This window comes from Mesocricetus auratus, unplaced genomic scaffold (assembly GCF_017639785.1).
Source record: "Mesocricetus auratus isolate SY011 unplaced genomic scaffold, BCM_Maur_2.0 Super-Scaffold_100022, whole genome shotgun sequence".
NCBI lineage: Eukaryota > Metazoa > Chordata > Mammalia > Rodentia > Cricetidae > Mesocricetus > Mesocricetus auratus.
Genome location: NW_024429203.1, coordinates 36,394,603 through 36,535,868, shown reverse-complemented (window position 1 = coordinate 36,535,868; position 141,266 = coordinate 36,394,603). Strand labels below are relative to the sequence as shown.

General features: G+C 50.2%; 3 protein-coding genes and 1 long non-coding RNA gene across 15 annotated transcripts in view; 1 reads left to right on the top strand and 3 right to left on the bottom strand.

The window, feature by feature from the left end:
- Positions 1–15,633, bottom strand: part of Stra6 (signaling receptor and transporter of retinol STRA6) — a 24,709-nt gene extending 9,076 nt beyond the window's left edge. The window contains exons 1-8 of one of the 5 annotated variants that reach the window (XM_040729817.1): positions 15,612–15,633; positions 9,482–9,613; positions 6,044–6,110; positions 5,692–5,777; positions 4,552–4,691; positions 4,197–4,220; positions 3,863–4,029; positions 2,125–2,247 (exon numbers count right to left, since the gene is read on the bottom strand). In XM_040729817.1, coding sequence (XP_040585751.1) covers positions 2,125–2,247; positions 3,863–4,029; positions 4,197–4,220; positions 4,552–4,691; positions 5,692–5,777; positions 6,044–6,110; positions 9,482–9,597 — 723 coding nt within the window. In that variant the 5' untranslated portion in view covers positions 9,598–9,613; positions 15,612–15,633. Of the gene's footprint in view, positions 1–2,124; positions 2,248–3,862; positions 4,030–4,196; positions 4,221–4,551; positions 4,692–5,691; positions 5,778–6,043; positions 6,111–9,481; positions 9,721–9,947; positions 10,011–10,248; positions 10,484–14,978; positions 15,029–15,611 lie in introns of those variants that run through there. The other 4 variants (XM_040729816.1, XM_013112805.3, XM_021226867.2 and 1 more) reach the window with 4 other exon arrangements.
- Positions 15,634–25,354: 9,721 nt separating this feature from the next.
- On the top strand, positions 25,355–123,370 carry Ccdc33 (coiled-coil domain containing 33). 7 transcript variants are annotated; one of them, XR_005870341.1, is made up of 20 exons: positions 25,355–25,740; positions 26,534–26,883; positions 46,324–46,475; positions 60,977–61,110; positions 66,184–66,293; positions 67,374–67,481; positions 70,487–70,578; positions 71,569–71,689; positions 78,420–78,549; positions 79,125–79,258; positions 80,789–80,860; positions 93,097–93,255; positions 118,567–118,726; positions 119,007–119,095; positions 119,259–119,390; positions 119,480–119,592; positions 120,468–120,634; positions 120,995–121,096; positions 121,842–121,928; positions 122,305–122,418. XR_005870341.1 is itself a non-coding variant. In XM_040730127.1 (20 exons), exons 1-20 carry the CDS (start codon positions 25,431–25,433, stop codon positions 123,281–123,283), a joined length of 2,838 nt encoding a protein of 945 aa, XP_040586061.1. In that variant the 5' UTR covers positions 25,356–25,430; the 3' UTR covers positions 123,284–123,370. The 7 variants fall into 7 exon arrangements, 1 of the variants encoding a protein (XP_040586061.1); XR_005870340.1 differs by having other exon boundaries at positions 25,356–25,740; positions 119,004–119,095; XM_040730127.1 differs by lacking the exon at positions 120,995–121,096 and adding an exon at positions 123,164–123,370 and having other exon boundaries at positions 25,356–25,740; positions 119,004–119,095; positions 119,480–119,565; positions 120,460–120,634.
- Positions 112,063–118,632, bottom strand: LOC121133491. Its single transcript, XR_005870346.1, has 3 exons — positions 118,081–118,632; positions 112,693–113,553; positions 112,063–112,554 (listed from the first exon to the last, which is right to left on the bottom strand). It is a non-coding gene; the product is annotated as an uncharacterized LOC121133491 (long non-coding RNA).
- Positions 123,371–124,793: 1,423 nt separating the features above from the next.
- LOC101827747 (cholesterol side-chain cleavage enzyme, mitochondrial-like) lies at positions 124,794–140,190 on the bottom strand. Of its 2 annotated transcripts, NM_001281640.1 has the most exons (9): positions 139,889–140,190; positions 137,010–137,165; positions 132,763–132,962; positions 131,796–131,999; positions 130,187–130,344; positions 126,626–126,792; positions 126,263–126,341; positions 125,567–125,764; positions 124,794–125,144 (listed from the first exon to the last, which is right to left on the bottom strand). In NM_001281640.1, the coding sequence occupies exons 1-9, from the start codon at positions 140,146–140,148 to the stop codon at positions 125,004–125,006; spliced, it is 1,563 nt and encodes a 520-aa protein (NP_001268569.1). In that variant the 5' UTR covers positions 140,149–140,190; the 3' UTR covers positions 124,794–125,003. The 2 variants fall into 2 exon arrangements, with proteins under 2 accessions (NP_001268569.1, XP_040585612.1); XM_040729678.1 differs by lacking the exon at positions 137,010–137,165 and having other exon boundaries at positions 139,889–140,176.
- Positions 140,191–141,266: the final 1,076 nt, after the last annotated feature.

Below are 141,266 nucleotides of genomic sequence, written 5' to 3'. Positions count from 1 at the left end.
TACTGCTTACTCTAGGGAGATCACAGGGGAATGGGATTTACCTAAGCCACATTCCAGGCCTTAAGCTGCCTACACAGTGGCAGAGACCCATGGGAATGTGGGGTGAACCTCTGCTTGGATCAGTGGGAGAATACAGGCAATGACTACCTGTTTCCATGGCAACCTGGGGACCCAGGGTAGGAGTGGGTCCCTTGTGGCTTAAATTTTTCTGACTAACGTCCAAAAAGTGTTTAATATTCGGAGAAGAGGCTTGCCATGGGACAGAGGGGGGCAGAGGGAAGCTGGGAGGTGGTGGGTGTCTCTAAGTACAAGTACCCAAGCCACTGTGACCTCTGGGGGACCCCAGGCTTCACAGAGAGAATGTAAACATCAGGAAGGCAAAAGTGGTGAGCAGTTAGGGTCCTGCTATGTGTGGATAGCAGATCTGGAACCCAACCAAGAGTCAGGGGCCTCCCCAGTCCTCATGCTTCCCTCCCCTCTGCCAGCTTCAGCTCAGTGCCTTCCAAGGCCCCTCTGCCAATCTGTGACCCAAGCAGTAAGCACCCAGGAGAACGCCACCCTGGGTGGTCCTGCTCCTTGGCTACCAGCCCTAGGTCAGCGGGACGGGGCGGGGGGGGGGGGCACGGGGAAGGCTGTGTTGTTCAAGTCGGTGCTTGTGTCCAGAGATATTCAGTGAGGCGGAGTTTAAGCTGGGTTCTCCCCCATCTCTTTGCCCTTGCTTCCCCCCACCGCCAGCCTGTGCCTTACCCCATCTGGCCCTCACCTTGGTCTCCCCACTCCCTAGGTCTCGTGACCTCTTCATCTATATCCCCATGGCTACAGACTCAATGCATGGCTGTCTGGGCTTGCTGCGGTACACATCTCAGGGCACTGCCTGCAGGGGGTCCCAGTGAGTAAATTCTGAAGTCACAAATTCCAGCAGGCACCTGGCACAGGGGAGGTGCTCAGGAGCTTCTGGATAAGTTCTTAGTGTCCTTCGAGAATGCCGTCTTGTCATGAGGTATCCATCTACAGCATCCATCCCTCCAAACAATTCCACAACACTTTCTTTTCTTTCTTTTTAAAAAACGACCCCCCCTCTTTGTTTGGTTGGTTTTTTGTTTGTTTTGTTTTTCAAGACAGAATATCTCTGTGTGCCATGGCTGTCCAGGAGCTCACTCTGTAGACCAGGCTGGCCTCAAACTCAGAGATCTGCCTGCCACGGCCTCCGGAGAAGTGGAGTTAAGGGCGTGCACCACCACTGCCTGGCCAAAATACTCTTATATCCTTGGCTGCGCTTGAACTTCTGGTTCTCCTGCCTCCACCTCTAAAGTTCTGGGAGCCACCATGCCCAGTTTACTTGGTGCTCAGGATCAAACTCAGGGCCTCAAGCATGCCAGGTAAGCATTCTACCAACAGATAAAACCTCAGCCTCGTGGAGGATCTCCTACATGCTGAGGTCTGCCCTGGCACGGGTGGGTGTGAAAAGCACAGCCCCGCCCCTTCACCCAGCTCCTCCCTTTGCCTGCTCTTCTCCCACTCCTGCTCCTCCCTCTCCTTCAGACTCTCACTGAATTCTGCCTCCTCCAGGAAGCCCCTTCCACCAGTCACCCCCTGCCGTGCATCTGACATCATCAACGGTTCAGATCAGTTCAGAACGAGCTTTCTGAACCAGTCCAGCATCAACCCTGCAGAGTCACAGGACTCTTGATAGCTCATTGTTCCAATGGTACCCTCCAGGGTTTCAAGGACAGAACTATGAAACCGTGGATTCGGTTCTGCTTTGCTGAGACCCCACTCTACACACAGCCCAGTGCCCTGGGGACCTTCAAGAACCTGGCCCAGCCTCTGCCTGGGGACAGGAATAGAACACAACACAAAACAGTTATTCTGAAAAAAATTTTTTTTCTGGGGCTGGCAGAGAGTAAAAGTACCTGCCAAGCCTGACAACCTGAATTTGATTCCCCAGGACCCACATGGTGGAAGAAAAGAACTCACAAAAGTTGTCCTTTGACTCAGAGAGAGAGAGAGAGAGAGAGAGAGAGAGAGAGAGAGAGAGAGAGAGAGATGAAATTTTAAGACATAGACATGAGCAGGCAGGTGTCAGGGCAGCCCTGGTACAACTTTACTTGGGAGTGTGCTTACCTGAGATCCTGCTCCCATCCGGTAACGGACACTCTGCACCAGCTGCACTGGGTACCAGAGGCTCAGGAACCCCAGGCCCAGGAACAGAGGCAAGGAGGCCAGCAAGGAGTAGTACTTGTAGATCTAGACAGACAGACAGACAGACACTCAGACCGACCATCTGCCTTCTTCCCAGGATTCATGTCCCTTCCCACCCCACTCAGGGCCCTGGGGATGGCCTGGGAACCATGGCAAGCCTTCTGGTTCTAGGGCCTCCAGACTAGATCATCTCCCAACCTTGTGCCCTAATGGCTTAAACAGAACCTAAAGAAAGTGGCACAAGCCCTTCCTATACTCCCATGGACTTCAGTGAGGTCTGACACCAGCCACCCAGTTTCTCAGTTTCTGTGCTCCCTGCATGTTAGGACAGGCACTATTGAAAACTAGACCAAAAAGGGTGCTGGGGAGATGGCTCAGTGGTTAAGAGCACTGGCTGCTCTTCCAGGGGACTCAGATTTGGTTCTCAGCGTCCACATGGCAGTTCACAACTGTCCGCAACTCTAGTTCTGAGTACCTAATGCCCTCTTCTGGCCTTCATGGGCACTGCAAGTATGTGGTACATATACATGTGTCCATATGTGCAAATAAAACTCTCATACACATTTTAAAAAGTTAAATAAATAATAAAGACAGACAAAGACCTAATTTTGTCTAGTATAGTTTGTCTAGTACATGCCCCAGCACCCACATGAGACCTTGCTGGGTTGGCTCCTTCCATGTTCATTTATTTGATTTTTTCAATTTACAGTGTGTGTGTGTGTGTGTGTGTGTGTGTGTGTTTCTTGAGAGTTTGACGTGTGCCAAGCTCTATGTGGTGAACAATATCCAAGTTCCTTAGCAAAAAAAAAAGCTTCTTAATTTTTGGTGTTCGGGGTCTTTGTTTTCTATTTTTAGACAAGCTCTCACTATGTAGTCCAAGTTGACCTCAAACTAGGGATCCTCCTGCCTCAACTTCCCAAGAAGCTGAGATCCATGATGCTTGGAATTTTTAAAATTTCCTAATCTTCACTTTTCCTGGAGAGATTGGTGCTGCCAATGCCATGTATAGGTGGGGAAACCAAGTCTCAGTCTCAGATAAGCGACTCTTTTTCTCTGATCACTTAGCACCAGGTAACATTGCCCTGCTGTGTATTGTATCTCTTCTGGAAGGACAGCTCCTAGAAGGCCAGGGACTTCTTATTTCATGTATTTCCCACCTGAAGATGTGTGTTGGATGAAGACAGTGATTGAAGAAATGAGCAGGTGACTGGGAAGTGAATGACACTATGACCTGGAATGTTGGGCTGTCTGGCTAGAAAGCCAAGGCTCTGGAATGAGGAGCTTTGTGGTACCAGACAGCAGCCAGAGAAGCTGTTCTGGGGTTCTATATGTCTTCTTTAGACCTCTGAGGCTATCTCCCCACTCAGCACTTGTCTCTGTCTATTCTTCCTGCCCAAAGGAAGACTGGGGACCAGGGAAGGATGCTGTAGACTTCCTTGTCCTCACGCTGCCCTCCTAGGCTGAAAGCTGCCGAGGTCAGGGCCCGGATTCCTGCCCCAGGCATCAGCCCCAGAGCAGCAAAGCTTGGCACAGATGTGGGTTGAAGGGCAGGAGAGCCTAAGAATAATGGAGGGAAGCAGGGAAGCCCGGCATGTGGACAGAGATGAGAAGAGCCAAGAAAGTCCACCCTCTGCCCTAGGCCACCATGAGTCAGGGTTACCTTGAAGTCCTGAGGACACTCAGCTCTCTGCCAGACCTGAACTCCAAAGTGAGCCCAGGAAAGCACAGTACCCAATAAGTATGCACTCCTGTGCCCGGCCGTGGCACAAGCAGCCAGAGGGTAGTAAAGGACTGGATAGTAGACCAGGGCCAGTAGCATCCAGGGCCCTAGAAAGTGAAACAAGTGAGAGGCTAATGGAGAGAAAGATGGAGGGCCTGGACCATAGCCGCTAAAGCATCTCTCCTGTCTACCTCCCAAGACCCTCAGCTTCTTCAGGGGGTAAGAGCCCACTTTGCCTGGGCTGGAGCAAAGGCTATGATCTCAGTCAAGTTACCTCTTGATGTCTCTGTCTCCTCGTCTGTGAAAAGGAAAAAACCACAGTGTTTTAGCAAAGGCAAACCGAGAAGTGCTTAGCATGGTGCCTGAGTAAGTACTCAGCAAACTAAATACTATTTTATCATTGTTTTCTTCTCTGACCCTTAGTTCTCCCTACTGTAAACTAGAGCTATTAATATTTTCCACCCTTTGTAGAGACTGTTGATCTAAAGAGGTCATTCTGCGGCCAGAGTACCCCCTACTGACAGACGTTCCTGTTGCCATCACCTCCCCCAGCCAACCTTAACAAATAAACCAGGACCCCGCCCTGCCTTTTCCCATCAGGCCAACCCAGGATTCCCTGCACAGGATACCTAGGCTGGAATCTTCCTTGAGTCCCAGGAAAGGCAGTGGCTCCTCATTAGGCAGCAGCAGGCACAGATTGCTGAAGAGGACCACAAAGACAGCAGTGGGCACTGTCCAGGATCGGTACCCGGCTAAGAAATCCACAGGGCTGCAAGGACAGAGACAGGACGCAGGGAAAGCACTCAGTCTTCAAGCCTTTGCCCCTCCACACTACGCCCTCTAAACTGTGAAGCAGTCAGTCTACTATCCAAAGGGGAGAACGGCGGTCTATCTTCACTGCCCAGTCACTGTCAGCATGTTTGTGGAGAGCCTAGCACCCATCCTGAGCTGGACCCTGAGGCAAAAGGCAGGTGGGAACAAGCTCTTGGTGCTCCTCCCACCAGGGGAGCTCCAGGAAACAGCCACCTCCACGGGAGTAGATCTGTCTGTCTGGGCTGGCAGGCCTTCAGAGAACACAGCGAGTCATAACATCCTTGTGCAACGACCGCCTCCTTGGACTGGGTGTGGACCAGGGCAGAGGGCAGGCAGCGGGCACGGCTGTCTCAGGCTTTTGGTCCCTGCTTCTCTACTCCAGCTGTCTGGTTCTCTAAGAGTCTGTCCTCCTTCATCCTACTCCCCAGCCAAGCTGACTTCTCCCTACATCTTGGGCTGCTTCCACAGAAGTCCCCGATTCCCAGAGGACGTGCATCCGCCACCTTTCCTGACTTTTGCTGTCTCCTTCTTCAGCCAGTCCAGGCCTGTGTCCTCAGAGTGGCACCTGCCTCACTCGCTGAAGTGGGTTTTACACAGCCAAAGGGAAAAGGGAGTTGCAGCCATGGGAGCTGCAATGCTCACAAATCGTGATCCCAGGATGTCCTCAAGGGAAGAGATTGATGCTCCAACAGGAGTTATGGCCACTCTAAGCTGCCTACCAGGGCCTTCATTTTCCTGGAATTCCTTTCCCACCTCCTGAACACTCACGCAGGTGGGCGGAGCAGCCCCTCCACCTGCTTCTGCCACACCAACCTGCCTAAGCCAAGAACGCGGGGTGGGGAGGGCTCCAGATTGAGAGAGACGGGGGTGCTTCTGAAGTCAGAGCTGCCACCCACCCTCCCAGAGGAGCCTTGTCAGCTGGGCCTCAAGTGGGGCTTCCCAGAGCTAGCACCAACCTGGGCAGTCCGGGCCTGCGGTGACCACATCGTGGCCAAAGCCTGCGACGCCTCACCAGCAAGGCCAGCAGCAAGAGAACCAGGAGCTGGAAGAAGAAAGCAGGGGAGGCTTGGGTATCGGGCTTCCCAGAGATCCAAGACTTGTCCCTGCAGGTCTCAAAATGCTCCCTGCCCACCCAATGCATGCTCAGGTGACATCGTGGGGACTGGCTAAGAGATGGCAGAGTCTGCGAGGTTGGACTTGGTCAGTACTTCTGGTTTGGAGGGCACTAGGTCCTTAGCATCATCCCAAATAGGAACATAAATCCCTCTGCCTGGACTGGCAGCTGGTGGCAAGGTGGGCTGGACTTACTGACAGCGAGGCCAGGCAGGCGTGGTGCAGGACAGGTGACACACTGGGCTGGCAGGGGTACTCCTCCCTGTGGAACAACGACAGGTTTGGCTGGATCTAGTGTTTGAGGAGGCCTCACCAGTATCTCCCTCCCTCTACCTCTACCCCAGCCTGCCTAATTCTGCTCTTCAGGGTCAGTCTGAACCTGCATACCCCTGTGTTGTGCTGGTCCTATGCCATGCCATAAGGCTAGAGACAAAGGAATCATGGGAAATGCAGAGTACGCAAACTTGGTCTGAATGTCTATTCTTGTTCACCCGAACAATCCCTATCCTCCAAGGTCCTCATCATTCATCCCCCTCTAGGAGACTCCTTACTGCTCCGAGCCTCATAGACCCCTTTGGGGAACAGAGGTTGAGCCTACCATCAAGTAGTCCAGCATTTAGTCCTGTCTGATTTGCTTCTGGTGCCTGATGGATCCGGAACTGCCCTTCTCTTTCCACATTGCATTCTATCGCATTAAAAGCTTTGGTGTACCGCAAAACAGGTTGTATTAACTACACAAGGACCTAAGTCTGGAATCCAGGCCATACAGTTCTCCATGCTCTGTTGCCTGCTGAACTGAACACACTAAATGAAGTGTCCCTTTTCCTAATCACCACAGAGGCTCCCTGGGGGACTGGCAGAGGTCCTGCTCTGAATGTAGTTAAACACAGAAGGAAGGCCCAATGAGGACCATGAATGCTGCAACTTCCATGGCTGGGTCACGTGGCAGAGAAAGCTTGAGCTAAAGACAGGCTGGGTGCCAGGGCTGGGATAGTTTTCCAGAATGCCCAGCTTGGGTCTGAGAACCAAAGGGATGTTTCCAATGTGAGTGAGGCCTGGGAAGATAGGGGTATGGTGTGTGTGGGATGGGGAGGTGGGGGAGGACAGTGAGGAGTAGGGAGTACAGAGTGGGGGAAGGGTAGAGCTGAAAGGGGTCTGCTATGGCTTGACTTTCCTGGCCAGGAAGCTAGGCCACCCTCTTAGGCACCAGCATGCTACTGCGCAAAGAGGTGCACAGAGCCCCGGGACCATCTGCTGGGTTGGCCTTCTCCCTCCATCTGGCTTTCTTCTGGGGACTTCCTGAGCTCGTCGTTGAGTCGGAGGAGTCAAATGGATTTCTCCTGTACCATTTCCAGCCCAAGTAAGGCTGTTCCCATAGGCAACATGCTTGCCACACAGGGGTGTAGGGGATGGATATCCATTGTTTAAGCTTGGGTCTTGTAGCCTCTCACTCCCAAGTGCAGTATGACCAGTCTCTGGGCCTCAGGAGCACCACTCAAGTCCCTAAACCCTTCTCCATGTCCAGTTCTGCTCAGCCCAGGGCTTCTAGCCTTACCAGGACAGGGATGCAGCATGCTGTCCCCTGAGCAATGTGGCTACTTTCTCATGAGCCCACAACAAACTAAACGCCACCTCCACCCTGGAAACCTTATTTAGGGCCCTATCTGGGGAACCTCTGGTCCTTATTGAACACAAAGTTGCTGACACCTTGGTTTCATGTGTTCACTGGGCATGGGTGGGGGAGTCAGGCTTTGTGAGATTGATCAGACAGCATAACTTAGATATTACCATGGGGAAGGCAAGGAACTCCCTCCCAGGAGAGATACAAGCAGGCACTAAAGAGTGTAGAGGGGACAGAAAGTTCTACCAGGCTTTGAGAAGGAGGTTGAGGGGTCAAAACTGGATCACAGCAATGAAAAGTAACCTTTCCAGTGTTTTGGGACTTGAGTTGGACAAAGGGTTGGCATCTCCATTGGAAAAGAAGGGAAGAGGCTGCCCCGGCTTGTGGAAAGAGCCTGAGCAGGAGAAGACAGCATGGCTGGCACTAGACAAGTCTCTCAGTTTGCTGGTCCAGAGTGAGGCCAGGGGGAGGTTAAAGATGGTATGGGAGGCACTGTGGAGCCCGCCTGTGCAAGGCAGAGGCCTCAAGCTTAGAAGTCCATGGCTGAGTCCATCCTGACCTGGGGCCCCACCCTAGCTCCATCCTGCGGTGCAAGGGTACACTAAGGTACAGAGAGTCTGCATCCTGGAAGTCTTCAAAGCTTTGAAGTAGCATACCCCTGGGGTGTCTGACTCACATAGGCCGAGGTGAACCCAAGTTCATCTCCCAGGGAATCCCCTGTACTCACAGCTTCCCGTCCTCATCGCGGGGGTGGGGGGGCAGTAAGAGGTAGGGTTGTGACTAGACTTATTTTGTTTTGTTTTTTCTAAATAAGCCGATTTGCAATAATCCCTTCATTCTGCAGACCCTCCTCTCTGCAGACCCAGTTCCCACCATACACTCACCTTATTCTGAGACTGCACAGACTCTCCAACAACACAACAAGTTGCAGGCACCTAGCTTCCAGCCCATGCCCAGCCTGGTCCCTGACATTTTCAAGGTCAAGGTTTCTGATTGGGCTCTCACCCCAAGTTAGGAGTTTGGTTTCCTTGGAGAGCCTAGTCCCCTCCTCTAGTCCATGCCTGCATGGCCATGTTGGAGATGCTGGGGGAGGGAGGGTCACGAGGGCCTTGCTGACCACAGACTTCTTCTGCAGGTGGCCAGAACCTTAAGTCCTCCAAACAACAGTGCCTTCCCTTGGGCCTGGGTGGGGCCTCAGTCCCTGCTGGGTGACCCCAATTGAGCCATGCCGCAGCCCTAGCCTCTGGGGAAGCACTTGAGCGTTTTTTTTTTCCTTCTCCAGTTTCAAATTTTAATGGGGAACAGATGTGCACACATCTGGCTTAGTACCTCCCCTCCACCCCATTTCACCCCACCCCCACCTCTCTGCCTCACCTTTCCAGTTCTTCAAAAACCCTCAGATGGAGCAGGGGCCAGGAACAATACAGTGGGAAAGCTGAGCTCAGGGTGCCACGGAGGCAGAGGGTCTCAGGGGAGAAGAGTGCCATGCCACAGAAAACCTCAGTGCCCAGACTAAACAGATAGGAAGGGTCGAGGCCAAGAATTCTCAGGACGCCATGGCTGGACTGCATACACGTCCTCCCTGGGCTAGCCTGTGCATTTACTGCGAGAACCAGGCCTCCTTTCCTTCCATAGCTCCCTAAACTCCACTCAGAGTGGTCCAGAGATGGGCCCAGGGTTCCTCAGTGACTCCCCAAGTTTTCTTCCTAGGGTCTCTGACTCTCCCATGCTTGTAAAGCCCCAGGTGTAAACCTTATACCTGTCACAGAGGTCTGTGACACCATACTGCTTCTCATCCTGACTGGCTACAGGCCAGATGACCTCAAGCCCTCAAGAACTGTTGCTGTCTGGTTTAGAGATAGCTGGAACTCCAGAGAGGCTGTGACTTACCTAGTGTCACACAAAAGATAAATGGGAGAACCAGTGTTACCCGGGGTCTCTCTGCCTCCATCTTGGCAACCTCTCTACCATAACCCTTTCTGATGGCTGACTGAGCCAAATGCCACACTTACCCCTCTGGCTGCACCTCCTCCTCAGGCTCTAGAGGCTCCGCAATGTACCAGTTCATGAATTCATCTGCCACCTCGGAGGAGGTCTGTTTCCCATCCTCTGCTGCCTGGGACGCCATGCTCCAGCCCTTCTTCCTTGAACCCAGACAAGGGAGAGACAGAAAAGAAAAAAATGGCATACAAATGTGAAAAGAGGCTTAAAAGAAGAAAGAAAAGAAAGAAAGAAAACCCGAAACAAAGGAACATTTCTTCTTAATCCCAAAGGTTACTTTCTTGCTTTTAGCTCTCTGGGAAAAGCCGTCTGGGACTTCAGGTCAGGGGAGGGCTGGCGGGGAGTGGGGGGAGGGTGGGGAGGCACCCAGGAGTCTCCTCTATGTCTTTTCCCACCCAATCTTGCTTTGGTCTGACAGAGCTTACTGCACCCCTGGAGTTCCAGGCTCTTGCTAGAGCACCGAGTGGGCCAACTGACCTGCTACCAGCTGGTCCACTTTCAAAAATTTCCCTAGTGCAAACTGCCTGCACAGACCCCTTCCTTCCCCGCCCCAAGCCCACCCAGATGGACCCACAGACAGAGTAGAAAGGGGGACCAAGGAGGAAGGAGCTGCAGAGATGAAAGGGTGGGCGGGCTGTGGCCGGCTCCACATGGTCTGTCCCACAGCTGGGCTCCCCACCCCTCCTGCCCTGGGGTCCAGCACAAGCCCTCCCCTCTCTGCCAAGGCTCCCTGGAGACCATCCACCAGTGTCCGCTTGCCCCTGGCCTGCCCCTTTACCTTTTCAGCCTCAGTGCTGGGAACACACCATAATTCCTGATGAGCTCCCACAGATGGATAGCTGCTGACCCTGCGCATGTCTGCCTCTAGCACCTGCCCTGAAATCTCCCCCCTAGGCACAGCCCCTCTGCAGAGCCCAGCATCGTGGCATCTTAGGACAACACCCTGCTGAGGCTGGCCAGAGACAGGGAGGAACCTATCCACATGGTCTCCTGAGTATATATGAGGGAGAACACACGTGTTACCCTAGTAAAACCTTTTTGTTCTTGTGTCTTGATTTCACAAGAAGATAACTCACCCCCACAGGCGGAAATGAGTCCTTCAAACTCAAACCAGACCTGCAAGAAGATGAACTCCCCTGCCTGCTTCTATGTTTGTTCCAGCCCTGGTGAAGGGGTGAGGGTTTCCTATCTTCCCAGAGGAGCGGGACCCCTGGCTGCCCCCTCCCTTCCCCGGCCCAGCCTGTAGGGAGGAGCAAGAGGCAGACAAAGGGGAGAGAGAGCTCTTCTCAGCTCAGGACCTAACACTCTGAGGTTCCCAGTCCTTCAGTGACCCACAAACCCCCAGCACTGATGCCGAAAGAATGTGAGTCATTCTTGCCCAGATAGGCTTTAAAGTAATTTTAATTACAAAATGTATTTTCATTTATGGGTGTGTAGTTTGGGGGGGGATCACATGCCATGGCAGAGGATGGCTTATAAGAATTAACTCTCCATCATTTGGGTCCTAGTAAGACAGACCGTGGGTCCTTGTGGCAAACATCTTTACCCACAGCGCCATCTGACACCCTCCTCCTTTTAAAAACATTAATTCATTTATTCTTTCAACAGAAACTTACTACGTGCCAGTACTGTTCTGGATGTTGGGACTAGAGAGCTCACAGTTCAGGGTATTAGCCAGTCAACACATTAAATAACCCCAAAGACTGGGGGTTGCAATGGGAAGCCATGGGGTGTCCTGATCAGCCCCAGGGGAACTGTTTTTGGCAAAAGAGCAGTGGCTGTGAGGAGGATTCCTGAGGAAAATCGCCTTTGGGTAGAACTCTGAAGGACCAGCTGGTCAGCAGTCCTGGACAGAGCAGAGGGGAGCTTGTTCACTAGAGAAGCCCCAGGGTGAAAGCTCAGAGTAGACAGGACCTCCATCTCATAAGCTCTCCTCTGCACTGCCAGTCAGGCCTGTCAGGCCTGATGGGGGCCTGAGCCCTATGAACCTTCTCTGACTCCTTCCCCAAGGACCTGTATTCTATGAAGAAGGCTTCGACGTCCCTCCTGATGCCACGGAAGAATTCCTTTCACAGACCTTTCACAGACACAATGCAGGAGCCTACACCAGCCCTGTCTGATCTCAGGGTTCAGGCAAAGCCAGCCCCTAGGCCTTCTGTAGACTCTCTGGGGGCAGGACCCTGCTTCTGAGTCTCCTGCTCTCTTTCTTTCCCTTAGGACAGGGCCTGGCCTCGAGACCACAGACTTTAGAAACGGTCTGGCAAAAAGAGTCCTTGTTCCAGTAGATCCTCTCCACTAGTGGGCCTACGTCATAAGGTTACTATGTGCCAGTGCCAGAGCCTAGCATGTCCTTCACCTCTCAAAGGTCACAGACACTCAGCACAGAGAGCAATCAGCCCCTACTGATTTTAACCCTGCCTCCTGTGATACCTTTAATAAAGAGAGCTCAATCCTGGACAGTGGCCAGCCACCTGAACAAGACAGACACTTCTGGCTGGATCCCTCTGTCAACCTTGTCCTGCCTTAGAGGGGTCCACTGCTACCTCCCAAACCTTGTTAATTCACTCATTCCAAATATCTTATGTGGTAGTCATGTCTCACCTGCCGATGACACAGGGTAATCCCATGAGACTTAGCATATAGGGAGGTAGAAAGGGACAGCTCACTGTAAAACATCAGAGCTGAGGGCAAAATACAGTGGGGGAAGGAAAGAGAAAGAGAGAGAGTTAGTGCAGGGCCAGTTATTTTAGACAGACTATCCTGCAAAGGCTTCACTGAACAGGTGATATGCAGCCTAGGCATGAGGGGAAGGAGGGCAGGATCCCCATCAGGCTGTCTCAAAAAGCCTCTGTCCACTCAAGGGTGAAGCTATATAGACCACTCCTTGCTAAGGCCAGGCGTGGTCACTACCCCCACTCCCTGTACCAAATCTGTTCCCCCTGAGGAGATTCCTATAAATGCTGCCCCAGACCCCAAGATATCACCTCTCTTTTCCCTAGGGAGATGAAGCAGCCACCTTGATGGCAGCTCTACGTCCCTGGCAGGGATAAGAAAAGTATAAAATTTGTTTTTCTCTGTTGGCATGGACCCAGGAGCAGCCTTGGGGCTAGTGCCTGGGGCAGGGTAGCACTGGCAGGGGAAACAGAACAGGTTTCCACACGGCAGTGGGTAGAAACATTTAGGGAGAGGCAGACTACCTGTGCCCTATTGGTTCTGCCCCTGCAGCCTTGAGTGACTCCTTACTCCAGTTGGGTCTTAGCCCCACCCCCATGGCATCCAGCCTACAGATTCTTCTATTGTGGCTTCTCCCCCAAGACTGACTTCAGTGACTCCATGGCCTGAGAATGTGGAGGCACCGCACCAGACCTTGTTGTAGCAAGCATATCAAAGCATATCAAAGCCACAGAGCCTGGCTGTGGCTATTCAGATCCCCCCCATGACTTCTACCTATCCTCTGGTTCCCTCATCCAGGGAACCATGTGCTACCAGCTGAAGACAAACCCAATTCTTAAGTCCAAGGCCCTTCCTCAGCCTGAAACAAGAATAGTGTAGTCTTCTACCCGCAAACCAGAGTTTCCTGCCTGCAAACCAGAGGACTAGCTCTGGGAAGATGGGAATAAATCAAATCGCCTAGCCATATGGGCAAGTCAGTAAAGAGAGAGGTTGGGATCCAGGAATAGTAAGGAGCACCCTTGAAGGATTTCTGCAAAGTCCTGAACAACAGGCCCAGCCTGTTCCTGGGAGCTGGCTCCATAGTGGCCCATGTGCCCTGAAGAACAGCAGGTGAGTTCTACCTTCAGGACAGGGTGCTGGAGAGAAGGGGCAATTTCCAGAAAGAATTGTAGAGACCCGAGGAAAGCGGAGGGCAAGGGAGGAAACACAGCCTCGGGGGCTTCCTGGCAGAGGGGGTATGTGAGGTCAGAGAGATCTAGGCATGGTCACAAGAATGGAGTGTCTTAGTAAGCAGTGAGGGGGATGCAAGAGGCCGAAGGAGCAGAGAGCAAGGGAGGGTAGGGCTGCCCTCCCCAGGTAGCCTCTGTGAGCTCTGGTGACTGAGATGAGGCTGAAACCAAAATGCCAAGACCTCCTCCAGCTAAGACCATTGGCCATCTGGGCTTGACAGGGAGAAGCCTTGTCTCTTGGGATGGAGCTGGTCCCTAAAAGCTTTGGGCCAAGGCTTCCTTCCTCTCAGTGTTTTTGTTCAAGCTGATTAACCCTGAGGAATGTTTGTGTCCAGGAATAGAGGCTCATATGCGCGCCTGTGGTTATCAAAATCTTCAAAGAGCAAAGTGCTAAGCTCAGAAGGCGCCAACAGCAGCTTGCCAGGAATGAGGGCAGCACAGCACCCCAGAACCTCAGAAGGACCCCTGAATACCAGTGCTTCCCCTGAGGCCCCTCAGAACTTCATAAGCACACATACTCATTCGAAAACCCCCGGACTTCAGCCTGGGGAGAGAGAGAAAGAAGGCCCCGGCCCCAGTGAGCAGCAGCCAGAGCCCACAGACCCCCATCACTCTCCACCCTCCTCTCCCAGCCTTAGGCTCTAAATCTAGCAACACACCCCAAGTCTCACAGCACCCAAAACTTAGCTACACCCCAACCTCACAGAAAGATACAGGGCGCTTGGGTTCTTCAGTCTACTGTGGGGCTGAATGGTGGCCCCCCAGAGACCATGCAGCTAAGCAGAAAGGCAGAGTCAGCTCTAAACAAGGCAGAGGGTTGTGAGTGTGCCTACCTGTACATAGAACGCACGCAAACACACACACACACACACACACACACACACACACACACACACACACCACTACCACCACCGCCACCACCATCATCATCAAACAACCCAAACACACACACATAGGGGCCAAACTATCTTGGCTCCATACAGCAGGAAGCAAGTCCATTGGCTGCCAAACCTGAGAGAAGTTAATGTGCGTGTTCTTTATCTCTTTCTTTCTCTGCCAAACAGGAGGGTCAGAGCATCATGGAATGCCTCCTCACTTACACCACCATGTGCTGAACTGGGGTAGGGTGAAACAGAACAGGGTAGCTGGCTGTTTGCGGGGGGGGGGCACATTCTTCCTCTCCCAGGAGAGTGAGTTGGAACGGACCAGGGGAGGGATGCTGGGAACTTTTACTCAGGGCAAAGGCGACTTTCTTACTCTCAGGGAGTAATGAGTCTCCCTTTTGGTGAGATGTTTAACGAAAGGCCACTGGCTTCTAAATGCTACTCAGGCTTCTAGGCCTTGAGATTTGGAGTGACACAATGCCATCAAGAGTGCACAGCTGTAAGGCTGGGAGTCCCCTTCCCCTATGTCCTCCCTGGGTGGCACCACCATGGTACAGCTTCGAGAAGCGGATTTGAACTCTAAGCTGACCACCAATTGCTGACAGATCTCCTGTTGACCACGCAGGACAGGGTTTCCCACTCATCTCTTGTCCCAGAACTTGGGCTCTGCTCTGATGTGACTTTTGCAAAATTCTCATATTTTCTTTCAAGCTCCCACTCACCTCCCGGTATCCTGCCATGCCCATAGTTGCAGTCTGATCCCTCAGAATGACTCTCCCTCTGACCCACCCCTTCCAGCCTCCACAGCCGTAATCCCACGTCACCTGGAGCCTCCCTTGACCGCCCCTTCTGGACTCCTTCCACTCCTTGATTGATCTGGGGAACCGCAGAGTGCCTCTGACCAATTAGAGCCTTCTTCTCTGAGTCCCGGCCCTGCTAGGGCTGGGATCCTGGGGACCGGCTGGTTGTGAAGCCACCGCGGTTCTCTTGAGCAGGGTCCCCATACCTGCTTTAAGTGGCGCTGCTTGATCTCCCGGAAGGCAGCCCCCTTCCAGCCCCAGTCCGGCCCCTCTTCCTGCCCACCCCCAGACCTCCTTCCTGCAGTGCTGGGATCAGAAGAGCCCACCCCCCCTTCTATCCAAGCTCAACTCTGCGCCCCTGAGCTGCTGGGGCCCCACAGGACACACGGGGTGGGGGCAGTGTCTCCTATAGCAGGAGTCTCTCCGCCCCTGAACCATTTGCCCGAAACTTGATCCTCTTGGCCCTCAGAATCACCCCCACTGGAGAAACCCAGGCTTTGATGGCTGAGTTTCCCCAGCTGTGGCCATGGGTAGCTCAGGGACCCCCCTACCTACCCTCATTTGTCATCATCCATCATTCCCAGGGGGCCATCGCCTGATGAATTGTACTGAGCCCAGCCACCAGCTCGGCTTTTAATAACTGATCAGCACCCTGCTGCTGCCCAGCTGGGCTGAGAGCTCTGACCATGGGATAGGGAGGAGGGAGACCTCAATTTAATGAAGCTGGAATTTCTGGTATGAGCCATTCATTCTAGGAGGAAGCCAAAGAGCCCCTCTCAGAGACCCTCCTCTTCCAATCCTCACAAAGAGGCTGCACGGCTCTGGGTCCCATGCATCAGCATAGCACATTTCTGTACACTCCCAAGGTAATGGGGACAACAGCAGATCCCCAGCACCTCCTTCTACATCCTCCTTAAAGGGATGCCCTGCAGGGAGGCAGCTGCATGGGTGAGGAAAAGGATGCCTAAAAGATGCTATATCCTTTACTGTGACAGGCAGAGTGGGCGAGAGCTGGGACAAGAAAGGAGTCCAGCTTCTCAGGAGAAAGACCTAGAGAGGACAATCTCCTTTTTGAAAGAGAAAGTTGCTACAGTTGTTCAGGGTGGGCCATAAGCTGTCAGTGGGCAGGAGAAGAGAGCAAGATTGTGGACAATGGCCTGGTGTGAGGTACTAGGCTACTCAGCATGGAAGAGGTGGAGAGAGACAGCAAACAGCCCAAGGCTATGGCTGTGAAGCTGTCAGCCTGCTGGGTGCTGATGGCCCTTTCTCCTAGAACTGTTAGCAGGTAGAAGTAAGCCATGCGCCCTTGCCTGTCCTACTTTAAGGCACTGTGAAGCTACCCAAGGCTGTTTACAATAGGAAAAAATGAACAGCAATAAGCGCCATATGCATCAAAAAGCCTTAATAGTCTACAGTGATGAACTCTTTCACTGTGATAAAGAAGGCACTTCCTAATACGATAGGGTAGATTCCAAGACAACTTGCCCACTAGCAGTGACCATCCTGTCGGCATCAGAGTGATACAGAAATCACCACCCTGTTTTATGCTTCCGACAAGAAGATGTGTGTGTGTTTGGGAGAGGACAGAAAAGGTGAATCCGGCAGGAACGCAGCACACCGTTCAGGGTGGTCACACTGATGCCATTTGCCACGGGCATCCTTTTGCAGGTTCTTGGTCTCCAAGATAAATGAATTTTTTAAAGATACAGAAGGGACCTCGAGGACTATTTATTGGTGTCAAGAAGAAAGAGAGCCCCCTAACCAACAGGGCCTGAAAGTCCAATCTTAGCAAATGCTGGAGGGGAGGCGGGGCGGGGTAGAGATGTTGGGATTTCCGAATTTAGGGATCGGAAAGCCAGAAAGTTCAGCAGCGAGTCTGAGGCCTTCTGCATGGAGGGGTGGGGCTTCAAGGTGTAGAAGGACAGGTCTCACTAAGGGGACAGTTACGCCCGGCCCCCATTTCCTTCTCCTTTGCCTTTTGACTTGTGCAGGTCTCTTTAAGGTTGCATACAGGGTTTTTCTCTTTAACCCAAGAAAGATAGCAAACAAAAGCACCCCAGGCTAGTCCCAACAGGACAGCCACCAGCTGTCTTCCACTGACCACCAAGCATTTGTAAAGAGAGCTACCAGTCATCAGACATGCCAGTTCAGGTGCCAGAGGATGTCCACATAGTCGTGTCACATGTCCTAAATGGTGCCTGGAAAGCAGATGGCTACAAGGGACCATTTCTTGTTTCCTCTCTTCCTGCCTGATTCATTCTCAACACATGGGAAAGGGGCAAAACCTGGCATGTACAATCCTTTAATAGGTGAAGGTAAGGATGTGCTGAAGCCTGATGTGGGTAAGAAGCTGGGAGGCAGTGTGGACTCCACTCTCAGCCAGTGTTTGATGCTCATCCCCCAGGCTCCCTTGCAGCTAGATGCAGCCCTAAGACTAAGTGAATTGGAAAAAGTATTGAGTATAATTCTTAGTACATGTTTTTAAAAGTGGGGTGTTTTCTTTGCCTCTTCCTCCTCCCAGAAGGCTAAATTGCATCTGGAAGGCTAGATCTCAAGAAATCTTCTAGGACTGCAACAGAGGTTGTGAGTTAAGTAGAACAGGGCAATAAGTTGACTGCAAAGGTGGAGCCTGAGCTGAGACTAGACCATAAGGTGAATAGTCTATCCTATGGTTCCATGGTCTATCATAGCCAAAGGAGAGTTATGGAGATCTTGGGAAGTGGCAGAGTCAGTAACTGAGGGAGAAGTCAGGTCAGAGATTCCTACCCATTATGTCCCCCACCCCATTCCACTTACAGAACACTGCTCTATCCCCAGGAATCTCCCTTCCTCTAGAGTGGACTTGCTCCGCTCTGGACTTAGAAGACCCACTCTGGGACAAGGGGAAGATCCCTTCAGCTCATTAATCTAAGTGGCAGACCTAGGTCATAGTTCACAACACCGTGTCTGCCTACTGTCCATGTGTAACTATCTGTCCCTCTGCAATAGTAAGCTTGCTTTCCCACTCATTATCCTGCCTGGCTGTCTGTCCCTGTCTATCAGTCCCTCCACCCTGAACATTAGCACTCTTTGTCACCATCTTTCTGTGTCTCTCCCTCTTTTACTTCTTTCTTCCCTCTGCAAGAAATGCCAAATATGAGTCCTTTCTATCAAATACTGCGACATTTGTACTTGTGACAAATAACTCAAATCCTTTTATCTTTCCCACCTTTATAAGACTTTTATGCAAATGTTTTAATCCAGTAAAACCCTTGTTTACACAAAGGCCCACTGGTGCTGTATTCCAGGAATTTGATGGCCTGGAGTAGTGACTCCTTTCCCTTTCCATCGTTTCCAGTGTGCTAACTCTTTTCAGACTAAGCAATTGAATTAAGACCATGAGATCAGACTCCAGCTGATGGGCAAAAGACACAGTCATCTCCGGATTAAAATAAAAACCAAATGCACTTCCAGTCTCAGTGTGTTTGCTCTTCTGAGCTCACCCTCTTCATCAAAAGAAAAGTTTGCTTTGTCCAGATATTTCAGTTGGAGTAAGGTCTCTTTCTTTGTCTCAAACTTATTACTAAGCCCTCCCTTCTTTGCTTTATTTATAATATCTGGTTTCTCAGGCTGGTCTTGAACTTGTAGCAATCTTCCTGTCTCTGCCTCTGAATGCTAGGATTATAGGTATGAGCCAGCATTACAGGCATGAACCATTATGCCTGATTTAGGATATGTTATTGTCTTTTCTTCTTTTCTATTTTATATGCATGTGCACGTGTGCATCTCTGTGTCTTTATCTATCTCTCTGTGTGTGCAGTTGTGCACACCTCCATCTGTGAACGTGTGTGTGTGCCTCTATATGTGTGCATATGTGTGTCCCTCTCTCTTTGTGTATCTCCTCTCCTTGTATGTGTGTGTACCTCTGTGTTTGTATGTACCTCTGTGTGTGCATATGTGTGTGTACCTCTGTGTGTGTGCATACGTGTATGTACCTCTCTGTGTGTGTATCTGTGTGTGTTCGTATGTATATAGATGTATGCAACTTCAAGTATCATCAGGAGTGCTGCCTACCTCCTTTGTCTATCATTGACCTGAAGTTCAACATTTAGCTAGGTTTTCAGGGATTCTCCCATCTGTCTCCCCAGTTCTGGGATTACAAATGCATGCCACAATGCTCAGAACTTTATGTGACTTCTAAGGATCAAATTCCAGTCCTCCCGCTTGCAAGGCAGGCACTTTGCTATGCCCTAGCCCATCACGCCTCTCCTAACTGTTGGTATACCTCATTCTGTTTCTAACTCTACAGCACACACACACCCAGTTCCTCCTTCTCTCACTGTGAAATTTGCTTCCTCCTCTCAAAGGTTTCAGAGAGGATCTCTCTTAGCACCCACCTGCCTCCATAGGGCACCTGTCCAGGCCAACTCCCTCTGCTATGCAACCCAGTTCCTGCTCAGTTCTGTGACTTACCTGCTCTGTCTGCCAGGAGTTCCTGGAGGCCTGTAGACAATTATGACCCAGCTGGCCACCACTGGGTCCTGGGAGCCTGCTGGCCCACCCAGCAGTCAGCAGGCAGACTCCCAAAGGCCAGTGCTGCTGACTCTGCCAGTGAGCCTGCCCTCCCCCGCCTGCCACCCCAGGAACTTTAGCCCTCAGAGGCAAAGCTGATGAAGAGGTTTGCAGGGGTGAGCCCTAGAATCTCCCATGCAGCCTCTGCATGCTCCCACAGCTCCTACTTTGCCAAAGCCAGGGCCAGAAGATTTCAGGGATGACTATGGCACCCCTGGCTTGCTCAGTGTTAAGCTTGAGGCCTGGTGGAACCTGAGGGGTCAGGCTTAACAAGTATCACACAGGAGATAGTTTCTAGGGAGCCAGGCCCTCCAGGAAGGAAAGGGGCCGTATTTTTATAATAACCGTGCTTTTGTCACCTATAAGCTGAATGATTATAAGTTCAAGCCCTCCTGACCTGGCCCTTAGTCTCTCAGTCTGTGATGTGGAGACAGACTGGCTGCCATGCTTCACTTTGCAATCCTGTCACAGTCTGTGACACTCACACCCGAAGAGAACAGGATGGGCTTGAGAAGGAGGGACATTTTGAAGAAGCTGGGGGGGGGATGCAGGATGCATACCTACAGGGAGATGGGGTGATCCATGGATCCCACGGGCTGTGTGGGCATCAGGAAACCTGAGCCTACCCTCCCCACCCACCTGTTCTCTCTGGCCTGTTTCCTCTGCTGGAAGCCGATGAATGTCTCAGCCACAGGTTCCAGCAACTTCCAGGGGACTCTCAGATGTCCCTGCTCTTAGTGAGAACTCAGCTCTATGTGGAGGCCAGGAGTGGGTGGGTAGAGAGGGAGTGGGAGGTGGGTGCCTGGAGATGGGGACCTAAGAGCCCTCAGGAGCCCCCCCCAGGGGGCACTGGCAGGCATGCTGAAAAGAGTCATTGTGGGAAAGAGGAAGAGGCCCTCTGGGGCAGCTAATTACAGGCCCAGCTCTTCCAGACCCCAGCAGCCTCTGAGTGGCCATTCTTCTGCAGAAGAAAGGGGAGTCCGGGGCCCCATTAAGGCTTTCATGCGGGGACTGTGGAAGGTGTCTTGGAGGTCATTCGACCCTCTGAAACTGCTGGTTCCCTACACCTTCCTCCACTCTTGAGGGGCACAGGCCCTACCACCCAGCACAGCCCTACCTGAAGTTTTGAGTGTTTTGAAAGCTGTTAAAGATGGGAGTCCAGCCCTGTCTCTCTATGCATGTTTGGACTCGGTTTCCCCAAGTGCAAAATGTGGATGTCGTCCAGTCCTGATATGCTAAGATGCTATGACCATCTCTGCAGAACGGAGAACTGAACTCTTCAGAAAAGTCTAAGCATTAGGAGGTCTTGCCTCCTGTCCTGCTGTGCAGTGTGTAGTCCATCATGGCTTCCCTCCCTTCTGGGCACACCAAGGCTCCTTAAGTTGAGTTCAAAAGCTTCAAATGGTCTTTACTTCTCACAGATGGAATCCAGATGAAATAGCCACAAACAGAAGCTGAGCTGTGTTTAATTTCTTATTATTATATTTAATGTGCATGTGTGTATTGCCTGCATGTATGTCTGTGCATCAAGTGTATGCAGGCCAGAAAAGAGTGTTGGATTTTCTGGGACTGGAGTTATAGTTATAGAGGGTTGTGAGCCACCATGTGGGTGCTGGGAATCAAATCTGGGTCCTCTGGAAGTTCAGTCAGTGCTCTTAGCAGCTAAGCCATCTCTCCAGCCCTGGCTAAGTTGTCTTTATTAATTAATTCACTAATTCATTCCTTGATTCTTTAATCACCTCCGAGGTCCCTATTACTGACCTGGGCACACAAACTGTCACATGTTCCCTAAAGAAACTTCGATAGAGGATGGGTAGGTCATCGGTTGCAACAAGACAGCAAAGGGTACAGGGTAGGCAAGGAGAGCATCACTGGAAGGGCTGCAGGCAAAGGTTTTGTCAGGCTGCAGAAGAAACTGGGCTGTGTGGGCAGAGGAACAACACCAGCAATGGCAGGCAGTACGAAGGGACAGGATGGACCTGGCAGGGTGCAATCTGAGCCTTCCCTAGGATGCTATCCTGTGGGAAGTGGGCCGTCTGAAAGGGCCGTGCTGTGAGGCTTCATTCATAGGAGCACCTGCAGTGGACCTGTCCACTGGGCATCCAGAGACGGGAAGCAGAAGGTAGCATGCCAGGGAATGAGGGCTGGCAGGAGGGAGCTTCTGTTTAATGGGGACAGTTTCTGTTTTAGGAGATAAAGAGTTCTAGAGCTTGATAACCCAGCAAAGATAACATACCCCTGAACTATACCTTTGAAAACACTATTTGTCTGTTTGAATCTATTTATGTAATTTTAAAAATCATTAGCATTTTGTTGTTGCTTCTTTTCTTCATGTAGCCCAAGCTGACCTCAAACTTGATATGTAGTCAAGGATGACCTTGAACTTCTAATCTTCCTGCCTCTACCTCTTGTATTACACTCATCTTTATGTGGTGCTGAAATCAAACCTACGACTTTGGTGTATGATAGGCAATAGTTCTATGAACTGAGCTACATCCCCAGACCCATAATTTTAATTGTTTGTTTTCCTTAAATTTTGTATCACATCTATCTATCTATCTATCTATCTATCTATCATCTCTCATCTTCTATCACCTATCTGTCTCACTATCTATCCACTTGTTTATTGTGTATGTTAGTGAACATTTGTTCCACAGATCTCATGTGTAAGTCAGAGGGCAATTTTTTGAAAGTTGGTTTTCTTCCACCATGTAGGTCTCAAGAATCAAACTCAGGTTGTTAGGCTTAGTAGCAAGTGCCTTTACCCACTGAGCCATCCTGTCAACCTAGTTTTTTGTTTAAGTACACACACACACACACACACACACACACACACACACACCCCAAAGTGAGCCTACCCTAGAGACAGAGTTGGAAGGGGATGCTTGGAAAGGGATGGGATGGCAGATAGTGGAGGGTCCTAAAAGCATGCTGAAGTCAACAAGCCACCTCAGAGGCTTGTGAAAAGATGAGAGGGCATAGGGAGGATGGCGGTTCTGAAGGGACTGGGACAAGCAACCGGGAAGACACAATTCTGCACGTAGGCCTTGCCTGCTGGAGCAGGGGGATGCAGTGTGCAAAGGTCTTGGGGCAGGCAAGATGGCTCCTCATCTATGGCGTCTTTGCAAGTGGCTTTAGACATACTAGGGAAGAGAGCTGTTTGTACCAAGCCTCTTTACTTCAGGACAGACCTGGTAGAGATAAATCACAGGATCCAGTCCATGACTGGCCACATGTGGGTTTCCAAGCAGTCCCTTGACCCACCATCTCCCCCAAATAGTCCTTCTGTGGCCCTTTGCCCTGTGTGACTTACAGATTTCCAAAGCACAAGAGCTACAGGATGGCTCACCTACCCCACTGCTGCCCATCATGCAGAAGGGGCACCAACAACCAGAGAGAAGGGATCTACTGAACATCACCTACATGCTGGGTCACTAGAACTTTTCCTTGAAGTCTCCTTGGGGACATGAAGAAACTGAATTTGATAGTTGTAAAGGAAACCTGCCACATATACTGGGGCCCTTATCTGGACTTGCCAGTGTCTTTTCCTACATGAAAACGATTTCAGTTGACATGGCTAACTGAATGCAAGCATCTTCTACAGACTCAAAACTGTCCTGCAGCTTCAGGCTACAAAATTTCCCCAGTAGAAGGTATCACGACTTTGGGTTGAGCCTAGGACATGTTTTGTAGGGGAATATGTAGCTAGACAGTACTCCTTAGGTTCAGATCTCAATTCTCGCTGACTGTTTGTTCTGGAAAGTGTCTGAACATTCTTCCAGCCTCACATCCTCCATCTAAAAGACATGAAATGGTCATGTCACTTTATAGATCCACAAGAATGTCTAGTGCCCAGAAACTGCTCAGTGGAAAGCATCTCTAATAGTAGTAATATTGATACCATTAGATAATGAGGATGAGGATGATTTATGGTGGTAACAATGATAGTGGTGACAATGGTTTTGTTGTTGGTGGTGGTAGTGATGGTGGTAATTGTTGGGGTCTAGATGGTCTGAAGTTCCTTTCTCAAGCACAAATCCTGAACCAGATATGGTCCCATGACTGTGGAAAGCAGTGGACAGGAGATAAAGCCTACAAGGACTGTCCTCCTGCAAACACAAGGCCACGTGTACAGGGAACTGCAGAAGAAAAAACTCAGATTAGGAATAAGGAAAGACTGTTTGCTCAAACTCTACTGCTTGCAATGCCATTTCTAGTAGCTACGTAAATAACATATAAATAGCAGTGGGAAAAATAGAAAAAATGTTCATTCTTGAAGTGAACCCAGAGTCTTGTATTTCTTTCTGCCATTACTCCCCCTTTCCAGGTCCCTGTGATGCACACAGTTATATGTGCCACAGTAGGTAATAATGGTGGTGATGATGGTGATGGTGATGATGGTGATGATGGTGGTGATGATAGTGATGGTGATGGTGGTGGTGATGGTGGTGGTGATGGTGGTGGTGATGATGGTGGTGGTGATGATGGTGATGGTGGTAGTGGTGATGATGGTGGTGGTGGTGATGGTGGTGGTGGTGATGATGGTGGTGGTGGTGATGGTGGTGGTGGTGGTGATGGTGATGGTGATGGTGGTGGTGGTGGTGATGGTGGTGGTGGTGATGATGGTGGTGGTGGTGATGGTGGTGGTGGTGATGATGGTGGTGGTGATGATGATGATGGTGGTGGTGGTGATGGTGATAGTGTGATAGCAGTGGTGACAGTAGTCTTGCTCTTTCTTGAGGAGTGTCTAGGATCCTCTGATTGCCTTTGAAATCCAGAACCAGGGAACACAGAGTCCTGACTGACAACCTTGGCATGAGAGACCAAATTCTCTCTGTAAAGTGAAACTGTGTGTCTTGATTAAAGTAAGCTGGCAGCAAAAACACATACTGTTTGGACACTCCCTTACCTTGGAGGCCTTCCCACATCCACAATAAGAGCTCTCAGATAGAGACATGCTCACAAGAAATGTAGAGTTCTGAATACCGCTAACCTATGTGCCCCTCACTTTTTATAGAATGTATAGAATATATAATCTCTTCGCATACTAGGGAATTTGAGGTAGTGTGTGTGTGTGTGTGTGTGTGTGTGTGTGTGAGTGTGTGTATCTGTTTGCACATATACTGTGTGTATAGGTTTAAGAGTGTATATGTTCATGAGTACACATGTATGTGTGGGTTCACATGCAGAGGCCAGCTATCAATCTTGGGCGTTATTCCTCAGGAACCTTTTACTTTTTTTGAGACAGGAACTCACTGATGCTTCTGGAGTGGCAGGCCAGCTCCAGGATTTGCCTATCTAGACCTTCCCAGGCTGAGCTGACAGGCATGCACCACCATTCCCAGCTTACGTGGGTTCTGGGAATCAAACACAGGTTCTCATGCATGTACAGCAAGTAATTTACTGACTGAGCTAGCTTCCTTGTCATGGTGGTGATGGTGATGATGGTGGTGGTGATGGTTTCCGTGTTCCATGTTGATCTTTGTTTTCTCTACCTGCTGCCTTCACTAGAAGACAGGCCTGGGGGGGGTGCAGGAATGTTGTTTGGGTCCCTGCTATATTCAAAATGCCTAAAACAGTGCCTCAGATACAGTAGGTTCTCAATAAATATTTGCTGGAAGATCAAATGCTAAATGGGAAGAAATAATTGCTGCTTTTGTTCCCTAGTTCGGGCTCAGTTTCCTGGCTTGTTGCCTAGATCCTTCTCAAACAAACAGAGAAGGGTGAGGTATGGCTCCAAATGCCAATCTGTCTGCTTTCAGACTGGAATGGCACTGTGAGCAGAAGACAGAGTTCTGCCTGGACTTCTGACCCGAGGAGGCCATGGCCTTCAGAGGTCCTGATCTCCACCTCCCTGCATCCCTGATGAGCCAGAGGCTGAAGGCGGAAGAGATGACACTGGACCTGGAGTTTGAAGTCTTGAGTGTGGGATTTAATGAGGAGGGCAGATATGCCCTGAGGCTGTCAGCTGAAAATCCACTGCAAGCAGGCTCCAGGGCTGGAGTGCAGTTGCGAGTCAATGATGGGGACCCCCTCCCAGCCTGCTCTGCTGTCACTGAGGTCATTGAACAGCAGGATCCTGAGCAGAGCCTCACCTTCACCAGGAACAAGTTTATCTTTACTTTGCCCAAAGGTACACAGAGGAGTCAGGGGTTGGGGGGACGGAGGGTCCTTGGGACTTCTGAACCTTTTCAGAACCTTGGGGAGCCTAGACTTCCAAGCTCTGCCTGTGTGACTGTGTGACCTTGGGCAAATGCTGGCCCTGTATAAGCCGCTGCTTCCTTCAGTGTAACATGGGGACGCCGATGCTGTTCTAACAGGGGGTGATAACGAAGAATAACTGAAGGGGGGTATGGGTTTGAGAGAAGCAAGCCCAAAGCACATCTAGAGCCAGTCTTAAGCAGTGACTGTTACATGAAACGATGCTAGACGTTCCCTAAGCACCCGTAGGTTATAGAAATGGACAACGGACAGACATGGATGGATAGGAGACCTTGGTCTTGCCTTCTGGGAGCCTACAAACTGGGTACAAAGAGGTGAGAATTCTGAATCAAAAATAGCTAAGTGATTTAGAAGATCCCAGCTTTGAATGAGAGCTATCCAGGTAGGCTTCTTAGTGGAAGCCCAAGACTATGATTGGCCAGAAATCAGAGACTTGCCAAACTCTTCCCTGGTCCTGAGTGGTGTCAGGATCCAGAATGACTCCCATAGGCTGTAAGCCTTCCCTTCCTGACTCTGGTGGGCTCACATGAGACAGAGGTAAAGACTTTGGGTGAGACCTAAGAGGGATCACCCACAAGAGAAATCTTAGCCAAGCACACTTGGGTTTAGCTCAAGTTGTCCCAGGGCACTGAATGTCCTTCTTATTCCCTGGAAGAGAAAGGGAGACCCTGGAGACCACATTCAAACCCATGTTCTCCACCCAGGGTTCTGCAAGAATGACGGGCAGAATGATGCACATCTGCGAATAGAGGCGCTGAGGCTGGATGGACCCTTAGGACAGGTGGCCCAGAGGGTGGGTGAGGCTATCTTTCCCATCTACCCACGACCGGATGAGCCCCGAATGAACCTGACAGCACGGGAGCATGAGGACCTGTATCGCTACTGTGGCAACCTGGCTCTTCTCCGAGCTAGCAAGGACCCCACAGCCCGCCACTGCGGAGGCCTGACCTACAGTGTAGCTTTCCATGTGCACCGAGCCCCTGGGTCATCTGTCTCAAACTGCCTTGTGGAGCCCAGCCAGCTAGAACTAATGTCACTACATCCAGATCTACAGGTGGGTACTGCCGGGTCCGGGCTCAGGACATGGTCTCCCATTATACTGACCTTCTGCAGCCTTACAGTTCCCAGCCTCAATTTCCTACATTCTCAGCAGACTTTGAGGGATGTCTGAGTGACAAGGCTTTTCTATGAGCCCATCCAGATCCAACAGTGACCAGGAAGGGCTTAGCTGGGAACCAGGACCCTGGCAGCTTCGGGCTCAGGTGAGGGGTGCTTAATCCTTTCGTGGGAGGTCTCCCACTATGGCCGTGTTCTGCATTCAGGCATCAAGTCCAGTTGAGAACTCACAGAGCAAGCAGTGGTTCATTTCACAGGTGGAGAAAACACTCCCAGGATTCTGGATTCCACTAAATCTCAACATTTATTGGGAATCTCAGAATATAGTAGTGTGTGGAATCCCAGGCTTGGTCAGCCCCTAAGCATGGAGTATCAGTAGATACAGTTGGATACAATAGGGGTATCACACATGATCCTTAAGGCTGGCAGGAATGCTCTGAAGAGTCCAGGAAAGGCTTTCTCCGATGTGTCATTTGAGAAGAGTCTTCTATTCCTTCTCCACTCATGTTTCCATTTAATCCTCCAACCCATATTTGGCTGTCAGATCCATACAAGATGGGTGAGGGTTAGGGATGGCAATTTTAGGCTTAGGGGAGAAGGTTCCAGGAATGAGGTCTGGTATAAGCTAGCAAAGAGAAGGGGATGGTTCAGCTAGCAGCAGAGGACAACCAGAGGTGGCCCTTGAAGGGCACAGCTCTCCTGCTCTCTCTCGCTCTCTCCCTCTGTATGTCTGTCTCTGTCTCTGTCTCTGTCTCTGTCTCTGTCTCTGTCTCTCTCTCTCTCTCTCTCTCTCTCTCTCTCTCTACACACACACACACACACACACACACACACACACACACTCTAGGCTGGCACTGAGCAGAGCCGGCGAGGTAGACTGAGTTGGTCGTGGAGAGGTGTAATTGGGAAGGAGAGAGAGAGGAACTGAAGCTATCATGGCAAAGAGCAGAGTGAGTGTAAGGAGGCTCGGGAGGGGGTCTGTAAGGAAGGGATTTCAGGTAGTTAGCAGGCAGGCAGCAGGTGACAGGGACCCAGGAACAGCTGCTCTGGTCCAGCTCCTGGCCCACTAACATGGTCCACTACAACCTTTGTCCATTCATTTCTGGATCAATTAACACACCTGTCTGACCCCTCTGTGTACAGCTCTGTTCTGTTGTGAAATGAGATGGGTGAGTCTGAAAGCTCCCTGAGTCCAGAGCCTGGGCCCTGTCCCTCCATCTGACAGTGTTATCTAGAGAGGAGGAGGATCAGAACCCAAGAACAAGCTGTCCCTGCTCTTTGGGTCCCAGCACGGCCTAGCCGGCCTGAGCCACATGGACAATGCATTCAGGCTATGCTGTAAAATGGGGGTGAAAGAGGTTGGGACTGCTGGGGGGAGGGGGCTGGCGAGATGGCTGCCTCGACCTCAGCAGCTCTAATTTCTGTTATTTAAAGCCATCATCTCTGCGCCACACTCCCTCTTAAAGTGTCAGATGTCTGCTTCTACCAAGACAAGAAAATAGCTTTCAAGGGAGAGGAAAATCGCTCCCCTTGGGTGGGGGTGGGGGGGGTGAGCAATCACAGCCCTGATGACAGTGCCAGAGCCCACAGACAATGGAGGGCTCCTCGTGAACAGGGGGACAGGCTTGCAGTTAGACAGACTCGGTCCTGCAGCTCAGACTAAGGAAGGCAGGCTCCTGTCCCCATGGTCACTCGGAGGCCTAGGCAGATCACAAAAGGCTGGTGGGGCCCAGTAGTTCTTTGGACCTGTGGCCTAGAACCATAGGGACCCTCATAGCCATACTGTCGCCCTGGAACGGGACACGGACATCCAGATAAGAGCATTTCATAAGGAAGCAGGAATTTTGCCCCGGAGAGGGGGAGCTTCCCGTGGCTCTCTGGTTGACAACTGAAGAAGAGGAGAAAGGGAACTGAAGAGAGGCAGGCAGTGACTAGGAGGAACAGAAGGGACAACAGAGAACTTCTTTTGGGGCTTTCAGCGCAACTTCAATAAAATCCACTTCTAGTCCAGGAACAGATTTTAAGGACTCCCGAAACAGAATCTTCAATTCAAAGTCATTTCCTCCAGGAAGCCTTCCCAGCATAGATCGCATTCCTTCAGAGCTATTGTCAGCCCTGTTGGCACCAGGTGTCTCAACAGTCTATTCAGTTTAGAATTTCAGCTTCACAAGTGGTTTTTGCTTTACATAGTGGGTGCCATTTTTCCAAGCCACAACAGATGAAGGTCAATAGGATGAAGGGCAGGCAAGCATCAAACCGGGCTGCGGGGACAGGGCTCAGTGAGTGACTAGGGCCAGGGCTCAGCATGAATGTCTGCTGACTGAGTCTGGATCCTTCTGCTTCCTGGCCATGGTGTACCAGTTAGTTGCTTCTAACAGGCAGTTGCTCTGAGCTAATATTTTCCTGGAGGTGGGGGCGGTTAGCAGGAACTGTTCTCGTGAGTATTTCCAATATGGACAGCCAGGGACTGAGGATGTCCTGACTCACTATGGAGGACCCTAGGGGAGCACACAGGCAGAAGCTACCAGGTTCCCTGCAGCCGCTGGCCATCACCAGCCCCCAAGATACAGAGCCTTCCTTAGATGTCTGTCCACACCTGGGACACCTCAATTCACCTCCTGGCAGCTTTGAGACCATTTGGCTAATCATCTGTCCTTGCCCAGAAGAAGGGGAGCGACCAGAAAGGAGGTACCTGGTCTGTACAGTGATAGGCAGAGGGGACTCTGAGCTCTGACCAACTCCCAAAAATGATGCCTCTCTGTTGGGTGGCCTAGGGGAGGGAAGGCCTCAAGCCACTGTGGCCTCAAAGGTCACTCATCTTCCCATAGACAGGGCTTTTGAAGACGGAAACTTTGGGCTGGAAATTCCCAGGGATGGAGTTTCTGGAAACAAGAGTTTAATTCCTTGCTAGTAGCTCTAGGGACCACCTTGGGGATTCCTGCCGTTGCAAACCTCAATTTCCTCCTGTAGTTCCCCAGGAAGAGGAGGGAGGGTGTGGTGGCAGCCCTCCCCGCAGTCACCTCTCCCAAACAATCGCAGTTTTGTTTCATGGAAATGATTCTGTTTCCCTGGAGACTTTTAAAAGAGGCTTTCAATTTTTTTTTATTTCTTCCATTTAAAACACCTTTTTATTTTATTTTATTGTTATTATTTTTTTGCCCCGGAGGAACGGGGAAAGGAAGAAAGGAGAAAGCTAATAAAGCAATCACCCAATGTGAAGCACCTGGCTCTAAGCCTGTGGATTCCGACTATGGCTCTGGCACTGAACAAGCTGGGGGCTTTTATTAAGAAGAAGCGGAGGAGAACCGAGCTGCCACGAGCGAGCTGAGTGGCTGCCCGACCTCCCCTCTACCCTCCGTCCCGTCCCCACACCTCAGTGACGTCGCGGCTCTTTCCCTTTGTTTCCTCCCTCTCCCCACCCCCATTCAGCCTGTTTGTTCCTAGTCCGGACTCTGGCTAAAGCTGCGGGCCAGCACTTTGGCTACCCAGGAATCCTCCAGCTTCAGGCCAGAGCCCTGCCAGTCTTCACTCTCCCTCTCCTAGCGGCTTTTGAATTCATTATGCCTTTTATTGCTTGCTATTGCGTGTGCTGTTCCCATTGCCCGGGAGACTGGAGTGGTCCAGGCGGGAGTGGCACACTATGCGGATTTCATTAACTCCACTCTTTACTGCCCATTCACTCTCAGGGGGCTGACCTGGAGGGGGAGGGAGGGAGACCTGGGCGCCTCTTTGTTCATGCCCCTGTCCCTTAGTGCCAACCCAAAGCATCCACTTGCCACAGTACTGGAAGAGAACAATGCTGTGACCCATTTCACAGGTTGGAAGATGGGTTTGGGAAAAATAATGCAGGGACTACATAAAGGAAGAGATGGGACGGGCAGCAGGAGAGAGCAGGTTAGAACTGGACTGCCAGCCCCTTGCCCTGGCTAATGTAGCTGCTGTCCTGGGATACCAAAGCTGTCCCCTCTCTGCCTCTTTTTGCCTCCGTCAAATCTGCGACTGTAGCTAGGCAGCTCTTCCTTGCAAATGAGGCAGTTTTATGGGCTTTAGAAAAACACTCCAATTGTTCCCTCAATTACCCTGGAGCAGATTGAATATATTAATCTCTCTCTTAACTTGAGTTAGAGACTCAGCTGCCTCCCCTCCCCCAACCACCAGCGTCCTTCTGCAGGCACGTGCCAGGGATTGACTCCCAGCCCCCACCTTCCTGGGCCTGGAGCCCAAGCAGGTCAGTTCTGGCTGTAGCAAATGCTTCTCTCTCTCTCTCTCTCTCTCTCTCTCTCTCTCTCTCTCTCTCTCTCTCTCTCTCTCTCTCTCTCTCTCTCTCTCTCTCTCTCTCCCTCCCTCCCCCCCACATAACCCTGTTTTACATTTCTCTATCAATTTTCATTGATTTTTTTTCTCCTCTGCCATTATTCGAAAGAGCTTTTTTCTTAAGTAAACGTGATCATGGGGCTTCTGCCCTCCCACCCTTCTTACCACATAGGGACTGGGCGGGGTCTGAGGCACTCCCCTCAAGCTCCAGTGACAAGTGCCTCCAGCTTAAACACACTCTGCCCCAGGCAGCTGAGCCCTGCTAAAAGCTACCTGAGGTTTCCCTTTGTAGCTCCATTTTCTTTTATTTCTGTAGAACAAAGGCACTGTCAAGACGTTCTCAAAGAGTGCTGTCACCCACACAGGGAGGGGTGTAGCCTGTCTCTATGGTAGTGAGGCTGTGGCTGGCAGAGCCGTAGAGTAGCCAGTTCTGGCCCTGGGGAGGATGGGGCAGAGAGCACTTCCAACCCCTCCCCCAACACACACACACACACACACACACACACACACACACACACTCACACACACACACACACTCACACACACTCACATCATTAAGGGGAGGAGCCAGGGCCTGACTGTCCATATTGGCCTGTTGGCCACCTGCTATGAAATAATTCCTATTCAAGGAGCCCTCTCGGGAGGATCGGGGTCCTCCTCTCTTGGTGGTTATCCTGGTTGACGCATCAGTTGTAGGGTCCTGTGCCTCTGCCTCCCAGCTGCCTGATCTTCAAACTGTCTCTATAGGCCTGGCATCCTGTTATAGGGGCCCATGTCAGCTGAGTAGACAGAGCAGCCAGCTTTCAACGACAGGTAGACAAATGGGTCAGAATGACCTGGATGCAGGTTAAGCTCTGATTTATCTAGCAGTACTTGACCTTGCAATTTACAGGACTTTCTCGGCCTCCACTTGCTCACCTGTGAAATGGGTGAGAACAACTCCTATGTCTGCTCTTGCTGGGCAGATTTAAGTGAAAATGAAGTAGCATACAGTCCAGTATGGCCCCCATAAGGCATTCTAATGAAGTCTTGCTGTCCTAGTAACAAGCTCACAGGGAAATCTGTGTTGAACAAGGCAGATAGTACGGGCTTCCATTTCTGCACCTAGAAAGCAAGGTTGAACTTTCTAGACAGACCAGTCTCCCTGAAGAGGGGTGCTATGGACTTGTGAGTCCCAAGATTCAAGGGTGGAGAGAGCCAGTCTGGGTGCTAGTCTGGGAAGTAGCTCCCTTAGCAGATTGCTGTAAGGGAACAGAGCAGAGCAGATGGCCCTGCTGGCCCCGCCTCCTCGCGCCTCCCCCCTCTCCCACCAGCTAGGACTGGTGCTGAGTCACACCTCCTGGGTGCCTGCGTGAGGGAGAAGAGAGAGAGAGAGAGAGAGAGAGAGAGAGAGAGAGAGAGAGAGAGAGAGAGAGAGAGAGAGAGAGAGAGAGAGAGAGAGAGAGAATGTATGTGTGAGTGACAGAGAGAATGTGTGTGTAAGTGAGTGAGAGAATGTGTGTGCGAATGAGTGTGTGTGAGAGAGACAGAGAGAGTAGAATGGAGTTGGGGAGATGAAGAGCAGGGGGTGCCTGCTTCTGAAGTCCTCCTAACGAGCCCAGCCCCAAATCCAGGGAAATGTGGGCCCCCCTCATCTCCAGAGGTCACCTTCACGGATGTTTAGGCTCACAGGAACACACATGCACATAGTGTTTATAGGTGTGCAAAAACACATCCCGTCCTCTCACAAAGGCACGCTCACAAGAAAAACACGTGAGGGAAGCACACATGCCTCCACATCTAGACCCACGAACACGCCTCCTGGCCTCATCTCTGCACAAATCCCCAAGCACAGTCTCTCCCAAGTGACTAAGAGGCTCAGGGACATGGCATGTGTGATGTATGAGGTGAGATTAAGGCGTGGTGTGAAACTGGTATTTAATACAACTCTGACAGCAGATGTGGACTGGCAGCAGGGAAAGCTGGCAGCCTGGTTGCTTTGGTCTCAGTGAGGGCTGCCCTCCCAGGCAGGGCTCAGCACAGCCACCCTCAGTCAGGGTTGAGTTTGCAAAGTTTCAGGGTCAGCGGAGGTCCAGGCCAGCAGAGAACAGTCCCTTTTCCAGGATAAAAGGAGCATACATATGGGTGTCCTTCCTCCATTTGGATCCTACAGCCTGCCTTGTGTTACTGTGGTCCAACCTCACTTGACATAGGAGGTATCCATTCATTCATCCACACATCCATTCATCCGTTCTATTCATTTGTGTGTCCAGCCCTTGGGGAAATGCCCCAGTAGGCACAGAGAGGAAACAGGAGGCACTAACAGTGACTTTCCAAACCCACAATATCTACAAGTGAACCCCAAGGACTCAGATGATTGCAGAAAAGCGACTGTTGAAGGATTCAGAAGACTAGAGCTTTGAACCTCAGACCCCCAGCTCTATCCAAACAGCTACAACTCAAATGGAGTCACTGGCCTTCTTGAGCCCCACAGTCCTCAGCCAGACAATGGGCACAGTGAAGTCTATCAATGAGGAGGGTGTGAGACCTGCACGGTGTAAAACCCCTCACAGACATCAGGGAGATGGTTGAACCTTGCCTTAAGACCAATGAGGCAGAAGAGAGAGGGTTCTAATGGAGCATGGAGCACTCGGAAAGAACAATGCAGAGGCAGGATGGAGCTGGGCAAGGGACTGACTGGTAAGGAGAAATCAGGAAACAGAACTGTAGGGATGATAAGGGGATCAAGAGGAGATGGTGGCGCGTCCATGGGCTCTGGGATTTCTGTCTTGGAAGCTACTCTGAGTAAGACTAACAAAGGCAGAACTAGACCTCACTTGGGCATCCACAAAGCCCATTCGAGCAGCAATTCTCAGCCTTCCTATTGCTGCAACCCTTTAATACAGTTCCTCACATTGAGGTGATCCCGAACCATAAAATTATTTCATTGCTACTTCATAACTGTACTTTTGCTACTGTTACCGATCATAATGCAAATATATGATGTGCAGAATATCTGATATGTGATCCCTGTGAAAGTATCGTTCAACCCAAGGAGTTGCAACCTACAGGTTGAGAACCACTTTAGAGTATCACCTTGGTCTTAGAAAGTCGGTAGGGTGACCTTGACATTACTCATTTTCTGTGGAGGGAACTAAGCCTTGGAGGAGGCAAGGTCCTGCAGAGTCAGCTGCAAAGGCCGAGCTGGAATCCTGCTCTCCATAGCATGTTCCAGACTTTCTGCTCTAGTAGTCAGCACCAGGGTAGGGGTGAGGGTATGACCAGCTGCACTGTGCCCAGACAGACTCACAATTTACAAGCTCTTACCTCAGTTCCTTGGAAGGGAGCCCTAATAGTGCACTTTCTTGGTTCCTGGGACAGGATCATAAGGAAGTAGTTTGCTTCTTGGTGGCATGATATAATACGATATGATATATTTTATTATATTATATGTCATATCAAGAGCAGCCAAGACAGGCTACCCAGTGTTCAGCTGGGTGGTTTGAGAGCAAGGCTGGAGTGTAGTTGGGCTTGTCAGTGTGCAGAGTTCAGGACAAACCTTGGGGCCCACTAGAATTGACTCATGAGACTTCGAAGTGTATAAAAATCTGAGCGCATGAGTAAACCCTCCGATACGTGCGCTGCCTGAAGAATGATGGTGTTTATGCCAACCAACTGCCACAGCCAGATTTCAGACTTGAGTTCCAATTTACTGCCTCCTACTGTTCCTAAGGGAGTCATGTCACTTCTCTGACTGTTTCCTCATCTGTAGAAGAGCCACAATGCCTCCCTCACAAGATTATTGTGAAGATCAAGTGACATGCTGGTGCCCCTGTAGTCCAGGAAGGCTTCTTGGAAGAGACAGGATCCCCTAAACTCCTCAAAAATAGACAACTTGGAAGGTCCCCTGGATTCAGCTCTGAAGGCGGGAGGATCCACACACCTGTCACCTGCAGGAGACAGGGAGGCAGGCTTGTTGATCCCTGACTCTGAGCCAAGCCTGGCCTCTTAGAACTTTCAGGAAGACAAGAGCGACACAGAGATTACTAAGTTATTGGGTACAGGAGGGAACACAAATTGGCTGTCTCTGAGAAAGCTAAAGAAACAGAAGAGAAAAGATACTGTTGCCCTTGGTTTCCTGAGAATTGGTTCCAAAACCCCTTAAAAGCCCAGATCTGTAGATGCCCAAGTTCTTTATATAAAATGGCAGTGTTTGCATAGAACCTGTACAATCTTTCTGTTTAATAATAATAATAGTTATTATTATTATTGTTGCTATTATTAAGAGATAGGGCTGGCCTCAAATTTGTGATCCTCCTGTCTCAGCCTCCTAAGTGTTTGGATTACAGGAGTGTGCAACTGCACTTGGTTCTTCCTATATACTTTAATTCCTCTCTGGAGTTCTTATTGTACCTAATGCAAAGCAGGTGCAATGAAGGTGGTTTACTGTATTGTTTGGAGTCAAAAAGTCTACAAATTCAATGCAGATGCAGTTATATTTTATTATTCTTTAGGTGCCACAATCAAACCCAGGCCATAAGCATAACAAGCACGCCAACTTTAGGAACTATTTTTCCCAAAGTTTTTAAATATATATTTAATTATACAGTATACATCTAATGTATTTTAATCCAAGGTTGATTGAATCAGAGAACGTGGAGCTCACATATGTGGAGGCAGACTGTACTGAGTCAGGGCAGTAAATAGGGAGGTAGGTAACGGAAAGTTCTATTTCTGCTGACCTTCGGCTGTGGGACTTCACCTGTGCAGCCCCATTCCTGGGTCATAAGGACTGGGGAAGACGCCCTGACAGAGTGTAGATCAATTGTGAAGCACTTAGGAGTATATAGCAAGAGCTCAAGATGCTGGCATCCTTAGGCAGGCTTCAGAAACAAGGCTGGAGGCTATATTCTAGGCAGAGGACAGCTGCACAAAGACATGGGGCTTGGGAGATGGTGGCTTCTTTGGGGGACTTGGAGACTACTGGGGAGGTGGTGAACTAGGGGCCGGTGAGGATCTGGTCATGGTGTCCCGCCCTCCCCCAGCCGAAAGCTTGCCAGGCTCATTGCAGGCCGAATGGTGCTAAGACCCTTGGGTGAGCATGGCGAATTTAGACATTATTTTAATCTTCCTTTTAGAACATAATTGCTTTCTGTCTCCTGGTGTTCCTGAAGAGACTTCCCTCCCATCGAGATGGCTTTCTAGGCTCCTCTCTCTGCCAGGAGACAAGACAGCTGGGCCAGCTCCGTGCTGCATTAATACACTGCAAATGTGATTTCATGGCCTCAAATCAGATTAGGGCCAAAGGCTCTGCTCTCTAGTGAAGGCAGCAGGCAACATGGGCAGGAGTAGCTAGTGCTGAGCTGGAGGTCTGAGAGAGAGCCATTCCAGGCCCAGGCTGCCTGAACAAGCAGCTTCCTATAACTGCAGCTCCTCAGGGCATCTGTCTTATTCCAGCTGCTGTGCCAGACTTAAGACTGGTCCTGAGGTGGGTGCTCCAGGTTTTAATGCCCCACTATTCCCAGGTTACCTATAGGCACTTCAGTAAGGGAGGATGCTGTGGTGAATACAAATTCTTCAGCATGGCTTCAATATTCTCAACCTCCTCCTCCTTTTCATCCCCATCTTCCTCCTCCTCCTCCTCCTCCTTCTCTTCCTCTCCCTCCTTCTCCTCCTCCTCTTAACATGTAACCAAGCATAGGCTTAAGCATGTTATATAGCCAAGGACGACCTCGAACTTCCTATTCTCCTTGACTTTACCTCCTAAGTGCTGGGATTGCAGGCATGCGGCACCATGCCCAGTTTTATGCAGTGTTGGGGACAGCGCTGTGTGTGCTAGGTGAACACTACCAACTGAGCTACATTCCCAGCCCCAGTCTCCTTGTGTTTAAAATGAGAACTACAGGACCAGGCATTGTGGCACACACCTATAATCCCAGCACTCAGGAATCAGTGGCAAGAGAAGCACCACAAGTTCAAGGCCAACCTAGACTACATAGGGAGTTCTAGGCCAGTCAGGGCTGCATAGCAAATACTTGTCTCAAAACAACAACAAATAAATAGGAACTATAGGGTGGATTAATCTATGCACAAAGTTCATAGAACTATTCTGTGACCTAGGTTTCCATTAAATGTTAATCACTCTTCTGATATTTACAAATGTTGTCTACTCTTGTGGGGTGAACGGCACCAGGGGGCACCACACTACAGAAACAGACATCACTATCCCAGGCTAATGTAGAGGAGGGGAGGGAATCATTCGATGCCGATGTCACTCCTCACTCGCCAAGCACCTACCAGATACAAACTTAGTGCTGTGCTGTCTCCTGAGACATAGCTTCCCCAGGCATGGTTCCTGCCCTCAAGGAAGACAGACCCTGTACTAGAGAAGTAAATCGCAGATCATGAGCTCTGGTAGGGGATGTCTATGGGTGGTGGGTCTGACATAATTAAGTGGGATCTGGGGTCTGGTTTCAGGGAATATTCGGTGGTGGATAACTGTCTATGACTTCAGCTGGGGACGAACTATGAGACAGACAGAGCAGCGTATCTACAGTCCCCAAGGCTGAAGAGACCATCACCTACTCAGGGGAGGCTGGAGCATAGGTGTGAAACGGGGATGGAGGGAGGAAAGATGGACATTCTTGGGGCATACAGGCCAGACTGGCAGAAACGTTGGGGCTGAAAGCTCACAGAAATATACTGAAGACTGGTTGATCTGCAAAATCCTCCTACTGAACAGACACCCTCCACCTTGGCAGGGCACCTGCCACCTCTGGCCCTTACTAATGGAAGGGAGTAGGGGGTAGATTCCTCGCTTACCCTTTATTCAATCGCTTGTTAACGAGTTATCGATTCTTTTAAAAGAAAAATGTTCAAAAGCCACGCTGCATCTTTAGCAAAGTGATTTATGAGTTGACAGTGGGACCTGAGCTGCCTTAGATGGGGGCTCTGGTTACTCAACACTGAGAAGAATCTTCCAACAGGGCAATCAATCAATGTGCCTGCTAAGCATATGGAAGCAGGACTAGCCAGCATGAATACCACTCTCTCTGAGGTCGCCCCTGTGTCTGCAGGACACAAAGCCAGGGCACGGGGCTCTCTATCACATAACTGGTAGAAACAAGAGGGAAACCTTCTCCAGGTTGTCCGGTTCCTCCTGGCCCTCATTCTCTTGTGGAATACTCTCTGTTCCCCTTCATGGACTCAGCCAGCACAGCTACTTAGCTGATGAGGACACTGAGGTTACTAAAGTCAAAATGACTGCAGCAAACCAGGGCTGAAGGTGGGCCCCACAGATTCCAAGACAGCATGCATCTTGTAGCTAAAGTCTTTCCTACTCGCTTGCTAGTCCTGGGGACTAGAGTCACTAGAACTAAGGTCATAAGACATAGCTACAGAAACTGTCACAAAAATGGCCTGGAACAAAACATAAACACACCCAGATTCAGCCCAGTTGTCGTTTGCCGAGGTCCCCTTTGCATACTAAGGGACTGAAAGGAGACAGAAGCAGTCTCCTAGACCCTCCACTGTTAACTGTGGCCTACATAGCCAATAGGTCCTGTCACTACAGCCTTCATCTACGGGGCTTGGCCAAAACTGGACCAGGGACACGTTAATACTACCAGTCACAGCTCAGAAATCCTGAGCCTACCTTCTGGGGGCAGGAGCAAATGCTCTGATACTGTAGGGTAGTAGAGGCCTTCTCCAGATGCCATGCCACTCTGTTCAGATGAGCCTCCAGGACAGTTTGCTCTTTTTTGATGCCATCATCTAGCTGCACAGTCACTGAGCCATCTGCCCACCCCATTCAAAAGGCTACCGAGAGCTGAGGGGTGGTTCAATAGCAGAGGGCTTGCCTACCGTGACCTAAGGTCAGTCCCCAGCACAGAACAGTAACAATGGAAACAACCCACAGATATTCATGTCTGGCCTTAACCCTGTCCATGTTACCCTGATTTCAAAAGAAAAGTAATGAGAATGCAAGCCTTTCTCCAAAATGGAAGGGATAAGCTGCAGGGCTCGCCCGCAGACCATGCTCACAGACTTTCCAGCCAGCAGGCCTGGATTCAAATCCCAGCTGTATCTTCAGAGCAGGGTGAACTTGGGCAGGTCTATTTCCTCAGAGCACCTACTCCTCATTGGATAGGGAGAGTGACAAGGGTTATTTCAAGGATCATAACATGAAGCTTAACTGAGACAGTGTATGTAAAGCTGCTGGCAGGAACACCCACTCAGTATGTGTTCATTAGATGCTGGGGTGTGTGAAGGTGCCAGGGGGGGGGTGATGACGGCGGGGATTGTAGGGTGTCAGGTGCGAGCACAGGCCTACAAGAAGGGCTCACATAGCAGCTGCCTCGGGTTTAAGACGAACAAGATGGGGTTGTCATATCAAGCAACCTTGTGACCCCAGGCTTGAAGAACAAGAGTTGGGAACATGGAATCAGCCCCAAGGGCAGCTTTCTGGGACAGCAGCCTGAGTGGATTTGGGTGCCGAGATGAAGTTCCCTAGATCCTGGTGGGCACCTCAAGGAAGCTCAACCCAACTAGAGCCTAATGTAGTCATCGCTGAGTATCACCTACTGAGGCACAGAGCAGAAAAAAAGAATCTAGGGTACAAATGAGAGGCACCTCGGTCTCAGGCCAGAGGTGAGTTCTCTTACTGCACCTGGGCCTCACCCCACCTAAGATGGCCAGAGTGTTCAGGATCCACCTACCACTGTTTCCCAGTGCTGATTCCAGATGCATGCAACTGTGCCGATTTTACATGGGATCTGAACTCAGGTCCTTTTGGTCACAAGGCAAGCATTTTATCGACTAAGCCATCTCCCCATTCCTGTGTTTATTGCTAGGCAGAAAGAAGAAAAGTACCTAAAGAGGCTAGATGGCTATGATTCAAGAGAAACTGAACTTTATTGTGACTTCTCTGAGGACAGTGATGGGGTCTCCTAGGCTGTGATGGGAACTACCAGGGAGTGGGCGCACAGAGCGGTGGGCCAGTCACAGGCATCAGGGACAGGAAAGCAGGGACTGGGGACAGCAGGCAATTCTAAGGAAAGAGAAGAGGGCTTCTGACTCCACCCTGCTGTATTGCATCTGTGTGACTGATTCTGCCCTGTGATGTCATACAGTGTTGCCTAGGTGATCAGGCTGAATGGAAAACTCTGTACTTTCCCAGGACTAGGCAGAACAAGGATCACCCCACTTCACCTCCCTGAGGGTGCCAGGAATCAATCCCCTAACTCCCTGCTTAGCTGGCCATGTCCCAAACACCCCCAAGCACCTCCACCCACAAAACCTCTCACTTCTGAGAAAGATCCAGATTGCATACACCCACTCACACTTCCCCTACCCAGTCCAAACCCCAAAGCCAGTGTGTGGCACCCATGGGACCACACTGACAGGCAAAGACTCAAGGCCCCTGGGCCAGCTGTCTGGCATCTGCTAAGACCAGGTACTGACACTGACCCTCAAGACCGATAAGTGAACACTCCTGCCCCCAAGAGGATGGGAGGACAAAAGACAAAGGTGAGCTTGGGGCAGAGTCTGTAACAGCTGTTCTCTGATGGTGACAAACGTGTTCCTTCTCTGGGCTTCAGTCACTGCTGTGAAATGAGAGTGGTTCTTTAGATGCTCTGTTCTCTGAGGCGCTCAGAGATGAAACAGTGTTCTCAAAGATGCCTGTAGACTTGGCCTGCGCTTGCCTGAGAGCCGGCTGATGTTGCTCACAGACCACCCGTGATCTGTGGTTGTATGGATCTCTCTTCTCTCCTCATCCTTGCCTTCACCTTGAACACGAATCTTTTTGTTTTGTTGTTTTTGTTTTTCAGGATAGGCTTTCTCTGTGTAGCTTTGTAGACCAGGCTAACCTGTAACCCACAGAGATCCGCCTGCCTCTGCCTCCCGGAGTGCTGGGATTAAAGGCGTGCGCCACCACAGTCTGGCTGAATGCAAATCTTGACCTTCTGCAAAGGGATTTGGGGGGAGTCTGTTTTGATCACTGTTGTTTCCCCAGCACTCAGCATAGTGCACAGGACAGAATGGGTGCTCAATACAGAGTTGCGGAAGGGCAGCAAGAACCTACCAGCGGGACCAGAGCTGTGAAATGCCAACAGTTCAACACCAGGGCTCGCTTACTTTGCACCAACTACACCTGTGACTGCATCACTTACCTATAAGGACAGACCAGAGGCAGTGGATGCATGCTAAGGACCCTCCCTACAATATCATGTACTCTATCTCTTTGATGTGCATATATGTGCATGTTCAGGTGTGTGTGCACATGTTCATGCGTGGGGACTAGAGGCAAACATCAAGGGTCTTCCCTTATCATTCCCCCTTGTACGTTTTGAGTCAGGGTCTCTCTTTAAACCCGGAGCTCACCGATTGGCTAGACTGGCTGGCCAGTGATATCCAGAGATCTAGGATGCCTTTCTAAATCCCTCACTCTGACTGTAGGCATCACAGAGTCAGGCTGCCAAGTTGCCCAGCTTTTATGTGGGTGCTGGGGATCTGAATTCTGTTCCTCATGCTTGTTTTTTTTTGGAGGGTTGCCCTTTTTATTTTCTTGTTTCTTACCGTATACCTAGTGTTCAGAACAATGCCTGGCATATAGTAGGTGCTCAATAAAGTTGTGCTGGCAAGCACTTTACCCACTGAGCCACGCCCAGACCCCTCATTTCACTTCTTTTGCCATTCCTCAGCTCATGACTTCTTCCCCCTGGGGTAGTATTTCTAAATTTTAGTGACCTTTGTTCATTAAATATTAATCCTGTTTATTTATGCAACTTTTCTCTTGTCATATTTTTTTTCTTTTTTCCCTTTGCTTTCTGACACAGGGTCTCACTATGTGCCCCTAAGTTGGCCCAGACATCAATATGTAGACCAGACAAGCCTTCAGATTTGTGGAGATCCTCCTTTCTGTGCATCCTAAGTGATAGGATCACAGGCATGAGCCACCAAGCCTGGTTATAATTTACACTGTAAGGCCCCGAACACAAGGGCCTTATGCAGGCCAGGCAGGCTCTCTACCTGTGAGCTATCTCCACGGCTTGAACTTTTAAAATCTGTAGTCAAACCTATTGGTTATCTTCCCTATGCTGTCTGATTTTTAAGTTTGTTTTCTGTGATGCCGAGGACCCAGCCTGGGGCATTGTACATGCTCAGTACATGCTCTCCTGAGCCCTGTGCCTCAGCCCTGGGTCATCATGTGAAAAGACGCTCTTGTGTCAGCCATTTCAACTTCTTACTATTTCCAGTCAACCCTGAGACTGTAAGCCCTAGAGGGAGGCATAGTAATCCAGGAAATGAGTCTGCATGAAGAAGCATGAAAACCGTGTCGAGGCCACATATCCTGAGTCCTTCTCCTCAATATAAAGGGGCCTCACTCGCTATCCTAGTGCCCAGGCAAGGTTGGTCATCAAAGCTAGAAGGACTGTGAAGAACTGTTTCTGTTGTTGTTGTTGTTGTTGTTGTTGTTGTTGGTGGTGGTGGTGTGTGTGTGTGTGTGTGTGTGTGTGTGTAGAGTTCAGAGGATAACTTTTAGGACCAGTGTTCTACCTTGTTCTGAAGCAGGATCTCTCTTATAGTTTCTGCCCATCCCACATGCCAGGGTAGTGACTTGTGAGTTTCTGGGCAGTTTTCTGGTTTCCATCTCTCATCTTGCCTCAGCAGTGTTAAGATAACAGATGTACGACATCTCACCTGACTTTTTCTATGGGTTATAAGGACCTGGCCCAGGTTGTCCGGGTTAGGCAGCTGCTGAGTCAGCTCAGTGGCTGGAGAGACCATTTCTTTCATCTTTTCTAATTTTGTATTTAAATTAGAATCAAGTTTGTTTTACATGTCAATCCCAGTTCCCTCTCCTTCCCCTTCTCCTCTGCCTCCAACTGACCTCCTATCCCATCCCCTTTCTGCTTCCCAGGGAGGTTGAGGCCTTCCATGGAGGATCTTCAGTCTGTCATATCCTTTGGAGCAGGGCCTAGGCCCTCCCCTGTATGTCTAAGCTGAGAGGATATCCTGTGTGGAATGGGCTCCCAAAGTCCATTCATGTGCTAGGGATAAATACTGATCTACTACCAGAGGCCCCATAGATTGCCAAGGGAGAGACAATTGTTAGACCCAACATCCACCAGAGTCTAGTAATTTGCCCAAATGGCATATCAGAGTCACAAGACCCTCTCAGGCCACCATCCCTCTTGAGGACCCAGCATAGCCTCTTCGGTTTGTGTGCTGTCAATGTGGACCCTTCTAGAAGAGGAAGATAGGCTTCTTAGCTTTCCAGATTGCTGGAAGAGCAGATAGGATGGAGTGAGCCTCGGTTCACCCTTCTCCCTGGAAGAACCACCTGGATCCTGCTGAAGCTGTGGTTTGTCTGCTGCTGGTCCCATTGCCTACTCATACCCCTCTCCTTCCTCACACCTCCAATACTGCCCCAAACAACGAGCATGCTGGGATTCCCAAGGACATCTGCTGGCTGCTCCTGGCTTGTAGAGGACAGTTTTATTTGCATGGATGGACAAGACGTTGGAATTAGCAGCTTCCAAGGCTGCCCAGAGCCCAATTCTAAGGGGTGTCTGAGGGAACTCTGCTTAGAAACTGGCGGACTTTGTGCTTTCCACCACCCCTGTGGTCTGTGAGACTGCAGTCTGCTGATTTCTGTATCTTAACAGCATTGTATGAGTGAGTGGGAGTGGGGCCTGAGAGACTGTGATGAGCATGGAGTTCTGCTCTCATGGAAAAGGTTTCTCTGTCCAGGGTCGGCATCTTCACTCTGATTCCCTCCTCACCATAATTATCTATCTGTCTGTCTGTCTGTCTGTCTATCTTACACACACACACACACACACACACACACACACACACACACACACACATTTCTCCACAAATTCTTCAGTGTGATCAGGGGCAGAGGCAGGCAGAACACATTGGTCCTGATGCAAGGACACCAGGAGGAAGGAAAGAGGCAAGGTGAAGGTTGGCAGCCCTGGCTCATCACGTGTCTGCCCCCTACAGGCCGTGCGTTGGGCCCAGCCTCCCAGGTCCTCAGTCCAGCGTGTCCATGGGGTACATGCCTGCAGACCTCACCAGGAGATGCCTGCCTAGCAGCTGGCCTCCAGCACACAAGCAACTTCTGCACTCTATTTCCTGGAAGACTGTCTTGAGAGGGAGGCATGGAGGAGATAAAGAAGGAAGGCCCCCAATCCCTGGAGCAGGCAGAGGCCTGGTGGCCTCCAGGGCTGTCAAGGAGTCATGGGAACCTTAGACAACTGTCATGGGAAGGGGCCCTTACTTCTGTGGCCCCAGGGTGCTCATAGCAGGCTTGTGTCCTCCTGGCAGCAAGAATGTCCATCTGTCCTTACAAAGGACATCATTCAGCTCTCCTAGCCTAACTTCATGGAACCTTAGACACACAAAGCCCTGGAAAAGCTAGACCAAAAATATTCTAGACTGGTGTGCAGGGAAACAGGCTCTGAGAGAGAGCATCTCAGAAGGGACAAAGGTGCTATGACCTAGGTCTCGTGGCTTGCAGCTGCTGTCACTCCTATATCAGAATACAGGCAAGCAAAACTGCTGGATCTAAGGGAGGCAGTGGTCTGTGAATACTCCCCCCCCCTCCATCTAGCAGGCCCCGCCCCTCCACCCACCCTTGCCATGCAGCAGGAGGGCCCAACTCTCATCAACACCTCTGCAGATGGTGACAGATCCTGCTGGGTCCTGGGGGTGGGGGAGCGGGTTCACTCCTCAGTCATAGGCAGAGGAGGAGTCTCTGCAGAGCTGGCATGTCTAGGGCTGGGAAGCCCTGTTCTCACCTCCTAATGAGACAACTTGTTAGGCAGGGACCACAGCCTGCAGTGGGTGAGGGTTGTGGCAGAGAAGCGAGGCTTGGGGTCTTCAGGAAAGAGCTGCCCTGGTGAAGGGAATAATACCAGCACCAGGACAAAGGCTGAGGGGCCCTGGGGATAAATAAGGGAGTTGTGGCTCCTGCTGTGGTCACCCCTACAGTACCATGGCGCTGAGAATCTAGTTAAGTAGCATGCATTAATGTTTCCAGGGCTAAGTCATGCTCTTTCATTTTTCCTGTGCCAGCAGGCAGGAGAATGGAGCAGAGTGATGGTTCCTGTCTGGCCCCAGCCCTCGCTGCCCCATAGGATGGATATGAGATGGCACAAGTGGCCTGAGGTGAAGGTATAGGGAAGAAGAAAGGTGGCAGTCACTAGGACCTGAGGAGAAGGTGGCTTTGAGGAGTTAGAGCAGAGGCACCTGCAGAAGCTTACGGAGGGACTGTCCTTACAGCTAAGGTGGGCTGACCACTGCTGCTACAGGGGACACACCAAAGGCTAGGAAGAAGCAAGAGAGACCCTGAACGATAGGCAGTATATGAGACAGAGGTAGGAAAATATGGCTTCATAGGCTATTGTTGTGTAGTTCAGGAAGCAGGGCAGTGTTACAGAGAAGAAAAGTACTGGCAGGAATAGACAGCCAGGCCTAGCCAGCCTACAGCCCACGTGCTGTGTCCAGCCTCCTGCAGTCAAGCCTCTGTGAGCACAGTCCGGCACAAAGTAATAGACTTACTTAAACATACAGTTGGGTTTTTTAGCTTTATTATTTGTAGTTTATCTACTATTATTGTGTATGTGTGAGTACAGGGCATGCATGTGGAGAGAAGAAAGCTACTTTAGAAGTCAGTTTTCTCTTTCCACCATGGGTTTCTGGAATCTACCTCAGGTCATCAGGCTTACACAGCAAGGGGCGAGCCAACTCACTGACCCAGTTGCTGTTTTACACGAAGGTCTCATGTGAGCCAGGCTGGCCTCACACTGGAGGAGCTGAAGATGACCCTGAACTTCTTTCTGGTTCTTCTGGTCCTCCTTCCTCTACCTCCTGAGGGTTGGGATTATAAGTGTGCACCACCATCGGCAGTTCTTAGGAAATTTCTTCCTGATTTTTGCTTTGTAAGTAATATGTGGTTTCCTAGCCAAAATCACAATGTCAAAGGCTCCCAAGTGCTTAGCAGAGGTGATGGGTGATGGAAGAGAGAAGTTTTCTATCAGAAGAGTCCACTCAGCCCCGGCTCTCCCCACAGGTTCCTGAAGAACCAGGGGACCCCCAGGATCCAGATCCTGACACCAACTACCTGGCTCCCAGTAATAAGGAGACTATTGTGATCACTCTGCATGGAGCTACCAACTTGCCTGCCAGCAAGGATGGCTCTGACCCATGGCCCTATGTGGTGGTGTAAGTAACTGTGGAAGCCGGGGTGGGGTGGGTCTGTGAACAGAAAGCATCTGATGAATATTTGGAAACTGAGCTCCTGAAGGGACTGTGGTACCCAGAGACGTCATACTAAGGCTGTGAGGTAATTGCTGTCAGGGCTGAGCAGGGCCTGACCTTACAAGTGCAAGGCCCTTGTCTATAGTGCCTATGCTGGGCTCAGTGTGGGGTGGGGATGGTCAGGGGAAACGTTATAAGCACAGATCTGACTTCCAGGGCATCTCAAGTTTGTCCTAGGGAAAAAATTGATGTAAGGACACATACTTAGAAATGGAAACAGCACTTCTAAGAAGGGAATGGGCTCGTGAACTGGAAAGGCAAACATGGAGAAACTCAGGTCATCACCATCTACTGGACATTTACGTCTCACCTTATATAGGGTGGGCTTTCTTCCTGGAATGCTGTTTGTTCCATGAAGTCTGGGTGGGGAATTGCCTTCTAGTCTTTCTCTGCCAACTGGCTCTTCCACTACTTTAATCTTTATGCAGCTTTCTGAAGTCCTTCCTTGCTCTCCTGTCACAGAAAGACTTGGAGTCTGCCTCTCCTGGATTTTGGGGACCCAAGAGGTGTGCTGCTTTTAGTCACCCTCTGAGGGTCCTTGCCTCTCCCTAATCATTTCTGCCATGGGAGTTCTACTCCTTTAATGCATCTCTGTCTGTCTGTCTGTCTGTCTGTCTGTCTGTCTGTTTGTCTCTCTCTCTCTCTCTCTCTCTCTGCATACTTGTTATTCAACCTGGTGGCCAGGGCCCGCCATGCCACATCTGCTGCTCCTCAAAGAGCATATGAAGTAACACCGCACAGCCAGCCAGCTTTCCCTCTGGAGGGAAACTAGCATTGTGCTAGCATGGGGACTTTTGGCTTCTGTGACCTCCTACAGTTCTACCTGACACCTCCCTGCCTGCACCCCTGCCTGTAGCAGACACTTCCTGCCCACACCTTTGGAGAATGCCTGCCCCAGCCCACTAAATCTTCACCTTCCTTACACCTCCTCCTCCAGGCAGCCAGAGAGATCTACCAGAGTAGATCCCCTAGCATTGGCAACACGTGTGTTTCACGTCTGTGCCCAGAACTGAGGCTTCTTGCAGACCCCCGGTCTCATTCTGCATTTCTCCAACAGTGCACCCAACATGGTCCCAGACTAATGGTCCAAGGATGCAAAGCTTGGCCTAGATGACAAGCAGCCCTTCTCACATCCCCTCCCCCACAAGGCACAGAGGGTGCTGAAGAACAACAGGTGGAGCTTTTGCCTGGTTTGCCCAGGAAAACCCCACCCGCCCCAGCCCAGCTTCTTGCCCTCCCCTCCCCCAACCCCATTTCTTAACCAGAGAAGGACAGGTGGCTGAAAGCTGGCTTGGCGGGAGGCTGGTTTCTATTGGGAATGTCCCTCAGCTTCTCAGCTATTTCCATAAACCAATTATCACTGATCATCTCAGGAGATTGAGGCCCTGCTTGTCACCAGTCCAGCCTGGGATGTGGAGGGGAGGGTAGCTGGATGGCTGTGTTGCTCCAAGACCCCTGCACCATCACCCTGTTGCCATAGGAACACGCGAGGGAGGGGAGTCTAGGGACCGTGAGCCTGGATGGGACTGTAAAGAGCTGAGAACATCCTAGTCCCTCTGACCCTACGGCACAGCATGTAGGACAGAAAGTGGAAGGCTTATATTCCTACTCCCCTTTTCATGATGGGAGCAGGGCCTGTGCCAGGCTACAGCCTGGTCCCAGAGCTCCAAGCTGAGCTGCCAGCAGCTCCAAGTGGTGCTAATGAGATGCAAATGAAAAGGGGAAGGGAGGGCTTCTGGGAATGAAGGCCCAGCTGCCAGGACCCAGAGATGGCTTTCAGTGCTAACCCCCAGTTCCAGGTAGGAAACCCAAAGGGAGGACCAAGAACTCACAGGCCCTAGAGTTGGGTCCCAGACCCTAGAACAAATTTGATGTCTTCCCCTGTCTGACTACAATATAGGACAACAAAGCATGCAGTGAGAAAGTCCACTGAAGTCTTTTCTCATATGGGTATTTCAATGTGTGTGCTTTTTAATTATAAACATTTGAATGTAAAATCTGAAGCTGTTAAGCTCTAGAAGTAAACAGTTTTCCCTAGGATCCTTACATTGGTCTTGGCAATGATTTTTTTAAAATTTGACATCAAAAGTATAAGCAATGAAAGCAAAATAAACAAGTGGGTGACGAGAAGCTGAAAAGCCCTGTGCAGCAAAGGAAAACCACCACTGACTTGAAAAAGCAGAGTGGCCTAAAACACGTGCAAACCACACATATAATGAGGAGTCGATGCCCAGAGCATATGGAGAGCTTACACTCCCCAGTACCAGAAAATCAACTTGATTTTAAAAGGGCCCTGCTATGATAACATACACCTTTGATCCCAGCTACAGGAAGGCAGAAGCAAGCAGATCTCCGGCAGTTCAATGCAGTCTGGTCTACAAAGTGAGTATCAGGACAGTCTGCAATACACAGTGAGACCCTTTCTCAAAGCAAAGAACTAGAAACAGGCAAAGAAGGCTGGAAGTATAGCTATGGTAGAGGGCTGGCCTAACATATGCCAAGCCCTGGGTTTGTTCCCCAGCACCACACAAACTTAGCATGATGGTACACACCTGTAATGTCAGCACTTTGTCACTGAGGAAGAGCAGAAGTTCAAGGTCATCATCTTGGCTGCATAGTGAATTCAAGGCTAGCCCACGTTGCGTGAAAATGTCAAAAAGAAAAAGCATACAGTTGGGTGACAGGTGTAGGAAAAGGTACTCAATGCTACTAATCACCACAGATAGATATTCACTAGTCACCACAAATATTCAAATCAGAACTTGAAGGCCATTCCACCCATACCTCTTAAGTTGGCTGTTATCAGAAAGACAAGACGTATCCAGCACTGGGGCATTTGAGATGACTCAAGGTAAAAGTGTTTGTCACCAAGACTGACACCCTGAGTTCAAGCCTGGAACCCACATATACAGGAAAGAACAGATTCCCACAAGTTGTTCTCTGACTACACATACACCACGGCATGTGTGACACTCTGCCACATGAACACTAAGGTATATAAAATTAATTAATATTAATTAAATGTAATAAAAATTGCAAATATTGGTGAGGATGTGGAAAGAAGGAAGTCTCTCTTATGGCTAGAAATGCAAATTCACACAGTAGAAAACATTGTGGAAACTCCTCAAACATTAAAAACAGGATTAGCATAGATCTATCAATCCTACATCTGTATACATATCCAAAGGAAAGGAAGTCAGTGTCATGACGCAATATCTGCATTCCTGTATTGTTATAACATCATCACATGAAGATAGGGAATGAACATAAACATCTGACCATCAATGAATGGGTAAATAACACACACACACACACACACACACACACACACACACACACACCATACGTAACTTCCTCTAACATGGAAGATACAATGCTAAGTGAAATAAGCCAGGCATAGAAAGACAAATGCCACATTATTTCTTTTAATGTAGAATCTCATTGAACTTACAAAACAGAGAGTTAAAGAGTAGTGCCAGGGTCTAGGGAAGGAGAAAATAGGGAGATGTCAGAGTCCAAACATCCATGTATAAGGAGAATGCATTTGGGAACCTACTATAACTAATATTATATTGTAAAGTTTAAATGCAGTGAGTCTTAAGCATCCCCACCACATACACACAAAAGGATAACTGTGAAGGGGTGGATGTGTTAGCTTGATTACATGGTATCGTTCATCGTAGGTAAATATGTCAAATCCTGGTGCACACTTCTAATACATAGTATTTTTACTTTTCAATTATACCTCAATAAGGCCAGAATATACACATGCATTCATATATAACATCTTACTCCAAGCACTTTCACCATGTTTTCTGGTGTCCTGAGTCTAGTCATCCATCTTGGCTTACAGCACTCTGCCTGTCCACGCTGGCTCACCTCAGATCAGGGTGGAGACCCTGGGGTCCTTGTCTCAAACTCCTTCTGTGTCTTCAGCTTTATTGCTTTCCTAACAGGCAGATTTATAGTTGAGGTGGTAGACTGGGGGCATGAAGCCCCAGACTACTCTCTCATCTGTTTCACTAGCAGGAGCTGCAAAGGATTCAGGCTACTTCACCCCTCTGTAGACACGAGCCCCATCCAGTCCAGCTACCACAGCTGTCTAGCCCAACAGGTCCAGTTACTTGTTTTATGATTCTGCCCGTCTCTATTCAAGCCACCTTCCAATCTCACCCACTACCCCAGGGCAATAATTCTGTCTTGAGTCCCTTGTGGGCACTGTATCTCAACTACATCCGAGGGCATCTGGTTTGTGTGGTCTCCCAAGAGCACTAGCCTCTGGTGACCACTCACTGTCCTTACAGCCTTTTCTTCTCTTGACTTCCAAGATGCCCTGGCTCCCAATTCCTCTCTGGCTCCTCATGTCTGCTACATAGAACTACCTGTTGACTCACTTTAGTTTCCTCCAAGGTCGCACATTCCTAGTGTCCTCTATGCCACCTCGTGCCCCATCCTGGCATGAGGAATTACATCCTGACCCATTCACCCTGTGTCTAAGAGCACCAAAGCCCACCCCCACCTTGTGTCTTGAATTTGGCCATGTCTCTCTACCACCCAGCAGGCCACTGTTGTATTCCCACCTGCTCTAGATACATCCAATCTTGCCCCTTTGCCAACTTCCTTCTAAGGTAGGTTTCTCTTTGCTATTGTAGCATCAGAGTATCTAAGTGACCCCACGGCTCCTTGCTGTTCCCAGGATAAAGAGAACTCCAGGTTCACCATGGTTGAGTCTTCGCCCGTTGGCTCTTCCAGCTTCCCAACAGCATGGCCCTCTTTTCTATTTTCACTCCAGACATAATGGGCATCGTCTAGTTCTTAAGGAAACACTGTCCCTCCCTCCCCAAGCCTTTGCACTCCTCTTCCAACCTCACCTCCTCCAAGAAGAGACCCCTGATCTCCCGGCCAGAATCTCCCCACTGCATGCCTCCAAGGTATTATAGACTTCCACAGTGATAGAGTTCTGCCTTTATGTGATTATTCACTTGCTGTTCATCAGGTCCCACTGATTCTAAGAGCAGCCACAGGTTCTTTTACTCACTGTTCTTTCCTCATTACAAAACCTATGGAATGTAGGAAACTGGAAGCTAGTAACTGATAAATGAATGGATGGATGGATAGGTGGATGGGTGTGATGCTGTTCTTACTTGCTATGTGACTTTGGGGAAGTTGCTTCACCTCTCCATTCCTGAATGCCTCAGTGGGAAGGTTTAAACAGCCTTGAAGATGGTAGAATTGAGAAATGGGCAATACTGGCAGGTCTAGCACAAAACACAGAGTAAGGAGTCCCCAGCCAGCACTCACACTGGGCACATGAAACACACCAGAAAAAAAAGCCACAGGACAATAGAAAGAAGTCAAACTGGGGACAGGAAGACCCAGAGTCTGGCCCACTGCCCCTGCTTCCAGTGTGACAGCCTTCCAGTCCCTGACATTCAAAGTCTCAGACTTTCCATGGACCAGGATATGAGCACTGGTCTCCATGCTGGTACAGGTCTGGTGGGTTGGCTTGTTCTCTAGCCTGGGAAACTCTGTTCTTTAGTGCTCTAGCTGTATTGCACAAGGCAGACTCCACACCCATGGCTGCTGGGCCAGTGCCCAAGCCCCAGGTCTCCCCTATCTTGTCTGGTGTCCAGCACCTATCTCCCAGCCTGGCACAGAGAGACCTGTCAGTCACAGCCCAGCAGGGACCAGAAAGACAGTGGTCCTGACAGGTGGGGGTACCCCACTGGGCCGGATGGGGGAGCACCAGGAGATGGCCTGTGGATTCTGACCCCTGGCCAAAGTCTAGGGAAGGACTGCCAGTGCTGGCAGCTGCTGCCTTGGCTGCCTGCTGCCCTGGGCTGATGAGTGGGGCAGAGCCGACCTGGGTGGTTCCTTTGTGCATGTGACCAGCCCTGGCTTAGCTGAGCTGAGGGTGAGAAACAGGTCAGGAGCAGACAGTCACAGTCAGGAGTGAGCCCTGACCCTGGTCCACACTGAGCCTGGTCTTGGTCACAAATAGCTCTGCCCTTGTGACTAATTGGAAAGGACATTGGAATTAGTAATGGTTCCAGTAGGAATTAGAGTTAAAGAACTGCATGTTGGAGGCAAATATGACCAGAGAGTGCGTGGGTTTCACATTTCATCTTACGTAGGGACATCTTGCAGCTCAGAGAATTTCTAGGATCCTTGAGGTCACACAGTAAATAGGTCCTCAAATGAAGATCCAGGATTCCAAATTCCAAAATCCTTTCTATCTCCTGTTTGAACTGATCTTTTATGCAGTAGTTTCTACTCTTAGAAGAGGAATGTTAACATCAAGGCCCCTAACAGCCTTCCAAAGTGATGCAGTGACCAGACTGGAGACCCAGCCTGTGCTCTGAACCTACCCACCCTGCCAGAGTAGTCAAGGGGACACAGAGGGCAAAATCTGAGCAGAGAAGATAGAAAACCAGGATGACTCAGAGGTGGCCTGTGTCTCAGGACCATAGGGTTGAGCTTAGCAAAACTTACTCTAATAGTGACCATACTTGAGGGACAGTTCCAGGAAAAAAGTGACCCCCCATGTAACTTAGTCCTGTTTTAAGCTTACCAGCAATCCAGTTCCCCATACACTCCTAACAGCGGGCCCTGGGAGGGAAGTAATTGTGTCTTCTGGAAGTAATCAAGAAAGCTGAGGCCCTGGAAAGTGAAGGGCTGAACTGAGGCAATTGGCTGGCCATGGAACGGAGCAGATAAAGATGACAATTCCCATCTGACCAGGCATTGGCAGCGCACACCTTTGATCCCAGCACTCAAAAGGCAGAGGCAGGCGGATCTCTGTGAGTTTGAGGTCAGCCTGTTCTACAGAGTAAGTTCCAGGACAGTCTCCAAAGCTACACAGAGAAATCCTATCTCAGGGAAAAAAATCTGACCCACTGAGTCTAGTAGAGATCAAGGCTCCTTGTCTTCCATAAGGATGCCCCTGGGGAAAAGACAAGGCTGGGGAGCAGATCCTGGGTGGGCCCTGGGACTCCATCATCCTGTAAGGCACCAGGCCTGTAGCCCAATTTCCTGCCCACACCTGCTCCATATGGTTTCACTCTCGAGGCTCAGAGCCTCCAAGTTTTTGTTCTGTGAGAGCCTCCCTATGTCTCAGAGCTGTAAACACAGCTGGTGTCAATGGTGGAGGTGGGGCTGGCCTGGGACACCCCCACCCCAGCCAGACTGTAGTTACAAGCAGTTTTTCCAGATGTTCCTCCATCGGCGCAGCACAAGGGCCCTGAGGTCTCAGACTGAAATGAGCATTCAACCCCTGACAGTATGAGCTTCTCTGGGGCACCAGACTCCCGAGAAACAGCCCAGAGGGTGACGCTGCCCAACAGAAGCAAGCATGCTTGGGGCAAGGGTGAGTAACAGGGCAGAGAGGGCTCTTTCTGGACTCCATGGCACACGGTGCATAGGCCCCAGAGCTTTTCACTGAGCATGTGCAGAGCTCCTACCAGGATACTGCCTCCCCAGACACCATGGACATCTGGGAGCTTGGACTTTCCTGTTAACTTTGCCCGACTTCCCTCTGCCCCATCTGGGGCCTTGTGGGCTTCAGAAACAGGTGTCTCATGGCATCGTGGGTAGCAAAGAGGCCAAAAAGGGAGGCCAACTCCCAGTTCAGCTTCACCTGCCCTTGTCTCCTCCCTGCATCCGTCACCCTCCACTTAGCCACTCAGCTCCCTTCAGAAGGGGCTTCACTAACAATGATAAAGTTCACACCTTTGGGGCCAGACCGGTGACGTAACCCTGAGGTCACTGGTGTGTGATGTAATAGGGTGTAGCAAAGCCTGCCAAAGCCAAGGGCCCTGGCTGCCTCAGAGCACCCCCACCCCCACAACTACCTCTGATGTCTGGTTTGGGGGAGTTGGGGACTGTCTACACTGTTGAACTCCAGATTTCCATGTGAAACCCAGGGCTTGCAATACAGGTGAAACAGCCCTGGTCAGCTAGAATCTTCAGTGGTCCCTCATAGCTGTCCTCTCCCCACTCAGCCCAGACTCGATGCCACATCCTGCTTTGCAGGCTGGTGGTCTCCTTCCGGGAGAGTGACTTTGCCCCTTGGCTTGTGTGAACAAGCATGGCCTCTTCTTGAGGTCTCCCTTCTTCTCATTTCCGGGATGGCCAGATTCCCCTACCTGCCTCTGGCCATTCCTCTGGTGTCCGTACCTGCAAATACTGCTTCCAGTTCCATCGTGGCCTCTTCTATGCACCCCTTCTCTCCTTGCAGTCTCTTCCACCCCAGGCACCCTCACACTGCACCCTGAAAGCCCCAGAAGCCCTGGATCCAGTTTGTGCCTCTCCACAGCCCTGTGCGTGGACTGCAGGCAGATCCGCCTTACCCTAGGTAGTACCATGAGCTGCAGAGTGGTGCAGGAAATGTTTAAGGGACACATCTGAATCCATAGCTGTGAGCCAGGAGCCAAGACTCAGACCAACAACTGTGCACCTGCACCCAAATCCACCTCCTCTGACCTTCAGGGGGACCAGCCTGAAATCCACAGAAAGCTGTGGGGTTTATCTCTGGAGAGGATAAAGGGTAAAATTCCACTCTGATCCCACAGATAAGGGCTAAGAGGATGGCAGGGGGAGGAGGGGCCGCTAGGTATGACCCCATCTTCCCAGGCATCTTGAGACCTGAGGACAGTGCTCTGGGTGCTGTGAAGGTGTTGGAGGGATGTGATTGAAAAACCAGCTTAGAGCTGTGGCTGGGATGGTCCTGTCCATGTGCCTAGCAAAACCAGAGCCAAGATCAAGCTATGAGGCCTTGTGACAACAGAGAGGTCAGGATCTGGGATGGACCCCTGATAGGTCCCATCCCTGTGGCAGGCTTTGCTTGCACCATCTTTAAGGATATTCTCCTGGGACAGCCCTTGGAATCTGAACTTGCCCTCTGCCTCCAGGGCAGAACTGAGAGCTGATGGAGCTCAGGCAGGGTCTCAGTGTCCGAGCCAAGGATGCCCAGCACAGCTCCAGAAAGAGCTGCTTCCATGTGCCTCTCACCAGTCGTCCCTTGTCCTCGTCCACACTCGGTGGGGACCCACTGACCAAGGCTGGGAGATGAGAGAGATATGAGCACCTGAGGTGGTCAGTCAGGTCCCTGCTCCTGAAGTCATGGTATACATGGGAGGAAGGAGCTGTTAAGGTGACACTGTCCCAATTCACTCCACAGTCTTCCCAGAGAACATCTTAATAGGCTCTAGTCCCCAGCATTTGGGCAAGGAGATACCCCAGACCTCAGAATAATGAATCTGAACATTCAGGAAGAATTTTGAATCTGGGAAGTTCACCCCAGTGTCTGGCCTGGATTCCTTCTGTGCTAAGCCTGCTTACAAAGGCAAGGGGGAGCTAGAAGAGTGGCTAGTTATTGATTGATCTGTTGAGAAGATCTCAAGACATGAGACCTTCTAAAGTTGCCTCACTCAGACCCACAACTTGTCACAGGGACAGTCATCTGCCCACACAGGGTTTTGGTACCACGCTATCCTAAGAAGGTGGCTTTTGAGAGCCTCACCAATGGTAACCCTGGATGAATGCCCCTGAGGCTCACAGGCGAGGCAGGCAGCCCACTGTCTTTGGCCTGGTGCTATATCTGGTCTCAGATCATCTTTGGGAAATAGGAACTTTCCCTTTCCAGAAGAGAGAGGGTACGACATTAAGTTTACCCCAGACATGGCATTCTGTGAACCACAGTTCCCTCTTGAACCATGTGAAAAGATCCATACAGCTGACTGAGCTCCAAAAAGGGATGACGTCCCCACCGCATCAAGGGTTCCTCTAAGAACAGCTGAAGTGGAAAGGAATGAGATGGAGAGGCAGCGTCTCATTTTTTTGTTTGTTTTTGCTTTTATTTTGTTTTGTTTTGCTTTTTAAGACAGGGTCTTACTATGGAGCCCTGGGTGGTCTAGGACTTGCTATATATATATACAAGACTGGCCACAAACTTATGGCAATCTTCTCCTTCCAAATGTGGAATCACAGGGCTGCACACCCAGCCTGAACTTTGAAGAGTCTGGGCTTATCCAGATTTCCTTTCTGTTTCCAAAACTAAGGCACTTCTTATAGATGGCAGAGTTAGTCTCCTGTTGGTAGGGGAACCCTGACCTCAGCTTATACTTTCCTAGCTCCAGAGTCAGCTGTCCTGTGGATGAAGGCTTTTCTAATTTGCTTCTGTGCTGCCATAAACACAGAAAAGAAAGGGTTTATTTCAGCTTACAGAGTACAGTCCATCAGGAGGGAAGCCAAGGCAGGAACTCAAGGCAGGCGCTTAAGCAGAAACCAATGGAAGAACGCTTCTTACTTTACTGGTTTGCTTTCTCTGTCTTGTTCAGCTACATTTCTTTTATAATCCAGGCCCACCTGCCCAAGGATGACACCACCCACAGTGGGCTGGGCCCCCCTATATCAGTTAGCAATCAAGAAAGTGCTCCATAGACCAAACCGATGGAGGAGATTCCTGAGTTAAGATTCCCTCTTCCCAGGTATGTCTAAGTTTATGTCGAGTTGAAAAAGACTAACCAGCACAAGGCCCACCAGGTGCTTTGTAAAGCCATCAGCAATTAGTGATGGCACATTAGTCTGTAATTAATCAATGAAACTCAGGGTGAGAGCCCATTACTTTGCAGAAGATAACAGCTCTCCATTTATGCCCTAAAGTGACAGACTCTGCTTAGCCTGGAGCCCACAAGGACTTGAACGGCATTGAAGCCAGAGGAGGGATGCATGAAATTGGATTGAAATGAGAAAGGATGAGAAGGGGCTTTGGATGGGATTCTAGCTGCCTCAGATCAGTCCCTCTCCCTGGCCACAGCTTCTTGCCCAGTAGTTCTGCGTGGCTTAGCTGAGGCCAGAGGAGTCAGCCTGTTCCCTTCCCCATGTGACCTCAGAGGCCCCTGAAGGTGAGCCTGGAATAAAGAGAATGAAAAAGGAGTCATTCCAGAATCCCGAAAGCCTGACTGTCCAAGTCTCCTGTGACTTGCCAAGAGCCAGCTGCTGACCTCAGAAAGGGTCCTCTTTCTGGGGATATCCCTGCCTCCTCCATACATGCTAGCCATGGTAGGTAAGCTCAGACACAGGAATGTAACTATTGACCCACTCTGCAGAGGCTACCTCTGCAACTTCTACCCTTGTTGGGGAAGACTGACCTTGGGGAGAGGTCTTCAGACTGTTAAATGCCTTCCAGGAGGAAAGTAGACTTGAGACCTGGGAATCTGGCTGCCAGTTGCCTCCTAGAGGATGAGGAACCTGGTCTCCTTGACTCAGGGACGGACTTGAAGGAGCCTGGCATGGTGGGGGTTGCCTGGTCTTCTCAAGACAGGCCCAAGCACACGCCTGGCAGCCGACCTCAAGAACACCTAGTCTGAACATGTCTTCCCACCTCCCTCTAGGTTCTCCAGGAGAGCCATCAACAGAGGCACAGTGAGCCACTTTGAAGGCCTTTTGTCTGCCATTCACCCATCTAAAGATCTGTCCTTCCTTTAGCATCCTCAGTGCCTGCTTGAATGCCTCCCTTCCTGTGTTTCTGGGAACATAGCTGTGGTCCTACTCACCCTACTAAGAGCTCTCCAAGACTCCAGCAACCAGAACAGACTGAATTGGGACCCTTCCCTTTGTTTTGCTCTCCTTGTGGACTGTCCTGGGATAAGCGCAGGCCTCACTGTGCAGTTTGCTTCGAAGTTCTAAAAGAACTAGGAGGTCCAAAGAACTGCAGGGCAAATGGGGGGGGATAGGCTCAGATGGGACTAGAGGACAGCAGAGGCATCTGGAGGCTAGCAGTCAGGGAATAAGGACAGGGATGGAGCCGGTGAAGGGGCACCAGAGAGATGGCTCAGTCAGTAATGTGCTAGCCAAGCAAGCGTTAGGACCTGAGTTCAGATCAATCCCCAGCACCCATGTAAAAAAGTCATGCTGCCTGTAACCGAAGTGCTTGGGGTACAGACAGGAGGATGCCTTGTTGGTCAACTGTCTAGCCAAATCTTTTCTGAGAGATCCAGCCTCAGAAAAGATGGAGAGTGATATAGGAATGCCTACAGCCAGCTTCTAGCCTCCTTATACATGTTCATACTCTAACACGCACACACAAGCACGTACACACATCAGGGTGGAAAGAATGGGTATAGTGGGGCATACAAACTGAAACAATGTGTATATACACACATGCCTCTGTGGGGTGTGTGTGTGTGTGCTCCCCCAGCCTCCATCCATATCTGCTGATTTTCCACATCTTCAACCCCCGGCAGTAGCCCGTAAGAAGCAGGCACCACATTTTCCCTTAGTCATGACCTTGAAGGAATAAAAACAAGAAGCTTCTCACATCCTCCCACTCACAGCTGTGCTTGGACTTGTCCGCTCACACCATGCTGGGGTGAGAGCTTCAGGTAATGCAGACTTACAGGCCTGGAGTTTGTCAGACACACTCCTCTTGTACCCTGGGGGAGGTGTAGACCTTTGTAAGGGGGATGACATTTTCCTACAGTTTGGGGGCCCAAGGTAGCCGCTCCCCTCCTCTGCACCCAACCCCACCCCCCATCCTGCTGAGACTGAACTAGATCTGAGCCCTGAGAAACTAGGCACCAGTGTCTCTTGCTCCAGACTACAGCTGCCAGGCTGTTTAGCAAGGGCTGGCCTTTGGAGACTGGCAGGGAGGAGCCTTAAACCTTGGAGACAGATGAAAGGGATGCAGGTTTTAGAGTTCCTGGGCCCTGAGGTTGTACTGGGAGACCTGGCCTCCCTTAGAACCAGAGCTCCACCAGGTGCCAAGATTACAATGCAGGTTGGGCCTGGGAGTCAGGAGTCAGATGGTCCCCTACTTCCACTCTCCCCACCCCCAACTCCAGTTCTAGATTCTCATCAAGGTCCAAAGGAGTCAGTCAGCTGTGCCAGGAAAAGCCATTACCCAGACAGACTCCCCCACCTGCTAAAAGCTTCCTCCTCCACCCCCCACCTTCTCCCCTGAGCCTCCCTGCCCCCTTCTCCTCATCTCACTCACCTACCTAACTACCTCTTGGCTAGGCTGGGGGAGACTTAACTCTTTCTGGTCCTAAGGGAAAGCTCTGTCTAATTTCCACCATCTTTTCACTCTGACTTGTTCCTGCAAAACCCCTAGATCTTGAACAGAGGAGGGCAGACGATATGACCTGGAGGGAGAAGAGGGTTGTCAAGGGACAGTCATGGGTTCCGATCTCAGTCCTGTCCCTGGCATTTTCACACCCTTGGTTTTATATTTTCTATGCACATGGAGTTGCTTGAAAATCCCCAAGAGCCTGCAAGGATGGGGGAGGGGCAGGATTGTGACATGTGTAGGAGGCCCTGCTTTCCTTCCCGCATGTCCTTAGTGCTCCCACATTCCCATGGCTGTCTTGCTGTCTTCCCCTGCCTCTGTCAGAGGTGCAGAGCCCAGTGCAGGGCTGAGGTCTCTGCGGTGGGCTGATGGCAAAGCCTGGGAGCTCTCAAAAGTCTGGCTTTGCAGGTGCAGCTATTAAGAGAGAGAACGGAAGTACAGAATGGCAGGAAGAGCTCCCGTGGCACCCTTCAGTCAGCCATGGTCACAGAGATAAAACAAAGGGATGTCAGAGGGGGATGCACCAGACCTCCCCTGCTGGGTGTGTGGTGTAGCTCCCCTCCTACAGTTTGGGTCAGGGACTGCTCATCCATGATTGAGGCAGTTAGTGTAGCAGCAGCCATTTACAGCCTGAAAGTAACACAAGGATATTAACTCTTTCATTGAGCTGTCTGATGGCCCTGGCTCTCAGGGACAATCATCTCCCACACTTAGGGGCTCTGCTGAGCCAACAGAGAACCCAGGCACGTGCCTCACCAGCACAGCCTGCCCGAGAGCCTGTGTGCTCAAGAGCCGGAAGCTCTCTTCTGCCCTGTGCCCAGCATCCAGTGTCCACTCCAGGGTTCTGAACACAATGGGTAGGGAAATAGTACACCCCACTGAAAGGGTTCAGAACTGAGGCATCTGGGCCAGCCTGGGGCTCTGGGCCACACACTTAGAGAAATGAAAGCCAGGAGAGAGCAGCTTTAGATGGATGGCACAGTACCAACTGTTATCCAGAAGCATTCTGCCATTGAACAGACCTCCATAGAAGAGTGTCCAGATGGGCTCCCTGTATATAGGCACCTGCCAGGAAATCAGATAGGTATGACATCTGCCCGGCTTTCACTTTGAGCTTCTGCACCTAAGCAAAGGCCTCTGTAGTGGCGAGCAAGACAGGGTGATCACCAGACGGTACAGCCGAGGGGAGAAGCCTGGCATACATTGAGGCCAGGTTGGCATGAGTGTCTGTATGGGGAGAGTCACCCACTTTCTGTCCACTCTCCCCGCATAGTGGAGCCCAGGAAGGGATCACAGCAGGCAGAAAGCCCCCTCTAACTCAGCTGCCCCTCCTCTCCAGGAAAACCACATCAGAGAAAGCCACTACTCACAGCCCCAAAGCAATGACCTCTGTGACCTCAGAACCCACCAGAGCGCCCATCTGGGGGGACACAGTGAAAGTGGAGATCCAGGCAGAGGACTCAGGACGAGAAGGTGAGGCTGGGGGCTGAGGGCTCGCATGTGAGAGGTGCCGGGAACACAGCCCCACGGCCATGGGAGGCAAAAGCAGGCTCCTCCCAACACAGCTGGAGATCACCTGAGCAGCTCCCTGGGCTCCCATAAAAGCATTAAAAAAATCATAATCCCATCATGCCTCATCTCCCCAGCCTGCTGCAAAAATGAGTTGTTCCACATAAATGAATTTTCCAGACAATGTGAGCTTATCTTTTTTATGATGGTTGTTATTATTTTCATGGTTGTTATTACTGCCATGTCCCACTGAAATGGCATGTTATAGTCTTGTGGCATATCCCCACGCATCTATCATTATTAGAGTCACCAGCTCCTTAGCAGAAAACACTGAGGCTTAGGGAACTTAAATAATACAAGTCCTGGTAAGCACTGACAGACTAGGCATCTTATATCACTGGAGCTCCAGGTTCTAACTGAGATTGGGTTTGTTTGATAAATGCCCCTAGCTAGAATGGATCTTCATCCCTGGCTAATCCTCCCTTGTTCTTGGACCAGGTACCTGCATACACACTTGCAAGTGCACACTGTGTGTTTCTCACTGTGAGACCATCTAATGTCTACCCTCAAGTGAGAGGTTGGGCTGGACATACCGAAGTACTGACTGCTGATGCCGGAACTGCCTGGGAGCACTGGCACTGGGCAGCCTGGGAGCACTAGCAGCACAGAGCAGAGGTTCCCTGCCATGCCCCTGAACTCCGCTAGTCCAGAATCCTTACTTCTTTCAGGTGACTCTAGAAGAGAAAGCAAGCTTTACTGCCTTCCTTCTTCACCTCATAGAGCCAAAAGCTGACAATCAAGAGACTGTGGGAGGGAAAGAGGTAACACAGTGGACCCCACACATGGGGAGAAGGCTAGCTGTAGTCAGGCAAGACTTTAAAGGAAGAAGTGGAGCTGTGGGGATGGTTTGAGAAGATACGGAAGAGAAGAAAAAAAAACTACCCTTGGGATTTCTCATAGATGCACGTGTGTCTGTACACCCACACCTTTGTGAAGGCCTGCATCTTGGCTCATGTGTTTATGTGAATGCCATTGCATAGTATTGTTGTCTGTGGTGTATTCCCTCCACCCCCATCATCGCCATGCTCGCCCCCCTCTCTGTGTGTGTGTGTGTGTGTGTGTGTGTGTGTGTGTGTGTGTGTGTGTGTAGGAAGTTAGCGATGGTAGGTGGACCCTGCCCCTCTGCCATGCACAAATGGGATGAAATGAGGAAATGCGTAATGAGGTCAGTAGTCTTGGGTCTTTTGTGTAGCTGGAGGCAGGACTAATTGCAGGAGGGACAGGAGGGTAAAGAGGCCACATGAATCAGAGAATATTGGCAGGCACCTCTTTACAGATTGAAGTCACTTGTTGGAACCTAGTTAGAACTGGTTGCTGTGGTGATATCTACAGAGCGGGTAGGGAATTGGGGGCCAGGCCAAGAGGCAAGAGGATTGGAAGGAGGTAGCTTGAGGACATGTTAATGAAAAGCAAAAGGGTCAAGGCCAAAGTGGGCGGGTAGCCAAGATGGCTTGTTGGTCACACAAAAGGAGTGGTGGGAAGCAGAAGAACTCAGTGCCCAAACGGGAAGCTGATGAAACGTGTTTGACACAAGAAGATAAGATTATGGCTATCCATTGCCCCAGTTACTGCTCGGGCCTAGACTCCTACAAAAACAGGGTGTCCCAAGATAGGTAGATGCAGGGTCTCATAAAATCCAGATCAGTTTGGGGGGCACAGAGTCCATGGGGGTAGCTATGTGTTTACAGCTTCCTCTGCTACTGTCGTTGGATCTTGGCTGTGAGTCCTGGCATCCCCCTGTAGAATCTTCTCAGGTCTGCTCAGGGATGGGTGATATGTGGAGAGCTACAGATGGTTAACAAGGGAAAACTGGTAAGAGCCTGGACGGGGCGTATGGGGTCCTCATTCATAAGTCCTTCCTCGGAAATCTTTAGGAATTGAATACGATTTATTTCTTTTCTGTTTGGTTGTTTAAAGTATTAATGCTATACAGAAGCCTAGAGTGGCTCAATGACTTCCTAGGGGCCAGAAAGAAAATTAGCATCTTGGTAGGAGAATCCAGACCTGCTGTCTTTAAATTCTGGTGGTATTATACTTTCTTCTGATCAATTGCAAGACTGTCCAGTGCCTCCTCCTTTCTGGGTACTGATCCCTGTAGCCCACTCTTGGCAAGGGGCTTCCCCTCTCTGTGTGTTCAGGGTAGCTGTAAGGAACCTGAGAACAAAATAACAACGTCCTACCCTCTAGTCGCCCTACTGCAGGTGGGAGGGGTACACAGGGCTAGGGCAGCAGCTGTCTGGGAAAGGGTACCCCTCAAGCATAATCCTTGTCCTCCCTTGTCCTCTCTTAGCTTCTCCTTCTCTAGGCTTCATCTTGCCTCCCCCCATCCCTTTATCCTTCTCCTCTTTCCCCATCTCTTCCTCCTCAAAAAAGAATCACAGATGTCCAAGAATGGGGAAAAAATGCATCGAGTCACCAAATCCAACCTCTTTGCCACCCATTTCCTAGCTGTGTAATGTTGATCCAGTTTCATGCCCCCTCTGAGTGTCACTGATCATATTTTAGAGAGAAGGGTGATGAAGCTTGCTGTAAGAATTCATAGGAATAGTAGCTGGATACTTGTTATTGCCATGCCTGGAACTCAGCAGGTGCTAGTGAGTGGGCACCCTGATCATTTCCAGGATGCTGGCTTTATCCTTAAAGTTTATCCTGATTTTAAGAGACAATGTGGTCTTTAGGAAGTGTTTACTAAATGGTGTGTTGATCTTCATTCTAATTTCTTTGGAGAAGAGACTGGAAAAATGTCTCAGTGTTTAAAAGCACTTGCTGCTATTGCGGAGGACCTGGATTCGGTTCCCAGCAGCCACATGGCAGCTCACATCCATCCATAACTCCATGACTTAGCTACAGTTTCTATTGCAACTATCATAGAGGAAAACATTTAATTGGGGTAGCTTATAATTCAGAGGTTTAGTTCATTATTATCATGGTGACACATGGTGGCATGCAGGCAGATATGGTGCTGAAGGAGCTGAGTTCTACATCTTGATTTTAAAGCAACAGGCAATGAACTGAGACACTGGGCATAGCTTGACCATATTAGACTCAAAGCCTACTTCCACAGTGACACACTTCCTCCAACAAGGCCATACCTACTCCAACGAAGCCAAACCTCCTAAGAGTGCCACTCCCTATGAGCTTATGGAGGCAATTACGTTCAAACTACCACACCACATTCCAGTTCCAGGGACTCTGACTCCCTCTTCTGGCCTTTGCAGGCACAGGGCTCTCACATGGAGTACATGCATACATGTAGGCAAACACTCGTTCACAGAAAATGAAAATAAATAAAATTTAAGTTGGAGAAGACTTTTTAAATTATCTTTATTTTCTGAGTATGGGTGTTTTGTCTGCCAGATGTCTGTACATCACATACATGCAGTGTCTATGGAGGCCAGAAGGGAGTGTCAGACCTGGAACTGGACTTACCAGTGTTGTGAGCTGCCATGTGGGTGCTGGAAATGGAACCCAGGTCCTCTGGAGAGCTGCTAGTACTCTTAAAGCTGAGCCGTCTCTCCAGACCCCACGGGGTAGACTTTTTTAAAGATTTGTTTATTTATTACATATACAGTGTTCTGCCTACATGCCAGAAGAGGGCGCCAGACTGAATTGTAGATGGTTGCAAGCCACCATGTGATTGCTGGGAATTGAACTCAGGACATCTGGAAGAGCAGTCAGTGCTCTTAACCTCTGAGATATCTCTCCAGCCCTGGAGTAGACTTTTATAGGTTCTTATATTGAAAGCTTTCTTGAGTAGATTGTTTTTCTTTACTGATCCTCTGTTTCCCTACCTAAAGCACATGGGACACACTCCTTCCCATCCACGTGAAGAGGCAGTGGGAGTGTGTATGACCAAGAGAAGGGGTCTTATTCCTGCATGTGGCACTATTACTACTTGCCTATAACACTGTGCTCACATGTCTATTGCCTTATGGTACTGGTCTTGGTCCTACGTGTCCATTCTGGGGCTCAGAGCTTCTTCACATTTGGAGGTTCTAACAGCACGTGACATGGAGCCTTTCCCTGGATAGAATGCCTGGGGGTTTATATGCACATGTGTGTTCTCTACATGTACATGTGCTGTGTAACTTTTCCGAGGGTAAACAAATGTATTTACCCCAGGTGGTGTACCATAAAAAACTAATAATTCCTCTCAAGTCTAGCTTGATTGACCAAAAAGTTTACTTAGGTTACTTCAAGGAAGGAGTTACTATATTAATTTCCTTCCCCCCCATTGCTGTGATAAAGCACTGACCAATAACAACTTGGGGGAAGAAACGGTCTATTTGACTTACAGGTTATAGTCCATCATCAGGGGAAACCAAGGCAGTAACTCAAGACAGTAACTTCGAGAAAAAAATCAATAGAAGAACTCTGCTTACTGGCTTACTCACTTCTTTTCTTAAACAGACCACAGCCATCTGCCTAAGGATGGCACTGCCCACAGTGGCCTGGGCCCCCCCTACATCAATTAGCAATTAAGAAAATGCCCCCAAAGACCTGCCTACAATTCAATCTGATGGAGGCAGTTCTACTGGTGGTCCTTCTTCCCACATGACCCCAGTTTGTGCCAACTTACAAACTTACAGTTCCAGGAGCATGGTGACTCAAAGGCAGGGTGACATCACTGAAGAACTCACCCTCAGCTTGGGTGGCATCCGTGCGTGGATAGTTTGGCATAGCTTTCGGGCAACTCCACCAGAGTCTCTTTTTACTAGTAATTGCTGACTGCTGTTATCATCTTAGGGAGGGACTTGTGAATCTTGTAGCTTTCCGAGCCTTTTCATTTCATGGTTTTCCTGAGCGTTATGAGCCTCCCTCCTCCCTCCAGAAGGGAATGTTTAAAGCTATGAAAATGGCTACGCAAGGAAAGACATGCATTCCTCCATGTGTTCCATCGTCTGTCTCAGCAATGTCCCTTGCCTCTCACTGTCTCCCGTCACTGGGAAAGCTCTTTCCCACCCCCACTCTCTCCAGATGTCATCCTCAAGGTGATGGACAACAATAAGAAAAAGGAGCTGGTGTCCTATGAAGTCCCCATTAAATACCTGCGTGTCTTCCACCCGTACCACTTTGAGTTTATAAAGGTAAGCCCAAGCGAGCACTGGGCTCTGAGCCTAACCTCTGGCTGGGTAAGAGAGATCTGATGGGAAGTGCTTTGATGTTCCCAAATGTTCTCTGAGAATAGAGTTGAGGGTAAACCGAGGTCATGCTCCTCCCAAGCCGGAGATACGGAGTATAAATTTGGTAGGCAAAATATTCTCCAGAAAGAACCCTGTTGGGGACATCTGAATACCAACCTGGAGTAGAAACTCCTGCTTCTCAACCTTGGACTAGACTCCTTGGTGCTGATTGGTGAAGGTGAAGATTTACTTTCATTGCTCACTTATTTATTAAGCACCTACGGAGTGTGGTCCTGGGCCACAGAGGAGCAGAGCGTCACTTTGCTCTCCTCCAACACGCACTCCAGACCCTTTCCTTTCAAAGGAAAGGACCATGTGAGATAAGATTGTCTGGGATCCTGTTCTAGGTCTGCCACTTACTAGTTATGTCCGTAGGAGTTCACTTTACCCCGGACCTCCATTGCTCCACGGCAAAGGCAAGACAAGCACCTCTGGATAGGCTCCAGGGTGGTGATGGGTAGAGTGCTGTACATGGGAAGAACTCAGCACATGTAGTTCCCATCCCGACTCCTTCCCCCAGGCCTTGGCACTCACTTTCCTGCCAAGCAACTCTTCAACTATAGTGCCAGAGATCATTATCTTCCCTGGGCTGCAGGACTACAGAAGGGGCACCAGGGCAGGCAGGAAAGCAAAGACCCCAAGAGACCCTGGAGGAAGCCCTAGACCTGTCTTGTGGGGCACCTGCAAGGCCCTAGCTCTCTGTCCACTTACACCCCAGGCCTCCTTATCACATCCTCACCAAGAGAGCAGGCAGGAAGTAGTCCCTGTGAGGGCAATGAAATATTCAAGCAGAAAAGGGGAGATTTATTGGCTGATCTTCTTGGAAGGGCTCCCAGGGACTATGAGCTTTAATTACAGCTCGAGTCCCAGTGGTGCAATGATAAGCAAGTGTCCACACTGGCTGGATTTATGACCAGGCTCTGCCCCTTAGACATTCTCCTTCCTATGTATCTTCTGTCTTCATCCTGTCTTCACCCCGTGCAGTCTGAGAAAGCTGATGAAGCCACTGCCAAGACCCGCCTATATGCCACCATGGTTCGGAAGGGCAGCTTGCTACCCCGTTACATTGGCTGTGACCATACAGCTCTGGAGGTACCAGCACTGGGGGACTGTGGGGACTGTGGGGACAGGTGGAGCCCTTGATCGCCTCTGAATGGTCAGAGAGTATGGAGCAGAGGTGTCTAGGGAAGAAATCAAAAAGGGCAAAGCAATGAGACCTTTCTAAATTAGCCATAGTGGGACTAACGAGATGACTCAGTGGGTAAAGTATTTGCTAAGCAAACCTGATGACCTAAATTCAATCCCTGAAATACACATAGAAAACTGACTCCACAAGGTTGTGCTGTGGCCTGCACACACACATAAACATACGCATGTGTGCACATGCACACACACACACATGTGAATGCACGCACACATGCATGCCAACACCATGGCCCAAGCATACCTCCCACACACCTAGGGCCTGAGACTCCCAGACAAAACCTGTCATCTCCCTGGCCCTTCCTAAAGTTTGGCTGGTCTACTGCTTGAGCATTTACAACCTCATTCATTCGTTCTCCCGACAGCTACTTATACACCCTCACCCACTGGGCAGATCAAGCATGAGCCATACCATGATCTTTCACCTTTCAGCCCAAGGACAGCTTCAGGAGGTAAAATTGATGCTTGAAGCAGACATGGCCCAGGCACCCAGGCCCTGAGCTGTTCCCTAGGCCACATATTCATACACACAAATGTCTGTGTGATCCATAGAGCTCTGCCATAGCCTTCTCCTACCCCAGAGACCCAATCTGGAGCACCATGAGCCTGGCAGGGCAATAACTGATCTCTAGCCCCAAGAGACCCAAGTGAGTCTGATAAGAGTCCAGAGATCCTGAACATCTCTGCCTCCCCACAGCCACCCACTGGGTGTCAGCAGGTATCTGTTCCCTCTCTTCTGCCTGGCCCCTTTCTAGGACAAACAGTGATTCCAATATACGGAACAAGGAAGAGTAAAGTCAAGACAGCTTCGCTGTCCACAAGCTTCATCCAGGGAAGGGGGTCACAGCCCCAGGACAGTGGACCTGCCCCACCCCTGCCTCTGTCTTCTGGCTTGTCTAATAGAGTCTGAGCTCTCCTGCCCCCCAGCAGTCCCCCTGCCCACCTGCCCGCTCCCCATTACAGCACAGACCTTCTTCCAGAATGTGTCACAGTATATCCACAGAAGCACCTGTCACAGGAGACGCAGTGGGAGAAGAAATTGCTTCAGCTACTCACCAGGCTGCCACGAGCAGTTGTACTGCTACAGCTGTCTCATTCACAGCTGGCCAGAGTCAGCACACTCCAGGTGTAAATTACCCATCCCCTACAGACACACTTAGACCATTACCTTCAACCCTCATACCTGTTGGAGTTCTTGTGAGCAATAGGGTGTGACAGCTCATCACTGACATCAGAGGCTCACTGGGGGCCCCACTGAGAGCCAAAAGGCACTAAGCATGGTTTAAGTGTTTACCAGCTCACACCTGTGTGGAGTTAGCCAGCAGCAGCCCAGCAGACATGGGTGCAGACAGAAGGACCTCAGGGGATGAAGTGATGGAGGTACCCAGAGCAAGCCCCACCCCTAGGCTGCTTTTCCCACTGGAGAGCAGAGCCAGAAGACCCGAACTCTGGATGCACAGGTTGGAAAAGTGAGGCCTAAGGAGGAGCTGGGTCTGGTCAAGGTTTCCCAGCTTGGGCAGACCCAGCAAGGGAATGACCCCTCAGCTGTGTTCAGGGCCCATGCCCTCCCTCCCTTTTTTCCTTAGGACCCAACCAATTTTTGAGGCTAGTTCAACTCCACCCTTCCTAAGGCCACCATGTCTCTCCCACTGTGTCCCCAGGAATCTCTGTCCTTCCATCCTTCTTAATACTCAGTAGCACAAGCACACCTCTCCTGCCATCATTCTCTCTCTCCCTCTTTAATGTCACAAACACTGTTGACTCTCGCTGTGTGACAGGTTCTGTGTTAAAAAATGGGAATACAACAGTGAATGGGATGCATGTGTCTGCCCAGGCCAGTCATATCAGATAGAGAGCAAACAGGAACCAAGAAGCTCCAATTCTGGTGGTTGCTACAGAGGAAGAATGCAGAGGCCAAGAGAACAGGCTTCTTTAGTTATTAGAAATAATGTGGGCCAGGAATGGTGCCACAGAACCTAGAGGAGGAGAAGCAGCTATTGGGATAAATTGGCAAAGGATGAGGGTATGGAGGCCCAAGGAGAGGAATTGGTGTGTGCAAAAGCAGAAACAACAATGTGTTAGGAGAGAAAAAGACTTCAGCAAGAAGAGGGGCCTGGGGAGCTGGCAGGAAAGGTGGGCAGAGGAGCAGACAGGAAAACACCTGTGGGCTTTGGCACCATAGCAACACTGTGGAAGGTGGGCTGCCCGGGCAATGCTGACACCGAGGGATAGCCTTCTCATCCACCCTTTGCCAGGAAAAGCCCTGCGGTGAACAGGCACCAGGGTTGACGAACGTCAAATCAAACAGTGCCTGGTATGACCCCTGACGTTGGATTGGGAGACTCAACACAGCTGGAGAAACCAGTCCTGGGTTCAGTGTCCCCAGTTTACAAAGTGTCCTCTTGTCTCACTGTCTAATCAGAGAACCCCCTCTTATAACCCAGGAGGATCCACGACCATAGTTTTGCCCCAGTAATTGTCTGGACCTCTTCCCAGGCCTGAACCCCTGCTTGTACACCTTGTCCCTTGAGGCAGCTGAATTCCAGGAGTGCCCCTAGGAAACCAGGGGCACTTGCCAAGTCAGATCCAGAGGGTGACATCCTGAAGTAGAGAAACCTTAAGCAAAGCAAGAAGCAAGGGAAGCAGGGGCAGGGAGGAGCAGGTCCCAGGAATGGGTAGTAGCATGATGGTCATGTGATAATGGCAGGCGTAGGGATGGGATCATGTGATCATAGCAGGCATAGGGATGGGATCATGTGATCATAGCAGGTGTAGGGATGGGTCATGTGATCATAGCAGGTGTAGGAATGGGCCATGTGATCATAGCAGGTGTAGGAATGGGAGAGATGTCAGGGGTAGAATGGGCGCCTTCAACTGCTTCTTCCCTTCTCCAGGTCTTTCTTAGGGGAGTCAATGAGCCCCTGGTCAACAGTCCCAACCCCATGGTGGTGATTGCTCGGGTGGTTCCCAGCTATACTGCATTTAAGTAAGTGGGTGCAGGTTAGGCGGGAGGGGAGGGCAGAGGGCTGGGATGTGGGAAAGGTCCCTTCCCCAAAGTTCCTTCTAAACTCCCCCAGCACACCCCATGACCTCAGGCTCTAGTGAGCTTCCCATAGCAGAAGACCCTGATCCCCTGCAAAGAGAAATTTCTGAGCAGGTAGGGCTGAAGAGCAGGAACTAATTGGTATTAAGGAGCCCAAGAGAGGACCCCCTTCCCTGCCCAGGGGCATCTCTGACCCCCAAAACAATCCTCCTATCCCAAGCTCACCACCCCAGTCTAAGGGTCCCCAAAGAAGATGGTCTAAAGCCATCTTGGAACATTAGTCCTGCCTGAGTGTGTCCCCCAATTCCCAGTCCTCTTTTAGAGTCAGTCCTTGGGAAAGAATTCAGGATAGTTTGGCCACTGAAAGTCAAAGAGAGGGATGTTCTTCAGGCAACGTGTGCACTCTGTGACAGCATCCCTCCCGGAGTTGGCTGTCTGCCTGTCACTGTCCAAGCTGACCTTCTGGCTCTGAGGAGTTTTTATACCCTAAAAGCCCCACTTTCATGTTGGAGGCGTGATCACTAGTGTCCTGCTGCAGTGACAATACACCATGGGCCCAAACTGCAAGTATGTGTGCATGTCCCCGCACAGGATCTTCACCCCTTAAGCATAAGCCAGGAGGAATTCTGATAAAGATTTTCTAATACGAAGTGGGGAAGGCAAGGCCCATTTTAAAGATGGTAACGCTGACTTGCTCTGATACAGTCAAGGTCACTTCAAGTCACTGCTAAGGGATCCTGAGAGCCATGGCTGTCACCTCCAGACCAAGTTAAGCCTTCCCAAGGCCTGAGCGGGAGATCACCAGTGTGTTTGTTACAAGGTCCTGGCTTAAAAACACTCCCTTTCACCTCAACCCAGAGTCCAAGTGTGAGCCCCAGATGCCACGCTGGCCACAGGTCAGAGAGGCCAACTCCTGTCTCCTTGCCTCTCCAGGGCCAGCCAGGCCAGGCAGGACCCTGCCTCTGTGGGGCTGCCCCTCACCCAGATTTCCTTCCCTATCTCATCACCAATGAACTTTGATGTGCCTCGGGTCAGCCAGAACGGGTGTCCTCAGGTAGGTCCCTTCCAATAATGGCCCCTCACTGGAGTATACTAGTAACAGACACATTCATTCATCATGACATCAGCCGGCAGCTCAGCTGACTACTGAAGAGCACTTTGTACATCTCACTGCTGCCCAGGATCCTCTCCTGCGTGCTACACAGAACCTGCCCTCAGGACTCCCAGAGATACTAAATATCCACCCAGATCATGTCTAATCTAGTAACAATCAGCTGGGACTATCAGAGCTGCGACAAGAAGAGGAGAGGAGACACAAAGAACAAATAGTATGGATTCCACTTGTCATGGAGCATCTCAAACCAACAGTCATAGGGACAAGAAATGCAATCGTGTTATCAAGGGCTGGGGAGATGAGAGAGCAGGGGACTACTGATTTGTGGGTGTGAAACACTTAGGATGATGTGTGGGCATGCATGCGCACACGTGTGTGTGTGTGTGTGTGAGTGTGTGTGTGTGTAACAGGTCAATGTCCAATGTTTTCCATTTTATTGTTTTCATATCTTTAAATTTTGGGAGGGATGAGGTGTGTGTTCACATGCCACAGAACAAGTATAGAAGTAAAGAAATCAACCTATAGGACCCTGCTCTCTCTTTCCACCATATGGGTCCCAAGGATTGAACTCGGGTTATCAGTCTTGGCAGCGAGCACCTTTCCCCATTGAACTATCTTGCCAGCCCTGACTCACATTTTATCTGGAGCTCACTGACTCAGCTAGATTGGCTGGCCTGCAAGTCCCAGGGACCCTCCTGTCTGCATCTCCATGCTGGGATTCCAGGTGCTGGGGTCAGAACTCAGATCTTTAGCAAGATCTTTACATAATTTGACCATTTTCTCAGCATCCATAATATATTTTAACCAGAGAAATGGAATTTTTATGTCTGGATGGTTAGGGAAGGCAAGTCTTGACCCTTCTTCACCTTGTTTTTGAGACAAGGTTTCCTTATATGCTCTCCATCTGCCTGCCTTGTCCTCCCATCCCTGGTAAAATAGGCATGTGCCACTATGCCAACTTAGTCATCACTTTTTAAGTTTTTTCCTTTTTAATTCATTATTATTGTGTATATATGTATCATATAGGCATGGGGCAACCATACCACAGCACACATGCAGCACACCAGCACATGTATATATATATGCATATATATAATTAAAAAGAAAAAACTAAAAAACATTGACTAAGTGCCTTGACAGCTAGTCTCTTTAGCACTGAACAGTTTTGCCAGACCATTGGTCTTGTTGTTTTGATATGGTCTTCTTGTTTTGATATGAAAGGGTTTGTCTAGAGCAGTGATTTATATCATACTATATATAGTATAACCCAAGATGTAGTGCTGGTTGGGAATGGGCAGGAAGGCATATGTTTAAATATACTGGAGAAAGAGTGCACAGGTCATGACTGAGCTCAGAAAATGGCCAGATTGACCTCCTACAGTCTGCATGCCACTGGGAGCTTGCTCTACACGATGGAGGAGGCTTGGAAGACAGTGTGTTCCTAGAAGTCCCTCCAGTCGTCTGCCCACTAAAATTAGAACAAGACACTCTGTTGGAGGCCCAGCTTTCATTTAGAGGCAGACATTTAAAGAAGGCTCAGACACAGACAGATGTAATGGTAGACAGAGAAGGATGGGATAAAGGGGATTCATGGGGACAGCTTCAAAACCAAACCAATCCTCAGTCTGATTTCCCCAGAGCCATCTCACACATGGCCCTGCATTTGCACAGAAAATTATGAACCAATCAGCAGCTGTCCCAGGGGGCAGGAAGTACTGCCTGCTTTAATGAGGGAGCCTCTCCAGGCCTGACCACTGCCTAGCTCCACATGAATGCACTCCTCAAGACAGACTTCCCAGTGCTTCTCCCACATGTGGGACTCAAGAGCCCAGCAGTAACAAGACCCTTGCAAAGGTTACCCAGTATGGTGGCAACTGGATGAGGGTTGAAGCTGCATGTAGCCTGTGCAGAGATGCCCAGAAGCCAGCAGAGAAAACAATAGAGGAACAGGCCGGGAAGTAAAGGGGATCTGGTCAGGAACCCTGAGCCTAGAGAGCGCACAGTCCCCTATCCTGCCCCTTCTGAGTTCCATCTCTCATCTTTGCAGTTGGTGGAGTGGGGACTGAACCAGATAATTTCTAAGTCTGGTCCTCTTTGGCATCTTGGAGCACTGTGAGTTTCCCATAAACCCCTGGGCAGGGGCTGCTAGTCTCAACAGACCTAGGTTGGAGTCCAGCTCTGTAGCTTGCTAGCTGTGTGACCTTCAACAGACCTATTGACTTCACCCTGACTAAGCTGTTAGAGTGAAAAGGCTAACCCAGGCTAAGAGTCCCTTCTTCCTCTTCAGAGCTTCACACCCTGTATACCTAACTACTCTACCTGTGATGAACCCCACAGAAAACCCAGCTCAGATGTACCTGTCTACTGCCATGCGTCACAGGTAGTCTTGGCAGTAGATGCTGCAAGGTGGTCGCCCGTAAGGACATGATCTCTAGCACCTAGTAATGACCATCTGGGCAACCAACTGCTCCTGGGAGCAAAGTGTCCCAGGTTTCTAGACAAGGCTAGTGAAGAGCTAGGTTTTTGCTTTTGTTGTTGTTGTTGTTGTGTTTTGTTTGTTTTTTCGAGGCAGGGCTTCTCTGTATTGTTTTGGAGGCTGTCCTGGAACTTGCTCTGTAGACTAGGCTAGTCTTGAACTCACAGAGATCCGCCTGCCTCTGCCTCCGGAGAGCTGGGATTAAAGGTGTGCACCACCAGTGCCCTGCAAGAGCTAGAGCTAGGTTTTTATGAGAAACTGGTAACTAACCCTTCCCACTAAGTGCCTAACTAACCTTCCTTCTGGTTTCATTGGCTAGAATCAGGTCACAAGCCCTTCCTTGAGCCAATTACTGAGGAGGGTGTGGTTCTGACTTGCTGATAGCTTAAACCAGCAGGTGTGAAGAAAGGAGCCACCTGGATAAGAGGGCTCTACCTTTTGGCTGTGAGCCAAGGACAGAATGTACCAGGTCACCCACAGTCTATTCCACTCCTCCCCCAGCCTGGTGAGGATGGCAAAGCCCAGGCTCTGATCGGTCAAGGGATAGATCAAACATGTCTGGTTGGACATAGGCTTGCATGCTGGACCCACCTGCTTGCTCCTGTAGCTCTCACAACCTGCAGAGTTGGGGCAGAGCTCCCAAGGATAAAACAACTGGAGGGAAAGAGCCATTTGTGCCCATCATCTCTTTCCATCCCAGCCTCACAGCCAGTCTTCCCAAGCTCTGGTCTTTTCCACCACCCTGGACTCACTCTGGTACTGGCTGCCTTTCTTGCCTGAGCCATTGCAGCCCCCTTCCTGTTGCAGCCTTGCTCATTTGTTCTCTGAGAAGCAAGTAAGGTGTGCCCTGCCCCAAACCACCGGCCTCCCTTGGACCCTTCATCCCTCTCGCACACAGGACCAAGCCAATAGCTATGCGCTGTTCATCCAGACACAGAGCTCATCACTCCAGTTCTCACCCAGCCTCGGGGAGGACTCACCCACTGTTCTTTTCATCCATCCCGTCTCACCTCCAACCTTGACCTTAAGCCTCAGATCTTCCCTGCCCTAGATAAGAGGCGTGGCATTCTCTTCACATATCCTAATTGCTACCCCAATAACTTGCTCAGGCTCTGCATGATGGCAGGGGTGGGTGTTTATCCAAATGCATGTATATACTCTATACTCTTGGAAGCTCCAGGAAGGGGCAGAATATGTCTCTAGCTCTCCCATAGTCTCTGCAATACCCTACAAGTGTCTGTTGTGGTGTCCCAGGCAACACCTGCTAAGTTAAGTCAACCTGAACTTTTGCCTACTAGAAAAATATCCATTGGCTCCTTCAACCTTGCAAAAGCCTTTCAAAATGTGAAGCACAAGGCATTTGACAAAAGAAAGGAAGAAAGAGAGAAAGAAGAAAAAGAGAAAGAAAAGGAAAACAGAAAAAGGAAAAAAAACCCCACAGGTCCCAGAAAGGGGAAGGAACCCACTGTGATCCAAACAATAAGCTTAGAGTGGTCCCCGGGCCCAGAGCCAAGGGTCCTAGCTTGCTGAAAGCCTCAGCTAGCACCAGCCTCCCAGCAAGACTCCACTGTGCCTGGGCAGAACCAACAGCAGTGGATGAGGGTGAGTGTGAGAGTGAGTCGAGAGGAAATAGGAGGAGGAGGAGAAAGGGCCAAGGACCCATGGAATGAAGGCTCTGTCCCCAGGGAAGGCAGGTCTGCCTCAGTGGCAGAGGGTTAATGGCTTTTCTGAGGATCACAGCTGAGGGTTAATCATATTCCTTAATTCCAAAGCCCACCATAGCCTTTCCCATTAGCATCTTCAGGCCATGTCTACCCTACACCCACCCCCTCACCCCTGCACAGCATACAGATCAGCCTCTAAGGCTTTCATCTTTACAGGACTGATAATAGATTGTTATTTAACTTTGAGTCTCATGCACGCTCATTTTTTTATGACAGAGGGAGAGAGAGAGATACAGAGATAGAGACAGAGACAAAGAGGAAAGGAGAGAGAGAATATGTATGATTCACCCTCTCAAATTCTAGGTATGAAGGGCTTTTCCCTGGGGGACTTACTCTGGGAACCCATTCAAGGAAAGGGCTGTCCCTCATTGGGCAGGCAGCTACTTACCACCTCTTGCCATATAGACTCCATTTAGATCTGTTAATAAGTCCCACAGCAGACAGCTAGCATCCATTAAATAACCCTTTCCCAGGATAGAGGCAACAAATGAGGCAGCAGGAAACCAAGTCACAACCCCTCCTCCCTGAGGGCCACGTGTCCTGGCAGCTGGCCCAGGCAATGTGGATAACCTCCTCTGATACCCAGGATATGGGAGGGTCGTGGTGTGGGGACCAATCCTGAGTGATCCATACCAAGGTCCACAGAACTGACACCTGGCTTCTTGGTCCTGGACTGCTGGACAGGTGGCTGTCCCTGAGCTTCTACCCTGACATTTTAGGGATGTGCCTATGACTCCAGCCACTATCCTAGTGTTCATTTGCCCCTGTGTTGACCACAGACTAGCTCCTTGGGGACAGGGAAAGATTCAGCCAAGCCTTGGGCAAGACTCCTGAGGACCAGAGCAAGCTCATTTGCGGGGCATCAGTAACTCCTTGAGTGTTTGTGCTGACCTTTCCCTGTGACTGCTAATCCCCTCAGTAGGACCACTGCCACTGTGGCTGACAGTCCCTGAAGCAGAGGCAAGGCAGCCCATGCTGAGACCATGCAGGGCTTCATGCTGAGAGTTATAGGCCTCTTCCCCACCTTCCTATCTATGTGGATTCTGGGATTTTCCATGAGTGCGCCCACCCCCTTCCAGCATCCTTCACATGTGCTGAGATGTGAGTCACCTCCATGCCCTGTTGCTTGTGTTCACTCTCCCACCTAGAAGCCCCTCCCTCCTCTTTCACCTTGTCACATCTCCCTTCAGAACTTCCCCCGTCCAGCTTCCTTTGAGGTTTTTGGACCACCCAGAGTCTCCCTTATTTGGACATTAGTCAATGCTCTCACATTTCATCTTCCAAGCCATGCCCATGAGTTTGCCCCATCTGCTGCTTGATAGTGCCTTCAAGTCACATGAGTCCCTAAGGGTTGCAGCCTGATAAACCCAGGTTCTGGAACCTGAAGATGTATGTGGTCTTCTGAACAGGACTGGAGTAACTTGAATGGAATAGAAAGAGACTGTGAATGTTGGTACAATACTTGGAAAACAGTACACACACCTAGCAAGTACCCTAGAGCATGAAAATCCTTTCACTGAATAATACCTTAGATATTTGTACTAAGAAAATAGTCTGGGATACAGAGGGATGTGGCAAGGAGGAACATCCAAGTGTTGTCACAGAAAAAAAACATCAGAAAATGAGAGAGCAAAATGACTCAGAGAGTTAAGGTTTGCTGCCACACCTGACAATCCTAGTTTGATTATCCAAAACCACATGGTGGAAGAAAATAACTGATTCAAGCGAGTTGCTCTTCAACCTCTGCATACATGCTGTATTGTGCATGTTCTTACACACACACACACATTAAAAACTTAAAGATATAAAAGGAAAAATCAGGACAGTTGGACATGACAATGCATCTTCTAGGGTAGGTGGGCTCTGTTTTGATTTTTAAGAGGGTCTTATGTAACCCAGGCTAGCCTCAAACTTGCTGTATAGCTGAGGTGTCTTCCAACTCTTTACATAGCCCAAGTTGTCCTTGAACTGCTGATTCTCCTGCCTCCACCTCTCAAGTGCTAGGATTATAGGTCTATGCCACCAAACATAGAATATCTTGAAGTTACTAAGGTCACTTGTAGTGAGAGTTTCTTGAGACTCTGTGTATGCTCATGTTTTGATTGCAAACGGAAAAGGTCAGAGTGGTAATTAAACATATACAATATGCACTGAAAAATGGGAACATGGTGGTATTGAATGACTGTCTTTTTTTTTTCTAATACAGGATTTCTCTGTGTCACTCTGTAGACCAGGCTGACCTCAAACTCAGAAAACCACCTGCCTCTGCCTCTCAAGTGCTGGGATTAAAGGTGTGCACCACCACAACCCAACTTGAATGGTTGTCTTAATGTAAGAATATAGGAATTTTCCCTTCCTTTTATTTACTACTTTTTATAACTGGGACAAACATTTGTGGCATGTAAGGGATACATGTACAACCAAATCTGGAAGAAAGTGTGACCCCACACCTGCTCCCACGTTCTTCCAGCTGTCCAGGCCTGGAGGACCCCCCGAGCAGCCCTTATGGAACCAGTCCTTCCTCTTCCAAAGCAGAGATGGAGCCACCAGTTTCTCAGGGGACACAGCCCTAGTACTGGAGTATTATCCTTCTGCCTCAAGTAAGTGCCCAGTGTCCCATCAGGGAAGAATTCATCAGGATGGTCCTATTAAGGTTTGGGCCACGTGTCTCTGCTTTCTATGAGGACTGCCTAAGGGTCTCCAGGAGACCGGAAGCCCAAAGTATAGGCAGAAGACGAGAAGAAGGTCCATTTTAAGTCCATGTCCATAGGCCAGCTGCAGAGCACAGGCCAGGAAATGTGGACCTGTCCCTGCCTGGACACCATAAGTATCTGTCAGTGAGAAGAGAGTGTACTGGAGAATGGCAGAAGAAACTGCTGATCCCAAGTCCCAATCCCGTAGTCTAAATTCACACACACACACACACACACCAGAGGACAGAGGCAGGGTGATCCAGAAAAATACCTATGGATATAAAACCCACTTAGAGCTCACTCTGATCTAATAAATCTATAAAGAAACAAAGAGGCTGAGTGTGTGTCTAGGGGAAACAGGAGGCAGGGAACCAGGGGCATCAGGAGCCTAGAGAGCAACATGTCTAACACCAAGGACAGAACCCAGGGAATACCCTAAAACTCATCTTGACAGGAGACTCAGTTGGTCCTTCCTCCCACAGTGAAAAGCAGTGAACCATGGGCCCTCAAGAAGCCCCTAGGTGTCTCCGTGCTGCCACTAAAGTCTCGTCTATACCACAAGATGTTGACAGGAAAAGGCTTGAAGGGGCTGTATGTGGAACGGCTCCCCATCACTGTAAGTCCCTACCATTTGTTGGTCCCCCACATGGTCCCACCCCACTCCTGATCCATGGAGGGAATCTGATTTCTTGGAGGGGGATCAAGTCAGGGTTTCTCTATTAACTCTGGCTACTCTGGAACTTGCTCTGTAGACCAAGCCGGTCTTGAACTCATATATTCCTGCCTCTGCCTCCTGAGTGCTGGGATTAAAGATGTGTACCATCACCACCCAACTGAACGTGGCTTCTTAACAACCTCTGTCAGGGCACCCACCAGGGAAGCCTGCAGGTGTGAGGAGCACAGGTCTTAACTGTGGAGCTTGAGAGACAAGCCAGGGTCAGCCCCTGGAAAGCAAACCTGAGGCCCCAGGAAGTAACAGCAGGAGCTCAGGCTTTCCCAGAGCTGGGCCCAGGACTTTTCTTACCCCATCTTCCTACAGGATCTGGGACAGATGACAACTTCTATAAACCTCATTTCTCCTCTCTATCCACACATCCAGGACACAATAAACAGAGGGTTATACTCGGGCTCTGGGGGCAGATTGATTGAGCTCAAATTCTGGGTTTACCACTTGCCAGGTTACATGTGACCGTATTCCTTTCTGTGGGAAAACTACTTAGTATTCGTGCCTCAGTTTCCTTGTCTATGACATATACACTCATGCACACACACATATTCACATGCATGCACACACATATTCACACACATGTTCACACATTCACACACATGTTCATACATTTACACACATGTATACACATTCACACACATATGCACACACACTCATACACAGAAAGGAGAGCTTGGTCACAGAGCTGCTATGGAATTTGGTCAGGAAATATATAAGGCACATAAATAGATTCTCAATAATGTCAGGTCTGGTGATGCCTGTAAACCCTGGCTACTCCAGAAGCTATGGCAGAAGAATGGAAACTTTGAGGCTTATCTGAGCTACAGAATGAGTTTGAGAAAAGTGTGGGGACCTTGTCTCAAAATAAAAAGTAAAAAAACAAATGTTTAAAGAACAAGACTTGGGATGTAGTTTTGGTGAAAGAGGGCTTGCCTAGTATGCAAGCTTGCAAGAGGCAAGAGGTTCAATCCCCTGGAAAAAATAATTTTATCATTACTGTCTTTATCGTCATGTTTAATACTTTTTGAGACAGGGTCTCAGGTATCCTAGGCTGGCCTCAGACTCACTATGTAGCCAGTGATGACTTTGAGCTCTTGATCCTCCTGCCTCTGCTTACCAAGTGCTGGGACTACAGGCATGTACCACCACACCCAGCATCGTTGTCTATTTCTGTGCCACCATCTAAATACTTCTGACGTAACAGCAAGCAGGAACTTCTGCTTTGCCAGAAGACGCGTGTGGAGGTGCCAGTCGGGTGCTGAATGGAGTGAGCAGGGCCATGCAGAGGTGCTGGAACATAGGCAAAAGGCCAGCTCTGGCATCCCTCCCACACATCCCTCCTTCTCAGGGAAGCCAGAAACAGAGGCCTTGCCTGCACTGGCCTGGCCATGTAGACTCACTGCCCCTTCTCCTCCCCAGGACACCCACCTAAAAACCATCAATTGCGAGACCCCCACGGTGAACCTCTCTTTCCAGCTGCTTTCCTCTGAGGTAAGGGTAGTGGCCTGGAAAGGCCAGACGTGTGTCAGCTCCCATAACCCCCAGTGAGTGACAATGTCCTTTAACAGGGGCTGACCCTCAGGGCCGGGGGTCAGGGAGAAGGAAGAGTTTGCTGATTTAGCTGAGAAGTTCCAGGGGGGGTTGAGGTCCCAAGAATCAGACAGTGTGCTGTAATTAGGAAGAGACAAAGGGCCACTAAGACAAGGAGTCTGCCCCTGCCCCAACCTAGCCTAAGCCACGCCTCCTTTACTGGGGATCAATGTTCCCTGAGGGTGACAGGGGTTCTGGGGTTGTGGGCAGGATGCAGTTCCTTGCAGTGTAGGACTGGTGGCCCAGATTCCTTGCTGGCTGCTAACCAGGTGCTCTCAGCTCCTGGAGGCCGCCCACGTGCCTTCTTACCATGGTCCCTGTACTGTGATGCCAGCAGGCACAGCTAGTCCCCAGCACACTTTGAAATTCTGACTTTCTCTTCTGTCAGCAGCTAGAGAAGACTCTGTGCTTTTAAAAGAACAGATCATCATCTTGTCTCGGGGTCTGCTGTGTCATGCAACCCAACAGAATCATGAAAGCGATGGCTCTGTTTGGCAATTCTAAATATTGAGCTGTGGTGGGTTGGGGTCCCATTTTGGAGCCCACCCAAGTAGGACGGCTCCCAGGGCAAGCCCTGCCTGGGGGAGGCCACTGCGCCTCTGGCCAGGTCCACTCCAGCTTTGACACTGCTCATGGCTCTAGTGCACCTGAAAGCCACCCACTGAAAACGTCACTTCCCCCTCTAGTACTAGGGTGTGGACAATTTGATCCTGAACCCAGGAAATGTTCAAGAGCTGATTAGTGGCAAATCTACTCTTGCTAGCTTCTCAGGACAGAAAAAATGGGTAGTTGAGAGCCTTATGTCCTTACCTGTGAAGACCATGGGAATTCCATGGTACGAGGCATGAGGAGAATGTGTGGGAAGATGACAACACGGAAGCTCCAGTGTAGTGTTCACCATCATCCTCTCCAGATACCTCCAATCCCTGCTCATGGCACCCACACCTGTACTCACCACTACATCAAAGGCAAGAATAGGAAACCCATAGAAGTCACCGAAAGCAAAGACTCAGCGAGGCTGAGATGGCTAAAGTCTGATGACTTACGGTGGATCCCCAGAACTCACATAAACGAGGAAGGAGAGAACGGATTCCACAAAGTTGTGATCTGATCTTTATGTGCATACACACACACACACATATTCACACACACACATATACATACACACATATATACACACATACCCACACATATACACACATGCATACATATATATACACACACACACATATATACACACATACATATATATACACACATATACATACACACACATCACATAATAACATGTGTACCATGTATAATAACTGAAATTTCAATTAGAATATTTTTTAAATCCTAAGAGAGGAGAAGCAGGGAAATATGACAGCTCTCCCTGAGTATCCCAGCCTTCCTGGCCTTCTCAATAGTCCCTGCCAGTCTCTTGCCATCTCCCTCTGCCTCCTGCCTTGCCCCAGGACACATGCACTCTGCAACCAGAGGAAGGAGAGAGAGTAGGTACCCCTGGCCAGGAAAATGATGGGGACAGACAGTCAACAGGCAGGTGGGTAGGACATGTCCCCTGTTGCCCAGAGGCTGGGCACAAAGGTCTCCAGTGATGAATTATTCACTGGAACTGCGCTAAGTGCAGAATTAATCCCTTTCCTTCCAGCTGGCGGCCTCACTAAATTATCCCTCCAAGTCATGCGGGAAAACGCTGCCGAATTCATTTAGCTGCTGAGTGTTTTGATCTGGGTCTTGTGATTTTAGCTTCTCCTTTCCTTAGCCCCCTTCCCCTGGAGGTGGGTTAAAAAAACCTTTTAGTAATGGATTTCTAGGAAGAAAGGAAAAGAAAAGAGACCAAGATTAGGTGTGCACCAGAAAAAAAAATAGTACTAGCAGAAATGCAGGCCCAGCAGCCAAGAATTTGTATACAGAGGTTTCTACATATGTCTACACGCTCATGCAGCTACACATGATTGTTTACACAGGGTCAGTCACATATGCACAGATATGCATGTGTACACATCTCTTCAATGTTGTATTACGTAATGCATATGTACACACACACCCCCACAAACATAAAATGACAGGCATTTTCACACCTGTGTTGACACACACATAATCTCTGTAGCTCAGCTGTTCCTTGGTGACTCCATCTGAGAACTGGCCAATAAGTGACTCATTTTGACTCTACGGTGGTGAAGACCCATCTAGGGACGTGACTGAGGTAATGCTGGTGCAAGTGGATTCATCATCTGGTCTTTGAAGCAATGACAGTCATCTATATGCTATACAGAGAAAAGGATTTTTGACATCTGTCATTGTATACAGCTATAAGGAGAATGTCTTACATACCAGACACTGGGCAGGTCAAAATTTTTGCCATGTAACCTTATGGAGTAGGGGCATGTCCTGGGGCTATAAAGCCCATGTTCCTCAAGGTACATTAATTCAACTAATTTTGTACATGACCCTCACCTAGTATAGTATAGACACTAACTCTTTTACCATCTTCCCACTAAGACTTAAAAGAGTGTTGAGAATTGGTGAAGGGGTCAAGTGATGCTTCGGGTAAATCTAGAAGGGTCCTCTCCCTGGGTCCCCATCATTGTCCTCACACACCTGCAAACAATATACATCAGTCCTTAACAAGACCAAGAAAAAAAGAAAAAGTCCTTCCCTTTATAGATATCAGGGGACAGAGAATAGAATGAACACATTAGTCCATGAGTAGATGCTGGTTAGCGATATACAGCCTGATGACTCTTGAGATGATAAAATCCAGAGTCCCTGGAAAGGCTATTTGGTATCCCTGGGTAAACAATCTGAGTGAGATTGGAGCCTAGCTACTGTGGGAGACCAGGATCCTTCCACCTTGATGTTCCACCTTAGAGGAGGCTTCAGCTGTATGGTCTATGCTATGCTTCCTCATGTGCAGTCTATGGGCCAGTGATGGCAGAGTCAGAGCAAGGACCACCCATTAATTCCTGCCAGCACAGCCTAAAAGCTCTAGGAGCCACCACTAGGAACAAAGTGCCAGAGTCCTGTGTGCATTCCAGCTGTCCTAGAGGGGCTTGAGGTGGTAGGTGTCTTGGGACACCTGGCCAACACAACTGTCAAGTGAGTCTGTCCTTGAGTAACTCAGGAGGGACATAGAGAGGAAGTTCTCCCAGCCTGAGGGTTGAAAGTTCAGCACAGGCTGTTCCAGTCCCTTGGATACTTGGCAAGCTCAGTCTGCCATACTCACTGTTTCTGTACCACCCACTCTCAGAGCTCAGGGACAAAAGTGTGGTGCTGTGTCCAAAAGGAGACAGCAGAGGTCTCCCTCAACAAATCCACTTGGACAGGAACACCCTTGGCCACATCCACCACCACAGATGGTCATCTTACCTTCTCCCCTTGCTTTGTCATAGCAGGGAGCTCACTCCCCTTAGCAACAGCCCCTCCCCATGACACAGCAGCTGACTCTGAGAGACAGAAACTTCCCTCACACTGAGATCCTCTGCCTCCTGGGTCTCCCCTTGCTCCATGCTCCCAGCTTCATCCTCTGTGACTGCAGCATACCTCGGCAAGCCTTCTGCATAGACAGCATCATCAGCCAGCAGGCATGCTGGCAGATTGATCAACCAACACAGCCTGCCGACTCAGTGATTGGCAAGCGTTATCTCTGGTTTGGGATGTCATGCTTCAGAGGGGATTGTCAGTGGTGAGGGTGTGGGGTTGTGGTTACCCTGATGAATTGTTTCTCTGTGGGTGTTTGCTGCCTCTGGTGATCTGTCTAAAGCTCGAGTTGTATGTGTAGGAGAGTGCCTGAGCAAAACATGCAGGCACATAAACTGGAATACATGCACCCGGTCCACTCTTCCATGAAGTCAGTAAGGTAGACTTGGGAGGACGTAGGCACTAAGAATCCATGAGCCCACAGTCACTCCACAGATGGCAGGAATCAACCTTTGGCCTCCTGCTTTCCTCCTTTGATCTCAGCCTTTTCTCTTTGAAGAGAGGCATGTGTTGTTTCTTACCCCCCAAGGGGCTTTGCTTCTCCAAGTGAGGCAGCCTGCCTTCTTTTAATAATCCCACCACATCCTGGGTGCCCTCCAACTTGCAGGCAGCCTCTTTGAAGTGTAGCCCAAGATAAGCAGATCTCCCTCATCTGACCCTGGTGTGCACATAGTAGGTGTTCATTGGGCCCATTCTTGCCTCTGCCAGGAAATACACCTCCCTGTAAGTGAGGCAGGACAGAGCCACATAAGCGCTTTGGTTTTGGGGACATTTTCCCCTCTTAGTTTTAGGAGTCAAGATTTAGTGGCTGAGCAGTGTTGAGGAACATTGGGTTCCTTCTCATGTGTGGCCACCCCTCCTCAATCTGCAGCAGCATCCAAGGACATGGAGAAGACTTTGAGCCCTTTGGATGTCTGGAGTCTGATAAAAAAGAAGTGCCTTTGAGGCCCTGCTCTCAGAGATAGGTGGCAGATACAGTCCCATTGGCCCTTCACTCCTTTCTCTCTCCCTGGAAGTGTGGTGTAGCAACAGTTATGGTCACTAAAAGGGCCACCCTGGTGCCTTCATTACAAAGCCCTCTCTGGCTACCAGCCCAAAGTGAAGTCAGCCAAGTGGCTAGAGACAAGGCAGAGGACAAATGTAATCAGACAGGCTTTGGTGATTTTTGAAAGCCCCATGCGATTGCTTTGGGTTGGTCCTTAGAGAAATCTTGACCCCGAACTGCCTCCATTTCCCCACCAAACTCATCTACCTGGACAGCTGGTATCCAGGGTCACACAGCTCTCTCCTTGCTAGTCTGTTCTTTGGAAGATTCTATTCCCACCCTCAAAGAGTCCAACTCTCATAGGAGGAGGATGGACCCAGAAAAGAGACACTTTTCCTTCCTGCATTTCACAATATCCCTGGCTGCCTTCCCTTAAGTCCCCTGTGCTCTCTGTCTTCACTCTTTCAGGTCAGATGGCAGGAGACAGAAATCTCTGTCCACCCCTCTTTCTCACAGCACCCTTCCCTCGCTGATTCAGGTCCAATCTGGAGGTCCAATCTGGAGGTCCAATCTGGAGGAACAGGTGCAGATGATAAAAAGAAGCCTCAGTTTCCCCAGGACCACCCTAGTCCTTGAGTCACAGGTGCAAGGTGTCCGGTGGGGTTCATCACCCTTCTTCCGAGCTCTCCAACCTGCTTTTCATCTCTCTGGAGTTGCCTTCATCATGGGTGCTGTATGCTCTGAGGGCAATATGAACACCATAGTCTGTCTACCATGTCACTCTTCCTATAAAGCCTACCTCAGAGAGGAAGGAGTCTAGTACTTCTTTCAACACACACACACACACACACACACACACACACACACACACACACACACACACAAAACGGTCCTGTAGACTACTAGCTTGCTTCTCATGACAAGAGCACCCCCACTTCCTAAAAGAAGCCCCCTGTGACCTCTATAGCTCCTTGTAAGCCTCTTCCTTCCTCTCTTTCTGTTTCTCCCCACTGGAGCTCAGCTCCCATGTTCATGTCAGGCCTCCTGGCATCTGCAAATTTTATTGTTGCTCTCTTTTTTTTGAAATAGTATCTTAGTATGTAGCCCAGGCTGGCCTCAAATTTATAATCCCACTGCTTCAGCTTTCTGAGAGCTGGGATTACAAGTATGCATCTGTCACAACAGTCTATTTACCCTCCCCTATCTGAACCAGCCCACCTACTTGACGGCCCCATCACATACTTCGCTTCTGATTCCCATACTCCTATTAATCTACTCTCAATCATTCTTCTCTTAAAATGTCTCCTAAGACAGTCACACACCATTGGTAATATTGGATGGCACAAGACCATCACTCCTTTTCTAAATACATATTCCCCTTTTATGCAGTCAGAGTCTGCTAGCTTGAATACTTCCAAGGCAGTAAGGGCCACTGAAGTATGGAGTCCAGTCTATAGCACCTGAGTAGGACAGCTCACCCTTGCCTGTTACTTCTGCTCTTTCATTCTTAGACATGCTAAAAGGTGCTCATCTTCATCTCAGCCCATTTTCTAGGCTTAAGGTCACTGTAGATGCTGATTTTATAACACACGGAGAGTCCTCCCTGTCTGCTACCCCAGGGTCCAGGTCACCCATGACTATGGTCAAGATGCTCAGCCTGTGACCCACACAATGCACATCTTCAGACCTGGGTTTAAATATTCTCTGAGCTTTCCTTTCCTCATCTTTAAAGGGAGTTGTGAGCCTACATACTTAGGAAGGTAACAGGTGCTGAGGGGAGAGCTAGGGCCTGTGCTGAGGCCCAGAGTCCTGCAAGCACTCAGAAAGGGAGCTCTCAGCGCTGCACCAGAGCTGCTGACAAGCATACTGAGCTCAGAGATGGGGGCAGGGCATTGGGATAGGGGAATAGCAGAACCCCACTAATCCATCACTCCGCACCTGCCCCTCATGACAGCTGCTCTGCCAGCTTTCTGCTCATGCAGACATCAAAAAGCCTTGTCAAATGCTGAAGATAAACATCACCAGCGCCACATTTGTTTTCACAGCAATTTCCGCCGTGTGTGTGTGTGTGTGTGTGTGAGTGTGTGTGTGTGTGTGTGTGTGTGTGTGTGTGTGTGTGTGTGTGTGTGTGGAGGTGAGAGGACAACTTGCAGGAGTCAGCTCTAACGCATGCACGTTGTCAGACTTGGTGGCAAACACCTTTACCTCCTGAGCCATCTCTCAGTGCTCACAATTTTTTGAGAATGAAGAACTAAAAAAAGGTGATTATCCATCTCTCCAGAGGTTAAATTTGCCAAATTTCCCTGACTGGAATGGAAGGGATGAATACATAAAAACCTGCTTCAGGGTCTGGGACCAAGATCCAGGCTGTTTCTGGTGTGAGTCATTCAGGAGGCCTGATGCAGGCTCAAATGTATCACCAGCCTCAGGGCCATTCTTGCCCTGAAGACATGAGCCTGAAATGCCTCTGAAGAGACAGTGTCCTAAGTCAGGACACTGGGCAGGCTGAGGAACCTGGAGGCTCGAACGTCCTCTGTGCTGCATTCCTTACAAGCTCAATGCAGAATTTGTTGATTGAAGACATGAGAGGAAGAAATAGAGGAGTAGGAGCTTCTAGAAAAAACTTCTTAAAAAGTGAGAGCTGGTCTAGGTGTTATGATAAAGAACATGGGGACCCTTGGCAGATTCCATGGCAGTCCAGGGTGACCAAGGTGGAGGGACAAACATGCCAGGCAGACAGAGTTTAGTGGGAAGTTTTATTAGAAACAGAAAGGAGGGAAGGAAAGAGAAAAGAGGTGAAGAGACACAGAGACAGAGAGAACAGAAGAGAAAAGGGAGACAGGAAAAGTCCTGTCTGTCCCATGTGAACAGCAGGAAAGAGAGAGGGAAAAAGAGCGTAAGTGTGGGGGGTAGTCTTTCTTTTAAAAGGGTCCTTTGCAATAGGGCTGACCCAGGGTACTGCCTGAGTGTAATCTGCCAGGTTACAGGGGCAGGCCAGCACAATGCCTGAATCCTTACACTAGGGATTCTTCCCAACTCAAGACCAAATCAGTCTAGGCTAGTCCTCCAACCAAGCCAGATGGATCCCTGGCCCAGCCAAGATCACACATTTATAATTTCATCAGGATTCTACTTATTTGGGCCCTGACTGGTACCTACCAATAAAGCACTCCAACAGATTACCACCGCATGTGATGCTACACTAAGACTACAAGGCCAGGAGAAGTGTCACCCAGAGGCGTGGTTTGCGTTATACTTCAGACAGTGGCTTGGAAATTGGGAAAGCAGACGTATATCAGAGGCTGGCATGTGCAATGACATGGAGACTTGTGGGACATATGGATGCTGTAGTAAGCATTGACCCTGGCCTTGTAAGTGCGGCCCAGATTGCAGAAGGATTGGGTAGGTGACAGAACACAAGGTTTGGACTTTGTCAAAAAGTGATGCACAACTATAGAAAGTCCTTGAGCAGTAATAGGGTGTGGTTCTGTCCAGATATGAACAGGGGCTGATGAAATGTAGGTAAAAATGATTTCTGGCCCATAAGACTGAATGAGTCCACAACCCATCCACTAAGTCATGGGCGGGGCTCTATTTAATCCTAATACCCCAACAGAACTTAAAAAATAAAATAAAACCTTTATTGCCCCCATCCTAACCCCTTGCTTAGTGTGTTGTGTGGGGACGATTTGGCACCATTTTTCTGAGGGATAGATCATGGTTCCATTGAGTACTAACACGTGGGCCCCTTTTGACTGGGAGAGCGACTAGGATGCTCAAACCTGCCACAGCTGCAACAGCCCTCAGGATGCCATAAATGAGGCTGACCATATGCATGGGAGGCCAGCCCTCTTGAAGGGCTCGCTGGCTGAGCCTTGCCTACAGCTGAAGAGATAAGAACCTACAACAGCAGCCCACAGGAAGTGACAACGCAGCGGCTGATCAGGGAGCAACTGCACAGGGCTCATTATGGGCCTGCCAGCGGGCGAGCCACCCTTATCAGGGAGAAAATTGTATCAGACCTCCTGAATTACTAGCGATTGGAAGCAGATTTCTTGGGACGCACTTTGTTAGATACCTAATGAGCGGGATACAGGAGAGCAGAGCCCTAAGCCTGGCGGGGCGGGGGACAAATGTCTTTGTTAAACAGAATTTGTCAGTTTCCGCTCCAGGCTCCCTGGGGAGGGTTCAGGGCCAGCTAATTGAATTAAGAGCCTGTGTTCCCCACCAAGAAAGCTCAAGGCGGGGCGAGAGGCGGGCTGGCCAGAAGGCGGTCTCTTTCAGCACCGCGGACAGCAGCTGCAGCAGGGTTGCTTTGTGACTGCCAGAGCAAGCAGGAGCTGTTGCATTTTGCATGACCAGGGATCTAGGGATGGAGTAGGGAGGACAGCAACAGAGGTGTTGAGGGTAGGGAGGGGAGACAGGTGACCTAAAATGCTGCCAGCTTGGAATGTCATTGGCCCAGCCTGTCTCAACAGACCCCCATCTGCTGGTAAGAGTGCCCGCTGGTCATCTTCTCCCACCGTGTTTCACACGTGGTGTTCAGCAGCTGGCACAGCACAGGAGCTGGGTCGGGTGCTGCGTCTGAGCTGGTGCATGGCTATGCATCTCTTTGAGCTTTCAAAGTCAGCCCCCAATTACAGTTCTAATGAAGCAGGATCCACTACCACCACGGAGCTACAGACTGAGGGGCCACTTGTCAGCCCAGTGCTGCCCCAGCAGGCCTGCCAAATAGAAAAGCAAATAAGCAAGCTTGTGTGGTGAGCAGGCAGAAAAGAATGGGGTTAGCAGAGCTGGCAAGGCCTGAAAAGACAGTTCATCCACAAGGCTTTGCTCTCTCCTGCCCTTCAGCAGCCTGCCCCCTCCTCCTCAGGATCCTCCCCTGCCTAGCAGAGACACATGGGATGATTTCACTGTTCTGGACTGAGAGTCTCATTTTTAATTTATCTGTCATGAAACTAAAGGAATGTATACATAGTATGAGAATCTGCCTAAAAATATCTGGCGGGTGTGCAACTCTGACCCAAAAACATCAGGTCCACATCACTGAGTTGGCCTAGCTGGTCCCAGGACCATACAGGATGGACAGCAGGGAGACAGGCAGTGGGGGAGGTGACTCCCTCAGCAATTGTCCCTGCTTTCTGTAATGACTGGCCACCTCTGGAGACCTCTTTTTGATTTCATTACTCCTACTTCCTCCTCTAACTGGATTAGATGGCAGTCTATGAAATCCAGGGCATTGAGATTGGCTTTCTGCCTGGAAATGAGGAGAAATGTCATTACAGGTCCTGAATCAGCATCTCAGCCGTGCTTGGACCCACCTGGTCACTAGGGAGGTGGTTTTTACCCATGCTGGTTATTCCTTATTTTTCTAGCACCCACCCATCATTTCAAACACAGTAAGCATTTCATGGCCATCTCTCTGTAGTCAGTCTGATGTTCAGCAATTTAAAAAAGATTTATTTTATGTGTATGAGTATTTTGCCTGCATATGTTCCTGTGTACCACATGCATGCCTAGTATCCATGCAAGCTTGAAGAGGGGACCAGATCATGGGCGCTGGGAATTGGGAATAGAACCCAGATCTTCCAGAAGAGCAGCCAGTGCTCTTAACCTCTGAACCAACTTCCCATCCCCAAATGTTCAAAATTTCTGGGTAGAAGACAGATGTGGTGCTTTCTCTTATCCACTCACTTAGAAAACCTCAAACTGTATGAGTCGGATGCTGCACTGGGCACTTCCAGGGCATATTTAGAAGACTCAGTGTCATTTGGGAAACATCTAAGTGAATCCTGTCCCTCTTTAAACAGAAGATGATGTAGGAAGCTGGGCTGGTGTTCACAGATTTAAATGGCCTGCTAAAGTCAGCCTCAGGTCACCAAATACATCCCTCTTCCATGCCAAGAGCATTTATAAATGTTTCTCTTAGTAATTATCTATTTTATACCCATTCAAAGGCGAGAGAATTGAGGCCTAGAATGTCCCTGGTGATTCCATGTGTGAATGGGTGACCCCTAACTCTGCTGATGTAAGCCTGCAAAAGCCCTGTGTTATAATGCATTTCTGAATCCCAAATCGTATGGCACATTAGTAAACCATTGCGAACACCTCAGTGTTCGAGGGCAGCATCCTCATCTCAATTTATGTAGTCCAGGTGTGTCGTTTTCATGTAGTGTCCACTTGGTGAGATGCACCCACACCCTCCTCATTCCAGCTGTTTTCATGTAGTGCCCACTGAGTGAGATGCACCCACACCCTCCTCATTCCAGCTGTTTTCATGTAGTGTCCACTTAGTGAGATGCACCCACACTCTGACATTTTCATGTAGTGTCCACTTGGTGAGATGCACCCACACCCTCCTCATTCCAGCTGTTTAGAGGCAGGCACTGGGGCACCTGGAGCCCTGAGCATGTCTCCTGTTTGGCATTGCGCCCATGGCTCTGTTTGCTTCTAGCAAACACCACCCAGTGAATAAATATGTCTGCATTGAGGCTGAGTGAGGATTCTAACAGCTAATGCAGGGTGAGATGCAGCACATCTGAGGCCTCTGCAAGCTGGGAGACTGCGTGATGCTTCAAACAAAAGGCTGGTGGTAGAATTAACAATGGGTTTCAATTATTGCGGCTTTATTTTGTGTATGTGTGTGTAGGTGTCAACGTGTGCCATGGTGCATATGTAGAGATCAAGGGACAACATGCAGGAGATGACTCTGCTGCTGCTGCTGGGTCTCAGGGATCAGACTCACACTTTTAGGCTTGACAGCAAGCATGTTTACCTGTGGAGCCTTTTCACCACCCCCCAAACAAGTTTTAAAGTGACCACTTCCACAAAAACACTGCTGACCCATGTCCCTAAGTCTAAGGAACATGCAGTTTTGTTAGAAAAACAAAAGCAGCAAACTAGCCTAGAACCACAGAGCAATGTGAAAGTATGGGTAGCCAACACTGGACTGGAAGAATCTAGAAAACCTTGGTCAAGAGAGGATAGAGGCAGTGGGCTTCCCAGGGGAGGAGGAGGGAAACCAGAGAGGTCATGTAGAAGGGTTCACCAAAAATGCACAGAGACGCATCCTAAGAGGCGATCAAACCGAATGATGCTAGCGATGAAATGGAAAAGGGAGCGAAAGAGTTGCCACCATATGTATGGAAACCACTGGTGGTATACTCATCGAGCACCCATAAACATTAGGTACCTACAGTGAGCAAGACACTGGAGATAATAGAGCCCTTGCTTACATGAAACTTCAGTCATGGTGTGAATACTGGGAGAAGGCAGACAGTGTCAATAAACAAACCCACTGTTTGAAAGGTGTTTTCATGGAGTAATTACTATGAACACTGTAAAATGGTGTGCTATGAATGATGGGGTTATTTTGGAGTGGGGGTGTGGTCTCTGTGTCAAAAGGCAGGACTCTCTGAAAAGATTATACATAGGTGAGACCCAAATGATGGTAAGGGGACAGTTTATAAAGATCCCTGGGCAGAGAAAGAAGCAAAGGTCCTGAGGCAGTGAATCGCTTAGCTTGTTGGAGGAACTGCAGGACACTGAGGCTAGGACCCATAAGCAAGGGGCAGAGAGTGAACAGAGGACAGGTGAGTCATGCCAGGATGCTTGGAGCATAGCAGGTACCATGGAAGGGTAGGTTCAAAGTCTCTCTCCATCTTTTTAGAGGCCAGAAAACTTCTTGACACCAAAAAGCAGCAAGGCTTTGCCCACCCTGAACCCCAAGATCCTAGACGAGAACCTGGGTGCCATCCGTGAGTCCTGGTCCATGAATTCCTCAGACTCCTCTCTGGAAGCAGAGGAGCCTCAGACACTGCATGACACAGTGAGTGCCACTCCCGAGGATGTGGAGGATTTGTGCTATGATGGGGCAATGGGGAGGGAGGCTCAAGAGTCACCCCTGAGATCACTCCCCCGGTGGGGAGGCGAGTGGACACCTTTGGCACACTCTGCATGTGAGTTACCCCCAAAGATGGGCTAGTGGGAGGAAGGTGTGACTCCAGTTCAGTTTCTTCACCTTTTAGGTGGCTCTCAGGGGATTTATGAGAAATTCCTGCAATGCCTGCTCAGTCATGTCCAGCCCACAGTATGCCCCTCAGGCCATGAGAAGCCCCCAAGAGACTAGCTGTAACTTATAATAGGGACACTAAACTATTTCCTGGCACAGTCTGTGTCTTTGATCTTGAGACCTGGCCTCAGGAGGGTCACTCAGCATACTGGTACAGATAGCAAAAGAGCATACACCCAAAAGATAATCCCTCTGAAGTCCCAAGCGAAGACATCACCACCCTAGTCAATGACTATGAGAGACCCCCATATGTGGCTTTCCTACAGCCATCAACAGTGGATCCCACCAACAAATGCTGCTCCAAAGAGCCTAAGGAAAAGCCCCAGGCAAAGCCACCAATCCAGTCCTCAGGTCTCCCCCTGTGAAGATTTGCCCTTCTCTAGCGGCAGTCTCCTCATCAAGGCAACTGTCTGAAACATGCACCATAAGACAATGGGAACGGCTGCTGCTTGCTGGGTGTACCCAAGAGGTTCCCTCGTGGAGCACCTCCCCAAGAGCAGAGCCTTCCTGTCCAAGTGACAGCTCTCAGAAACACTTCTAGCACATACACTCCACCTTTGCCCTGTGGAGAAGCAGGACTCAGGAGCCACCTCCAGCCCAGCCATCAAGTGCATTGAAAATAAAAGTACAGACTTGGCCAGAGAGATTCGGGAATGCATGGTAAACCAGTTCTTGTTAACCTGTACAACCTGACCCTAATCAGTATAGGAGAGAAAGAAGTTGGGTTTGAACAAGCCAGGGTAGTGAGAAAAAGTAAAGTGGCCACTACAAGAAAAAGCAGATGGGAAGGAAGGAGAAGGCGAAGGGGATCCTTGGTTATCACCAGAGAGCTTCAGTGAGCTCCTGCCCTCACCTCGCTGCCTTGGAGTGAGCCAACCAAGCCTCTGCCCTACCCAACCCCAGAGGGCAGAGTTCACCCTGAGTCACACTACCTCTGAGAGCAGAGATGCAGACCCTACTTGAACGTCTTGGACATAGTATGAGTAAGGAGTGAGCAGTGCCAAGCCCCACCCCACAGCTGGGAATGGCAGGGGCTCTCTGGTAAGGTCTGAGCTGAGGGCAACAAGTCTGAGAGCCTAGGTCATATGCGGTGGTAAGCACACATAACTTAACGCTGGGCGTTTGTCTGTGCAAAGGGGTGGAATGCCTGGACTGGAGGCTTATGGAACCTATGAAATTGGTTGAGGATGATAATGAATGGAACAGAAGGAGAAAAAGGCTTGTGAGAAAAAGAGCCTTGCAGGGTAGGCTGGATCTGATGGGTGGACATTTGAGGACACAGCTTTAAATGACAGGAAGGATGGTATAACATGGATAGACACCAGGTAGTCTTGGCTCCTTCCTTCCTTCCTTTCTTTCTTTCTTCCCTTCTTTCTTTTTCTTTCTTTCCTTCTTTCTTTCTTTTTCTTTCTTTCTTTGTTTCTTTGTTTCTCTCAGCCTGAGAGTTAAGCTCAACCATTAGGAAAAATTCTTTCTGACCAAGAATAACCACCATTTGTAACCTGTTTTCATTTAACAACGGTAGCTATGACCTGGTCCAGAAGCAATATGATACCTTCCCAAGGCTCCCTGGCCTTTTCAACCCATGCTATGTAGCATCCAGAGAATTCTAGATGGCTGCAGAGGCCTGTGGTCAGCTAATCCACATTCCGTGCCCTGTAAAAGGCAGTGGCCCTGGCCCTCATTTCTGCCCATTCCAGTCTACTCCAGACCTATGCCAACCTTGAACCCTCCTTCCTGACTCTTGGCTTCAGCCTTTATCTTCCCATGCCTGATGCAGCCCTCCAACACAGCACAAGGACACTCTCCCTGCCCCTGCTCTCTCCCCAGCTCCCTTGCCATCACTTTATCCTGGCTGCTATCCTATAAACCTATAGGCCAGAGCTCAGAAAAATGAGGGCAGGATCAGCCATATACCTTCCCATGGCCAAGAGAACCCAGTCGCAAGTAACAGAATGCAGTTGGGTAGCAACAGTCTACAGTTCCACGCCAATCACAAGCAGCTGTGCAGCCATGGGTCACTTCCATGGCAACCAAAGAAAATTACATAGCAATGGATGAACTCATGTAACCAGCAGGCACAGTGACAAGCAGCAGAACACAGCCATGGAGGCCAGGAGTGTAGCTGCATAGTAATAGACCCTGGTGTAACATAATGTCACCAGCACTCTAGGGCAGGGAGGCATGATTGTGGGACAGAGCACAGACACAGCCCCTGAGGTTCAAGGCACAGACTTACAGCGGCAGATACCTGAGGAGCCCCGGGGCACCTGAGCAGCAGTGACACAATCCTGAGGTATGGATTTAGGGCTTGTATCAGAGAGTGTCATCAGCAGGGCCAGTGGGTGAGGCAGGCTGCCTTGTGGCACCGTCGTTGTGCAGTGACCCCAGGATGAGTGAGTGGCCCCCTCTGCTCTCTTCCGTGGCCTTGGCTGAACCTTCTGCATCACCTGACTTCCATGGCGCCTCAGTCTCTGTCTAGTGTCGCCATGCGGTCCCCAGAGCCTCAAATCCATTTTATCTCTGGCTCCCTCCTGAATTTACTAGGGAGTACTGAAAATTGAACATTCTCTGGAAAGATGCTCCTTAGGGACAGAAAAACAGGTAGGGAATCTGAGGTCTTCTGTGCAATGCTCCCTGCCCCCTGATAGCACACAGACCCCAGCTGGGACTCCTACCAAGCCCAGACGTTTCCTCCCATCCCCAGACACCTAACTCTAATGCAGTCATTCCAGTGACAATTTTTTTCAGGGCAGTATAAAGTGCAGTGCTGGGTGGGACTGCTGAGATCCAGGGTAGGACCCATGGCAGAACTAAGAGAAGCAATGTGTCCGTTGTGAGCAGCCCAGAACACACACTTCCTTGGAAGGGTTGAGCTCCTGCGTCATTCTCAAAGGGACAGATCTCCCGAGACCCACTTTGCCAGCCTCTTGTCCTTAGGACAAGTCACCTCTCTAACTGTCTAGTGTCTCCTGATGCCACCGCCACAGCAGGTAAACTGAAGGTTCTGTTTAGTCTTCAGAGGGGCTGAGTTCCACTCACAAAGAGACATCTCCCACTAGTCAGAAGCCTAGGAAGACCCAGCCTCGTGAGTGCCCAGTCCTGCACCCAGTGAGGCCATGGGGGCAAGGGAGGAGAACTGGAGCTCCCCCTCAGATAGGAGCAGCCTCAGGCCATCAGCGACACAGAGCAGACAAGCATGAACATGTAAAGGATGGACAAGCAGGGGGACATGACCCAGACAAAGGACCTTCCAAAAGGAGGTGAGGAAGGAGGAGGGAGGACACAGGAAGGCTTCCTGGAGGAGGAGGACCAGACTTCAGACAAGGTATTTAGTGTCTTTTCCACCCAGAGCTTCCAGCAGGGGTTGTTCCCCTCCATTGCCCTCCACCCCACCATTGCTCACTTGCTCTCTCTTTCTCACCCCTGCACGCGTGCGTGTGCGCGCGCGCACACACACACACACACACGCACGCACGCACGCATGCACGCGCACACACACGTACATGCACACACGCGCGCCATTGTCTTTCTATATTCCCATTTCTTTCTGGTACTACCCCCACTCTCTCCCTCCCTCTCTCTTTTTCACTTCCCTCCCTCCCTCTGCCCTGCTCACAGCAGCTCTGAGGCCTACCAGAGGGCCCCGCATAGTAGAAAATGAATAATTGACAGGGTTGTTAAAAGATTCAGTGGACTTTTCTAAGCTCCCCATGCTGGAATAACTCATTTCTTTCATTCTGTCTCTGAAAGCCTTTCCCTTCCCTCCGCCCATCCCCTCATCCCTGCCCCACCCCCAAGCCCACGCTTTTCTTTGCCTTCCCCGAGTCTATGAGTCCCACAGGCTCTGTCCTTGACCCCAAGGTCTCTCTAAGTCACTAGCTGTCCTTGTCCTGTTTAAGCTGCTCTTAGGGATGGCAGGGTGACTCCCCCTGAGAGGGCCTCATGTGCACACAGCTGAAGGAGTGCAGCTCAGCCTAGGAGACCAGACTCCCCAGGCCAAGGCCACCCTCCAGGGCCAGCACAGAGAGGTTTCTGCTGCCCCTGCCCAGCTCTGTCACTTCATGTCCCTGTGACCTGTCTGTCTGAAACATGGGAGAGCTTCTCCCCTGGGCAAAGCAGACCTTGAGAAGGGAGGCTGGTCATGTGACCAGGGTCCCTGTGAACTGAAGCCTTTGTTGCTTCTTTGCATGGCCAAAGGACAACCAATCTATTTACTCTGGGTAAATCGAGCCTGACCGTCTCCATGTCATGGAAATTTCCCTGCTCCAAGCCTGCCTCATTCTGAGCCCCTTGTATCTTCTGTCTCCTTCAGTAGCCCATAGCCACAGGGCACACTCACTCTCATTGCTCCTTGAGGTGACCTTGAACTCAGGGCTCCAGTTCCTGCCTCTGTCAGCAGAAGACATTGGAGCAGATGTGCCCTAGTTCCCTGAGACTCTGCAGTGTAGCTGGAGCCTCCATCCTCCCCCAGACCCCACCCAGGTATGTGGAGGCTCAATGCTGACTTTAGCTCCCTCAGCACCACCTGGTGGCAGGTGGCCTCTGTGGCCACCAGCAGGAGTCACCAGAGGGAGACCCAGTATTCCCTTAGACTCTACTCACACAGGTAAACAAAAAGTACAAAAACTGGAGAGAGAGAGCCTCAACCTAGGTAGGGTATCTTGGGCTGGGTGGGTATCACAGAGGCCAAGAGGCAGCATCTCCAAGCCCCGAGAGGATATCTTCCATTGTTAACCACCACCACTCCTGCCCGGGGATGCAGACACTGCAGAACCATAGAGACAAGGAACAGAGGATAGAAACCCAGGCATGAGCCACCCAGGCTCACCTCAGTATCACAATAGACACCTGGCTAGGTGCCCCTCAGATCACAACGCCCAAGGGAGCAGCCATCTTCTCCACGCAGCTGCTGCTCCATCCCTCTTACACCTCAGTCTCTAGTGTCCCCAATGCCTCAGTTCTAATAGTCGGGCCAGTCTGCTCTGTTCGCCTACATGGCAGGCACCCAGTTCTCTGCCCCTGACCTCAAGGCGCATGTCCACCCTCCAGTTCCTGCTCCTCAGGCTGGAGGTCATCTCAGGGCCCTGCACCGCTTCTCCTCTAACCAGGGAGCCCTGTGTGCTGGCACCAAAGGGAAGGGGTTCTAAAAATAAACGCGGAGAACTTGCAAAAGTCCCCATCTGGCTGAGACCTCGGCAGCTTCTTCTCCTTCCTGTGCCTCCCTTTGCTTCCTCCTCAGTCCACACTGCAGGAGTATGTGTGTGTATGTGTGAGTGTGTGTGTGTGAGTGTGTGTCTGTGTGTGTGAGTGTGTGTCTGTGTGTGTGAGTGTGTCTGTGTGTGAGTGTGTGTCTGTGTGTGTGAGTGTGTGAGTGTGTGTCTGTGTGTGTGTGTGTGTATGTGTGTGTGAGTGTGTGTGTGTCTGTGTGAATGTGTGTCTGTGTGTGAGTGTGTGTGTCTGTGTGAGTGTGTGTGTGTCTGTGTCTGTGTGTGAGTGTGTGTGTCTGTGTGTGTGAGTGTGTGTGTGTAGGAAAAGGGGGGAGAGAGAGGGAAGAGAGGGAGGGAGAGGCGTGCACAGAGAGTGAGGTGCAGGAATTGCCAAGCCTTTGAGAAACAGGGAGAGAGGCTGGAAAGGGAGGAGTGAAGCTGTCATTCCACGACGTGGGGGGTCTGTTGTCGCTCCTGCAGACTCAGCCCCGCCTGACACCCACAGCTCTACCAGGTTGTCTCAAGTCTACCTCCAGAGCTGTGTGACATTAGAGAAAGCCTTCCACCTTTCTGATCCTGCCCCCTCCTCGTTAAAGGAAAGGAATGTTGTCTCCTTGCTCCCTCTTGAGGCTGTGAGGAAGACTACAGGGTGGGCAGCAGGGCCATGAAAGCAGCCCCAGCGTTCAGGCTGTACGCCCCTTGAGGCTGGGATCCCCAGGCCACACCCTCTGACTCTAACTCCAGAAAGCCTGTCCCCAGACCCCTGCCCACAGTTCTTCGCACTCCCCCTACCCCACCGCGTCTCAGGCGGGCCATTCTCCTTCTCCATCCATCACCTGAGACTAAAGAGATTAATAAACGAGACTCATAACTCAGCTACTGGGATGCGCCAGATATTTACGGCTGTGTTTCAATTTGCAGAGAGATTAAGTGTTTGTCGATTTATTGTCTCTCAGTGGGTGTGTGCTGGGAGCAGGCAGGCTAAGCAAGGCCCCCTGCTGGCCAGCTCCCCTCCCCCACTCCCATTCCCTCCCAACCTCCATCCCTAGAGCTGGGTGGAAACCTGGAGCTGTCCAGCTTTGAAAGCTACTGCCCACTGGAGGGGCTTACCCAACTAACCAGGGAGACAGAAAGCCTTGACTCCTAGATACCCAAGGGCCCAGCATCCCCTGCTCCACAGTGACTGTATCAAGTGGGTGAAGTCACACATCCTCCAGAATGCCAAATACCAAATAGCTTCATGGTTCACTCCTAAGTTAAGGGATGGTTGCTTAGGACAAATACGGAGCTGCCATTTATACCCTCTCTTGAACCTAGAGACATTGGGGGTGGCCTGGAGAAGTCTCTGCAGTGATTAACCAGGGAAAGCCTACAGAGGCCCAGAAAAGTGAGTCCGCTGGGAAAGCTGGGAGAAAGGAGAGACTTCAGGGACCAAGAGGGAAAGATGACTTGGACTCAAGGAGCCAAGAAGGGATTTGGTGCATACCAGGACTGAAAACCTCAAGAACCCCCTCCTTCATGTACCCCAGCTGCTTCTCACCCCCCCACACACACACAAGGTCTAGCATGTGTATTCGATCATTCAGCCAGCTTTTCTAGCACCTACTTTGTGCCAGGCCTTGTGACCTCACTCTAAGGAACCCACCACTAATTTGAGTAGTTCTCAAGATTGCTGTCAAGAGCTGTGTGACTTTTGAGAAGTCACTCCACCTCTCTGATGTTAAAGTAAGGGGCCAGTCTTTCCTACTTACCTTTTGAGGTCTCTGAGAGGGCGGACAAGAGCGGGCAGAAGTACACAGGGACTCTAAAGAGCCGTCCACTATTCAGGAGGCTTGCCAACGACGAGGATGCTCGTAGGATCCTTTAGACTGAGGGGAGCAAGAGGAGACAGCGCAGCTCACCCAGCCCTCTCCAGAAGTTCTTCCTCAAGTGACAGTCACATAAAGATACCTGTTCAGAAGCCCCAGGCAAGCAGAGATGACAGGGACCAGGACACAGTCTTCTAGCTTTAATCTAGTGAATCTAGCTTTAATCCCACTAGCTCTAGAGGGCAGGGTACACCTCATATGCCTTGAGGTGGGGGCAGATGTCACTGTGACAACAGAGAATGAGAACAGAAGCCAAGTGTGAATGGTTGCAGTATGAAACTCCTGATAGTAGTAGGGAGGTGGTCAGTTTGTTCCTGTAAGAGGAATCTGCTGCCCCGCTGAGCAGAAAGTGTGTGTGTGCATGCGTGTGTGTGTGTGTGTGTGTGTGTGTGTGTGTGTGTGTGTGTGTGTGTGCATGTATACACATGGACACTGCATTCACATCTTTCCTGAGCCTGGCCAAGGTCGCACTAAAAGGCCCCATTAGGCCTTCCAAGCTTATCCCTTCCCTTCTAGACATCCTTTTCTTTATCTGTCTGTGAAATGGGGAGAACATGCCCCTCTAGGAAAGACAGAAGAAGTCTTCCAGAACTGGAAGGCTGCTGGGGTCTGGCTTAGCACCTTGGCACCTGCCAAGTGTCTGAAAGATCTGTCTGAGAGATGCTAAGGAAGAGAGATCACCCAGGGCAAGGGCCCTCAGAAGCAGAAGAAGAAATTACCCTCAGAGAGAGAGCTCCAGGTGAGAACATGGGGAGACATGCCTGGCAGTCACCCTGCTGGCCTTTCCCTCTCTGGACCAGGCTGGGCTCCGATCCATGGGGAGGGTCCTGGGCTTAAGAGCATTCTCTCCATCATGCTTAATGAAACTGGAGCAAGTGGGTCAGCCTCTAGCTTTGCTCTCAACAAGATGCCAGCACTGCCCAGTGCTCCAGTCCATAGTACACCCTGCCCTTGATTAACTAACTGGTGATGGGCAGGCAAGGGTGTGGTTCCACAGTAAGCAAGGTAGATAAGATGAGGTCATTAGTTCTGAAGGCTGAGTCAGCAGTCCTCAGAAGCACATGCACCAGACCCAGGGACAGCTGGGGGAGATTTGCTGACCTAGGTCCTGAGATCAGTCCCTTCCTGCAAGCTGCCAGGCCTCTCGTGCTACTCATGATAAGCATACAATGCCAAGCATATGTGTTAATGAAGACTAGATTTCAAACCCCAGACTTAGTCATAACTCATTTAATTTTTATTTCATCTCAGTGTTGTTTAGGTAGGTACCTTCCCCCATCTTGTCACCTACTAGGCCCACCAACAGGCTTGACAAACTCAGGTCTAGGGCCCTAGCTCAGAGCCTGATCTCATAGCAGCCAGAGACAGCCAGGCCTAGTGACTCAGAACACAGAAGTCTGGATGCTGACACACATACCCCTCCTCAAGCCTATCTGGGATAGAGAGCTGCCTCAGTCTCCTGGTAGCCATAAACAGCTGTGTGCTCCTCTTCCCCACCCAGGCCAGAGAGTGGAAAGCGGAAGAGAAGCCCCCTCACCTCCATGTTCAGTGACAAATGGGATGAAGGAAGCAACCATGGAATAGGTTCTATCCCCTGCCTTAACCAATGCTCTGTATGCCAGCCCTCAAACAAGTCTTGGACTCCCACCACAGACCATGGGGAGGACACTGTTCCCCGGCTTCTCCCTCGCTGCCCCCTTTTCTTCTCACCCCATTTTGTTTCAGCCCACAACCTCTTTAGGGTACATGAGGGTACACCGCCCCCTTATGGAGCATGGGGTGAGAAGCAGGAGAGAAATCCCAGGGCTAAAGCAGCACAGGTTCTGGGAGGGCACATATGATAGTCCTACTTACTCCTAACCAGACAGGAAGGGCTGTGTCCTGAGGAGGGCCAGCAGGACTGAAAACGAGGGCTTCCTTGGAGCACAAAAGGCCCTGTGCAGACACCCCTGTTGTCCAGGGCTAAGGACCCAACTGTCCCTTGTCCCTCCTTCCAGCTCTGTGACTCTATTAGGATGTACTGTGTGCTCGGATTAAGTGCTGTTCAGTACAATCCATTTTTCTCTTGATACAGACCAGAAAAATCGTGTACACACACACACACACACACACACACACACACAGTGCTAAATATCCAATCAAGCCTGCAGATAATAGAGAACAGCCAGTTCACTCCCAGTTTAATCAGATAAAATGCCCATTTATCGGCTCCTGCCCATGCAGATATCCTGTAGTCAGCAGGCTGCAGGAGTGTGCGCACAGGGTATATAGGCTGCATCTTTAAATCTTGGGGGGGGGGACACTGCCCACAGGAGACTAATTATCCTTCCGCCCTCAGCCAGCTCTTACTCAAACAGACAAAAGGGGGCTCCAGCCTTGTGGTGCTAAGCCAGCCGCAGAATTATTTTTGCTCTCAGATATGCAAATCTGTTAGAGCATAGTGGGCTTCAGGGACTGCACTGAATAGTATCCCAGGGACCTCAAGTGGCTGTTTTAGGGGGACTGCAGGCATCTCAGCTTCCACGCCAGGCTTGGTGGAGACCCCCTCTTGATCTCTGTTTTACTGGTGTTGGGCTGTGAGGCTGAAGATGAAAGCATTCCCTTTTGTCTCCCCGCTTCTTTATGGGGCAGGGGACACTCAGGAAACCTGGGAACTGAGTCCAGATGAGCCCTCTTCTCATTGGACCACCTCCTGCTTGAGACACAGCCTCCTGTCCAAAGCTCAGATGTCAAATCTGCTTGCCATCATCCTTGGGTCTCCACTTCCCTCAGCTCTGCGTAGTGAGTCCCTAAGACTCTGAAGTCTGGGCCTGAGAACCCACAGTGTTCTACTCATATCTGACAGCTCCCTGCACCCCACCAAGCATCAAGTCCCCTGCCAGCAGCTTGCTGACCCTTGTGTCTGCTGCCTGCTTGGCCTCCAGCCAGAGCTGAGAGCAATCTCCATCTTTTTAACTGTTAAATAGGGATAACACCCCACAGGTTGGCTGTGAGTCTTGCGTGCCTGGAAAGGGCTTTATGAGCTATGAAAAGCCCCTGGTACTGGCTGCAGAGGACAGTTGGTAAAGGGATCTGGAGGACCAGGCTTCATCTCTCGCTCTCCAAGACCCTAATGACAGTTGTCAGCTGCTTCCTTGGAAAAATCGATTCATCCCCACTCCGCACTCTGCACTCTGATCGCCTGATTTAGGGAGACCTGCAGCTGGAAAGGAGGAGGATGCCACAGAGGCAGGACACCAAACAAGCCTGATAAAACAGACCTGGGCCTGAGATGCTCAGGGAGCATTTCCCGAAACTCCAAGGAGGGTACCCCCAGAGCAAGCAATTGTGCTGGCTGATTCTCGGTCAATGTCACCCAAATCTAGACATGGCTGGGAAGAAGAAATCTCAATTGAGAAAATGCCTCCATAAGATTGTCCCATGGGCAAGGCTGTGGGGGTGTTGTCTGGGTTAATGATTGATGTGGGAGGACCCATTCCACAGAGGACAGTGACCATATGCAACACTTTGTGGCCTCTGCATCAGTTCTAACCTCCAAGTTCATGCCTTGGTTTCCCTGGATGATATAAGCTGAAATAAACCCTTTTCTCCCCAAGTAGCTTTTAGTCCTGATGTTTCATCCCAGCAGTAGACACCTAACTAAGACTCACATTAAGCCCTTCCCTCTGGGTTTTCATTGGGACCAAATGCATTAGTTACTGTCCTCGTTGCTGTGGTCAAATGTCTGGCAAAAAGGAAGGTTTTATCCTGGATCACAGTTTGAGGATACAGTTGATAGCAACAGGAGCAGGAAGCAGCAAGTCACATGACACCCCAAGTGAGGAGGCAGAGAGATGGCTGCTGTTGCTCTCAGCTCCCTTCCCCCTTTTTGTTTACCCAGGACCCCAGCTCGTGGAACGGTGACATCACTGGGGTGATTCCATCTCAATTCACCCAATCTAAAAACTGCCTCACAGACATACTAGAGGTGTCTCCTAGGTGACTCTGGGTCCTGTCAAGTTGATACTCAAATTAACCCTCACACCTTAGCAGGGATAACACTGGAAGGGGGAGCTGCAGGAAGACTAGGGGAGTAGGGAGAGCGAGGCATGAGGGGAAGAGTGGCCAGAAGTAGCCCAGGACACCACAAACTAAAGCGCTGTGTGAGGCTGTGGACAGTCTGGACGAAATGGAAGCTTTTAGTAGCACAGGGCTGAGACACCGGGCCTGGGCTGGAGGTGGGAAAAGTGAGCTACACGGAGACAAATAGGTGATCGACTCAGCCCTCAAAAGCCAGTCCAGGTAGAGGATGGGACAGCCCGGGAGGTGAGTGGGGCATGGCCCACCCCCAAACAGAACACCTCTGAGAAAGCCCGTGGAACAACCGTGTCCAACCTTCTAACTCTGTGACAGATACCATCAACTATAAAATTCAGACTCAAGAAGTAGAATCAAGTTATACATGTATCACATATGTGATATATATATGTGTGTGCATGTATGTATATATAATGATACACACACACATACAATGTTTTGAGTAAGTTTATGATTTAGTGTTGGGCCACATCCATTGGTATTCTGGAAGGCATAAGTCCTGGAGCCACAGGATGGACAGACACGCCTGTCCTGAGTCTGCACCCCCTGGCTCCCAGGAAGAGGGTGTCTCCTTTCAATGCACCCTTCCAAAATTGGCTAACAGATGCTCGAGGGAGCCAGGCCTCATCTTCATCCACTGTGCCACCAGCTGCCCGTGGCAGCTGAGCCCCACCTTGTCACCTCAGCTCATCCACACACACACCACCAGGCTCAAGGGGATCTTTGGATCTCCAAGAGGCCCAGACACGGAGCCAGGGCTCCTTCCATAGGCAGATATCACCAGGATCCTCTCTTCCACAGCCTCTGACCCAGGCTTTCTCTTCTGGCCAGATGCCTCCCTGGAGACAATGAATGGGAAGCAACAACCACAAAACTTCACGAGAATAATTCAAGATGGGGGGGCATAAAAAACGGCCTCCTGCTAAAGCCTGGACAGCATGCTCTCCTAAAGAGAATATCCAAAGGAGCAAATGGGTGCTCTATCCCCACAGAACACACAGCTGCCACCCTCCAGGTCAGCTGAGTGGTGTACGGAGCTCCTGGGCAGCTTCAGGGCTCTGAGTGCGGTGGGAAAGATCAGGACTGTAATTGCCGTTGGTGATGCTGATGAAGGGACAGAGAGTTGCATGAATATAATTACCCTCTTGCTAATTCACACCTAGAAGGCAGGAGTAAATGAGTGAGGCTAAAACTGTCATTAGTGAAGTTGCTGTAGTCGCTCATGTTAGCCAGGAATGGGAGAGGTTGGGCCATTGTTCTATGGTTCGGACAATGCTTGTGTTTTCTCTCTATTCAGCTTTGGATGTCCTTGCATAGTACTGGAATGTTATGTGCAACAAAAGAGCCCCAGGATCCTGCTGTGTCCAGATAGCATTACATTCATATTATATGTGCTAGATACAAATAGACCTTGCCCCAAAATCTTCTTACAGTACTCTCTCAATTGGTACAGGAGTAAACTGAGGCACAGAGGTTTGACATTCACTGGAGTCAACAGTAACTAGACAAATTGGATCAGGAGTTTAGTCTGATTTGGGGTGTTTTGTCAATAAAATGAAATCTCTGGCTCTAAAATCCCTTCCACACCCTTCCTCTAGCCTGGGAGGCTGAATCCTGTCTGCTCAGCTAGATACACAGCCCCAAACTGTTCCAGGCATCCCAGATGGGCACCTTTCAAGGAACGGCTCAGCACATGGGTCAGCCACAGTGTTGTCAGCCACCCCTGGCCACGATGGTCCCCATGAGCCTAGAGGTGTGAAGGGTAATGAGGCCCCGTAATTAAGGCTTCTGGAGACATGGCTGGGAGATTTATAGACAGGCTTTGTCAATAACTATGCTCTGGGCTGTGGATCCAGGGAGACATCATCGATAAGTGCTCGTTAAGGCTTCTCCCTGCTCCCTGCCCTGTCCCCCTCCAGCCCCTCCCCTCCTGTCAGCCGCCTGTTCGCAGCGCCTGTGTACACAGGCTTTGCTCAATTAATTTGCACTTGTTGGCACCATCTGCGCTTTTCACGAGTCCTCATTGAGAGCTGCTGGGCCTGCCTCCCCCTCAGATGGGCTGCAGAGCAGACAAGCAACCCTCCTCCTGAATCCACCACTCTCCAGGAAGGTCAGGCTAGGATCACCAAAGACAAAGGCATGGTTTCCTGTGCCTCCTCCTCCCTCAACCTGGTGAGCCAAACTTAGCCTGAGATCCCTGTAACCCTCTCCTCCAACCTGACTCCAGCAGACTGGATCCCAGCGCTGCAGAGGAAGCCCTGTTCTCACACCCAGTGATCCCAGAGCACAGGTGTCCCAGGAGCCAAGACACAGGGCTCCCAGCCTAGCCCCTGCTCTGCTCCCCACAGTGTGTGGATTTGACAGGTCTCTCAGAGCAGGGACTCTTGGGTCACAGGACTGAGCAGAGCTAAAGAAGCCACATCCAACTCTGTTGAGCAAGGGCAGTACAGGAGCCTAGAGGTGGACAGCTCCTCTGGGTGGATGGAGCAGGCCAGGCCACTGCCTAGTGTCTCTGGCATGCCACCCAGAGAATGGAGATGAGGCAACATCACTGAACTCTTCTTTCTGAATGGACTGCTTCTGCCCTCAGCATGGATTTTTTTTTTCCAAAATTGAATTCCATTTTGTATTTCAGGCTGGCCTGGAACTCTGTAGTTCAGGTAGCCTCCGTCTTTCCCTCTGCCTTCCTGCCTCTCAAGTGCTGGGATTACAGGTGTGCACCGCTACATCCCTCCTACAACACAGTCTCTTGACCTTGGAGTTGTTAGATTTCAGGGCTGGCTGTGGGAGGCACCACCAACATCTCTGGCTTCCCTGCCTTTGCTTCTTCAACCTAGCTTAGTGCCTGCCCTGCTTCCTGGAAAGTCACTCACAAGGTCCACAGAAACAAAAACAAAAGCAACCCACCTGGAGTCTTCAGATAACTGCCTGGCATTTTACTGTGCTATATGGGTCAAGGAACGAGCTCGGGGTACTCTTCCGTGTTCATTTTACTGACAAAACACCCCAAATCAGACTAGTACTCCTGTGGCTGGTCTAGGCTCCAAGGAGCTGGCTCAAGCAGCCAAGGGTGTGGTTGCCTCTCTCTCACAACAGCTGCACTGGTCCTGCATCCAGAGTCTGGCCCCCGAGGGTGCACTCAGGGCCCCCGTCTCCTGCCAGAGCAGACTGGAAGACAGTCACGTCTGGGGCCTGGCTGCGCCCTGTGGATGCCTCCACGTGGTACATTATTGATGGTGCTTCTAATTGTGCATTTCCCAAAGACTACAGGCTTTTGATGAAAAATTCATGGCACGCCCGAGGATGGCAGAGCCGTCGATCGATTGGCAGTAAGACAGACAAGGGGTCCAGGGTCCCTCGGGGACAACAGCTGAAGGCTGGCTGGAGAGGGGGCAGTCATCAGTGGCACGGTGCCCTCCTCCTGGGCTTCTGGCCCTGGATTTGTGGGAGGGAGGGGTGCACAGCAGGAGGCAGCAGCTGGGGGGGAGCCAAGAGGAAGGGTTGGGGTGGCTTTGAGCCTGTATTTAGTGCCTGCTGGGTGACTTGCTGTCAGGCAGGCATGTGACCACACACCAAGCCTCATATTCCCTTTCCTGTTGGAAAGTATTGGACCCTCCAGAGTCCCCCATGGGCTGCACAAAAGAGAAAGACTTTCTGGAGCCACTCCTGTGCAGTGCAGAGTGTACCTGGAGCTTTACACCCACATGCAGTCTCCTGACAGCCCCATTTGGGGCGAGCAGTGCCGTGTGCCAGCTCAGAGTGAGCCTGAGGCCCAGAGGCGTTGAGTGACCTGTCTGATCGGATTAGTAGTGGGGCCCACAGTCTTCCACTTCACCAGGCCAGGAATTGGGTGGATTGCCCAAGTTCCTTGCCCATCCTCATTGCTCTAAGAAAAAATAAGTGAAAAATGAAGCCAGCAAACCAGAGAAAGTGAGTCTTCTCCCATTCCAGTATATGCCTGCAATACTGACAAAGAGAGGCCCCTGGCAATAGAGATATCGAAGTAGAGGTGTCTAACTCAGAGATCATTCTGTGCTACCCCTGAGGTTCCAGAGAACCCCAACCGTCGCCTATTCGTTCGTTAAGCTAACACATCTTTATGAAGCCTTCCCCCTCCCGCCCCCCCGCTCCTGCCAAGACATCTTGTTGGGTCATGATGGGGTCCTAGCATGAAAAGCTTTAAGCCACACATGTCTGGGACAGACAGGCTAACAAGCAACATCACCACTACCATGCCCCATGCCCTAGGATGGGATCTGTGTAACCAGGCCCACTGGGATAAATAGCCCTGCCTCTGTAACCCAGCGTTTCTAGGTGGTGAGTTGGGGTGTTTGGGTTTGTTTTTCCTTTGCTTCCTAGAGAGTTCTTTTCAAAAACATCCACCCATGTCTGCGCTGAACTAAAGGGAAAGGAATGTGTCCAGACCATCAGGAAAGCAGAGCTGGAGAATGCTGGGGCCATGGGTGGGGTGAGGGAGGAGGGGGAAGCCCAGCTTAGGCTACTGGGGGCTGGCACAGCCGAAGGCACAGGGAGATTCAGGGAGACAGAGAGTAAGACTGATGGGAGAAAAGATGCCTTAAAAGTGAAGACAGAAAGGGGACAATCCGCCTGGGAAAACAGCTGGAGGACAGAGTGTGGGGAGGGGTTCTAGGTAGTGGTATCAGAAACCCAAGGTCCTCAAGGACTCCCATAGTTCTCCCCAGGCCTGTCATTTCCTTATGATTCCCTGACCAAGGAATGAGCCTAGCCTGACTCTATCACCCTATCCAACTGTCCCCCAGCCCGGAACAAAAGAAAGAGGCTCTACGGCTTGCCTCCAGCTAGCTTCAGGGCTGGGCCAAGTCACCAAGCAGACACTTGTTGTAGCAACAGTCCCTGAGGACCCATCCTGGAAAACAGAACTGCTATCAACACAGATGGGGGAGCCAGGGGAGCCAGCCCCTCCAGCCCCCAAAGTTGCCCTGGGCCTAGTTGAAAGCCGCTCTGTAAGTCTGCCCCATACCCTCTGACTCCAGGAGATGGGTCAGCTCCTGTAGGCTACAGGTGTGTAGGGATATGTTGCCAGGCAACCAGCTTTCCCAGAGTCTGTGTGAGTAGGAGGTAAGGTGGGGGAGGGCCAGGCCACCACTTCTAGATGGTCCTAGTCTCAGGAACCTTCCAATGGGATCCATGGTTCCAATCCAGGCCACTAGAATCTACATTCAGAACCCATAGAAGGAGGAAAATGGGGTTTTGATGGGAAAACCCTTCAAGTGGCCATTGTATCCAGTTCATTGAAACCTAGCTATGGTATCCTGAAGATCTAGTTCCAGACCTCAGTCTGTGTGGGCTTTGGAAAGTGGAGATAGCGGAAGGGGCATCTAAAAGGATGCCAACTAACTGCATGCCAGGGCTTGGCAATGTGGAGTGGGGTTAATGATGGTGACCTTTCTCCCTCTAACCCATGACCAAAGCATGTGATGAGAACCCCAGAGCTCCAGTTCAGAAGGCAGCACCCTTAGTGTGCAGAAAAAGACCACAAAAGCACGGGGACTTCTGGCAGTTGGGGGACAGCAGCAGGCAAAGACAGAGGGAAAGCCAGGTTTTGACCCCACCCTGTGAATGTAACCAAAGGCAGCCCCTCTCCCACAGCAGGGGAAAAGTAGGTCACCAAAGGGAAGGATTCCTTGTGACATGATCAGAGTCACTCTGGGAAGAGCACTGTCCCCTCCACAGCCCCCTGAGGAGCACCTGGAGTCCTATACTTCCCTGGCCTGGGGACAAGGGCCAGGTCAGCTCTGAGTTGCTATCAGCAGAGGCAGAACTCTGAGCCACTGATGCTGACTTTCAGGTGGCCAGGGTTTTTCTGGAGAAGGTGGGCCCAGATTGTAGCCTTGAATGCTAGGTAAGGTTGAAGGAGGCCTGGGGACAAGAGGATGAGGAGCGGGAAGCTAGATGGCATCTTCCAGAAAGCTCCATAGACCTCTGTGCCTCTTCCAGTCCCAGCCCCGTAGTCCTGGCCTGGTCCAATTAGCCAGTCTGGCTCCTGCAGGGGCCAATTAGACAAGAGCCGGAGTCAGACGCAGGCCAAGGTCCTGTAGCCCCTCAGAGCCCCAGGAAAACAAGCACAAAAGCTTTCTCTGCTACTTGGGAAAGGGAAGAACAGGACAGAAAAAATGTGCTTCTTTTTCTTTGCTGTAACCTTGGACAGAATGAAGAAGCCACTGTGTCCCCATCCCCAGGAGGGCACCCTTTATAGAGCAGGGGAGACTATTTGCAATAGCACTTTGCATAGATTTGTTGTGGTTCAGGGGCCCAGCTGTCAGTCAGTCAAGGGAAATTATTGGAGGTACAGGATGTCAGATGAGCAGGTCCTCTAGTCTAGAACCTGCTGTGGCTCCCATCTGCTCTCTGTGCTAAGGCAGAGTTCCTGAGGCTGGCTAGTTGGGCAGGCTGGGAAAGCCAGGTCTGCTCCAGCTCTCTGGCCAGGTCCACATGCGTGCTATGAAGTCCACCTGTGTTGTGTGATTTGATGTCCTGGCCCTTGCAACTGTGCTGGCCTCTAACCCGTCATGCAGTTATTCTCACAACCTAAATCCCATATTATTTACTCCAGTGCCACTTTTGCCAGAGTCCAGGCTCTGACCCTACAGTTGCCAGGGAGCTTCCTGGAGGAAGGGGACAGAGTGGAACCTTAAAGACAGTGTGAAATTGAGAGGGCCCCAGAGCAAAAGATAAGAACAGAAGGCTGAATATGACATCCAGGAAGTCCGACCTCCATGCCCACATTACTCTGGGCTCCAACTTCATGATCCTGGCCTTGCCTGGCCAGAGACACCTCTCTTGCCTCTTGCTTCTTAGTTGTACTTCCAGAAGTGAGTGGCGGCCTAGGCATAGCAAGTACCCACACTGCTACTGGTAGCTCTCTAAGGGCAAGAGCTGAGTTCGGGCTTGGGAAGCTGGGGTCACGGCAAGTAGTGACAGGTAGAATAGGGACCCACTGAGGCTATGCCTCCACCAAGGTTTTTCTCACTCCAGCCAAAGCCCGGCTGCAGAGCTGGCCCTCTCCGGTGCTGCCCTCTGAACCTTGGATTGCAGTCCCCCAGTATGTCACCACCTAGTGCCTGATCTCCAGCTCCAGGCTTTTCTGTCCCCACCCAGGCAAGGGATGCTCAAGGTCCCTTGTCTGCCCCCTGGTGGTGGTAAGGTTAGGAAGTGAATAGAGCTTCTGAGGCCACTTGGTTCTATGGTAGTTGTCCTAGCCATGATGAGCAGGAAGGGAGGGTTTTTTGTTTTTCATTTTTCTGGGTGGACCAAGGACAGAGAAACCAGGACTCCAGTGGTACTGGATGTTCCCATAAGTTTGGAGTGGACTCCTTGGAGTGGACTCCGAATTCCTGTTCTCAGAAAATGGGCAAGGCCAGCATCAGTTTGCACAAGCTGAAGGATCCCATTTTATTTCAAGAAGTTGAACTCATTCCTTTTTAAAGTACTAAAAGTACAAAGTTAGCAAGAAAGGTCTCTGAGGGACCCATGGGACCCATCAAAATGACAAAGGTGACAGGAGCGGTGGCTACCTAAGAGAGGCAGAAAGGCAGGGAAGTCTATCAGGCCTCCGAGTAGCTGCTGCGGGGAGGGGTCCCTGGTAGTCAGCAGGGAAGTCTATCATCAGGCCTCTGAGTAGCTGCTGCGGGGAGGGGTCCCTGGTAGACAGCAGGGAAGTCTATCATCAGGCCTCTGAGTAGCTGCTGCGGGGAGGGGTCCCTGGTAGTCAGCAGTGCCACACTGGGTATGGGTCAGGGGTGGCTGCTGGTCAGAGCAGGTGAAGCTTCAAATGCGTCCTCAGTGGGAATGACTTGGAAGCTGTTATCACGGCTCCTTCTTCCCCGGTTAGCTGGGCTTCTCTCTGGGTAAACAATGGGCTTCACAATAGAGGGGGAGGGGAGGAGGGAGGAAGAGTTTCAAGAGTTTTCCCACTTCCAAGGCCAGTAGACATTGCTTGGGGAGTGTGTGTGGCGGGCGGGGGTGGGGGGTAACTTGGGCACACATTTGGGCTCTACCTTTCCATGAGAGGAAGCATCATGTTGCTCCACCAGGAAGGAAGGTTCCCAGTTATAGAGAACAGAAAGCAGGAGGGAGTTCCTGGAGGAGCTGCCGGTGTAGAGCAGAGTAGGTGACCAGGAATCAAGAGACACTGTGGTTAGCCGGAGAGAGTCGGGCACGATAGCACTCAGTCTTCTCCAGCCAGGCCTCACTCCTTGAGTTCCACAGAAGACTGTTTTCATAGACGTCCAGTTGTACCTGTGCCCCTCAGGATGAAGCAAAAGACCATCCAGCCCTTCCTTCTCTGGGCCAGCTTATTCCTCAGGGAGGAGAGTGGAATGGCCTCGCCTTTGGACTGGTTACAACCAGGGGGAACTAGGCCAGAACCTGACCATGCAAAGCCCTTATTAGTCTTAGACTTGAGTTCAGGGTTAAGGGTTAGGCGAGAGCTCCTGTTCGTGGGACCTCTGGGTTTCCATCTGGGCTAAGTATTCATGGAATGTGCTAGTTGGGTAGAAGGCTTTTCTCTTTGCAAAGATTTGGGTATGTGTGGGAGAGGGGCAACACTTTAACCTCTCCCCTTCCTTCCCAGCTGCCCTGTGTGCACAACGCTCAGCTTCAAGTGTCTTTAGCTGTGGGAGAAGTTGAGCTAGCATCACTATAAGTCTTGTTCCGAGCCCTACCCCTTGCCTTGGGCCCATAATCTGCCCTAGAGCTGACAAAGGACCCAGCTGAGGTTCAAGAATTGCTGTGTGACTTCAGGCAAGTCACTGTACCTCACTGGCTTCTGTGGATGATTCTCAGCAGAGGGCACCCGTCACAGCCAGGGCAGGTCTTGGAAGGACAGCTGGGTCGTCTGGAGAAGGGACGTGTGCTGGCTAGAAGGCAACAAAACACTCTAGTACTCCCTGCAACAGGAGCCTGGGGCACACTGAAAGCCCAGCATTAGCGGGAGGCGGCTGCCCTCTGGCGGCAGCAAAGGCAAACCACACACCAGTATCTTGTGCCCACTAGCAAGGGCCCTGGGCCCTGGAGCCAGAGGTTAAACAGGCTTGGTGAACCCAGATCCCGGCTCAGCCTCATACTACTCTCCACAGCCCCAGCACTATTCAGGGAGTCCTATGGCTTCCCAACTCTTTCCAGTTGTCTTCCCCTTGGGCAACAGCCTCCCCATCCCCCACCACCTACTCCCCCGCCCCTCCTACCCCCCATCCCCTGCCAAGGGCTCCTTACCACCCACCACCAACTTCTTTGTCTCCTTTCTCCTCGTTCCCCAACTCTGAACATCTGCTGCCTTGCTGAGGTGCACATCCTGGAGAACTGCCTCCCGGGTCTCCCCTCCCTCTGCTTTTACCCTGCCTTCATTTTGTTTCCACGCCCACTGCCTCTCACCTAACACTGCTCTTCACCCCTATACCAATCAACCTGTCCCTGTAGTTCGGCAGCCAGCAAGCCCGTTTTACACCCCTGCATCATGGGTCCTCCAGTTTCCTGCAGCAGAGGCCAGGTTCCGGAGACCACTTCTTCTAGATTGCTCTTCACTCCCTCTCTCCCCTCCCCCACAACTTCTCCGCCTGGAAGCCCCTCCCTCTAGGTACACCCACCCATTTCCTAAGAGAAGTTTGGGTCCTCACTGCCTCCAGGAAGCCTTCCAGGCTTACTAAGCTGGGAACAGGCCTCTTAGAAGCCCCTTCTGCCACAGACACAGGAAGCATCTGCCACCCCCTCAGTGTAGAGGTGGACCACTGTGGGCAGGGACAGTCCAGCTTAACTCTGCTCAAGGTTCCATGTGGCCCAGAGATGTACATAGTGGCACTCAGCAAGCCTTGACCACCCAGGGGGGTTACTGTGATGCTTTAGGCACAAGCTTTGCTTTTTGTTGTCTGGTTGTTGTTGTTGTTTTTTTCAAGATTTACTTATTATGCTATACAGTGTTCTGCCTGCATGTCAGAAGAGGGCGCTACATCCCATATAGATAGTTGTGAGCCACCATGTGGTTGCTGGGAGTTGAACTCAGGTCCTCCGGAAGAACAATCAGTGCTCTTAACCTCTGAACCATCTCTCCAGTCCTGGGCACAGGCTTTGTGACAGTGGCTTGGGCACACTACTTCCAGCCTCAGTTTCCACATCTGTGTAGTGACGGCACAAGGGCCCTTCCAACCACATATTTGGTGGCAGCCACACGTGTGTTGGGTCCCCATTGGGAGATGTGCTTCAGACTTTAGCATAAGCTCTGACCAGAGTCTAAGCATCTCCCAGGGGCTCCTGCCAGAGAGTCCCCATCCTCCTCCTCAGTGGAAATGGGCCTCAGCCTAGTACACTGGGACTTGTCATAGAAGAACGTCAGGGTCATTCTGGAATGTTTTAAAGCAACTTAAAGTTGTTCCTAGAAGGGAGTTACTATCTCCAGGCACCCCAGTTCCAGGCCAGGGCTAACCTTCCTATTGCCCCCCGTATCTCACTAGTTCTGCTGATTCCTCATCCCACAGACAAGGACACTGAACCTTGTTTGCCACCCCACTTCCTGAGCCCACAGGGTGCTGTGGAAGTGGTAAAGTCCGCCTATACTCTTGGGCAGGGGAAAAAACTAGAACCTGGCACTATGACATTTCTCACTCTGGTAGGATCTGAGGGTTGGAACCCTAGCGGGCGGGAGGGGGGTGTCACTAGGGAAGGAGGATGCAAAGGCTCCTGGGGGCCAGGCACTGTGGCGTGGATCAGGGCCTCTGAGGACATGCCTGACCCTCCCCCAGGAGGTAACCAGAGAGCAAGATCATAAAGAGAATCTAGGGTCTGGAGCATGGTGTCCTGCGTGTGTTCAAGGCTAGAATGTGACGCAGAACGTGGCCCTGAAGATAGCCCGGCTGCAGGCTGCGGCTGGAGGTCAGGGCTGCCAGCTGGGACCTTGTGGTCTCCCAGCCCAGCTGTGCTGCCAAGGTTCCCACTTGGCCATGCAAATGGGTGCAGCTGAGATTCCCACAGAAACAGCTCTGACCGGAGTAGAGAGGATGAACTAGAAGCACACACTGTCTCCCTAGGGAGGCCTCAGTACCAGAGAATGGGCAGGGCCTAGGCTAAGAGCCTGTGGAGGAAGATGGGGCTAATCTTCAAAGGGGGGAGTCCCCAGGACCCACTGACCCTCTTCTAGAAGGACCTGATAACTGAGGCCAGGGGCTGCCTCACTAGAAGCCAACCTCTCTCTGTCCTTTCCTTCCTTATTGATCTGTTTTCTTCATCTCTGAGGGAGAGTATAAATAACAGAGCAATGTTTACTTCCCCCACATCCCAGAACTGCAGAGATGGGGGACAGTGGGCACTTTAACATAATTTCCTGAATGAGAAGTGGACGACCAGACCCTGTGGGGTGGGCCAAGGGGCTAGCAACCTCTTGCACAGAATTCCTTATCTGTGCATGTTCACATCTGTCCCAGTTAAGTTTGTGTTAACGTCCCACATGATCTCTTCATTTCACAATATGCTGTGGCCTTCTCTCTGTACCAGGACAGTGAATTCTAGGACACTCCATACAACCACACCAGACACCAGAGAAGCCATAGTATAAGACTACAAACTGCCGAATGAAGCATTCTTGAACACGTACATGGTAATGCGTGTGTGTTGAGGTGATAACCTTAGAAACTAGTAACCCCATGGGGACTACTGTAATCAGAGCAGCATGATAAGAGGTTGCACATCTAGGAAAGGATAGGAGATGAGTCTCCTCTTTTGCAATATCAGAGACTTCCTCCAGCTGAGCCCTGGGCCCTAGATGCAGTCAGTCATGGGATGTGCCATCAAGTGAAGAGCACCAGCAGAGGGGGTGCCAGCAGGTCCAGGGTACTAAGAAGGAAGGGGGGAGGGTCTGTTGAGTGGAACAGCCATTGAAGCAGAAATGAGACAGACTGAGAATAGTGTCATTCCCCGCCCCCAAACCTGCAAAGCCCAACCTGAGTTCACAATAACACCTGGGCCTCTAGGAAGTCCCAAACTCCATACATGTCCCTGACTCCAAAGTAAGTATGTGTGTGAGTGTGCTTGTGCATGTTTGTGGTCCCAGGTCCAGTTAGCACCCTGGCTGAGGATGCCAGATGGGCACAGATCTGGGGAAGCCACAGCAGATGCTAGGGAGATAGAGCCAGCAGTGGCACTGTCAGAGGGACTTTAGCCAGAATGCTGGACAGCAGCGGCAGATGACAAGTGGTGTCTGATGAGATCCTGCTGGCTGGGGACCCCTCCCCTAGAAGCTGTGCCCCACCGTGCAGCAGGTGGGAGACTATAGTTTGGATATAGCTGGATCCCCTCACCCAGGCAGCAGGTGGGAGACTATAGCTGGGATGTAATTGGAACACACACACACACACACACACACACACACACACACACACACACACACCAGGCAGCAGGAGACCAGGGGAAAGTTGGATATAGAGTTGTCCTTTCTGGATAGGCCTGTGAGACCCACCCACAGGAGAAGATTCCCACACCACAGCCTGGAAGTCCACAGGCAACTCAGAGAGCACACTTGCCTCCTCCCTCTTCATTCCCAAGCCCTGCCTTTTCCAGGGTTTCTCTCTCTCTCTCTCTCTCTCTCTCTCTCTCTCTCTCTCTCTCTCTCTCTCTCTCTCTCTCTCTCTCTCTCTCTCTCTCTCTCTCTCTGATATATTCTGTCTTAAGATACCGTGTACTTGAAACTTGTAACAACAGTACAGAATCCAACTGACAAGCAAATACAGAGCTCAAGAGGTGACTCAATAGGAAAAGTGCTTCCCTTGCAGACACAGGATCTTGAGTTTAATGCCGAGCACCCATGTAAATATCAGGCATGGTGGCTGGTGATTGTTTACCACCCCAAAATAAGGACTCACTGACCAACCAATCTAATTCATGAGCTCTAGGCCAATGAGAAGGTGTCCTATTTCAAGGAATGGATCTCACTCTTGAGGTTGACACCCAAAGCTGAATACACATGTGCCCACGCAGGCACATTCACACACACACATAAAATGAACAAAATTCAGCTCAGTTGCCCTGTATATATATATGGGCCAGCTTAGTTTTGTAAAACAAACAAACAAACAAAAACCAGACTCAAGCACCAGCAGGCTTGAATTTCAGACCCTGACTTTACTACTCATTGTTCTTGTCACTGAGTAGATTGCTTCTCTGGGGCTTGTCCTCTGTTTCCTCCTCTGTAAAGTGGGGATGATAACAATACCTATCCCATAGGCTTGCTGGGGGTTGGATCCAGACCGAAAGCACTTAGCAGGAGGCTTGGGATGTGGGGGAAGTTCAGTGAGCATCAACACTATCATTATTCCTTCCAGACCTAAGTCAGCTTCCTGCCCCCACCTCCTGCATCTCCCCCATCTTGTATCTGGATCCTGCCCTTGACCTTGAGATCTTACCTGAGTCTCCAGGGTCTACTTGATGTCTCTTCTTGGATGCTGGGCTGTTTGGGAAGCTGATGGTAGGTCAGCTCCCCAGTGACTTCAGTGGGCAGTCTAAGATGCTCTTCTGGAAAGGAGCTGGGTTAGAAGAGGGAGCTGAAAGAGAGAACATGTGAAGACGTAGACATGACTTACTCACAAACGTACTTTGAGTATGTTGCCTGCAGGCTTCTTTACCTGATTGCTGAACCCTAGGAACCCCTGGTGTCATATGAATCATTGTGGTCCCTGAGGAGGCACATTAGTGTGGCTGGCCTAATGCTGCCAGGAAAGATGGAGACCACGCCCAACCACTCTTCTGGACACTCGCTAAGGCTTAGGGCACAGGCCAAGGCTGACGTTGCTCATTGAGTTGGGAGTGGTTTACTGTGAGTACAGACATAGAATGGGATACTGGGGGCTGGGCATGGGGTAAGGGTTCAGCTGAGGATTCTGGGATCATAGGAGATGGACAACTACCGGCGTGCCATGCAGAAGATGGCAGAGGACATCCTGGCACTGAGGAAGCAAGCCAACATCCTGGAGGAGGAGAACCGCACACTGAGGAGTCACCTGACCCAGCAGAGCTTAGAAGAGCAGAGCAGAGCTGAAGAGGAGAACCTGGGTGAGCCTTGGATACGTGCTGGGCCCAGGCTGAGCTGATCGTAGCCTGGGGCTCACACTGCTCATTGCCAGGGTGATAGGGAGCTTTCTCCAGATGTCATCCTGTGTCCCATGAGTCCCCCGGCCCTCTCACTCCTCCCCACTGTAGACATATTTGTACAGTCTGCCCAATTGTAACATCTTGGGGGGGGGACAAAAAGTACACTCCTGAGTCAAACCTCAGAGCCAGGGTACCCCCTTGCCCCATATACTCTCAAGCCAGCTTCCTCCTACCTCAGCAGTGTCCATGAAGCAGAGGCTACTGCTGAGTGAACTGGATATAAAGAAGCTTCGAGACAGGGTGCAACACCTACAGAATGAACTGATTCGGGTGAGCCGGCTTGATGGCCGGAGGGACAGTGCCACCGAGCAAAGAAATCACACGGGGGGGGGGGAGGGACAGGACTGGCTGGCAGTGTAAGGTTGAGCGGGATCTCGCACATACCCTTGTGACCGGGGTAAATCCCAGGTACCCATTCACCCCCACCCTGCAGAAGAATGATCGAGAGAAGGAGCTGCTGCTCCTGTACCAGGCCCAGCAGCCACAGGCTGCGCAACTGAAGCGGTACCAGGACAAGCTGCAGAAGATGAAGGCTCTGGAGGACACTGTGCGACACCAGGAAAAGGCATGCTCTGGGCTCATCCGCAGAGGAGGGACTGCAGTCTGGAGGCTGGGGAGCTCTCAGGCCAGCCCAGCCTTGGTCTCTGTCGCCAGGTGATTGAGAAGATGGAGCAGTTGTTGGAGGAGAGGCTCCGTGAGAGGAAGGAACCTGCACCATCCAGCAGGCTGCAGGGGGAAGCCCGGCATGGGCGGGCCTGCTCCCCAAGGTAGATCTCAGAGTAAATGATGTTCCGATCTTTTGTCTCACCCTGGAGCGCCCCCCTCCACCCCAGCGTCACAAGCTAGAGAGAGACGCCTAGGTTAGTATTATACCTCTCCTCTCTTAGGTAGAGGAGTATTGAGGGCTTCTATGGTGTTCAGAGTCCCTTAGGTCACAAGGACACTGTGTGAGCCAAGTAAAAACAGACCAGACCTCTAGGGTTGAGGCTCCATGAACCACAGGAACAGAGAGAGACTTCCCCAGATGGAGGGCCTTCTAGGCAACAGTTCCCAAGTCTTTAGCTCCCCCCCACCCCCACCCCTTGGCATCTTATCTATTCTGCCTCCACAAAGCAAAAAGACAAAACCGCCCTGAAGGAATCGGTTTATTTTCCACATCAGTGGAGACCACAGCTATCCACAACTGTCAATCAAAGATAGCTCTGATAAGCAGGAAAGAATAAGATGACACTGTATCGGGCCACTCATCTCCCTGGCTATGTGGAGAGACTCCCCGAGTATCTCTGTAGGCCTGGCCCCGGGCTCAGTCTTCACTGATGGCTAGGCACTGGGGGTCTGAAAGTCTTCAGAAAACAGTGGTAGTTTCGGGGACCCTTAGCCACACCTGGAGTGTGGGCTTGAGTCTATGGAGGAGCAGAGAGGGACCAGAGAGACAAACGCAGGGTCAAGTGAGTCAGGAAGAAGACAGGGGAAGCAATGGAGTAAGATTCTGAATGGCTGGGAATACAGCCTGAGGGATATGGACTCCACGGCAAAGGGGAATCATTGATAGCTGGGAGCAGAAGGGAGCAAAATGCTGGGGCAAGCGGGGACAAGGAGGCAAGAAAGTCAATCTCACAAGCACCTGTGGACATGTTCACAGCTTTCCCCGTGCTCACAGCCTCTGGCATTCACCTGGGTCCCACGGGAGAGAACGTGACTGTGGATCTTTACTCCGTGCTGCTGTCGGAAAACACGAGGCTGCGGGCAGAGCTGGAAAAGAACCGCCAACAGCCAGCCCCCATCATTCTGCAGCAGCAAGCCCTGCCGGTAAGAGCTGCCAACACAGGCCTGGCTTGACCCAGCCAGCACCCATCAGCACGTACCCCTCAATCAGCCCCAGCACGAGCCAGGTTGAAGATCCAGCCCAGACTCTGGACTTCCCAGCACCCAGCGCCGCTGGAGACATTCGTACTCATACCTTTTACTTGCATTTGTGCTCCTAAGATGAATGTCTTGCCCTCATCTAGCACCCTGGGAGAGAGCAAGGCTCTGGCTCACCCTTGACCCCTGAACCCTGACTTCATCTGCCATCTGAATCGCTCCCACTTGGACACCCTCCTCCCACCATGGGCCTCTCAGGGCCTTCTGGGATTGTGCAGCCTTGGAGAGCCCTTTTCCCCATCCCAGGTGGATCCCAGGGAGTTGGGAGCAGGTGGAGACTTGGCAGAGAGGCTACGAGACACAAATGGCCCAGGCCATTCCAAGTGCACAGAGACCCTGCCAGCACAGGTGGGTGTCCAGGGGGGGCTACCCCACTGCCCAGGCCGCTTCAAGTGTCCCCACTGTACACAAACCCAAAGTCAATATTTGGAGGTATGGTGGCAAGAGGACACGGGTGAGTGCTTCTCTTCATCCAGGAAGTGAGATCTGTTTGGAATGCCCCAGCGCATGGGCAGACAGGTAAAGCATGAGAGATGAGCATCGTTTGTTTTGCTGAACCTTCATCTGCAAAAAGACTCCTAGTTCAGCTGCCTCCTGGGTATTAAAGGGAGCTCATTAGTGCATTTTGCATAAGCAGTTGACATATTAAAACATTGGGTGTGAGTTGGATGTGTAGTTCAATTGATAGTGTGCTTGTATAGCATATATGAAGCCCTGTGTTTGATCCCCAGTACCACATTAACCTACACATGCCTGTAATCCCAGCACTCAGGAGATGGAGGCAGGAAGATCAGAAGTCAAGGTTATTCTCATTGCATAATGAGTTCAAGACCAGTCTGGAATATATGTGATCCTGCCTTTAAAAAATTAATGTTAGATTCCTCTAATCTGAATGGGAAACAACACGGGGAACAGTGAACATCAAGCCCTCTGCAGATCTTAAGGAAGAGGTTCCGCCCAGGAATGAGGCTCTGTCTCTACAGCTGATTTTGAAACACACACCTGGCTGGTTTTTCCTGCATTATCTTGCACTCCTCAGCTCTCAATGCCTCAGCGCCCAGCTGGGGCCTCACATGACCGTCTACTCCCACAGGATCTCCTCGGTGGTACTTCAGACAAGTTTAACCTCCTGGCCAAGCTAGAACAAGCTCAGAGTCGGATCTTGTCCCTGGAAAACCAGGTAGGTGAGATGCTGAGGCTGATCAGGCTGGACCAGGCTCACTGTGCAGCCTCTGGCCAGGAGCAAGGCTTAGCATACAAGCAGGATCAAGGCTCAATATGTGACTACAGAATTAAGGTCCATTATGTAACCAGGTCAGCCCTAGTCTATGACCAGAATGAAGGCTCAGTGTAGACGCAGCTCAGAGTGTGGACTCCATATGACTGCAGAGAAGATCCATCTGTGTCTTGGGCCTTAGGCTACCTGTTTGACCCCTCACTCTGCTATTGACAGAGCTTTACCTTTTCCCAGAAGACTAGCCCAAACTCTATCCTAGCTCTGGGACAGGAGCTGTGCTGACTGCTGGCTTTCCAAATGTTCCTCTCCATGTCTGCAGCTAGAGGACTCAGCCCGCCACTGGGCAAGAGAGAAACAAAACTTGGCCATACGGCTTCAGGAGCAACAACATGGCTTTGGACAGCCATTGAACTCCATGATCATAGACCAGCCTGTGAGTGACCCTGACACAGGAGTTCCTGGGGATCCTGGTGGTAGGCTGGGCCCTGAGAAAAACTTGGGGAATAGATCTTAAGCTAAGTATCAGAAGTCTTGAGCTGAAGTCCTACTGTCAGCAAACTGGATACTCACGTGACCTCCTTTCCTCCACTCATCTGAAGGGATAGGAATGTCTGCCAACATGTCCCCTTTCCCACTGGTTGTCCTGAACCTCAAGGAAGAGATAACTGTGGGTGAGAAATGGCCTACACAGGCATTTCTAGAATGTTCTAGATTTACTCTGGCATCATACATGGGCAGAATACCTTGTACCTCTCCCCTCCCAATTTCTAGCACAATAGATTTCTGTTTAGCTTTCTTCTTAGATGACATCAATACTGGGGGTAGATTCACATTATAGCTCCCACAAGCCCAGCCCTGGGGACTTCATACCCTACAGGAAAGGATCCTGACTCTCCTACTTTCCATCTATCAACACTTGGCAGCCAAGGCTCAACTGGCCCTAGGCAGAACCTGAAGACTTCAAGGAGTATAGGGCTACCTCTGCAAGCTCATCTAGTCCTAGGGACCCAGGGAAATTAGGCATCACCTACAGTGATAAAATGGGCTCCAAAGTTATTCAGAAGCTGCAACCTACTGGGTTTGGATCCTGAGAAACATGACTTGCCAGGCAAGGTGCCCTGAGGCAGTGTACCCTGGGAATGGGGATGTACTTACCTGACCTATATTGTATGTCACAGAGTGCTGGAGTGGCCAAGGATCCCCAACAGTCCTCCAAACTGGAACCCTCACTGCCCCACTCAGACATGAAGCTCAACAGACCCTCCTACATTGAGACCTCTAACCTCCAGAAGATATGAGCCTGGAGCTGGCCTCCTTCCCCATGTGCTGGGTGGGGAGTTATCCCCATCCCAAAGATGTCTTTAGTAAATACTGTAACTCAATAAGCATGTGTCTCTTTCTTGGAGCAAGGCAGCCATGGATCAGCTGCTCTTTTCACATTCAGCTTGGTACTGAGCTCTCTGAGGCTGCCTTGTACCTAGTTCTTGACCTGGAAAGCCAGAGCTATGATAATCCTTGGAGAGTCCTGAGAAGGGAGACCATGGAGACAAGAAATAAGGTGCTAAAGCCAAGCTCTGTGCAAGACAAGAGAGAGGCCATGTTTCCCTCAGTTCCCAATATCTTTTCATTTCTGATATCCTTTTGCTCAGGCTTAGGTCTTCAGAGACTCCTGAGAACAAAAATACTTGAAGCCTTCCTATGACACTACTCATATATCTCATTATGGTTGGCAGAGTTGATGATACGGTGTAAAAATGTAGTCAGAGGCAGGAGGTCATGAGGGCTGGGGTCCCAGCTAGCTTGGGTTCTGGCCATGAGCATTCTGGGTGACTCTGACTGACTGGAGATCTCTCTGACCTTCAGAGTCTTCATCTATCCAATGCAGAGCTGTCTGCCTTGGCAAGGGGACCATTTGCAGCACTGACATTTCTGAGTCATCTTTGAGAGGAAAGAAAGGAAGCATGAAGGACAGAGACATGGGAGAAGGGTCGTGGAGTATGGAGAATCAAACAGTTCAAGAAGAGAAAGGACCAAGCCAGCTTGGCCACTGTTCTGAGCAGGCCTAGCCTCCACACCTATCTACAGGACTTAGCCTCAGATAGCCGAGGGCCAGCAAGAATCTGGCACCTGCTCATGGCAAGATATAGAACCAGAGGAACTTAGACCTGGACAGGGACAGACATCATATAAGCCACATTCTGAGCTAGACCCCATCCTGCAATCTTAGAATATGCTCCTTCCCCCAGCAAGAAAACAAACCTGGGACATGCCCACAGGATGGGCAGCAGTGGATAGGAAGCCTGTTGGCCTCCGTCTTCAGGCCCCATCACCTCGCTTGAACCTCTTACTAGCATGATGTTTCACCACAGGCTTCAGCCATGGCCATGCCCAAGATGGAGGAGCCTTAGAAGAAAGTCCTTACAACCCCACAAAGGGCTCCTACTGCAGTCAGCCAAGCAGAACCTCACTCCAGTCCCACCTTCCATGCAGTTCCACCCAGGAAGACGGGGATTACCCAAATCTCTCTGGCCACCCTGTCCTCACAGCAGAGCTCCCTGGTCCATCTTGGAAAGTGCTACCTGATGGTACTCATCTCTGCTGATGGATCGCACTGGGATCCCTGGGCGATCTTAGGGTAGATTCTGCTAGCTCCTGAACTGGTGGTATGTGTGGGGGCCACAGGTAGGCTATATAACAGCTTCCCATCTTCTTAAGTGCCCCTCATCCCACTGTTGACCAGAGAATCAGGGTTCATCTCCATGGGGTTAACGAATGCCTTAGGAATCTGATAGGAATGAAAACGCTCCCCAGAGTTCATGTGTTTATTAACCTTCAGGGTAAGTAAAGGAGAGAGGATGAAGGAGAGGAGGGCCTGGCTAACCTAAGCAGTTGGCCACTGAGAGCTAAGAACCACCCCAAAGGAGCAGGTTTTTCTGGAGATACAGAGACACCCACCCAAATGCCCCCACTGGGCCATCTCCCCATGTGACTCCAGTCTGAAGTTCAGACAGTGCCACCCTATCTGTTCGTGGTTGTCCCAAGGTCCTTCTTGAGAGGCTGGAGGTTGAAGAGGATGGGCTTCTCAGGCATCAGGATGAGGTTGAACTTGGTCCCCACATCATGGAGACTTTGGAGTTCAATTCTAAAGTTCTCCAGCACCTGAAGAAGAAGAAGGTGACCTTGGGAAATGTTAAGGAGGATTTTTTCTCCCCTAGGTCACACACACTTGACATCTCTAGTCACAGGGTTGATATGTTAAGTATGATTTAAAGAACATGCCACCAATTATTCAGTCTTCCACCATGTCTAAATGGGCCCTGCATGCTGTTTCATAGCTTTAGGCTTTGACCTTAACTCATCTGCTAAGCAACCACCTCCTGAGTGGGGACAGATAGATCCTCAGAGGATGTCAATGGGTAATAAGTGGGTTAGTCCACATGGGGAGGCAGCTGGGAGCTGTGGGAGACTGTTGAGCCCTGATCCTGCACTCCCTGAATACTGAGACAGGAGGAGGAGGGTTGATGATTTTGCTGGGGTCATGGAAATCCCAGGGTGCTGACATGTCCCAGAGCCCCACTCACATTGATGAGGAAGATGGTCATCTCCAGCTCTGCAATCCGCCGGCCCAGACACTGACGAACACCCCAGCCAAAGCTCAAGTAACGGAAGTGGGTGGTATTTTTGCTTTTTTCCAGCCAACGAGTTGGGTCAAACTTGTTTGGGTTGGGGAAGAAGCTGGGTTCTCGGCCCATGGCATAGTTAGCCACCTGCACCAACATCTGGGAGCAAGTCAAGAAAGCTTGAGCAGTTCCAATTCCCCATAGTTCTGAGTGCAACCCTAGCCCCAGCTTCCTCCAGACCCTGCTTCCAAGCCTGGCTGCCCAGCTACCCAAGTCAGGACACGGCAAATCCTTCTGTCCACTGTGTAGCTTCAAAAAAGGCACCTGCCCCTCAGTGAGCCCTGATGAAGGCTGAAGACACAAAGAGAGGAATAACCCACAGGCTTTCCCTGTGCTTTTCTTTACCATTGAAATGCCTCACCCTTGACCCAGAAATACCAGTCAAGTAGCCTTGTAACCCTGGACTCCAGTACTCATTGCCTACCATGCCTACCACCACTACTGTTCATGTAAATTGAGACCACTGCGTCTGAGTGCTCCACCAATGCCCCAGCATCAGGGAGAAAGGCTCAGCTAGAAGCCCCATCACCACTATCTACCTGGAACTGAAGCCTGCTCCTTCCTCTCCATCTGACTGGCAGAGCCCCTGAGTCCTACCTTGGCAGGAATCCTGTAATTTCGAAGTACCAGGTCATCCACAAGATACCTCTGTACGGTCACAGAGATGGGGTGGAGTCTGCAGAAAGAGGACCCTCAGAGATAGATAGTCCCAGACCCTGGAACCAGGACATAGCCTCCACCCTCACTCCCACGCGAGCCTGGCATTTCTCCCACGCCAGCCTGGCACTTCAGCCTCCATTACAGCACTCCAGAGAGAAACTAAGGCAGGACCTGGTTCTTGTTTAAGTTCCCCAGTCCTACTCATCTCTTCTAAACTTCTCACTTCCTATTTCTAATCTCCACTAGCCCATCCTGGGAACCCTTCCTCAGGGGATTCGGGGTAGGAAGGCATGAACTTGCCTCAGTGTCTCCTTGATGCTGGCTTTTAGGAGTGGGACCAACTGCACCATCTTGACCATGTCTCCCTGGGCCTGACGCCGGGCAGCCAGAACCTCTGCCCGCAGCATCTCCTGTACCTTCAAGTTGTGTGCCATCTCATAAAGGCTCCACTGCAGGGTCATGGAGGTCTGGTAGGAATACATGAGTTGCAAAAGCCAGAAAGGTCCGTTACTTTAAGGCACCTTAGCATCTGTGACCCACATTAAAGAACTTCTCTCTCTTTTACTCTCAACTTCCATATCCAAGACCATTTGCAAAACCTTTGAAAGGACATTGTTTAGGTTTTCTCAGTGTCCAGTTTGTGATGTAGTCAATTAGTAAAGCGCTTGCCTAACATGCACAAGGTATGGAGTTCAGTCCCCAGGGCCATATAAACTGGGTGTGTTGGGACATTTGAGAGGCAGGAGTTCAATACTATCCTCAGCTATGCAAGTTCAAAGCCAATCTGGGCTACCTGATATGCTGTCTCAAAAAAAAGTTAATGCCAGGGAAAAAATATTCAGAGAGCTGGGCGGTGGTGGCGCACACCTTTAATCCCAGCACTCAGGAGGCAGAGGCAGGCGGATCTCTGTGAGTTCAAGGCCGGGCTGGACCAATAGCCTCCAAAACAATACAGAGAAACCCTGTCTCGTAAAAACCAAAAAAAAATATTCAGAGAAGGATTTATCTCTGCCTTCATCCTTCATGTCACCAGCTCTCACTCATCATATAACAATAGAATGTTAGCTATGTAGCCAAAATCCTCTCCCAGAGGGCTCCAGAGGCTTCCAGAAACCATATTTATACCTCTGTAAGGCTTGTCCACCTATGTCTAGGGCATAGCAGTGCAGGCCTTTAATCAAGGACAGCCTGGTCTACAGGGCAAGTTTCAAGACAACCAGCGATATACAGAGAAACCCCATCTCCCTAAACAAAATGAAATAAAACAAAACAAAACAAAAGCTTATCCACCCAAATGACTGTCATTCCTTTGGTGTCCCTCATACAACAACCATCTGCTCATGGTAGCAGGCAGGATCTCAGCATTCATCCCAACAGCAGAAAATGAGAATCAACCATCCTGAAGCCAGGTCATAGATTTCCTCTCCATCTTTACTGCAGTTGGTGCAAAAGGCAGACTGAGATTAACAATGTAACCTCCACGAGAGCCAGAGGCTGCAGCCATTGGTCCTCCACTAGAGGATGCACCATGACCCTCCTCAAGCCCCACAGTCTCAGAATCACCCAGGTCAGCAGACTAAGTCCATCTTAGGCCTATGCCTGGAACACCCTCCCTCCTGGGGCAGGGGACATGGATTACAGACATGTTGTCAAGGATCATATTTCTGCCCAAGAGGTTTAAACATACACACCTCTTTCTTCCCAGCAGAGACAGAAGTGGAAAAAATGTCAAGTTACTTCTTGGCTTTAAGTCGTGGCTCATCAGTGCCTCCAAATGAAGTACAGAGGCTCCAACCTGACCCACGGACACATGCCTGCTGCCACCCCAGCATCTCTCCAACCTCTTCAATACATGGCCATTGACCTAGTTACACAGAGCTGCAGACATTGGGGGATCTTCCCCAAGGCAATTCCTCCTCCTAGAATTCCTTTACCCACCCAGAAAGCAAATACAGACTCTTGAAACCAGCAACTCATGTGTGTTAATCTCAGAGCCTCCAAGGCCTGCCACAGAGTAGATACCCAGGGATAGCTGTCAAGCAAGGTAGTCCATTCCACTCCACTATCTGCCTCAAGCAAGTTACTTAACCTCTCTGTCCCACTGTTCACCTAAAAAGAAAAGATGATCGTGTTATACCTCACAGTGTCACAAGGCCTTCGTGCCTGTTCTTAACTAAAAACAGACTCTTTAGTTTCCCAACGGGCAACAGAACACAGACATCTTTTAAGGGGGGCAGGCTGGAGAATCCACCCAGACTCTTATCCTCACTGTCTCCATCCACATCACTGCCTTTTTGCAACCTTGAACTCTGAGTCAGATTCTTGCTCAACTCTGCTCAAAAAACATCATCTACTCAATAAGGAACATTTGTAAAAGCTGGTACACAAGGCCATTGGTCTTGAGTTTACATGCGCTATCTCTTCCCTTTGAAGCTGAAGACACCAAGATAAGAGGAATTTAGATGGTGTTGAGATTTCAAGAATGGAATCTTGCAAGCATACCATTGACGTGGCTGCCCCAGTTACCACAATAAAAACTGCCTTTCGTGGCCAGCACTGAACACCACCCCCACAAACAACAGTTCTTTTTTAGACTCTTAGTGGTCAGTAGATGTGCATGCCTCTGCCATCAAGCACTGTGACATGTGACTGTGTTCTTATCACACTGCCTCCAGCTCTAAATCCACATGTCTTCATCCAAACTCTTAATATCTCACAAGTAACTGCATTTGGATATGCTCTCTAAGGAGACTATGGGATAAAGGGGGATGTGAGTGTGGGCTCTAACCCAGTAACTGATGTCCTGAAGAGGAAGAAGCCAAGACAGACATCATGAGGAGCACCCATGTATAAGCATGAGGGAGATGGCCACCATCAAGGCAAGGAGTCAAGCCTCAGAATGAACCTATCCTGCCCACACTGTGATACTGGTTACATCTTCAAACCATGAGATTATAAATAAGTGTCTGTTATTGGAGCCACTCATCTGTGCTGTTCTGTTATTATGGCTTAAACTCCCAAGACTAACAGACTCCTGTCTCTAAGCTGAGAACACTAATTCCAGTCATTGGAACCCAAGGCAGGAGAATTGGTATGAGTTCAGGGCCAGCCTGAGCTACAGAGAGAGACCTTGTCTCAAACAACAACAACAAAAACATACAAAGGTTCTGGAGATGTAGCTCAGTTAGTAGAATGCTCACTTGCCATGCAAGGAGCCTTGGGTTTGGTCTCAGCACTGCATAAAATCAAACATGGGGCAGGAGAGATTGCTCATCAGTTAGGAGGATCTGAATTCAATTTTTAGCACCCCTATTGTGGCTTACAACTATAATGCAAGTTCCAAGGGATCTGACACCATCTTCTTTCCTTTCCAGGCACCAGGCACTCACATGGTACAGACATATGAAGGCAAAACACTCATACGCGCACAAAAATAAATAAATAAATAAATGTTTAATGAATCCAAGATGGTAAAGCACCCCTGTAATTCCCACATTCAGGGAGTGGAGGCAGCAGAATCAAGGGTTTAAGATCATCCTTGACTACATAGTGAGTTCAAAGTCACCCTGGTCTACTGAAGCCCCATCTCAAAAACAACCAAAATTCTATGCAGGAGCTGAACCTATTATTCCTTCTTTCTTGCAGACGAATCAGTCCCAGATTATGCCCAAAGATGGTGAATAGTGTTCGGTTCATGACAGGACTTTGACCTCACCCTTCTAAGAGATAACCATTTAGGGCCTGTCACCAAGAGAGAGAAGCATATCATACAGGAGGACCCAGCCCCTCGTGTGGAACAGCTGTGCTTCTCATAAGCATGTGGGCACCAAGGAGCCACACAATGGATCCCACGGCACTTACCGTGTCTACGCCTCCTGCCAGCATCTCCGTAATGTTGGCCTGGATGTTCTTGAAGGGCAGCTTGTTGCCACCCAGGAGGCTGTAAAGGACACCAGGGTACTTGCTGAACTCTTGCTTCTGTCTTAAGTCCCAGTAGAAGGTCTGTGTATAATCATCAGCTGTGGGGCAGGAGGGAGAACAGTGAGGCTCCCTGCAGGTGGGAGGGTGAGAGGGACAGCAGTCTTCATGGAAGGTGCCAGGGGTTAACATTCCAGAACCCCGACTGGTCGTCAGTCATTTACTAAGCCTTTATTCTTGTACTAACCCCTTCATACCTGTTTTGTCACTTAATTCCTTTCTTTTAATTTTTTCTCTTTATATGTATTAATGTTTTGCCTGCATGTATGTCTGTGTGCCATGTGTGTGCAATGTTTATGAAGGCCAGAAGAGGGTGTTGGATCCCCCGGGACTGGAGTCTACCATGTAGACTAAGAATTAAGCCAGGGCTCTCTGGAAGAGCAAGCCAATACTCTTAACAAATGAGCCAGCTCTCCAGCCCTTGTCATTTAGTTCTTGATCATCCCCACTGTGTGTGTGTGTGTGTGTGTGTGTATGTGTGTGTGTGAGAGTGTGTGTGTGTGAGAGAGAGAGAGAGAGTGTGTGTGTGTGAGAGAGAGAGACAGAGAGAGAGAGGAGAGAGCACATGTATGCAGGTGTACATATCTATGTAGAAGTAAGACACAACCTCAGCTATTGTCCCTCAGGCACCATCCACTTTGTCTCTTTGAGGTGGGGGTCTGGAGATCACCAAATGCCTCAGGTCAGTGAACCCCCAGCAACCCGCATGCCTCAGCCTCCCAGCACTGGGGAGCTGCAGTACAAGCAAGCACCCCTGTGAATTAATGAGTCCTAGGAATTGAACTCAGTTCTTCACACTTGCAAGTAAGCACTTTACCAACTGGGCAGAGATGGTTGCTTGCCCAAGATTACATAGGTACTGATGGCCAAGGTGGCATGTGATTCCACCACACCCCGGTCAGCTTTATGCATCAACCTTCCCCTCTCAACACACCTCAGCCCTACCACGAAGCCTCCTGTCACCCAGACAGCTATGGCTCAGACACTAGCCCTCAACTCTATAGATAACAAGCACCTGTTTATAAAAGGGTTTTCTTAAGGACTTTTTGTAATCGAGTGTACATGTGCATTTATAGTGTGTGCACGCATGCATGTTAGCATATGTGGTCTGTGTGTATAAGTGCCTGTGGAGGACAGAAGAATACTTCAAATCCCCTGGAGCTGGAGTTATAGGAAGTTGTATTTCCTGATGTGAGTCTTGGGATTCAAACTCCTGTCCTTTGTAAGGCAAGCAGGTGTCCTTAACTGCTGAGTCACCTCTCCAGCCCCTAGCCATGAGATCTTTTAAGGAACACCATGGACATCTTTACTCCCCTTCTCAAAAATCTCCAGTAGTCAACCTCCAGCCCTGATACTCATCCCTGCTCAAAGGTAAACTGGTGTCCTTGGGCTAATCCTAAAACAAAGAGGTAGCAAGGCCAGGCATCCAGCTAGGAGCACTTCCCCAGTTTGATGAGCCCGCTTCCTGAGTACAGCCAGAGGGGGTCCTCACCTTTTTTGAAAATCATATCCCAGGCAGCTGCATGCTCCTTCCAGGTCTTAGTTCTGAAGAATCGAAAAAGTTCTGGAGGCAGGTTGAGCATGGGGACACTGGTGTGGAACATCTGGTAGATGGCATCGATGAACCGCTGGGACTCAGGGTCCACAATCTCCTCCAACATCCCCAGGCGCTCCCCAAATACAACACTGGTGATGGCTGCAGTGGGAGGCTGAGGCTGAGGCTGAGGACACCCTTCCAACCTGGCTGTCCGAGAGCCTCAGCTCCCAGAATCATCTCCACCCATGCCCATCCCACACAGGAGCTCGCCCTCAGCCTTAGCTTCCTCCAGCAAAGTGAGATATATATGGCTGCCCTTCTGGGTGGCACTCAGGTCCCTCAGAGGGATGGAAGGGAGGCCCTGAAAAGGATGCTTTTGTGGGAAGCATGGACTCCAACTGAGCCAGGATGGAGCTGTCCAAGAGGGATTTCCCCTTGTAGTTGACTGCATTCACTATGTTACACATGAGCTGGGGGACTTGGGACATCAGCCTCTGAGTTACCCAGGACTCATTCTGGCTGGAACTAAAAGATCACAACTATCTTCAAGTTTTCTCATCTACCACGTGAAGAATTTCAATGCCAACTTCACACCAAGCCCAGGGTACCCCAAATCTCCTACAGGCATCATATGACCTCCATTAAGCTGTGTGCATGCACAGTTGCCTGGTCTAAGATACCTAACTTCCCTATCCAATCTGCATAACTTCTAGGTGTCCTTCAACACCCAGTTCAGATTAACCATGAAGGCCTCCTCCCTCTTGCTTAAGGATGGTGGCATGGGGGAATCTATGTTTTGGGAACCCCCACAAAATAAATGTCAGACGACGGGGACCTAGCTATCCCCTGGGTGGCTGACAGTATTTAAGAAGCCAATCAATCCCTGGCCCCAACTCCTGCTAGCCAAATGCAAGACCCTTACACTCAAAGGCAAAGCGGAACAGGTCATCGCTGATGTCCCCTGAGAAATTTCCAGACTTCTGCTGCTTGATGCGTCTGTGCAAGACGTTGATGAAGTCCTGAACTACACCTTCCAGCAGGGGCACGAAGTTCTTGATGGCTTCAGGTGCCATCACTTCCTGGTTTAGGACAAGTCTATCTTTCTTCCAAGCTTCTGAACTCCTGGGGAAACACATGTCCCACCTCATGGTCACAGACCCCAGGCCTGGCACGTAGGCACTGGCTGGGATCTCTAGCTTTCAGAGCCTTCCAAGAACTAGAACCTCTTATCTCCCTTAAAGTAACTCTAAGCCCATCTTGCCTGCATTCCCCTGCCTTCTGGTCCTTGAACAACTTTGTCACTAAATGCCATTCTCTGTCATCTTTCTCATTCCCACACAAGTGAAGTCGACTGACCTTTCCTCCCCAAAGTGTCTGAGGATTCACCGTGTTGGGGATCCCAGCTACTCAGAATAATTTAATTAAAACCCTGAGTTTAGGAACAGTGCAAAGTCTCAGCAGGTCAAGATGTTGGCCGCTAAGCCTGAAGACCTGAGTTCAAGTCCTGGGACCCACAAGGTAGAAGGAGAGACATGACTCCCATACATGTTTTTTGACTTCCACACATGTGCAGTGTTGTGCATGTGTCCACACACATACAAATGTATGGACACACACATAAATGTAATTTGTATTTAAAAAAACTCTAGGGGGCTGGAGAGATGGCTTAGAGGTTAAGAGCACTGACTGCTCTTCCAGAGTTCTTGAGTTCAATTCCCAGCAACCACATGGTGGCTGACAACCATCTACAATTCAATCTGGTGTATATGTAATAAATAAATCTTTTTTAAAAAACTCTATTCATGATACACATAAAAATCAACCTATGCAAAGCCCTCTCCTAATTTGGGAGTTTGTTTGTCTAAGAATATTGTTGTGAGTGAGCAAGATAGCTTACTGCTCTTGCAGAGGAACCACATTCAGCTTCCCAACACCCCTGTAGGGCAACTCACAGCTACTTCTAACAACTCCAGAGGACCCGATGTCCTCTTCTAGCCTCCAGGGTCACCTGTAAATACATGGCATACACTTACACAGACATATACCCACATGCATGAAAAAATAATAAAAACTTTTAAAAATGTGGACTTTGGGGGCAAAGAATGTAAACTCATGGCCCCAACCTACCTTTTCCTCCTATAGATGTCTTCACCACTTAGAGAGCTGAGGGGGATGTCCTTTTGTACATATGTTTCTCTTATTGGTTGATGAGTAAAACACTGATTGGCCAGTAGCTAGGCAGGAAGTATAGGTAGGGCTATGAGAAGAAGGAGTAAGGAGAGGGAAGCCACTGGAGAGATGCCATGTAGAGGCAGAAGGAGTAACATGCCAGGGCATTACTGGGTAAGCCAAGAACACGTGGAAATACTTAGATTAATAGAAATGGGTTAATAATTAAGAGTGGCTAGCCGGTAAGAAGCCCTAGCCGTCAGCCAACAGTTTATAAATTAATATAAGTCTTTGTGTGTTTGTTTGGGGCTAATCAGTTGCGGGACCCAGCTGGAAAGAAACTCCAGCTATAGAGAGCACCCAGGTGAATCCCTGGCCCCTTTTTTTGTGTATGGTTTTACTGAATCTACATATATTCCTAAAAGATACTTAAAATAATTGTACAATTATTTCCAGATTTTTTTGTTGTTTTTCAAGGCAGTTTCTCTGTAACAGTACTAGCTGTCCTGGAACTAGCTCTGTAGACCAGGCTGGCCTTGAGCTCACAGAGATCCACCTGCCTCTACCTCCTGAGTGCTGGTACTAAAGGCATGTGCCACCACTGCCCAGGTGTTTCCAGATTTTTAAAACACCTCTTAGACTTTGGGGCGCTTGCCTTCTCCAGTCAGTTTTGTTTCAGGACAGTTGTGTCGGGAGACGCGCAGCCTAGTCTCAGATCAGCATATAACTACCTGTTCAATGGATTCCCTCAGGGCGAGGCACCCATGGAAATGGACTCTCAATTTGGCAAGGACCAGTAGTCCACAGAACAGCATAGGAATTTGCAAATTTCGTGTAGCTTGCAGACTCTTTTCTCTCTCATTATATTGTTGAATCTTTGTGTGATTTTTAGTTTTACATTGTCAGTCACACACGCTACTGCTGTAATTTTCCCTAGAAATTCTGCTCTTTCTCAAACATTTTCCCCTAAGACTCAGCAGGGGGCTAATGCTTCTCAAATCTCTTTCTAATTCTTGGAACTGTTCTGACTCAATAGAGATAGTTAGGTACATATGAGAAAACAACACTTGGAACATTAACCATGTCTCACAATTCTGGAAAAGAGAGTAAGGCATACATATACAGAACAGGCAGAAAGCCTCAGGAATACACATAGTGTCAACAGTTGAGAGTAAGTTCCCTGGACACCAAGCATAGAATCATTGGTGGGATCTGGTATGGTACAATGGGAAAAAATGCAATGTAAATTATGGGATGTATAGATCCATCTTTACCACACACAGGAGCTTATATTGGTGGAAGAAGTATGGTATACTGAGATGGGAAGAGAGCGCTTTGTCAAAGTCTGCCTCTGGCAGAGATTGAGACATGGGACCCTCTTGTGGAAAAGGACACTATCTAAAATCATATCTGGCAGATATGAAAGAATTGTCTGGGTTGGAATATTGTTGTCCTTAAAGCATTGTACCCATGTCTATTACTTTTTGACTTTGTAACTGCAAGTAGCTGCCAGCTGACAAAAGTACTGCAAGAGCAGGATGTGTCTGGCTTGATATTTAGTTAAGCCTGCAAAGATGCTGAACTCTATGTCTAGAATAAGGTTATGTAGGGTGTGGGAAGGTGTACTGGGGAAGCATAAAGGGGAACAACAGCAGCTTTCGTAACAATTACGACGTATTCCTTAAAATATGATGTGTTTCTTAATGTCAAAAATAGGAGCCAATAATAAAGCTGTTCATGTAACCCTGGTAAGAGAAAAATTGTTAAAGTGTAAATAAAGACAGGGCCACTTGAATGCAATCAGCTTGGTGGCCAGAAGTTTTCCTTGCGCCAACACCCCTTCCCTGCCTCAGGACCTAAACCAGAGCGCAGGCCTGACTCCAGCAATAGGTAAATAAATTTTTCAACAGGCAATTTGGTAGGAAAACAGTGTCTGCATTTCAGTGATGGATTTTGCTGCTTCTGTAGCTCCTTCAGGCTGTCAGGACCCCACTTTATTTGCCACTGTACTGCCAACACCTGGCACAAGGCCTGGTACTCAGCAGGTGCTTGATAAAGTGGCACTTCATGCTTAAAGCCACAGTGAGAACTTTACAAAGTCCTTCGCTATCCATGGAGAACCTCAGCCTGGCTTTCCTCATCATCTGTTGGGTCCCAGCCCCCACGGATTTTGTGCGTTGCTTTTCAGCTGATAGCCACAGGTGCATCCTGCTCTCTAGTCCTGGCTCACAACCCAGGCCTTGCCCACCTGACATCAATATCTAGCACAAGGAAAACACAAGCTCTTAGCTGGGGTTTCTCCACTGTGCTGTAAGTCTGTATGTAAGACTGCTCACTCCTTACGGCAAACACACAGGCAGACATACAGACATGGCACATACACACATGCATTCTCCTGGCAATAAAGGCAGCAGATGCATTCTCTTAGCACAAACAGCCAGATGTTGTGTCTTTCATTTCCCAGTATCTCAGACTTGTTCGTGGTGAGGACACCACAATCATCATCACCACCACCATCACCCTCATTGCCATCACCACCACCTTCATCATCATCACCACCATCACCACCACCATCATCATCACCACCATCACCCTCATCACCATCACCACCACCTTCATCATTACCACCACCATCACCACCACCATCATCACCACCACCATCACCACCACCATCATCATCACCATCATCACCACCACCATCATCATCATCACCACCTTCATCCCCATCATCACCACCATCACCACCACCTTCATCATCACCACCACCATCATCATCACCATCGTCATCATCATCACCACCTTCATCATCACCACCACCACCATCACCATCACCTTCATCATCATCATCATCACCACCATCACCCTCATCGCCATCACCACCACCACCATCATTAACCTTATGGAACAGGAAGATAAGAAGACCCACTCTCTCCTCCTCCCCCTCTCCCTACCACTCCTCCCCAACATCCTCCACACACACAAGGTTCACTGAGAACTCACTTAAACAGGACCCCTATGGGTCTCTTGTAATACTGGTGATAGGCGACCCAGGGGGGCACAAGATATCGTTCTGGGTAGGGACCTTCGCTTAAAAAGAGCTGTGCTGCATCTTCAGGGTCCAGAATATAAACAGAATCCTTATTGCCAAGCTTCTCCCTGGAAAGACAAGAGGCTAGTATTGGAACTGAGGCAGCCATGAAAACCCTGGGCAGCCAGGGCTCTCCACAAACACGGGTACACAGCTTTCTGGCTGGGGCCTTCACTTTACTGACCTTGGTTTCCTCTATGAATGGGGATGGATATGCCATCTGTCCCGTAGAGCTTCAAACATGACACGTGTATCTATGACCATCGTGACTCATGGACACCATCCTGTATCACACAGCACACCCCAGAACCAGCCGCACCCCATCCCAAACCTTCCATGTATAATCATGTCTATTCCATGCTAAATCTTCTTGCCCTGCTGGCCCTGGAGCCATGGCACACTTCCATGTCACCCTGGAGTGAATGCCCTGCATCCCCCATGTTCCAGGCCAGTGGGCCCTTGCAGAATTGTAATTCAGAGTAGACTCCCTGCTCTGGGGGGCAGATGGGACCCTTCACCTCTTTTAAGGTAAGACTTCGGAGCTGAGGCAATGACCCAGAAACTAAGAGCATATACAGTGTGCTGTGCTCCCAGTGCCCATGTTGGGTAGCTCCCAAGGACCCTCCAAGGGCAACTTCACTCGTGCACCTGTCTCCCCCTACATGTACATCTAAATAAAATTTTAAACTAAATCTCTGGTTAAGGGAAACTGCAGTGATCGCCTCAAGTATGGGTGAAGCTGACAGGTGCCAGGGCCCAGGAAATGTTTTGTAGGCGGTCTCCAATGGCACACAGCTGTACATATGACCCAGTGTCCTAAGCAAAACAGATCCTAACAGAGATATGAAAAACAATTACTCAGTGACTAGGTTAGAGGGTTAGTCTAGAAGCTGAGGAAAGCCCCCAGAGAACGCAGTCTTGTAGACGCCCTGATGTCAGACAGAATCTAACTCCCAGAAATCTGAGGCAAGATGCATGGATGTGAGAGTCTCTCTGTCCTCTCCTCTTTCTCCCCCTTCTCCCTCCCCTTTTTCCTTTATCCTCTCTCTCTCTTTCTTTCTCTCACACACAGGCAACTACTAGAAAGTCACAAGAGTGCCTGCCTCTTGTTTATAGCTGCCTTCTCCCTAAGGAAGATAAACTGGCTGTAGATTTTAAGGAAACAAATGTCATATAAACATAAGACACGAGTCGGGTGTGCTCTTTTTTTCCCTTCCTCTCTCCTCTTCCTCCCTCCTTCTTTCTCTCCCCTTGCCCCTTTCCAGCTGCCCTTCTCTCTCCTTCCTCCCTCCCCCACGTTATCCCTCCGTCTCTGTCCCTCCGTCTGTCTTTCCTCTCTATCTCTGGCTCCTTCCCTCTTGATCATTTCACCACCCTCCTTCAAGCCCCCCCCAGTGTGTGTGTGTGTGTGTGTGTGTGTGCTTTCTCCCTCTCTCCTAATTTCTCCCCCTCCCTCATCCCCCTCTTGGAGAGCACTGCTCCTGTCACAGAGTCTAAGCCCAGGCCCACCTTCACAAGCCATGGCTTTCCTCAGCTTGTTCGTGGCCTCTAGAAAACTCCCCCTTTGGTGTTTGTTTTTCCAGCTTCTGCTATCCAATCCCATATTTGATACAGCCTGAAAGGCCTTGAAATGCTGTCACTTCTGAGATTTGAGCCCAAGGCAATGATCTGACCTCAACAGAGCACCTGGAAGACACTCATCTGTATCTAAGGGCAGCAAGGCTCACTCTGTCTTCAAAACATAACCGTTCATACTGTACTGCTATCTTAAATCGTCTTAAAGAGAGAGGAGGAAAGCTATCCCAGTGCATTGGGAAACAACTCCACATGACACACAGTAGTCACATTCTTAGTGGTACTCATATAAGTTAAGTACCATATAAGTTAAGGATGGATGCGGTTTCAATTATTCATTCATTCATGCTTCCCTGCATTTTCTCAACTGTTCTCCAAAGACTGCAAAGAGCCTTCATGGTATGGGAGGGGCATGAGGGCTGTGCACTAAGTCCCTCCCTTTTATTCAGTTTGCTGCCTTCTAGTCCATAAATTATAGAATCACCCTGCCTATGGAGCAAGGCGTTACACCGCTGGATTTCCAGTACTGGCTTAAGCTTGATGATCTATAATGTTGGTAAGTTCCTTCTATTTCCAGAAAATAGGGATGGGGTGGGGGTAATAACACCAACTTCTAGGGACACAGCACAACACTCAGATGAAAGTGACTGAGAAAACGTTAAGATCAATGCATTACCCATAATGTTCCCTCCCAGCTGCAGCACCCCCGCCCCCATACCTCGAAGAGGCTCCTAAAGAAAAGCCCACAAGTAGCCTATAGACTTCTGACCATAAGTACTGTCAAGCTGGGATAGGCCACAGACCCTGAGCTTTCAGAAGCAATGGACTGCAAGATCACCATTCCCAGAAGATGCTTAGGAAACAAAACTGCAGAGTCACAAAGGGCCTGGAGCTGAGGTTGGCACCAAAGCAGGGTGGGAGCGTAGATGGTAGTCAGGTGACCTAAACCTACCTCTCCCCTGAAAGTAGAGGCAGCCAACTTGTCTCTTAGGATATCAGGAGGATAGTTGGCCACTGGAGGTGTGTTTGCTCACACCCCATCCCATAAGGAAAGTAGAAAGCTGAAGTCTTGGGGCCAGAAACTGGGAGGGCCTATGTTTCTCTTCCCACCATCCCTCACCTAGAAGTCTGAGACCCCACGTAGAACTTTTCAGGAACAGTGAACAGCCTGCCTATGCCTCCCATCATACCTGCCTCTGCCCTTTGCCAGGCTTACCTGTAAATGGGGCCATACTTCTGGAAATTCTGCATGTGATGGTAATGGATTCTGTGTGTGCCATTCTCCCTCCAGAAGTGGTACAGGTTTAGCCAACCATTGTCACCGGGGGAAGGAATCTCATTGAAGGGACGAGGGCTATTGGTAGAGATATTAGCTCCCCCTCCAGTAGCCAGCACTGAACTCTGCCAGGTAGGGCTCAAGAAAGGTTGGCAGCCTTTGGCCAGCACTGAGCGCAAGGAAAGTCCTTTGGCCAGCATACTGTCCCCACAGCTGTCACTTCTTACTGAGCGCCTGTCTCTACCCTTAACCTCCAGAGCCATACTTATAACCATTAGCTCAAGGTCAAGAGAGAGACTGATGGAGCGCTGACCTCCCCCCTCCTCCTCCGGAGGGCTGAGCCCACATAGCCCCTCCCAAACTCAGAGAATGAACTTTCCAACTTTCTGTTTGAAAGATCTAGAGTCAAGCCAGGCAAACACAGGCAGAAGGCTCCAGGCCTCTGACCTCAGTGTCCACCCTATGGGTCCCCAAGACCACTTTCCTCCAGATAGCCTTAAAGGCAAGTTTGTGATCTCCATCTCCAGGGGAAGAAAAGGAGGCTTAGGCCTCCTGACTAATGCTAGTTCCACACCCTGCTTGGCCTCTAACCTCAGGTCCAGGCCCTCTGCAGTAGCTGGGTTTGTTTCCATTACCTGCAGTTTTACGGGAGCAAGGTATTCTTCTGGCCCCTAGGTGGGGTCCAGGTGCTGGCAAACATCCTATGAGATGAAAGATGACCTGAAATCACAGGTCAGGAGGGTTTGACCACGTGGCCAGTTGTGGGACAGCAGACACCTTTCTCGTGGCCCCAAGAGTTACAAATGGTTGGTTATTAGCTATTAGCTGATCTTTAACAGGTTCCCTAATTCTTGAAATTCTCCGTGGTCTCTGAAAGTACTCTGACTAGCAAGCATTGCTTTAATTTTTTTGAGATCCTGCTGCCTCAGTATCTGAGTCCTGGGGTTATATGCATCCACCACTGTGCCAGAAACCCTCTTTCTCCTTTTTGCTTTTCAAACAGGATCTTACCATGTTGCCTACCCTAGGCAACCCAACCTTCTCTTCCTCCCAGGTCCTGGGACTATAGGTATGTGTGCTCCACCTCATCCAGCTCGGCACATTCTTTCTTCAGCTCATGATAACACATGTCAAAACTCACTGAGCTACATACACTTTTGCCATTGATTTAAATAGAGTCTCACTGAGCCGCTCTGGCTAGCCTGGAACTCACTCTGTAGATCAGGCTGACCTCGAGCATACAGAAATCTACCTGCCTCTGCCTCCTGAGTGCTGGGGTTGAAGGTGTGGTCACCATGCCTAGCTCATGGTTTGTCTG

Bases quoted from the DNA above. Each gene is read 5' to 3' on its own strand.
- Ccdc33 (XM_040730127.1), top strand. From the start codon at position 25,431: ATGGCCTTCAGAGGTCCTGATCTCCACCTCCCTGCATCCCTGATGAGC. The intron at 67,482-70,486 runs GTACCAGCACTG...TCCCTTCTCCAG, and splicing joins GTGACCATACAGCTCTGGAG to GTCTTTCTTAGGGGAGTCAA. The intron at 71,690-78,419 runs GTAGGTCCCTTC...ACGTTCTTCCAG, and splicing joins GCCAGAACGGGTGTCCTCAG to CTGTCCAGGCCTGGAGGACC.
- LOC101827747 (NM_001281640.1), bottom strand. From the start codon at position 140,148: ATGCTGGCCAAAGGACTTTCCTTGCGCTCAGTGCTGGCCAAAGGCTGC. The intron at 130,345-131,795 runs GTGAGGACCCCC...CCTGCCCCACAG, and splicing joins GGATATGATTTTCAAAAAAG to CTGATGATTATACACAGACC. The intron at 126,793-130,186 runs GTAAGTGCCGTG...TATTCCTACCAG, and splicing joins TGGCAGGAGGCGTAGACACG to ACCTCCATGACCCTGCAGTG.